The sequence below is a fragment of the Periophthalmus magnuspinnatus genome, chromosome 3 (assembly GCF_009829125.3).
Source record: "Periophthalmus magnuspinnatus isolate fPerMag1 chromosome 3, fPerMag1.2.pri, whole genome shotgun sequence".
NCBI lineage: Eukaryota > Metazoa > Chordata > Actinopteri > Gobiiformes > Gobiidae > Periophthalmus > Periophthalmus magnuspinnatus.
This window is the reverse complement of record NC_047128.1, coordinates 18,482,909-18,610,577: the sequence shown is the minus strand read 5'-3', so window position 1 is coordinate 18,610,577 and position 127,669 is coordinate 18,482,909. Positions and strand designations below refer to the sequence as shown.

Below are 127,669 nucleotides of genomic sequence, written 5' to 3'. Positions count from 1 at the left end.
GTTCTGGTCAGATTGCTGATTCCCTGTTGTCCTGTTTTTTAACTCTCTTAGATCTATCGAAGGCCCATTTTGGATATCCAGAAGCCGAGAGCGCTTTCTCCAGGTGTTGTTCCTCCTTCACTTTTTCCTCTGTGTTTGTAGGCAAACTGAACCTAGAAAGATAGGCGTAACTATACCTTACACAGCTGGGGTGTCGAAAAAACTACAGAGAATTTTTAGACAGTTTAACATTCCGGTCTATTTCAAACCTGCAAACACTTTAAGACAGAAACTGGTTCAACCAAAAGCCAAAATATCAACCCATAAACAAAGTAATGTAGTCTACTTCATTCAGTGTAGTGAAGAGTGCAGTGAGTGTTACACTGGAGAAACTAAACAGCCACTCCATAAAAGAATGTACCAACACCATCGCGAGAGCTCCTCTGGACCCCAGTCCACTGTAAATCTCCATCTCAAAGCTAACCACTCCTTTGAAGATAGTGAGGTTCAGATCTTAGCCAGAGAAAAGAAATGGTTTGAGAGGGGAGTTAAACAACAACAACAACAACAACAACAACAAACTTTATTTATAAAGCGCTTTTCATACAAGAAAAATGTAACACAAAGTGCTTTACAGTGCATTAAAATCAGTCCCACCCACCAAACCCACCCAACCACCCCACAGCCAAACAATCCAACCCCAACACATCAATAAACACAACCAGAGAACCCCCCACCCCAACACACACTCCCACCCCCCACCCCAACACATGTTAAAATACCTTTGGTTTCATTAAAATAAGTTTAAATGCCATAGGCTGGATAAAGATGAACCAGATGAGAGAGCGCCACCAGAGGAACCATCTGCACCAGGAGCAGGGTCACCCGCAGCCACAGGACATCAGCCCAGGGCCCAGAGAAGACATGAGGTCAGGACCAAACCTCCAGGGCCCACGAGCCTGGGCCCAGCAGCCACAGCCAACCATAGCTCCCGGTGCAGAGGGCTCCTCAGAGGAAACACTGGCAAATCTAAAATTATTAAAAGAAATAAAATAAATCAAAGCTAAACAAGTAAATAAGACATAAGTAAAACATGGATATCAACATACACTAGCCAGCCTGAATAAATAGAGAAGTAAGCTAAAGTGATAAATACTAATCAAAAGCTATGCTAAAAAGATGGGTCTTGAGCCTGCTTTTAAAAACCTGAATGTTCTCTGCGGCCCTGAGGTCCTCCGGCAGACTGTTCCATAGACGGGGGCCGTAAAACTGGAAAGAGGCCTCTCCGTGAGTGTGTGTCCTGACTTTGGGGATGACTAGGAGCCTGCTGCCGGAGGAGCGCAGGGGCCGCGAGGGTTCATAGGATAAAAGCAGTTCTGTAAGATAAGAAGGCCCAAGACCATTAAGACATTTAAAAACCAGTAAAAGAACTTTAAAATCGATCCTGAAACACACAGGGAGCCAATGCAGGGATTCTAAAACCGGTGTAATGTGGTCCCGCCCCCTGGTCTTAGTCAGGACATGTGCTGCTGAATTTTGTAATAATTGTAGACCTGAAATAGCCTTTTTGGGAAGACCAGAGAGCAGGGCATTACAGTAAACAGTAATACGACTGGTGATAAAAGCATGCATCAGCGTCTCTGTTGGCCTGAGAGAGAATGGGATGGACTCTGGCTATGTTTTTCAAATGGTAAAAAACAATTTTTGTGATGTTTTTTAATGTGTGGAATAAAAGTCAGCTCAGAGTCAAAAATAACGCCCAGGTTTCTTACTTGTGATGATGGATTAAAAGACTGTGACTGTAATTTGGGTAAAAGTTTCTCTCTCTGGGCCTCAGGACCGATGATTAAAACCTCAGTTTTGTCCTGGTTAAACTGGAGGAAGTTTTCTGCCATCCAGGATGTGATGTCTAAAATACAGTTAAAAAGAGCATCCATTGGGCTGGTGTCATCAGGAGACATGGAGATGTAAAGCTGTGTATCATCTGCATAGCTGTGGAAGCTGATTCCATGTCTCCTGATGACATCACCAAGAGGGAGCATGTACAGGTTAAAAAGTATAGGACCTAAAATGGAACCCTGGGGCACTCCACATGTGATTTTATGAACCTGAGAGGAGTAGGTGTCTAAACTTACCATAAATGTTCTGTCTGTGAGGTAGGAAGTAAACCATTTGTGTACAGTACCAGAGAGACCGACCAGGTGTTTGAGTCTGTTTAAAAGAATAGTGTGGTCTACTGTATCAAAGGCAGTGCTTAGATCCAGTAGAACCAACACTGTCACCTGTTTAGAATCATAATTTAGTCTAAAATCATTTAAAATCTTTGTCAAGGCTGTCTCTGTACTGTGGTTTACTCTAAAACCAGACTGACATTCTTCAAGAATGTTCTGTGTGTTTAAAAAATAATTAAGCTGGGTAAAAACAAGTTTATCTAAAATTTTGCTTAAAAATGGTAAGTTAGACACTGGTCTGTTATTGTTAAAATCATTAAAATCTAAATTGCTCTTCTTCAGCAGGGGCCTCACCACTGCAGCTTTAAAAGCAGTGGGAAAGACCCCTGTCTGAAGAGAGTAGTTCATCATGTTTAAAAGCTCGTCTCTAAAAGATTCATAAAATGACTTGAAAAACCGTGTTGGAATGGGGTCAAAAAGACATGTGGTGGGTCTCACTGAGGAGAAAACTTCATCAAGCCTCTCAGCATTAACCAGGACAAAACTGTCCAGTGTTTCCTCTGGTAGAGACAAACAATCAGATGTGTTAAAAATCAGTGATTTGGTTAGATAAAATGTCACATCTGATTTTGTTTATCTTTCCCATGAAGTGGTCTGCAAACTGCTCACAAAGGGAGTAAGTGGGAGGGAGTTTGGAATTGTTAAAATTAGTGTTAGTAAGATGGTCGATAGTGGAGAAAAGAATTTTGGGGTTGTTTTTATTGTTTGTGATTAGTTTGGAGAAATATGAGTTTCTATTGTTTCCGATGGCGTTATTATATGTTTTTAGATGTTGGTTATACATTTGAAAGTTAATTGTGATTTTGTTTTTCCTCCATTTTCTTTCTGCCCTTCTGCAATTTCATTTGAGTTGTTTTATTGATTCATTTTTCCATGGTGCCACAGGTTTGGAGGGGGCCTTGCTTAATTTAAGAGGAGCAACTGTGTCTAAAGTGGATTTAAGTTTGCTGTTAAAATCATCAACAATAAAATCACAGGAGGCAGGTAAAACAATTGGAGGAGTGTTCTCTAAAATTTGAATAAAATTTGCAGCCACTTCAGGGGTAAGATGGCGCTTCCTCACAGTTCTCACAGAGGTCTCCCGCTTAATAAAATCAGTGATATTTAAAAAACACACAGAAATGATCTGACACAGCCAGGTCAACAACAGAGGACATACTCGCAGACAGGCCATGAGTGATGACCAAGTCCAGAGTGTGTCCTCTGTTGTGAGTTGGCTGTGTCACATGCTGGGTAAAATCCATGTAATTAAGAACATTTAAAAATTCCCTTGCAACAGGGTCTAAAATATCTACATGTAAATTAAAATCACTGGTTAAAATAATCATATTGTAAGAATTATGTAAAATTGAAAAGAATTCCGAAAATTCATTGATAAAAATACTGCACTTTTTTGGTGGTCTGTAAATTGTTACTGCTAAAATTTGTGGGTTATTAAAAACAACTGCGTGGTATTCGAAACTTGTAAAATGATTAAATAAAATAGGTTTGGTGGCCAGAGTACTTGAACATATAGAAGCAGTGCCACCTCCCCTTTTACTACCCCTAATTGAAAAAGCATAGTTAAAATCAGAGGGGGAGGCCTCATTGAGAACAACCGGTCCATCTCCACCCAACCAAGTTTCCGTTAAAAAGAGACAGTCTAGTTTGTGGTCTAAAATTAAGTCATTGACAATAAAAGCTTTGTTCAGCAGAGAGCGGACTTTTAAAAGTGCCATGTAAAGAAGCTATTTTTGTTAGGAAAGACAATCCTTCCTTGAACAGGAATGGGGGCCTAAGACATAATTTATCTCAGATGTATAACTCCATCCTCCGACCCAAAGTAAACAAATAAACAAAGAAAACGAAAGAGCTAGCCAGTAGGGTAATTTAGGTTGAATATTTATGCTAAGTAGGTCTCAGCCTCAGTTCACACTTAGTGTAGCTCAATAGACCTAGCCTACATACAGAAACTAAACAATAGCTGTTTACAGTTCCAGTGTTGTTAACTCCTCCGCTCAGATAGATATAAGGCAGTGTCCACCAGCAATCTGACCAGAACTGAAGAAGAGACTTGGATGAACAGTGAAATGTCTTCACTCTTACAACTTTTTGTCCAGTTGACAGACTTAACTTTGTCTTTTACTATGGATCAGACCTGGATGACTGAGGGATTACACAGTCATGCACAGGAATAAACACAGGTACATGCACACAAGCTTAGACTGGAAAAACACAGAAACAAACAGAGGAACAAGCAGAACATGCACAGTGACATGAATAGAAAAAAAGAAAAGAAGAAACACAGGAACATTCACATGAACAAACATATAACCACACACAAGAACATTCACAAAACAACAGAAATGTTGGGATGTAACATCTGATTTCTAATTTGAAGTTAATGTAAACTGAAAGACAAAACATTAAATAATGCACAACAATATATACAAAAATGAGAAAGACTACATCATATCCGAGGGACTGGTGCAAGAAAATGTCATATTGTCAACATAAAGCTTTTGTCACTTGTGGACTTGCTCACAGTGGGAAGAGTAACCAAAACATTTATTCAAGTAAAAGTATGTTAAAAAGTTACTTAAAAAAAAAATATATATATATATTTAGTAGGACAATGTACAATTACATTAAGCACAATGGCAGAGATAATTTACATCTGTAGTCCTCAGGGGGAGGGGTCAACATTAAAATTTACATCTACAAACTTGATCCAATTAACATCCATACCCATATAATCTTATTCACACAATTAAATAAATGTAACTGAGTATGTTAATGTGTTGTATAGTTTAATGTTTTATGGCATATTTTGGCATTTTTATTGATGTTAAGTTATAAAAGGTACCTCCTGCTGCCGAACGTGTTAGTACGTCTGAATAAACACAGACGTCTTCCAGTTCTTTTTTTTTTCTTGACTTACTTTGACAGAAAAAAAAAACAAAAAAACTTACAGACTAGTTTCACTTCATTTCAAAAGAAGAATATTATCATGCACAGGAACACAAACACGGGATGGGGGAAAACACTGGATAAATGTGTGTTTTTCAGTGGAAAAAAATAAGTAGGATTAAAATATTGTAGCTTTTTATTTCAAATTCACAACACAGTTTAATTGAGCAGACATACATAGACATTTTTAAACTTTTATTAAGAATTTTTATAGGGCTTTAAAATATCCTATGTACACAAGAAAGGAAGAAATAATCATCCATTGTGAAAAAGCATCAAGTACGCACCAAAAGAAAGCTCTAGTCACAGATGACCGTTTAAGAATGAGCTATGGTTAAATGTCAACGACCCTATTGACTTATTCTTGAAGAGCATATGACAGATTAAAGTACTAATTTCACAAAGACGTAGTAGTTAATGCAACAAAAAGTAACGTAATGCACATTGAGATGATTCCATAACTCAGCAACTATACTGTACACACCGGTTTTACATAATAGTTATTGTTTGATGAATACAAATGAATGAGAATGCCTTTATTTATTAGAGGAGGTGTTTTGCAAAATAATTGTTTGAAGCTTTTTACAAATTTCTGCCATTATAAGTTGTATAATTATGAAAAACATGTCTGAAGAGTTTTTAGATGACATTCATGCATATTTAAGAAATTTAGTGATCTCTACTAGGTCCTATTCGAAACCTCACTACAAGCCTATGTAGCACATTCTCCCACAGACAACTCTCCATAAATAAAATACACAGCGACAAATCTGATGCAGTTTTTTCAGTAGTTTTATTAACAGGATGCACACTGATTGTGTTGTGACACTGCTCTAAAGGGGGAGCACAGAGAGCAAAGGGAGGGGAGACTCAGACCGTCAAAAATGAAAGCAAAATGTATTAAACATGTTAATACAGTGGAGCGAATTTTGCAATATTGTCAAAAAAATAAAAGGTTACATGGTAGCATCTAAATACATTGTGCGTTCACAGTTAATGCCCCATAAGAAGTAAAATACTCCCTCTTTACAGAAATGTTGTCCATACAAAAAATGCCTGGAGGACTTGCAATCTTTACATGCTGCAAATATAACAAACACATGCTCAAACCAAACAGGGCCTATTCATTCCCACTTACTTGTAAAATACATCACTTCTATCTTATATATTTACATGTTTTGCATCTTTACCCTATTTTAACGAGGGAGAGAAAGTATCGGACGTTTTAATGTCTGCGGCCCTCCATATCCACTTTTGCAGTCATTTTCACTTGAGAATAAACCGTTTCATCTGTGGAAATATTGTCTGATTCCACTGTCGAGAAAGACATGGATTTGTTTTAAGTTGAAAACAATGTGCATTTATTTTGTTATGAGAAAACTCCACATATCAATATTACCTTTAGTTTTATGTTTTCTTTTCCTTTGGAGGTTTACTTGAGAATACACCACCTCCTCTGCAGGGAGAACAAACAACTCATGACAATGCAGAGGAAATTTGAATATCTACTTGGAATTATAGGAATTAATGTAAAATTTGTTATGAACAGAGGTGAGTAAACAAAAATTTTACTCAAATAAGTAAGTAATGTTACTTCAAAAATAATATCACTGTAAGAGTAACTGTTGGGATGAAACATCTGACTTTTTCACAGTACAGTGTCAGAGTACTGTTACTTCAATAAAGATATTACTCGAGTACGAGTAAAAGTATGTTGTTAGAAAAGTACAATTTCTTTAAAAAGTGACTTGAGTAAAAATAACTGAGTACTACCCACCTGTGGTTATTACAGTAATATTAATGTGTTGTATAGTTTACTGTTTTATGGCATATTTTAGCATTTTTGTTGATGTTAAGATATAAATGGTACCTCCTGCTGCCGAACGTGTTAGTACTTCTGAATAAACACAGACGTCTTCCTGTTCTTTTTTTTTTTCTTTTTTTTGAAAAAAAATATTAAAATTACAGATTAGTTTCACTTTATAAAAAAAAAAAAAAAAACATCTAATGAAAACTCACCATTTCTATTTTTAAGTTCAAGCTGAGAATAGGTTGTCTCTGTAAAATAAAACAAAATGTGGTTAATGGTCTGTTTGACGTCTTTTGTGCATCATGCATCTTTTCTCATGGATACATCAATTTTTTGAGATACAAACTACAATAAAAAAATGAAAACTAAAGTTTATACTGACCCTGAAAAGTTAAAGTGTGTGTCACATGATCTCCAGCAGACGTCTGATTGGTTGTATTGGATCTACAAATTATAACACTGATTAATACTTAAAGTGCATATGACTCATTTCTCATTTAACATCATAATATTTAACATTTGCCCCTTCCTTTTCTTATTCAATTTTTTTTTTTTTTTTTGGTGAAGTTTCTAATTTTACTTCCTGGTTGGACGTGAGCAGCAGATATGACACGTAGAGCTAAGTCCATAACTGTTCCCTGTCTGTGTGATCCCTCAGTCGTCCAGGTATGATTCATAGAAAAAGAAATATATAAAATCTGTCAACTGGACAAGTTGAAAGAGTGAAGACATTTTGCTGCTGCTTCTTCAGTTCAGGTCAGATCACTGGAGGACACTGCCTTATATCTATCTGAAGGAGGATGGAGTTATAGATGTAGTAATAGATTGGAGATAGATGATCAATACTCTATCATCAGACCCAAATCAAAACAAAGAAAAGAATAGGACAAGTCAGGATGCTAATAGGCAGATTTTATATTTTTCTTTTACTATAACTGTTTCCTAGCAACCATAATGTAAACAAGGGGCAAAACCTGTCTAAATTGTACAATAGTTATTATTAGACTAATAGAAATAAATAACATCACCTGATAACATAGGCAGAGGTATATTCTGTTTTAGAACCCTCTGATAGTACTTCATGTATTTTTGTACTTTTTTCAGTTTCTTTTTTCTACAAACTGCCACTTAACTGATGTAATTATCACAGATACTATCCCAACAAACCAAGTCATAATTTGAAAATCTGCCGCTTGAGGAATTGTACGTTACTGACCTTTTAACGCACAAATCTGAAAAACACAAAATTCAAAATTCAAAAATAAATATCAATATTATTTGTATAACTTTATTTGTACCTTTCTTGTTTCTGTAGAGCCATAGAATCAGAAACAGGATCAAAATGAAAACTAACACACAAGCCACAACCAGCACGATCACATGAACTGGAAAGCTCCTCTTCTCAGACACTGACAAAACAATTAGATATTTATTATTTCAATTTATGAAAACATTTATCAATCAACTCACTTTAAATACATTTATGCCAATTTTATCTCACTGTCCCGCCTATAAAATAATGTAGAATGTACCTGATCTTGCAGTGGAGTCTCTTTGTGTGGGTTTTAGATTCATTTCTCAAAGGCACTTTTGATAGAACAAGAACTCCCCAGGTGGCAGTGTGAAAAGAGCCTATTGCAACATGTGGCTTAAACTATAGACTTTAAATGGTAGACTTCAGTTAAATTAATTAAATCCTTAAATTATACAGATTAGCTATTATAATTTTTTCTCAAATCTGTCCCACCCAATCACACAACCTGTTCCATTGTAGAGGTGAAAACTCTTATAACAATTACAACACAAATACATTTTACTCACATGTGACAGACAGCCAACTCTCTGGAGAAGTCAGGACCTTTTGTGCAGAGTCCTGAAGTTCACATCTGTATGAACCCTGATCAGACTTGGACACTGCTGAGATGTTGTATTGTCTGGAAGAATCTTTTTGGATTAATTGTCCATCTTTATAGAAATGGACAAAGGAGAAAGCAGCAGAATGTCCCAGTTTACAGGTGAGAGAGACGGCATGTCCCTCAGGCACAGGGAGCGCCGGGATCAACAGGACCACAGCATCTGTCAAGAGAAAAATAATAGTTAAAACGTGAATTGAATAAAAAGACAACCACCAACTAACTCCAAACACCCATCACCACACCCTTGTCTGTGTATGGCTGTGTCTGTGGCTCAGTACAACTGACTTCTGCAGGTCTAGACCTACCATGAACAGTGATGTTGACAGCATCAGACATTTGTCCAGTCCCAGACTCACACCAGAACACTGCTCTGGCCTCTTGAGGTGGAGAAAATTCACATGTACGTGTGTGTTCTGTTGTGTGGGAGCGACACTGCTGTAAGGACTTTGTGGTCAGAGAAAACCTCTGGACTCTCCACTCTTCATCTGACGAGCCGGGCCCACAGCTCACTGACACTTTGTCCATGGTGAGGTGTTGTGAGCTTTTAGGAAGCACATCTGGAGTCACTCTGGAACCAGCATCTAACAGAACATTACCATCTTAAATTACTGAGTGTATAGTAGATACTAATCAAGAAGAATCAGAGACAGAAGTGCTACCTGCAGACCAGACAAACTGCGGTGGACTGTATTCAGTGTAGAAGTCTGTCCCTCGTGCAGCTCGACATACAAAGCCGGTTGTGCTGCTCAGACCATGAACACTGAAGGAGCCATGTGCAGTCCCTGAGGTGTCACCACTGAGCAGTTCATGTGAGTACAGGCCTGATGGAAGAGGAACAGCCTGGTACCAGTAAAACCTCCATCCTGCAGAGGGCGATGTAACGTCACAATTCAGAGAGACAGAGGCACCAGGACTCAACCAGGACGGAGACGCAGAGACGACAGGGACGGCTTTATCTGCAGAGTTAGATTAAAGTAAATTATATTACTCTAAAATGTAAATTATGTACAGCTGTGGTTTTGTGAAAAAATATTAACTTAAAATATAAACCTAAATTGCCCAGAAATCTTTTATTTTTTATTTTTATTCTAATAGTGGGCTTTTACACTTCTATGGTGTAACTCCTCACACATAACACATCTAGATGATCATATTGCCTTTTACTGTTTTAAAAATGCTATAAATGTCAACACTTTTGTTTTTGAGTCCCCCCTCCCCTTACTGTCCACGCAATGGGATGAGGGACTCAGAGGCGACCCCTTCAGAGCACAATCACAAAACAATTGGCATCCATTTTGTTGAAGTTTATTATTTTGTATCATGACTTTGTAAATTTATGAAAAATTGCATTGTGGGAGCATGGGTGACAAAGGCTTGTGGGCTGATCATTGGGCTTAATCGCACTGTGAACCGTCAGGAGGATTTGAATGTGACTACTAAATTACTCAAACATGCATGGATGACATATAAAACCTCTTCAGGCATGTTTTTGGTGAGGGGAAAACATTATACCATGGTAACAAGCTAAAAATGTAAATGTTACCTAATGCCCTCTCTTTAAATTAACTTTATAGTGTCAAAAAAATCTAAAGTGAAAAGTGAAAATCTTATGTGATAACCCCAAAATACCATGACTTTTGAAGTGTTTGTACAAAAACATCTGAAGTTGATCTGATAATGAAAAACACCTTGTGACATGTTTGAGTTAATTTGTGCATTAACTGACAAAACTGTTGTATTTGAAAGACAACATACAATACATTTTGAAATAATTCTTTATATAAACATAACTATAGTCATATTGGACTCACCGATCACTTGTAACTTGGTCACCTGGCTCCACTGTGTTCTCTGATATGCTCCTCTCCCTCTGCAGCTGTAGTCTCCACTGTCAGACTCAGACACATTGGAGAGTGCATATTCTCTGGTTGCTGTAGGTAAGTCAACTCCTGTCCTGCTCCATTCATAAGTCCACTGTGAGTTTCCTTCATCCTCCACCTCACACCTGAGAGACAGGCTCTCTCCTACAAACACCTCTGTCCAGTCAGGCTCAGGTTGCACCACTGCTCCGTTTGACACTGTAAAGTTTGATCATAAAACTGTTATTGAACTACTTATGACACATTGACACTGTAAAGTGACTTCTTACACCTACAGCTTGTTTGCAGGCAGTAACGTCCTGTTTACATGTCAATGCTGGCCAAGAAAACATTTAATTCCTGTTCAATTTGATCTGTATTTAGATGTAAATGATGAGGAGTGAACAGTGCGGTGCTCCCATTGACACACTGCACTACACCACAAAAGTAATGTTACCTCATCTTTACAACTTTGAGATCACTTTTAGATCTTGTGCTTTTCTGAGGCATTACTGGTGGACTTTAAAATAAGAATTAGTCTTTTTTCTGACAGTTCCTTGTGAAAATATGAATGTATGATGCCTAAATACATATTTTGTGATTGTGGTCAGCTGCACACTGCCTGCAGACAGCCAATCACTGCAAAGATCCGGACTGCTCTCTCAAGACATATCAAAACAGTTAATATTTGTGAAAACTTGTGTCTGAGTAAACAGCCCTTAAGTTTGAGCTGTTCCCATGACGTTTTGTTTGGACTTGGCAAAGTTGCCCTTTGTCACTAGTTGTGTTTGTGTTTTTGTTGAGCTGCAGAAACTCCACATCATGAGGCCTTGATCATCACATAATTGGTGATAAGAGCATGTTCCTTGAACATGGCTCTTAATTGACCTTGGAAAAAGGAAGTATCTCTTTGAGAACATGTTGTCAGTGTAAGTGCTGAGATATACAGTGTAGAAATAACTGCACTCACCAATTTCCCAAATAGTGACAATGTTACTTTCTGGTGTGAGAATGAGCTCCTCTTCTCCTCTGCAGGAGTACACACCTCCACGATGTACAGCGATAGTAGCTGTAGCTTCATTTAAGATCTCAAAGTGAGAAGTATGAGTGGAAGTACGTCTGATCCATTGATATTTCTGAATCGATTCTATGTAACAGCTCAGCATCACCCTGCCACGCTCTGGGATGAGGAGACTGTCTGCACTCAGCCTAATACTCCGACTTCTGTCTGTAGAAGGAAAATAAATAAACAAGGCCATTGGTAAAGATAAGTGAGTATTTCATACTTATTTTGATGTTTAATCATAAAAACATTACTGAAAGACTCTACAGACATGTGTATATTGTAAGTTTATTTGCTGTGTACAGTGTTGCTCCATCCATCCCACAGGAGTACAAGCCCTGGTCTGATCCTGAGGCTGAGATGATCATCAGCTCCACTGTTGTTTCAGATGTTCGTTTAAACTGATGGTTTGTGTCTGTTTTCACAATGACTCCATCTTTGTAGAAGTGCAGATATTTTTTGGAGGGTCCTACACACCGCAGAATCACTGTGTCTCTAATGAAGGCCCCTGAAGGCATCAGCAGAGGCAGACCTGCAAATCCATTCAAATGTGTACAGTTATTATTATTATTATTATTATTATTATTATTATTATTATTATTATTATTATTATTATTATTATTATTATTATTATTATTATTATTTATTACAATTATGAAACAAAAAACTGCGTGATAATATAGTACATTGGAGAGACAGGTGTAAACTTTGTAAAACAGGATAGCTGCTGCAATTTGTGTTCAAGTCCAAAGTGAAAGGATAACACTGATAAATTTACTGTTCAAAGTTTTCACGACTCCCTGTCAGATGATCTTTAATCCAAATACTATGTGAAAATGTTGGGAAGTAGACCAAATGTGAATTTATACAACACTTCGACAATTCAACAGGCCACAGGAGCAGAGGCACAAACTTTTGCACTCACTGAACGCTCTCATTTACATCAGTATTATGACAAAAATAATACACACACTTCCCAATGGTAAATCACACACAACACACCCACAAACTGCATAAGCTATTTTTCAGTTTCTACTCACAGTTTAGAGCATGGACTGATAACTCAGGCCCTAAATCTGCCATGTTTCCCTATTGGTCTCTCTGGCACTTTCACCTGCAGTTAGACTTAAACTTACATGTGCACTCACATATAACTTTGGTTCATTGACTTAAACTTTAACCTTGTGTCTCTCATCTGTGGGCACTAGGCACAGCTCAGTCTGGTCTGTTTGGTATTACCCTGGTCGACCCTCAGCACTCTCTAAATCTGATCCTCATGACCAAACCATACACCACCATTATATTACCAACAACTACAGACTAATGATCAGTGTGTTTTTTTACTCACCAGTCTCCATAATGTCGATCGCATTAGTTTCTTTAGTTATGATCAGAGTATCCACCCCTCTGCAGGAGTACACTCCTCCACGAGTTACACTTATTCTAGTTTTGTGCTCATTCAATATTTCAAAGTCAGGGGCATTAAGTGAAGAGCGTCTGAGCCACTGAGGGTTTTCAAAGTCCTCTACAGAACATTCCAGAGTCACACTGCCCTGGTCTGGTACAATCCAGCTGGAAGCCCGTATCCAAATATGACGACTCTGCCCTGCTCAGAGAAAAGTCATTCACACAACAGGAATCATTATATATTTAACCATTACACATTATATATATGTTAGTTTATTGAATAAATAACCAAACTCTTAAAAACAAAGTTATAAACTGTTACTGGTACTTACTTCTAACCCACATCATTTTCTGACCATATATTATCCAGTCATTGCTCACACATGTGTAAACTCCATAATCTGTATCAGACACTGAGCTGATCGTCAGCTCCACTCTGGTGTTTGTCCTTCTGATCTGATGAGAGGCATCTTCTGTCACCAGTCTGTCGTCTTTGTAGAGGCTCATCTTTTCCATGTCTATGTCCGACCCCAAACACCGCACAGTCACAGAGTCTCTGAGCCACGGGGTTTTGTCTGGAGCTTCTAAAGTCACACCTGTGCAGAGCCATGTACTATTGGGTTAGGTATTAGTGAAGTCTGCAACTTTATTACATGGTTTGTTTGAAATTTGCCCTTTTACAGCAATACTCGCTCTACACCAGATCAACTCTCCTTCAGGAAATACTTCTCTGTGTTTGTAAAGTTCATGTTTAAAATACCTTCCTAGTTCTGACCATTTCAACTGAAGCTTCTTTATTTTTGTAATTTAGTTTTTATTGTTTCTTAAAGTGGCCAAATGTGCATGAAATGACAGGTATAATTAAATGTGATGAAGCATTGTACATGTTTCTTAATTCTATTTCATATGTCCAAAATCTAACCTTCTTACTCAAAGTATTTTATTTAAATACAGTTTCTTGTCCCCATTTTTTCTTTTCATCATCCATCATTCTTGCATCTTTCCTTATTATCGTGTTCATTTGACAATTTCATATTGATTTGATTTTCAATATTTAAAATTACTTCATATCACAGGTTTTGATTTCAAGATAATTAATTTCAGAGAATAATTTAGAGGGGTGGAGTATATAGGCTAAATAATATATCAAATTTAAAAACATATAAATTATACTTCCAGCTTTTCTGACCTAGAAAACAAAACTAAACCCAAAATGAAAATGCAAATACATAAAAATGAAAGCATGTAATAAAAACTAAAACTAAAATAAATAAAATATAATCGAAGGATGAATAAATAAATAAATAAAGAAAGAAAAAACAAAAGAAATAAAACAAATAAATAAACAAATAAGTAGAGAAAGATTATTTATATTGGATATAATAATAATATCAACACAATGACTTGTATTCTACAGATGATCTTACAGTAACTGTAAGAAAACATGCTCCTCTTGGTTGGTATTTGGCTGTAGACTTAGGTTGCTCTTTGGGTTTATTTTGAGGCCTAAATCTCACATTTTATCTTCACTTAAATAGTTCTCCCATGTATCCCACATTGACTGACCCAGTTGTCCCAAACCTTTCATTTTAAATGTGATTTGTTCCATTTCTTTGGTCTTCTTAATCTGATTTTTTCCATTTCTCTATAGTTGGGCTATTTTTCGTAGCACTTTTCCTTCATATGCAGAAGTCTGAGTCATTCCCACCAGTATTACAGTTTTGTGAGTTTTAGTTTTTGTTCAAAGTAGTTTCAATATACATTTGATTTTGTTACATATATTTTCCCCAAAATTATTGTAGAACTGGGCGTGACCAGAAGATATGAGAGTAGTTTCTCCACAATTCCTCCAGCACAATGAGGATATTGAACTGAAGCTTCTTCTGCTGAATCAAAACATGAATAAAAAAGGAACATAACGTGGTTACCTTGGGTTGTTTCACAGAGGACAGCGATGAGATCTGAAATGAGAACAGTAAACAATGGACAAAGGTCTGACTCTGGACTTGTATTAAAGTGAATGTACTCACAGGAGCAGAGCAGAGACCAGACCCAAGGAGAGTCCATCCTTAAACCAGCACGGCTCTGCAATTAGACTCTCCAAACTCTCAAAGCTACACTCAAAAGAGGAAGTCACACTCTTTTACATTCAAAACTACCCTGCACTTCCTTCCTTTTGACACTATCTGTTTTGCATTTGACACTTTAAATGGCAGCAATCAGAGAATGTGAAGATTATAGTGACATTGTAAAGTGCAATAAGGTCTCTCCGAAATGTTAGTGACAAATGAACCACCTCACACTTTGAGGACTTCAGGGACCGGCCTCCTGCTGGTGCCCAGAGTCAGGACTAAACATGGGGAAACAGCGTTTAAGTTTTATGCTGCACTTTGACAATGTTTAAATCCAGGCTCAAACTCAGTTCTGTTCAGCTGTGCATATGACTGAAAGGGTTTTATTCTGCACTCTTCTGTTTTAATGTTAATTTTATGATGATTATTTATTTTTATTTTATTTTTTTTTATTGTTTTGATTTGTGTTAATTTAATGTCTTTCTTATTCTGTAAAGTGTAAGTACTTTGAACTACATTGTGCATGAGTTGTGCTATACAAATAAACTTTCCTTGCCAATAAGGTCCACACTTTAAAATTAGTTCCCCTCAAACAACAATTGTTTAACCATTCATAACTGTACTAACCCCGTTTGAGTAAAAAAATATTCCAGGGATTTCTGCTTATGGATTTTCTCAACTCTGACAGACCTTGTCAAAATAAAATAATTTGAAAAAATAAATGATAAATGAACAGAGCTGGATCTTCGTATACACAGACTATACTTGAGTAGGGCCCTGCAGCTCAGAGGGGCCCCGCCTCCCGAGTCCTGATAGTTTGATCATTCAAGTTAGTCAGTCAATGTACATGTATTTATGACAAAACAGGACTCTGATTTGCTCCTCCATGTAAATATCACTTTCTCATTGGTTAAATAGATAAAATACAGCACACTGCAGTGACCTGACCTCACCATGACCCTGCCCTGACCTCACCCTGACCCCGCCCTCTTCCCCTCGCCCATAAACACATCTCAGCATGATGTAACACATTTGAATATGTTTAATCACACCCTAGTCACACTTTTTAAAAAGTTTTCCTGCATTTATTGTCACAAACATAACCATGAAATGAAGCTAAAGTGAACGTTTTCTGCAGTTTCAGACTCGTCACATTATTATAAAGAGATGGTGAGGCTAAAATATTTGTAGTGAGTAGGCCTAAATCAAATTATTATGTTGGATTCATTTCAGTTCAGAGTTTACAGAGAGGAGAGAGCGGAGCATGTTATTGCGAGGTCACATTGGGGAGAGATCACAACAAGGAAATACAACTTATAGGGCAAGTTTAAATTACATTAAGAGAAAAAACAACTCAATACTAAATGAACACATCACACCATCTTGATGCATAAAAGTGGATACTATAACGGACTAGAAACAGTTAATCGACAACTACTACAATCGACAAATACTACAATCAACCAAAACATGGATACCCCGTTAAACCACGCCCCCAAACACAAAAAAACAGACTCTGCCACAGACACCGAATCAATAACAAACTTTGACTATTACCCGCGCTTCACAAGGAAATTAAGAAACTGCGACGCAGCCTTGATCTCGCTCAAGACCAAATAGTTCAATCTAATACAGAACTCAAAAAGTCAGTCAAATCTCTCAAAAGCGAACTAGACCTGGTCAACAACACAATGGATCATTTAAAAAAAACATATTAGACCTTCAAAATCATAGCACGTGGGACAACATCATATTCTCCAGAACACAGGAAAACAAAGACGTGAACTCGGAGGAAAAGATTAAGAAATTTGTGCGAGCCCAACTCAAACTTGCATCGGACACAGTTAACAGCATAAAATTCCACGCCAACGCCATGGCTCTTCTAAAAAGACACTGTACACGGCCCAATAAATAACCCTGATGCCCCCCACTGTTAGCCCTCTAGCCGTCTAATAGCTTTGGACAATTGTACCCCCCCCAATCCCAACCCTGTATTCTTATTGTATGTTCTATGTTGCACACACACAACACTCATACACACACACGCACACACATTCGCACTCAAAACATAACCACTAGATCATAATTCCACACGGATGACGTTTCCAACCCAAAACGTCCCTTAAATTTGTATTGTGGAACATCAGAGGAATCGGTTCCCAAATAAAAAGGAACAAAAGTTTTACCCATCTCAAACACTCACAACCTGATATACGCCTTTTACAGGAAACTCACCTACCAAAATCAGAAAATAATAATAATTTACTCTGCTAAATTCAACTCAAAGCAAAGACGAGTATCCATTCTCATGAGCAAGAAACTCACATTCACTCACAACATCACAATTTCAGACCCAGAAGGATGTTTTATAATGATTCATATCTTAATTAACAATAACGCCATAACAATTGGAAACCTATACGGACCGAACACAGACAATACGACTTTTTTCCATAACTTCTTCACATCCCTCTCCCTACACTCAAACTGCCCTATCACTGTTGGAGGTGACTTTAACACCTTATAAACCCATCAGAAATATGTTATCTAACAACACATCACAATCCACTGAAGTAATCAAACAATATATGAATGAAATGGGCCTAAGCGATACCTGGTGACACCAAAACCCAACAGCAAGGCAACATTTTTTCTACTCCCCAGTCCATAAATCCTATTCTCGCATTGATTATTTTCTTGTTACTAACTTCATAATGGCAAACATCACAAATCCCACAATACATCACATTATTATCAGTGATCATGCCCCAATAACCTTTTGGAATAACTCAAACCCACATAAAACAACCACTAGAGGGCGACTGAACACATCCCTCCTTAAAGACCCTGAATTTAAAAACCTTATCCAAAGTGAGTGCACATCCTTTCTATAAATAAATGATCCCCCCCCCCCCACACACACACACACACATATAAAGAACAATAAGAACAAAATTAATTAGAACAGAAAATAAAACAATCAGAAACTAAAACAATCAGAAACCATAAATGCAAACAACCCCACTGAAGAAATACAAGAAAATCCAAAGCAGCACAATTACAAGCTCAATCATATTATTAATAGTAAAACCAAATTTATGATACACCAACTACGACAAGAACATTTCCACCACAACAATAAATCAGGGGAAATATCTAGCTAATCAAACAAAGCAAAATAAAGAAAAGGCAATAATTGTTAGAATTAAGGACTCGGCAGGAAAGTCAACACAGTCACCAGAAGAAATAAACCACATATTCAAGGACTTTTACACATCCCTATACTCATCAGACAAAATAACCAAACAATCAGACATAAATGCCTTTCTTAACAATATTATTCTTCCAAAGTTCTCACGAGAACAAATAAGCATGATTGAGGCCCCTATAAACGACAAAGAACTACACACTGCAACCAAATTAATGCCCAACGACAAGGCTCCAAGACCTGATGGTTTCTCTGCAGAGTTCTAGCATTTTTGGACCATTTTCTCGTCATTGTTCCTTCGACTCATTATTAAAATTAAAGAAACTGCCAGATTACCCATACACATGAACAATGCAATAATCTCACTCATCCCAAAACCCAACAAAGATGCAACACTACCCTCAAATTACCGGCCCATCTCTCTCATCAACGCATAAAATCATTACAAAACTATTAGCTCATCGAATTGATAAAGTTATCCCCTCTATCACACACCCAAATCAAACAGGCCTCATTAAAAATAGACAATCATCAAAAAACACTCACAGACTATTCAATTTAATGCAATATTAGACCACTCAATAAAATCCAACCATAATAGTCTCAATAACATTCGACAGAGTAAACTAGTCTTTCTTGTTATCAACACTACAAAAATTTTGCTTTGGGGAATCATTTATTAACTGGATACATATCTTGCATACTTCAGCTACAGCTACAGTATTGACTAATGGACTGATCTCACAACCATTCACACTCCATAGAGGAACCAGACAAGGATGCCCACTCTCTCCAGCATTATTCACTATATTTATTGAACCACTTCCAGCAGCCATCCATCAAAACCCAACCATTACAGGGATTCCCACACTCACTCATCACCATATAAAAAGCTTATACACAGATGATATATTACTGTACTTGCAGCAACCGTACACATTACTCACAGAAACCATCAAACTAATCAGGCAATTTGTGGAAACATCCCAATATCTGATGTTCCATTCCAAGGCCATACTATCAAACACCCATGAAAAAAGCACCCATGCTTTAAATTTTTAACAGTATCTTGATCTCTGAGCCTGGTGGAAATTTCATAAACTTACTAACTCCACCATAGCACCATCCAATTTCACACCTATCTGGAACAATACAGACTTCCTACAAAAGAAGAAAGGAATCACACATCTACAGCATATATTTCAAGACAACAGACTGGTCTCATAATACCTAGAATACCACCAACTCAAATCTGTGATCCAAAGAGTTTACAGTACAAAAAAATATTAATCTCGCCCTCCCCCGAAACATCACAAGAATAATAAATATTAAATCAACAACAAAAAAAAAAATAGCAGCCAATATCTACAGAATAATCTTACAATCAGACAAAACTATGGCAATACCACATGAAAAATAGGAAAAAGACTTGGGAATTGCCCCTGAAATGCCAAGTTCTGGACCCCAATCTGCAATAACACCTACAATTTGTCCGATAATACAAACGTACACCTCATACAATACAAAATACTACATAGAACACATCTTACTAGACAGAAAATGGCAAAATTTAGCTCAAGTACAGACAAATTCACCAACTGCACACAAAACTCCACCAACACCTACATCCACGCCTTATAGTTCTGCTCCTCTGTCTTCCAATTTTGGAGACAGGTGACAGAATCACTCTCTACCCTCTTGGACTGCTGCATCCCTCACTCCCCCTCAATCTGCTTTTAGGAGACACATCCCATGTTACCCTAGACCCAACTGAAACTAAACTGCTCCTAGTAGCTCTAAATATAGGCAAGAAAACAATACTTATCAACTGGAAATGAAAAGGCAACATTAGCCTCAACCAATGAAAAAATCTGCTTTTACAACACATTTCCATAGAACAATCACTCACAGTTACTGACACTACAGAAACTGAAACTGGAATACCCTCTTACACTTATTACAAAACAACTGAATTCCCTTAACTATACAGATTCTTATTTATTTTATTATTATTATAATAATTATTTAAAAAATATATATTATTACTACTATTATGTATTGTATTTCCTTTATGCTATGTTTTCTGTGTTAAAAGTGGCTCCTAAATTATTATTATTATTATTATTATTATTATTATTATTATTATTATTATTATTATTATTATTATTATTATTATTATTATTATTATTCATGTTGTTGTTGTTATAAACATTTTGACTGTTATTGTTTATTACATTTTAAATGTATTATATTTTTTGTGTTTGTATGTTTATGACTTAGGTCACTCTTCATTTCTGCAGAATTAACTATTAATAATATAGTATGGTATACACTCGATCATACAATTAACCTTTTTGTCTTTTTGTTTCAGTGACGCTGGGTGCTTCCTGGTGGTTGGGCTCGACACGTTGGTGAGGTGAAAGTAAGAGACTCTTTGTCTCTATCTTGTGGATAATTGTACATACTGCACACGTGTAAGAGTAAGTGATCCAGTGGGGGGGGCGCAAAGTGGAGGCAAAATTTTAATATTCCATTTAAACGAATATTTCAGAAACTATAAGGGTATGAAAAGGAATAACAGGAAAGAGAAATTATACAATTAGCATAAATTTCACACAGCTCCATGGCAACACCATCTAACAGACGACATGGGTCCTATACATTTTTTTAGAGATGACATGAAGAGCTAATGTGTAAAATTTCACATTATTTCATAAAACTAATATTTTTATCATGAAAGAAAAAAATTTGAAGCAGTCCCATTAGGATAATATTGGTCGAACATGCACAGGAACATGCACAGGAACATGCACAGGGACATACACAGGAACATACACAGGAACATGCACAGGAATAAAGACAGGACCAAACAGAAGAACAAACAACATACGGTGGAAGCAACAGATACACAGGCCCTGGAACAAAAGAATAACCACAGGAACATTCACATGAACAAACATATAACCACACACAGGAACATTGACAAAACAACAGAAGTGTTGGGATGTAACATCTGATTTCTAATTTGAAGTTAATGTAAAATGAAAGACAAAACATTAAATAATGGACGACAATATAAACAAAAATGAGAAAGACTACAGGGGGAGTGGTGCAAGAAAAAACAATCAGATAATTTCATGTTGTCAACATAAAGCTTTTGTCACTTATAGACTTACTCACAGTGAGTAAAACATTTATTCATGTAAGAGTACTGTTACTTCAATAAAGATATTACTCAAGTAGGAGTAAAAATATGTTGTTGAAAATTTCTTTCGTTAAAAAGTTAATTAAGTAAATGCAACTAACCTGTCTGTGGTTATTATTATTAAAGCTTTGTATAGTTCAATGCTTTTTAGATAAGTTTTAAATGGTGCCTCCTGCTGCCGAACGTGTTAGTACTTCTGAATAAACACAGACGTCTTCCTGTTCTTTTTTCCTTGACTGAGTTTGATAGAAAAAATAAATAAATATTAAAATTACAGACTAGTTTCACTTTATTCCAAAAAAAAGAAAAAAAAAAAAAAAAGAAAAGAAGAATATTATCATGCACAGTAACTCATACAAGAAATGTAAAAGGTAACATGGTAACAACTAAATACATTGTGTGCTGCAGTTAATGCCCCATAAGAAGTAAAATACTCCCTCTTTACATAAATGTTGTCTATATAAAGACGCCAGGAGGACTTGCAAACTTTACATGCTGCAAATATAACAAACACATGCTCAAACCAAACAGGGCCTATTCATTCCCACTTACTTGTAAAACAAATCACTTCTATCTTATACGTTTACATTTTACATTCACATTTTAACGTGGGAGAGAAAATATCGGATGTCCGTCCATATTCACTTTTGCAGTCTTTTTCACTTGAGAATAAACCGTTTCATCTGTGGAAATATTGTCTGATTCCACTGTTGAGAAAGACATGGATTTGTTTTAAGTTGAAAACAATGTGCATTTATTTTGTTATGAGAAAACTCCACATATCAATATTACCTTTAGTTTTATGTTTTCTTTTCCTTTGGAGGTTCACTTGAGAATACACCACCTCCTCTGCAGGGAGAACAAACAACTGATGACAATGCAGAGGAAATTTGAATATCTACTTGGAATTATAGGAATTAATGTAAAATTTGTTATGAACAGAGGTGAGTAGAGTAAACAAAAGTTGTACTCAAGTCAGAGTAATGTTACTTCAACAATAATATTACTGTAAGGGATGGAACATCTGATTTCTAATTTGAAGTTAAGGTAATTTGAGAGAGAAAACATTAAATAATGGACAAAAGCATAAACAAAAATTACAAAGATGTTATATCTGTAGAAGTGGTGCAAGGAAAAAAAAAGTTCAAATCATTTCATATTGTCAACATAAAGTCTCTTTTAAACTTTTTCACAGTACAGTTACTTCAACAACTGGTGTGGAGTTTTGCATGTTTCTCCCCGTGTCTGGATGGGTTTCTTCCGGGTACTACGGTTTCTCGAAATCAACCAAAACATGAACGCCCTTCGAGACAACTGTTGTTGTGATTTTGGGCGTTGCAAAAATAAAATGAATTTAATTGAATAAAGACATTACTCAAATACGAGTAAAAGTATGTTGTGGGAAAAGTACAATTTCTTTAAAAAGTGACTTGAGTAAAAGTAACTGAGTACTACCCACCTGTGGTTATTACAGTAATATTAATGTGTTGTTTAGTTTACTGTTTTATGGCATATTTTAGCATTTTTGTTGATGTTAAGATATAAATGGTACCTCCTGCTGCCGAACGTGTTACTACTTCTGAATAAACACAGACGTCTTCATGTTCTCTTTTTTTCTTGACTGAGTTTGGCAGAAATAAATAAAAATAAAATTACGGATTAGTTTGACTCTATTAAAAAAAACATCTAAACTCACCATTTCTATTTTTAAATTCAAGCTGAGAATAGGTGGTCTCTGTAAAATAAAACAAAATGTGATTCATGGTCTGTTTGACGTCTTTTGTGCGTTATGCATCTTTGCTCATGGAGACGACATTGAATTTTCGTGATACAAATTACAATTAAAAATAAAAACTAAAGTTTTTACTGACCCTCCGAAGTTAAAGTGTGTGTCACATGATCTCCAGCAGACGCCTGATTGGTTGTATTGGACCTACAAATTATAACACTGAATAATACTTAAAGTGCATCTGACAGGTTAGACTACTCATTTCTCATTTAATATTTGCCCCTTCCTATCCTTATTCTATTACTTTTTTTTTTGGTGAAGTTTCTAATTTTACCTCCTGGTTGGACATGGGCAGCAGATAGGATTCAAAGAAAAAGAAATATATAAAATCTGTCAACTGGACAAGAAGAGTGAAGATGTTTTGCTGCTGATTCTTCAGTTCAGGTCAGATCACTGGAGGACTCTGCCTTATATCTATCTGAAGGAGGATGGAGTTTTAGATATGGGACAGATCATCTATTTCGAATCTATAACTCCATCGTCAGACCCAAATAAAAACAAAGAAAAAATAGAGCTAGCCAGAATACTAATAAGTGTGAAAGCACCCATTAGGGGCCTGAATGATTATGCTAAGTATGACTGAGGAACAGTGCTCACTTACTGTAGCTCAATAGACTTAGCCCACAAACAGAAACTGGAAACAATGTGTGTTTTCAGTTTCAGTGTAGTTAACTCCTCCCTTCAGACAGATATAGGCAGTGTCCACCAGCAATCTGACCTCAACTAAAGAAGCTGCTTAGATGGGCAGTGAAACGTCTTCACTCCTACAACTTTTGGTCCAGTTGATAGATTTTACATTTTTCTTTTACTATAACTACTACCACTACTACTTCATGTACTTTTGTACTTTTTTCCGTTTCTTTTTTCTAAAAACTGCCACTTAACTGATGTAATTATCACAGATACTATCCCACCAAACCAAGGAATAATTTGAAAATCTGCCGCTTGAGGAATTGTACGTTACTGACCTTTTAACGCACAAATCTGAAAAGCACAAAATTCAAAGTTAAAATAAATATCAATATTATTTGTATAACTTTATTTGTACCTTTCTTGTTTCTGTAGAGCCATAGAATCAGAAGCAGGATCAAAATGAAAACTAACACACAAGCCACAACCAGCACGATCACATGAACTGGAAAGCTCCTCTTCTTGGACACTGACAAAACAATTAGATATTTATTATTTCAATTTATAAAAACATTTATCAATCAACTTATTTTATAAAATATATTTATGCCAATTTTATCTCACTGTCCGGCCTATAAGATAATGTAGAATGTACCTGATCTTGCAGTGGAGTCTCTTTGTGTGGGTTTTAGATTAATTTCTCAAAGTTAATGCTAACCAAATCGAAATCTCAAAATAGAACATAAAAAACTTAGATCTAATGGAAAGTCAATTGCTTTTGTATACAAGATCATTCTGACTATAGTGCTACTTTAACATCAATAATTTATTTTAATTTCAGTGTGCATTACTTTCCAAACACAAATAACATACAACTATTTATATCGTAAAGGTCATGCATCTTTGATTACCCATCTGTATCTGTCAGATATTTAAATATTGGTTTATTTAAGTACGACTCAGTTAATTCCTCACAGAGAATGAATGGAGCAGGAAGAGCAGATCGGCACTTTTGATAGAACAAGAACTCCCCAGGTGGCAGTGTGAAAAGAGCCTATTGCAACATGTGGTTTAAACTATAGACTTTAAACGGCATACTTCAGTTAGATTAATTAAACTGTCAAGTCATACATATTAGCTATTATAATCTTTTCACAGGTCTGTCCCACCCAATCACACAACCTGTTCCATTGTAGAGGTGAAAACTCTTATAACAATTACAACACAAATACATTTTACTCACATGTGACAGACAGCCAACTCTCTGGAGAAGTCAGGACCTTTTGTGCAGAGTCCTGAAGCTCACATCTGTATGAACCCTGATCAGACTTGGACACTGCAGAGATGTTGTATTGTCTGGAAGAATCTTTTTGGATTAATTGTCCATCTTTATAGAAATGGACAAAGGAGAAAGTAGCAGAATGTCTCAGTTTACAGGTGACAGAGACGGCATGTCCCTCAGGCACAGGGAGCGCCGGGATCAACAGGACCACAGCATCTGTCAAGAGAAAAATAATAATTAAAATGTGAATCGAATAAAAAAACAACTACCAACTAACTCCAACTGCGCATCACACCCTTGTGGCTCAGACATCTGAAGGTGTAGACCTACCATGAATGGTGATGTTGACAGCATCAGACATTTGTCCAGTCCCAGACTCACACCAGAACACTGCTCTGGTCTCTGGAGGTGCAGAAAATTCACATGTATGTGTGTGTTCTGTTGTGTGGGAGCGACACTGCTGTAAGGACTTTGTGGTCAGAGAAAACATCTGGACTCTCCACTCTTCATCTGACGAGCCGGGCCTACAGCTCACTGACACTTTGTCCATGGTGAGGTGTTGTGAGCTTTTAGGAAACACATCTGGAGCCACTCTGGAACCAGCATCTAACAGAACATTACCATCTTAAATTATTGAGTAAATAGTATATAATAATCAAGAAGAGTCAGAAGTGCTACCTGCAGACCAGACAAACTGCGGTGGACTGTATTCAGTGTAGAAGTCTGTCCCTCGTGCAGCTCGACACACAAAGCCGGTTGTGCTGCTCAGACCATGAATACTGAAGGAGGCATGTGCAGTCCCTGAGGTGTCACCACTGAGCAGTTCATGTGAGTACAGGCCTGATGGAAGAGGAACAGCCTGGTACCAGTAAAACCTCCATCCTGCAGAGGGCGATGTAACGTCACAATTCAGAGAGACAGAGGCACCAGGACTCAACCAGGACGGAGACACAGAGACGACAGGGACGGCTTTATCTGCAGGGTTAGATAAGATAAGATATGCCTTTATTAGTCCCACAGTGGGGAAATTCCAGTATTGCACCACACAGTTAAAGAAAAGAAGGAAAATGGTACATGCAATAAAACAAGATAATAGATAAATAGCTTAAAATAATTTTAAAAATAGACTTAAAAAATAAACTAAAAATAGAGTAAAAATAGACTCTAATGTTAGATTAAAGTGAATTATATTACTCTTAAATGTAAATTATGTACAGCTGGGGTATCTGACTATATTCTATTAAAATAGTAAAATGGATTCCTCATTTTACTAAATTTGTGAGGTTTTGTGAAAAAAAAGTGAACTTAAAATATAAACCTAAATTGCCCACAAATTTTTTTTTTTTTTTTTTTTTTTTTTAGAGTGGGCTTTTACACTTCTATGGGGTAACTCCTCACACATAACACATCTAGATGACAATATTACCTTTTACTGTTTTGAAAATGCTACACATATTAGCGCTTTTAACAAGTTTCAATTTTGTTTCTGACACTCAGATTCCACCCTCTCCTTAATGTCCACGCAATGGGATGAAGGACTCAGAGGGGACCCCTTCAGGGCACCATCACAACACAGTTGTGACAGTTTTTTAGTTTATTGTTTTGTATCATGATTTTGTATGTTTATGAAAAATTGCAGTGTGAGCATTGGTGACAAAGGGTTGTGGGCTGAGCATTGGGCTTAATCGCACTGCTAACTGTCAGGAGGGTTTGAATGGGACTGCTAAAGTATTCAAACATGCATGGATGACATACAAAACCTCTTCAGGTATGTTTTTGATGATGGAAGAAGATTATACCATGGTAACAAGCTAAAAATAATAATAATAATAATAATAATAATAATACATTTTATTTGATAGGCGCCTTTCAAGGCTCTCAAGGTCGCCGTACACATATACACACATACACAATACAAATTGAACAATGTAAAATGGTTAAAAAATACATTTAAAAACAAATATAGATTAAAAGACAGTGCAGTTATGGTCAGAGTGGTCAGGGTGAGAAGGCCTTTTTAAACAGATGAGTTTTGAGTTTAGATTTGAAGTGTGAGAGTGAGTGTGTGTTGCGGAGGTCATGGGGGAGGGAGTTCCAGAGCTGGGAAGCAGAGCAGCTGAAGGCTCTGCTCCCCATAGTGACAAGACGGGCAGGAGGGACAGTGAGGTGCAGGGAAGAGGAGGAGTGGAGGGAGCGGGCAGGTGTGGAGATGTGAATGAGGTCAGACCGGTATGGAGGGGCCAGGTTGTGGAGAGCTTCGTATGTGAGGAGTATGATTTTGTAGTGTATGCGGTGCGTGATGGGGAGCCAGTGGAGCTGTTGCAGGACAGGTGTGATGTGGTGATGGGAGGGTGTGTGTGTGATAATGCGGGCAGCTGAGTTTTGGACCAGTTGGAGTTTATGGAGTGATTTCTGTGGGAGTCCGAACAGAAGAGAAAGAAAATGTCAATGCCCACTCTTTAAATTAGCTTTATGTTGTCAAAACAATCTCACAACTGTGAAAATCTAATGTGATAATAATACCATGGCTTTTGATGTGGTTGTCCAAAAAAAATCTGATCATCAGAAACACCTTGTGACATGTTAATTTGTGGATTAGCTGACTCAACTGTTGTATTGGAAAGACAACATTACATTTTGAAATAATTCTTTATATAAACATAGCTATAGCCATATTGGACTCACCGATCACTTGTAACTTGGTCACCTGGCTCCACTGTGTTCTCTGATATGCTCCTCTCGTCCCTCTGCAGCTGTAGTCTCCACTGTCAGACTCAGACACATTGGAGAGTGCATATTCTCTGGTTGCTGTAGGTAAGTCAACTCCTGTCCTCTTCCATTCATAAATCCACTGAGAGTTTCCTTCATCCTCCACCTCACACCTGAGAGACAGGCTCTCTCCTACAAACACCTCTGTCCAGTCAGGCTCAGGTTGCACCACTGCTCCGTTTGACACTGTAAAGTTTGATCATAAAACTGTTATTAAACTAATTATGACACATTAGCACTGTAAAGTGACTCCATAACCCTACAGTTTGTTTGATGACAGTTACGCCAAAACATTAAATTCCTCATTTAGATGTAAATGATGAAGTGTGAACAGTGCTGTGCTCCTACTGACACACTGCACTACACCACAAAAGTAATGTTACCTCATCTTTACAACTTTAAGATCGATTTTAGGTCTTGTGCTTTTCTGAGGCATTACTGCTGGACTTTAAGATAAACAAAAGCATTTTTTTCTAAGCTTCTTGTATGGTGTATGTATGATGTTTAAAAACATATTTTGCTCAGGTGCACGCTGCCTGCAGACAGTCAATCACTGCACAGATCTGGGCTGTGCTCTCATTATTATGAAGTCAAGACGGCCTCACGTCCCCAAAGAAACTACCTCTTCCGATGTTTCCATTGAGGTACAGATTCAAAAATACGTAGCTCTTTGTCATGTAAAAGAAAGGCCAATCTGATATCAGAACAGTACAGTTTTGTGAAAACTTGTGTCTGAGTAAACAGCCCTTAAGTTTGAGCTGTTCCCATGACATTTTGTTTGGACTTGGCAAAGTTGCCCTTTGTCACTAGTTATGTGTGTTTGTTGAGCAGCAGAGTCTCCACATCATGAGATCTTGATCATCACATAATTGGTGATAAGAGCATGTTCCTTGAACATGTCTCTTAACTGACCGTGGAAAAAGGAAATATCTCTTTGAGAACATGTTGTCAGTGTCAGTGCTGAGATTTACAGTGTAGAAATAACTGCACTCACCAGTTTCCCAAATGGTTACAATGTTACTTTTAGGTGTGTAAATGAGCTCCTCTTTTCCTCTGCAGGAGTACACACCTCCACGATGTACAGAGACTTTAGCTGTAGCTTCATTTAAGATCTCAAAGTGAGAAGTATGAGCAGAAGTACGTCTGATCCATTGATATTTCTGAATCCATTCTATGTAACAGCTCAGCATCACCCTGCCACGCTCTGGGATGAGGAGACTGTCTGTACTCAGCCTAATACTCCGACTTCTGTCTGTAGAAGGAAAATAAATAAACAAGGCCATTGGTAAAGATAAGTGAGTATTTCATACTTATTTTGATGTTTAATCATAAAAAAAATTACTGAAAGACTCTACAGACCTGTGTATATTGTAAGTCCTTTTGCTATGTCCAGTGTTGCTCCATCCATCCCACAGGAGTACAAGCCCTGGTCTGACCCTGAGGCTGAGACGATCATCATCTCCACTGTTGTTTCAGATGTTCGTTTAAACAGATGGTTTGTATCTGTTTTCACAATGACTCCATCTTTGTAGAAGTGCAGGTTTTCGTTGGAGGGTCCCACACACCGGAGAAATACTGTGTCTCTGATGAAGGCCCATGAAGGCATCAGCAGAGACAGACCTGCAAATCCATTCAAATGTGTACACTTATTATTATTATGATTATTATTATTATTATTATTATTATTATTATTATTATTATTATTATTATTATTATTATTATAGCAAAAACTGTGTGAGAATATAGTACATTGGAGAGACAGGTGTAAACTTTGTAAAACAGGATAGCTGCTGCAATTTGTGTTCAAGTCCAAATTAAAAAGGATAACACTGGTAAACTGGCTTTGGAAAAAGGAAGGATCCCTTTGAAAACATGTTGTCCGTGTCAGTGCTGAGATTTACAGTGTAGAAATAACTGCACTCACCAGTTTCCCAAATGGTGACAAAGTCACTTTCTGGTGTGAGAATGAGCTCCTCTTCTCCTCTGCAGGAGTACACACCTCCACGATGTACATAGACTTTAGCTGTAGCTTCATTTAAGATCTCAAAGTGATAAGTATGAGCGGAAGTACGTCTGATCCATTGATATTTCTGAATCAATTCTATCTCACAGCTCAGCATCACCCAGCCACTCTCTGGGATGAGGAGACTGTCTGCACTCAGCCTAATACTCCGACTTCTGTCTGTAGAAGGAAAATAAAATAAACAAGGCCACTGGTAAAGATAAGTGAGTATTTTATACTTATTTTGATGTTTAATCATAAAAACATTACTGAAAGACTCTACAGACCTGTGTATATTGTAAGTGCTTTTGCTATGTCCAGTGTTGCTCCATCCATCCCACAGGAGTACAAGCCCTGGTCTGATCCTGAGGCTGAGACGATCATCAGCTCCACTGTTGTTTCAGATGTTTGTTTAAACTGATGGTTTGTGTCTGTTTTCACAATGACTCCATCTTTGTAGAAGTGCAGGTTTTTGTTGGAGGGTCCCACACACCGGAGAAATACTGTGTCTCTGATGAAGGCCCCTGAAGGCATCAGCAGAGGCAGACCTGCAAATCCATTCAAATGTGTACAGTTATTATTATTGTTGTTATTATTATTTATTACAATTGTTATTATTATTACTATTATTATTATCATTATTATTATTATTAGAGCAAAAACTGTGTGAGAATATAGTACATTGGAGAGACAGGTGTAAACTTTGTAAAACAGGATAGCTGCTGCAATTTGTGTTCAAGTCCAAAGTAAAAAGGATAACACTGGTAAACCGGCTTTGGAAAAGGAAGTATCTCTTTGAGAACATGTCAGAGCTGAGATTTACAGTGTAGAAATAACTGCACTCACCAGTTTCCCAAATGTTGACAATGTCACTTTCTGGTGTGAGAATGAGCTCCTCTTCTCCTCTGCAGGAGTACAGACCTCCACGATGTACAGAGACTTTAGCTGTAGCTTCATTTAAGATCTCAAAGTGAGAAGTATGAGTGGAAGTACGTCTGATCCATTGATATTTCTGAATCGATTCTATGTAACAGCTCAGCATCACCCTGCCACGCTCTGGGATGAGGAGACTGTCTGCACTCAGCCTAATACTCCGGCTTCTGTCTGTAGGAGGAAAATAAATAGATAAGGCTGTTTGTAAAGATAAGTGAGTATTTCATACTTATTTTGATGTTTTATCATAAAAACATTACTGAAAGACTCTACAGACCTGTGTATATTGTAAGTTTATTTGCTGTATACCGTGTTGGTCCATCCATCCCACAGAAGTACCAGCCCTGGTCTGATCCTGAGGCTGAGACGATCATCAGCTCCACTGTTGTTTCAGATGTTCGTTTAAACTGATGGTTTGTGTCTGTTTTCACAATGACTCCATCTTTGTAGAAGCGCAGGTTTTTGTTGGAGGGTCCCACACACCGCAGAATCACTGTGTCTCTGATGAAGGCCCCTGAAGGCATCAGCAGAGGCAGACCTGCAAATCCATTCAAATGTGTACAGTTGTTATTATTATTATTATTATTATTATTATTATTATTATTATTATTATTATTATTATTATTATTATTATTATTATTATTATTATTATTATTCATGGTGTTGTTATTATTATTTATTACAATTATGAGAGAAAAAACTGCATGATAATATAGTACGTTGGAGAGACAGGTGTAAACTTTGTTAAACAGGATAGCTGCTGCAATTTGTGTTCAAGTCCAAAGTAAAAAGGATAACACTGGTAAATTTACTGTTCCAAGTTTTAATGACTCCCATCAGATGATCTTTAATCCAAACACTATGTAGACTAAATGTGAATTTACACAACACTTCGACAATTCAACAGCCCACAGGAGCAGAGGCACAAACCTTTACACTCACTGAACGCTCTCATTTACATCAGTATTATGACACAAATAATACACACACTTCCCAATGGTAAATCACACACAACACGCCCACAAACTGCATAAGCTATTTTTCAGTTTACTGCATACTCACAGTTTAGAACATGGACTGATATCTCAGGCCCTAAATCTGCTATGTTTCCCTATTGGTCTCTCTGGCACTTTCACCTGCAGTTAAACTTAAACTTACATGTGCACTCACATATAACTTTGGTTCATTGACTTAAACTTTAACCTTGTGTCTCTCATCTGTGGGCACTAGGCACAGCTCAGTCTGGTCTGTTTGGTATTACCCTGGTCGACCCTCAGCACTCTCTAAATCTGATCCCCATTAACAAACTAAACACCACCATTATTTTTTTGTATTTTTGTATTTTTTATGTGGTCAAGCGTGCATGAAATGACAGGTATGATTAAATATGATAAAGCACTGTACATGTTTCTTAATTCTATTTCATTTGTCCATAATTGTCAAGATCCCAGTCTGCCCTGTGTTTTTGTGATGTCCTTCTCCTTCCCTTCTGCGTCTGAGCCTGGAGGTGGGCGGAGACTCTGTTACCTCCCATCATGCACCTGAAAACTATTAACAATCAAGCCTGCACCTGTGGAGCATTAAGGGACTGAGGATCCGACACTCGTCACCAGATCGTCTGTGTATTTCCTGTGGTACAGTTCTGCTTGGCTCAGTCTAGTTTTTGGACTTATGATCTCTATCCTCAGGTACGCTGCACCTCTGCCTCCGACCCAACTCACCTCGACTGGTACGAGCACCCCAGCCTCTGACTCCACGACCCACGACCTGCTTGAAGACTTCAGCATACGTTACTGCTCTCAACTGTCTGCTCCGTCAACCTACTTTTACATTACCATTTTGTAAATAAACTTTGTTCAATCTTTTACTCCGAATTTGAATCTTTGGTCTGACCAGAGATTACCACAATAATTTAACCTTTTTACTCAAAGTATTTTATTTAAATAGAATTTCTTGTCCCCCTTTTATTCTTTTCATTATCCATCATTCTTATATCTTCCCTTTTGTAGTGTCATGTTCATTTAACAATTTTATTTTAGAGATTTTATTTTCAATATTTTAAATTCATATTACAGGTTTTGGTTTCAATTTTAGAGGTGGCAAAAATAGACAAAATAAATAAAACATAAACTTCCATCTTACCCGTCGTCAAAAATATGACAAAATCCAAATTGAAAATATAAAAAGATAAAACCAAAATTTTATATACAAATAAAAGGAGTAAATAACTAAATACATAGAGAAATGTTATTTACATTGGATATAGCAATAATATCAACACAATGACTTGTATTCTACAGATGATCTTACAGTAACTGTAAGAAAACGTGCTCCTCTTGGTTGGTATTTGGCTGTAGACTTATGTTAGTTTTATTTTGAGGCCCATCTCACATTTTATCTTCACTTAAATAGTTCTCACATTTATCCCACATTGATTGACATAGTTGTACCAAACCTTTTTTTTTTTTTTTTTTTTTTAAATATGATTTGTTCCATTTCTTTAGTCTTCCTAATTTTTCCATTTCTATATAGTTGGGCTATTTTTTTATTTATTTATTTTTTTAGCACTTTTCCTTAATATCCAGAAGTCTGAGTCATTCCCAACAGTATTACAGTTTTGTGAGTTTTACTTTTTGTTCAAAGTAGTTTCAATATACATTTGATTTTGTTACATATATTTTCCCCAAAATTATTGTAGAACTGGGCATGACCAGAAGATATGAGAGTAGTTTCTCCACAATTCCTCCAGCACAATGAGGATATTGAACTGAAGCTTCTTCTGCTGAATCAAAACATGAATAAAAAAGGAACATAACGTAGTTACCTTGGGTTGTTTCACAGAGGACAGCGATGAGATCTGAAATGAGAACAGTAAATAATGGACAAAGGCCTGACTCTGGACTTGTATTAAAGTGAATGTACTCACAGGAGCAGAGCAGAGACCAGACCCAAGGAGAGTCCATCCTTAAACCAGCACGGCTCTGCAATTAGACTCTTCAAACTCTCAAAGCTACACTCAAAAGAGGAAGTCACACTCTTTTATATTCAAAACTATTCTGCGTTTCCTTCCCTTTCACACTGTCGGTGTAGTATTTGATACTTTTAAGAGTTTGGCAGCAGTCAGAGAAGTGACATTTTAAAATGAAATAAGGTCCACACTTAATACATTTTATTTATAATGCACTCTTCATTCTATTGAATCTCAGAGTGCTACAATAAAACAAGAACTTTAAACTGCTACTAACTGCAAAATGCTAAAAAACATCAACAATAAGCTTTTTCTAAATAAAAAGGTTTAAATTCAGAATTAGTTTCCCTCAAGATTTTTCAGACACATCAAAACTAATACAATTGTGTAACCATTCATAACTGTACTAACCTGGACATATATTTTGATTTTAAAAAAAATCCCAGTGACTTCCGTTTATATCATGGCCTTTTCTCGACTCTGACAGACCTGATCAAAATAACACAATTTGGACAAATAAAGTCTATGCAAGTTGTGTGGGGCCCCGCCTCCCGAGTCTTGATGGTTTGATCATTCATGTCAGTCTTTCTACATGTATTTATGACAAAACTGGACTCTGGTTTGCTCCTCAGCATAAATATCACTTTCTTTTTGATGGGTAAAATACAACACACTGCAGTGTCCTGACCCCGCCCTCTTCCCCTCGCTCATAAACACATCTCAGAGACAGCATGATGTAACACATATGAATAGTTTTAAACATGTTTAAACTAGACACACTTTTTAAAAAGTTTCCCTGCATTTATTGAACACAAATAACATGATAACATGACATGTTTTCTGCAGCGCATAGACTAGTCATATTATTATGAAGAGATGGTGAGCATAAAATATTCACAGGTAATTGGCCTAAATCAGAGTGTTATGTTGAAAGTTTTCATTTGGAGACTGTCCTACAGAGTGTCAGGGGCATAATGGCACTATGACAAATTATTTATAATGGAATCCATAAATGTAGTCACACTTGAACCGCCTGGTATATATTAAAATACAAAAGAAGAAAAATGATTTTGTGGGGAGGTCGTCTCGCTTCACTGTCTGATGTGAGTATTACAGATACATTTGGTGCAGATGATGACAGCTGTGCATCATGTTGTGGCATATGAATGATCACATGAACCCGAGTGTCACTGAAGTGGTGAAGGCCCCATGTCACATTTTGCTTAGGCCCCTGAAGGTTAGATCCTGTTTTGTTGATACATCCCCCCTGGCTGTAACAGTTATTGTTGTCACTGTGTATTTGCACTAATTACACGAAAAAAGAAACGTATGTGTAACGTGCAATCTTTCAAACTAAACTAAAGCCTAAAACCCTTGCTAGTTTGTTCTATGTTTTTCACTGTGGTAACTTTATAATTTTACTTCCTGCGTGGACACAGGCAGCAGCTACGACATAGGCCGACATAGAGGTAATTTCATAACTGTTAAGTATCAACCATAATGTTACCTAGGGACAAAACCTGTCAACATTTGCACAATAGTTATGATTATCCTTTAAAAAATGAAGGTTTAAACTGACAGAAAAATATCGCCCTTGTGTGTAAATTGGTCGTGCATTTTGGATGGTATTTTGTGTGTCAATGACATGAGTAAAGATATTCTGCTCAACAGTTCATTTATTTCCACAAACAGATGTAAGACTAAGATATATAATTACCACAGGTGCCATCACAACTCACAAAGTCATAAATATTAAAACATAAAAACCTGTCAGATGCACTTTAATTAAGAAAGAAGAGGACACGACTGGAGCCCATCACCATCCAGAGCCAAGAGGTGGAAGCGATGGACTGCTACAAGCACAAGTCCATGTGAACAGCAGGCTGGACTGGAAGAACTATAGTAATGCTGTGTACAAGAAGAGCATGAGTGGACTCTACTTCTGGAGAATGCTCAGATCTTTCAATATTTGCATCAAGGTACTGGAGATCTTCTACCAGTCTGTGCTCACCAGCGCCCTCTACTTCACTGTGGTCTGCTGGAGGAGAGCACCAGCAACAGGGACATGATCTGTAATGTTGGTCACATGATCGACTGTGAGACATTGGTCACAGTGAGGGACAGGAGGACACTGGACAAACTGCTCTCCATCATGGACACTTGTCAGTTACAGCATGTGATGTGTGGACCATTCAAATATATCTGATATTCTTATTATATTAATTGATAAACTAAAAATGTTGGCCTCTTTTTAAGAGCCTGCGTCTTTACTATTGGGCAGTTTCTTTTCAGTGTCTGGGTCCTAGTGGCAGTGTTATGGATCCGGATCAATTATATTTAATCTCTCCTTGATCCTTACACTTTCACTCGGCTGCACGTATCTCTTCTATTTTATCATAGCTTATATTTACTATTTGTATTCTGTTTAATGTTGTACGATACCGCCAAAGCAAGTTTTGTTCACTGTCAATGACAATAAAAGTGATTCTGACTCAGACATTCAAAAGACTTTATTTCACAAGACGTTTTACAGTTTACTTTAGCAGACATGCAGAGAAATGCTTTTATTAAGAAGTTTACACATTTTACAAAAGGCAGGACACCTTTAATCAGCTCTATATACACAAGTCAAAATACACTGTTGTGTCCCAGCAAAGGCCCAAAATTATGAGGATATGTCTCCAGTTACAGATGTCACAGTGACTCTTGCTGTCTTAATGTCCTATAAAAAAGAGATATTCAACATATGTTCAACAGAATGACACAAAGTTAGTCACATTATGCTGCATTCACACTTCCTTATCTGTCAAATTATTGTTTCCATTAGATGAGATTTGGCCTTGTTTACAGTATGGTTGCCAGGTAACAAGAATAATCTCCATTATGTCACATCTGGTGCTCGTGTCCAACCAGGAAGTATAATTAAAATCTACAACCACACTGTCAAACGAGGGGGAACTGAGTAAGATGATTAAATATAACTAGACTTTGTGACTGTTTATGGTGATAATATTAAAGTGACAGCGTTGGGTCTGAGACGAGCAACCACAGTTTCCCCGGATGTGTGATTTAACCACAGCACTATAGCTCACACAGGACACAAACTCTCAAAGCCTTGTGTTTGTACTAAGTTTGCCTGCTCGCACAATGAAGTTTAACTGGTTCAATATTACACAAAATTGACTCTTGTGAGGTTTTAGCCATGTTATAATGTTGTCACCTCCTCAAAAACATACCAGGAGTTGTGTTTTGTTTCATTCACATGTTTGAGTAAAACAAAGTGGAGCACTTTGTGTATTACCACATGACATCACCAGATGGAAGAGAGTGTGTCTGTTTGAGAGAAGAACTCAGCCTAAATATTCAGGATTTGTGTGTTAAACATGTGTGAATGAAACAAAACTCCAGGTATGTTTTTGATGAGGAGACAACATTATAACATCGATCAGAACGTAGCAGAATATGGGCCCTTTAACTGGCACAATCTGTGAAAAACACAGCATAAAACACCACTGACATAGAAATAAAGCAGCAGATTATCTACTGAGTTGCAGAGTTTGTGACATCTGCTCATACATCAGTTAAACCAGTGTCAGCTGTGAAAATCTGTATTAAAGTCTGAGGTGTTAAAGCAGCAACAGTTAAAAGCCTAAACAATGAAAGATAAAGGTAAAGTGTTATCAAGTGTAAATATTGATTATAGTGAAAGATTTGAAAATGTTTTAGGTCAAAAATAGCTTCATGTAAAACTGAAAGCAAGAGACTCTTTGTCTCTATTTTGTGGATAATTGTACATAATGCAGACGTGTAAGAGTAAGTTATCCAGTAGGGGGCGCCCTTTATAATTCAAAGGAAAATGTAAACGTTACATTTAAACTAATAGTTTAGGGTAAAATAGGACTTGAAACATGCCAAAAATGGGAAGAGGAGAAAATAGAAGAACAAATAGTGACTGTGTGATATCATCACCACATTCTTCATCTAAACGAGCCTTTTAGGTTAGTTTTTGTAAAAGGAGAAAAATGTCCTTCTGATAATAGTTTTTGAGCCCCTTTACTTTTGTGAGTCACACTGAAAGTCAAGTATGTAGCCTTAACTCTTGTTGGTATCAAAATTCTCTACAATCTGAACAGAGCTCGATTAGAGAGAGGCATTTTAGGTTCATTTCCAACAGTTTTTATTTGTAGGATCAAGATTGAGGAACTCGTTCTGCTTTTTGATTGGATAATCATCTTGAACTAAAACACTGAATTATAACATGCACAACTTGACCATCATGTTCACTGTTTTTGTAATGAAGAATAAATCAGCATTACAGTTGTTATCAGTAAAATATATTTTTGATTGGAACATGTAACATGTTTATCTTCTCTGGGGACACAAATAATGAAATATTACCTTCTGCTGCTGAGTGAGTCAGTACTTGGGAGAAAACACAGACGTCTTCCTGATTTCTGTTTCTCCTGTCTGAATTTGAGTTTTGACAGAAAGACAGAATAGTTATTAGTTGTCAATTCTGAAAATAAATTGAATGATAATTAAACTTACAGATTATTTGGAGCTCAGGCTGGGAATGGGTGAATGGGTCTAAAAAACATGATAGTTTCAGTATTATGTTTTTAGATGTTATACTTGTGTTCCATGTTTTATTTTTTATAGACTCAACACTGATTATTTGAATTACAATCCACTATTTGAATAATGAGACAATGCACTGCTTCAAATGAAATTTTACACTGACCCTCAGGAGCAGAGGTCACATGATCTTCAGCACGTGTCCGTTTGGTTTCCTTGGACCTTTGAGTATATATTATATTGAGAATCATAACACTTTGGTTAAAGCTGCACTATGGAACTTGTTTGGTGGAGAGTCTGTCATCTACCTGTCTTCATGGAAATGTTGTTGCTTTGTCTCGATTGTTCCACAGTAACACGGTTAACTCTTATTTTACATTTATTCAATTACAGATGTTGTTATGGCTGAAAAAATACCATGAAAAACCTGCATTTTTACTCGGTGTGCTCGCCTCGCCACAGATCTTACCTGCAACTTAGCCTATGTCTCGCCCTGTGCTTGTCTCCATGGCGATCATTAAGTTTAATGCCATTCAAAGGAACATTCATGGCAAAGCAGAAACATCTCTCTGCACGAGTATCCAGTAGACCCTCCACTAGAAGTTTCATGTGCCTTTAAATTTACTAAAAACATCAATAACTGTGATGAACTGTATTTTACTGACCTGACAAAGAACAAATCTGAAAAAAGACAAAAATACATAAAAATCTATAATTCTTGCAATTCTTATATAATTATTTGTAGCCTACCTTTGGTGTTACAGTAGTGCCACAGAATCAGTAGCAGAATGAGTAGGACAATCATGCCAGCTACCAACCTCATCACAGCAAAAACAGGAAAGCTCTTCTCTCTGGTCACTGATGAATCAATTATAATCAAACAATTTTTTATTAGTAAAATTAGAGTGAATACTAAAGAGGGGGTATTGCACTTCTATTGGGTCTTAACTGATAACACAAAACATATTTATTGCACCACCTTTTATTGTTTTGAAAATGATATATTCACGAAAACAACAAACAACAAGTTTCTTTTTGGATGCTCTGACTCGCCCTTCCCTCTGCTCTCCATCACTCCACCTTCAGAACAGCATCACAGTTCAATCAGTGTGCACTTCATGAATGAAACTTCTGCACGTTGCATGAGGTTGTAGTGTATTGTTTTGTATATTTGTGTTTATGGGCTGAGCATTGGACAGGATCGTACTGCGAACCATAAGGAGGGTTTGAATAATGCTCAGGAGAGATCTTAAGATTACTCAAACATGCATGGATGACATATAAAACCACTTCAGCTGTTTTTTTGATGTCCCTTATAAACGTTAGATTATAGTAGAAAGCCCCTCTTGAACTGAAATTTCCTCCTTTTAACACGGTTGTGGTGTCGTCCTTTCTACTTTAACAAAGATATTAGACTGCTCTGCCTGTGGGTTGAAACATGTTAGTAAAGACGTTCTTAAAATCCAACTTCAAAGTTTGGGAATAATCCAGATAACAACGATTCACTAAATTAGTTATTAACTGTTTCATTTTAATAATATCAATTATTTAATTTATGAGGGATCACACAGCTTGTTCAGTTTTAGCAACTTTTTTAGATCAACTTTTTCACAAAATTAATTAAAACATTACCAAAAGGAATGAATTTTACTCACATGTGACAGACAGCCAACTCTCTGGAGAAGTCAGGACCTTTTGTGCAGAGTCCTGAAGCTCACATCTGTATGAACCCTGATCAGACTTGGACGCTGCAGAGATGTTGTATTGTATGGAAGAATCTTTTTGGATTAATTGTCCATCTTTATAGAAATGGACAAAGGAGAAAGTAGCAGAATGTCTCAGTTTACAGGAGACAGAGACGGCATGTCCCTCAGGCACAGGGAGCGCTGGGATCAACAGGACCACAGCATCTGTCAAGAGAAAAATAATAATTAAAACGTGAATTGAATAAAAAAACAACCACCAACTAACTCCAACTGCCCATCACACCCTTGTGGCTCAGACTTCTGAAGGTGTAGACCTACCATGAATGGTGATGTTGACGGCATCAGACATTTGTCCAGTCCCAGACTCACACCAGAACACTGCTCTGGTCCCTTGAGGTGCAGAAAATTCACATGTATGTGTGTGTTCTGTTGTGTGGGAGCGACACTGCTGTAAGGACTTTGTGGTCAGAAAAAACATCTTGACTCTCCACTCTTCATCTGACGAGTCGGGCCCACAGCTCACTGACACTTTGTCCATGGTGAGGTGTTGTGAGCTTTTAGGAAGCACATCTGGAGTCACTCTGGAACCAGCATCTAACAGAACATTACCATCTTAAATTATTGAGTAAATAGTATATAATAATCAAGAAGAATCAGAAGTGCTACCTGCAGACCAGATAAACCGCGGTGGACTGTATTCAGTGTAGAAGTCTGTCCCTCGTGCAGCTCGACACACAAAGCCGGTTGTGCTGCTCAGACCATGAACACTGAAGGAGCCATGTGCAGTCCCTGAGGTGTCACCACTGAGCAGTTCATATGAGTACAGGCCTGATGGAAGAGGAACAGCCTGGTACCAGTAAAACGTCCATCCTGCAGAGGGCGATGTAACGTCACAATTCAGAGAGACAGAGGCACCAGGACTCAACCAGGACGGAGACGCAGAGACGACAGGGACGGCTTTATCTGCAGAGTTAGATTAAAGTGAATTATATTACTCTAAAATGTAAATTATGTACAGCTGTGGTTTTGTGAAAAAATATTAACTTAAAATATAAACCTAAAGTGCCCTTTTATTTTTTTTTCTAATAGTGGGCTTTTACACTTCTATGGTGTAACTCCTCACACATAACACATCTAGAGGATCATATTGCCTTTTACTGTTTTAAAAATGCTATAAATGTCAGCACTTTTGTTTTTGAGTCCCCCCTCCTCTTACTGTCCACGCAATGGGATGAGGGACTCAGAGGCGACCCCTTCAGAGCACAATCACAAAACAATTGGCATCCATTTTGTTGAAGTTTATTATTTTGTATCATGACTTTGTAAATTTATGAAAAATTGCAGTGTAGGAGCATGTGTGACAAAGGCTTGTGGGCTGAGCATTGGGCTTAATCGCACTGTGAACCGTCAGGAGGATTTGAACATGACTGCTAAATTGCTCAAACATGCATGGATGACATATAAAACCTCTTCAGGCATGTTTTTGGTGAGGGGAAAACATTATACCATGGTAACAAGATAAAAATGTCAATGTTACCTAATGCCCTCTCTTTAAATTAACTTTATAATGTCAACAAAATTTAAAGTGAAAATCTTATGTGATAGCCCCAAAATACCATGACTTTTGAAGTGTTTGTACAAAATCTGAAGTTGATCTGATAATGAAAAACACCTTGTGACATGTGTGAGTTAATTTGTGCATTAACTGACAAAACTGTTGTATTTGAAAGTCAACATACAATACATTTTGAAATAATTCTTTATATAAACATAGCTATAGCCATATTGGACTCACCGATCACTTGTAACTTGGTCACCTGGCTCCACTGTGTTCTCTGATATGCTCCTCTCCCTCTGCAGCTGTAGTCTCCACTGTCAGACTCAGACACAGTGGAGAGTGCATATTCTCTGGTTGCTGTAGGTAAGTCAACTCCTGTCCTCCTCCATTCATAAATCCACTGTGAGTTTCCTTCATCCTCCACCTCACACCTGAGAGACAGGCTCTCTCCTACAAACACCTCTGTCCAGTCAGGATCAGGTTGCACCACTGCTCCGTTTGACACTGTAAAGTTTAATCATAAAACTGTTATTGAACTAATTATGACACATTAGCACTGTAAAGTGACTCCATAACCCTACAGTTTGTTTGATGACAGTTACGCCTTGTTTACATGTCAATGCTGGCCAGAAAAACATTTAATTCCTCATTTAGACATAAATCATGAGATGTGAATGGTGCTGTCTTCCTACTGACACACTGCACTACACCACAAAAGTAATGTTACCTCATGTTTACAACTTTAAGATCGATTTTAGGTCTTGTGCTTTTCTGAGGCATTACTGCTGGACTTTAAAATAAACAAAAGCATTTTTCTAAGTTTCTTGTATGATGTATGTATGACGTTTAAAAACATATTTCGCTCAGCTGCACGCTGCCTGCAGACAGTCAATCACTGCACAGATCTGGGCTGTGCTCTCATCCCTCCATGAGACCAGTTTGTCCAGTATAAGCTCAAGACGGCCTCCTGACCACAAAGAAACTATCTCTTCTGATGTTTTCATTGAGGTACAGATTCAAAAACACATAGCTCTTTGTCATGTAAAAGAAAGGCCAATCTGATATCAGAACAGTATAGTTTTGTGAAAACTTGTGTCTGAGTAAACAGCCCTTAAGTTTGAGCTGTTCCCATGACATTTTGTGTGGACTTGGAAAAGTTGCCCTTTGTCACTAGTTATGTGTTTTTGTTGAGCTGCAGAAACTCCACATCATGAGATCTTGATCATCACATAATTGGTGATAAGAGCATGTTCCTTGAACATGTCTCTTAATTGACCTTGGAAAAAGGAAGTATCTCTTTGAGAACATGTTGTCAGTGTCAGTGCTGAGATATACAGTGTAGAAATAACTGCACTCACCAGTTTCCCAAATGGTGACAAAGTCACTTTCCGGTGTGAGAATGAACTCCTCTTTTCCTCTGCAGGAGTACACACCTCCATGATGTACAGAGACTTTAGCTGTAGCTTCATTTAAGATCTCAAAGTGAGAAGTATGAGTGGAAGTACGTCTGATCCATTGATATTTCTGAATCGATTCTATGTAACAGCTCAGCATCACCCTGCCACGCTCTGGGATGAGGAGACTGTCTGCACTCAGCCTAATTCTTCTGTCTGTAGAAGGAAAATAAATAAACAAGGCCATTGGTAAAGATAAGTGAGTATTTCATACTTATTTTGATGTTTAATCATAAAAACATTACTGAAAGACTCTACAGACCTCTGTATATTGTAAGTGCTTTTGCTGTATACCGTGTTGGTCCATCCATCCAACAGAAGTACCAGCCCTGGTCTGACCCTGAGGCTGAGACGATCATCATCTCCACTGTTGTATCAGATTTTCGTTTAAATTGATGGTTTGTGTCTGTTTTCACAATGACTCCATCTTTGTAGAAGTGCAGGTTTTTGTTGGAGGGTCCCACACACCGGAGAAATACTGTGTCTCTGATGAAGGCCCCTGAAGGCATCAGCAGAGACAGACCTGCAAATCCATTCAAATGTGTACAGTTATTATTGTTGTTGTTGTTATTATTTATTACAATTACGATAGAAAAAAAAATGCATGTTAAGGGAGACAGGTGTAAACATTGTAAAACAGGATAGCTGCTGCAATTTGTGTTCAAGTCCAAACTAAAAAGGATAACGCTGGTAAATTTGCTATTCAAACGCTCTTTAATCCAAACATTATGTGAAAATGTTGGGAAGTAGACCAAATGTAAATTCATACAACACTTCAACAATTCAACAGCCCACGAGAGGCACAAACCTTTACACTCACTGAACGCTCTCATTTACATCAGTATTATGACAGAAATAATACACACACTTCCCAATGGTAAATCACACACAACACACCCACAAACTGCATAAGCTATTTTTCAGTTTATACTCACAGTTTAGAGTATGGACTGATAACTGAGGCCCTAAATCTGCCATGTTTCCCTATTGGTCTCTCTGGCACTTTCACCTGCAGTTAGACTTAAACTTACATGTGCACTCACATATAACTTTGGTTCATTGACTTAAACTTTAACCTTGTGTCTCTCATCTGTGGGCACAAGGCACAGCTCAGTCTGGTCTGTTTGGTATTACCCTGGTCGACCCTCAGCACTCTCTAAATCTGATCCCCATTAACAACGCATACACCACCATTATTTTTTTGTATTTTTTATGTGGTCAAGCGTGCATGAAATGACAGGTATGATTAAATATGATAAAGCACTGTACATGTTTCTTAATTCTATTTCATTTGTCCATAATTGTCAAGATCCCAGTCTGCCCTGTGTTTTTGTGACGTCCTTCTCCTTCCCTTCTGCGTCTGAGCCTGGAGGTGGGCGGAGACTCTGTTACCTCCCACCATGCACCTGAAAACTATTAACAATCAAGCCTGCACCTGTGGAGCATTAAGGGACTGAGGATCCGACACTCGTCACCAGATCGTCTGTGTATTTCCTGTGGAACAGTTCTGCTTGGCTCAGTCTAGTTTTTGGACTTCTGATCTCTGCTCAGCTACGCTGCACCTCTGCCTCCGACCCAACTCACCTCGACCGGTACGAGCACCCCAGCCTCTGACTCCACGACCCACTTGAAGACTTCAGCATACGTTACCGTTCTCAACTGTCTGCTCCGTCAACCTACATTTACATTACCATTTTGTAAATAAACTTTGTTCAATCTTTTACCCCGAATTTGAATCTTTGGTCTGACCAGAGATTACCACAATAATTTAACCTTTAAGTATTTTATTTAAATAGAATTTCTTGTCCCCCTTTTATTCTTTTCATCATCCATCATTCTTATAGCTTCCCTTTTTTAGTGTCATGTTCATTTAACAATTTTATTTTAGAGATTTTATTTTTGATATTTTAAATTCATATTACAGGTTTTGGTTTCAATTTTAGAGGTGGCAAAAATAGATAAAATAAATAAAACATAAACTTCCATCTTACCCGTCGTCAAAAATATGACAAAATCCAAATTGAAAATACAAAAAGATAAAACCTAAACTTTATATACAAATAAAAGGAGTAAATAACTAAATACATAGAGAAATGTTATTTACATTGGATATAGCAATAATATCAACACAATGACTTGTATTCTACAGATGATCTTACAGTAATAGTAAGAAAACGTGCTCCTCTTGGTTTGTATTTGGCTGTAGACTTATGTTAGTTTTATTTTGAGGCCTAAATCTCACATTTTATCTTCACTTAAATAGTTCTCACATTTATCCCACATTGATTGACCCAGTTGTACCAAACCTTTTAAAAAAAATATATGATTTGTTCCATTTCTTTAGTCTTCCTAATTTTTCCATTTCTATATAGTTGGGCTATTTTTTTTTTTTTTTTTTTTTAGCACTTTTCCTTAATATCCAGAAGTCTGAGTCATTCCCAACAGTATTACAGTTTTGTGAGTTTTAGTTTTTGTTCAACATAGTTTCAATATACATTTGATTTTGTTACATATATTTTCCCCAAAATTATTGTAGAAATGGGCGTGACCAGAAGATATGAGAGTAGTTTCTCCACAATTCCTCCAGCACAATGAGGATATTGAACTGAAGCTTCTTCTGCTGAATCAAAACATGAATAAAAAAGGAACATAACGTAGTTACCTTGGGTTGTTTCACAGAGGACAGCGATGAGATCTGAAATGAGAACAGTAAATAATGGACAAAGGCCTGACTCTGGACTTGTATTAAAGTGAATGTACTCACAGGAGCAGAGCAGAGACCAGACCCAAGGAGAGTCCATCCTTAAACCAGCACGGCTCTGCAATTAGACTCTGCACTCAGACTCTCAAAGCTACACTCAAAAGAGGAAGTCACACTCTTTTATATTGAAAACTATTCTGCGTTTCCTTCCCTTTCACACTGTCGGTGTAGTATTTGATACTTTTAAGAGTTTGGCAGCAGTCAGAGAAGTGACATTTTAAAATGAAATAAGGTCCACACTTAATACATTTTATTTATAATGCACTCTTCATTCTATTGAATCTCAGAGTGCTACAATAAAACAAGAACTTTAAACTGCTACTAACTGCAAAATGCTAAAAAACATCAACAATAACCTTTTTCTAAATAAAAAGGTTTAAATTGAGAATTAGTTTCCCTCGAGATTTTTCAGACACATCAAAACTAATACAATTGTGTAACCATTCATAACTGTACTAACCTGGACATATATTTTGATTTAAAAAAAACATCCCAGTGACTTCCGTTTATATCATGGCCTTTTCTCGACTCTGACAGACCTGATCAAAATGACACAATTTGGACAAATAAAGTCTATGCAAGTTGTGTGGGGCCCCGCCTCCCGAGTCTTGATGGTTTGATCATTCATGTCAGTCTTTCTACATGTATTTATGACAAAACTGGACTCTGGTTTGCTCCTCAGCATAAATATCACTTTCTCATTGTTTAAATGGGTAAAATACAACACACTGCAGTGTCCTGACCCCGCCCTCTTTCCCTCGCTCATAAACACATCTCAGAGACAGCATGATGTAACACATTTGAATAGTTTTAAACATGTTTAAACTAGACACACTTATTAAAAAGTTTCCCTGCATTTATTGAACACAAATAACATAACGTGACATGTTTTCTGCAGCGCATAGACTAGTCATATTATTATGAAGAGATGGTGAGCATAAAATATTCACAGGTAATTGGCCTAAATCAGAGTGTTATGTTGAAAGTTTTCATTTGGAGACTGTCCTACAGAGTGTCAGGGGCATAATGGCACTATGACAAATTATTTATAACGGAATCAATAAATGTACTCACACTTGAACCGCCTGGTATATATTAAAATACAAAAGAAGAAAAATGATTTTGTGGGGAGGTCGTCTCGCTTCACTGTCTGATGTGAGTATTACAGATACATTTGGTGCAGATGATGACAGCTGTGCATCATGTTGTGGCATATGAATAATCACATGAACCCGAGTGTCACTGAAGTGGTGAAGGCCCCATGTCACATTTTGCTTAGGCCCCTGAAGGTTAGATCCTGTTTTGTTGATACATCCCCCCTGGCTGTAACAGTTATTGTTGTCACTGTGTATTTGCACTAATTACACGAAAAAAGAAACGTATGTGTAACGTGCAATCTTTCAAACTAAACTAAAGCCTAAAACCCTTGCTAGTTTGTTCTATGTTTTTCACTGTGGTAACTTTATAATTTTACTTCCTGCGTGGACACAGGCAGCAGATATGACATAGGCCGACATAGAGGTAATTTCATAACTGTTAAGTATCAACCATAATGTTACCTAGGGACAAAACCTGTCAACATTTGCACAATAGTTATGATTATCCTTTAAAAAATGAAGGTTTAAACTGACAGAAAAATATCGCCCTTGTGTGTAAATTGGTCCTGCATTTTGGATGGTATTTTGTGTGTCAATGACATGAGTAAAGATATTCTGCTCAACAGTTCATTTATTTCCACAAACTGATGTAAGACTAAGATATATAATTACCACAGGTGCTATCACAACTCACAAAGTCATAAATATAAAAACATAAAAACCTGTCAGATGCACTTTAATTAAGAAAGAAGAGGACACGACTGGAGCCCATCACCATCCAGAGCCAAGAGGTGGAAGTGGTGGACTGCCACAAGCACAAGTCCATGTGAACAGCAGGCTGGACTGGAAGAACTATAGTAATGCTGTGTACAAGAAGAGCATGAGTAGACTCTACTTCTGGAGAATGTTCAGATCTTTCAATGATTGCATCAAGGTACTGGAGATCATCTACCAGTCTGTGCTCACCAGCGCCCTCTACTTCACTGTGGTCTGCTGGAGGAGAGCACCAGCAACAGGGACATGATCTGTAATGTTGGTCACATGATCGACTGTGAGACACTGGTCACAGTGAGGGACAGGAGGACACTGGACAAACTGCTCTCCATCATGGACACTTGTCAGTTACAGCATGTGATGTGTGGACCATTCAAATATATCTGATATTCTTATTATATTAATTCATAAACTAAAAATATTGGCCTGTTTTTAAGAGCCTGTGTCTTTACTATTGGGCGGTTTCTTTTCAGTGTCTGGGTCCTAGTGGCAGTGTTATGGATCCGGATCAATTATATTTAATCTCTCCTTGATCCTTACACTTTCACTCGGCTGCACGGGTGTTTTCTATTTTATCATAGCTCATATTTACTATTTGTATTCTGTTTAATGTTGCACAAAACCGCCAAAGCAAGTTTTGTTCACTGTCAATGGCAATAAAAGTGATTCTGACTCAGACATTCAAAAGACTTTATTTCACAAGACATTTTACAGTTTACTTTAGCAGACATGCAGAGAAATGCTTTTATTAAGAAGTTTACACATTTTACAAAAGGCAGGCCACCTTTAATCAGCTCTATATACACAAGTCAAAATACACTGTTGTGCCCCAGCAAAGGCCCAAAGTTATGAGGATATGGCTCCAGTTACAGATGTCACAGTGACTCTTGCTGTCTTAATGTCCTATAAAAAAGAGATATTCAACATATGTTCAACAGAATGACACATAAAGTTAGTCACATTATGCTGCATTCACACTTCCTTATCTGTCAAATTATTGTGTGCATTAGATGAGATTTGGCCTTGTTTACAGTATGGTTGCCAGGTAACAAGAATAATCTCCATTATGTCACATTTGGTGCCCATGTCCAACCAGGAAGTATAATTAAAATCTACAACCACACTGTCAAACGAGGGGGAACTGAGTAAGATGATTAAATATAACTAGACTTTGTGACTGTTTATGGTGATAATATTAAAGTGACAGCGTTGGGTCTGAGACGAGCAACCACATTTTCTCCGGATGTGTGATTTAACCACAACACTATAGCTCACACAGGACACAAACTCTCAAAGCCTTGTGTTTGTACTAAGTTTGCCTGCTCGCACAATGAAGTTTAACTGGTTCAATGTTACACAAAATTGACTCTTGTGAGGTTTTAGCCATGTTATAATGTTGTCACCTCCTCAAAAACATACCAGGAGTTGTGTTTTGTTTCATTCACATGTTTGAGTAAAACAAAGTGGAGTATTACCACATGACATCACCAGATGGAAGAGAGTGTTTGTGTCTGTTTGAGAGAAGAACTCAGCCTAAATATTCAGGATTTGTGTGTTAAACATGTGTGAATGAAACAAAACTCCAGGTATGTTTTTGATGAGGAGACAACATTATAACATCGATCAGAACGTAGCAGAATATGGGCCCTTTAACTGGCACAATCTGTGAAAAACACAGCATAAAACACCACTGACATAGAAATAAAGCAGCAGATTATCTACTGAGTTGCAGAGTTTGTGACATCTGCTCATACATCAGTTAAACCAGTGTCAGCTGTGAAAATCTGTATTAAAGTCTGAGGTGTTAAAGCAGCAACAGTTAAAAACCTAAACAATGAAAGATAAAGGTAAAGTGTTATCAAGTGTAAATATTGATTATAGAGAAAGATTTGAAAATGTTTTAGGTCAAAAATAGCTTCATGTAAAACTGAAAGCAAGAGACTCTTTGTCTCTATTTTGTGGATAATTGTACATAATGCAGACGTGTAAGAGTAAGTTATCCAGTAGGGGGCGCCCTTTATAATTCAAAGGAAAATGTAAACGTTACATTTAAACTAATAGTTTAGGGTACAATAGGAATTGAAACATGCCAAAAATGGGGAGAGGAGAAAATAGAAGAACAAACAACGACTGTGTGATGTCATCACCACATTCTTCATCTAAACGAGCCTTTTAGGTTAGTTTTTTTAAAATGAGAAAAATGTCCTTCTGATAATAGTTTTTGAGCCCCTTTACTTTTGTGAGTCACACTGAAAGTCAAGTATGTAGCCTTAACTCTTGTTGGTATCAAAATTCTCTACAATCTGAACAGAGCTCGATTAGAGAGAGGCATTTTAGGTTCATTTCCAACAGTTTTTATTTGTAGGATCAAGAGTGAGGAACTCGTTCAGCTTTTTGATTGGATAATCATCTTGAACTAAAACACCAAATTATAACATGCACAACTTGACCATCATGTTCACTGGTTTTGTCATGAAGAATAAATCAGCATTACAGTTGTTATCAGTAAAATATATTTTTGATTGGAACATGTAACATGTTGATCTTCTCTGGGGACACAAATAATGAAATATTACCTTCTGCTGCTGAGTGAGTCAGTACTTGGGAGAAAACACAGACGTCTTCCTGATTTCTGTTTCTCCTGTCTGAATTTGAGTTTTGACAGAAAGACAGAAGAGTTATTAGTTGTCAATTTTGAAAATAAATTGAATGATAATTAAACTCACAGATTATTTGGAGCTCGGGCTGGGAATGGGTGAATGGGTCTAAAAAACATGATAGTTTCAATATTATGTTTTTAGATGTTATACTTGTGTTCCATGTTTTATTTTTTATAGACTCAACACTGATTATTTGAATTACAATCCACTATTTGAATAATGAGACAATGCACTGCTTCAAATGTAATTTTACACTGACCCTCAGGAGCAGAGGTCACATGATCTTCAGCACGTGTCCGTTTGGTTTCCTTGGACCTTTGAGTATATATTATATTGAGAATCATAACACTTTGGTTAAAGCTGCACTATGGAACTTGCTTGGTGGAGAGTCTGTCATCTACCTGTCTTCATGGAAATGTTGTTGCGTTGTCTCGAATGTTCCACAGTAACACGGTTAACTCTTATTTTACATTTATTCAATTACAGATACAGATAGATATAATATAGATAGATAAAAGATAATATAAGATAGATAAAAATACCATGAAAAACCTGCATTCTTACTGTGTGTGCTCGCCTCGCCACAGATCTTACCTGCAACTTAGCCTATGTCTCGCCCTGTGCTTGTCTCCATGGTGATCATTAAGTTTAATGCCATTCAAAGGAACATTCATGGCAAAGCAGAAACATCTCTCTGCACGAGTATCCAGTAGACCCTCCACTAGAAGTTTCATGTGCCTTTAAATTTACTAAAAACATCAATAACTGTGATGAACTGTATTTTACTGACCTGACAAAGAACAAATCTGAAAAAAGAAAAAAATACATAAAAATCTATAATTCTTGCAATTCTTATATGATTATTTGTAGCCTACCTTTGGTGTTACAGTAGTGCCACAGAATCAGTAGCAGAATGAGTAGGACAATCATGCCAGCTACCAACCTCATCACAGCAAAAACAGGAAAGCTCTTCTCTCTGGTCACTGATGAATCAATTATAATCAAACAATTTTTTATTAGTACAATTAGAGTGAATCTCAAAGAGTATTAAAGTATTGCACTTCTATTGGGTCTTAACTGATAACACAAAACATATTTATTGCACCACCTTTTATTGTTTTGAAAATGATATATTCACGAAAACAACAAACAACAAGTTTCTTTTTGGATGCTCTGACTCGCCCTTCCCTCTGCTCTCCATCACTCCACCTTCAGAATGCCATCACATTACAATCAGTGTGCACTTCATGAATGAAACTTCTGCATGTTGCATCAGGTTTTTGAAGTTGTAGTGTATTGTTTTGTATATTTGTGTTTGTGGGCTGAGCATTGGACAGGATCGTACTGCGAACCATAAGGAGGGTTTGAATAATGCTCAGGAGAGATCTTAAGATTACTCAAACATGCATGGATGACATATAAAACCACTTCAGCTGTTTTTTTGATGTCCCTTATAAACGTTAGATTATAGTAGAAAGCCCCTCTTGAACTGAAATTTCCTCCTTTTTACACGGTTGTGGTGTCCTCCTTTCTACTTTAACAACGATATTAGACTGCTCTGCCTGTGGGTTGAAACATGTTAGTAAAGACGTTCTTAAAATCCAACTTCAAAGTTTGGGAATAATCCAGATAACAACGATTCACTAAATTAGTTATGAACTGTTTCATTTTAATAATATCAATTATTTAATTTATGAGAGATCAAACAGCTTGTTCAGCTTTAGCAACATTTTTAGATCAACTTTTTCACAAAATTAACTAAAACATTACCAAAAGGAATGAATTTTACTCACATGTGACAGACAGCCAACTCTCTGGAGAAGTCAGGACCTTTTGTGCAGAGTCCTGAAGCTCACATCTGTATGAACCCTGATCAGACTTGGACACTGCAGAGATGTTGTATTGTCTGGAAGAATCTTTTTGGATTAATTGTCCATCTTTATAGAAATGGACAAAGGAGAAAGTAGCAGAATGTCTCAGTTTACAGGAGACAGAGACGGCATGTCCCTCAGGCACAGGGAGCGCTGGGATCAACAGGACCACAGCATCTGTCAAGAGAAAAATAATAATTAAAACGTGAATTGAATAAAAAAACAACCACCAACTAACTCCAACTGCCCATCACACCCTTGTGGCTCAGACGTCTGAAGGTGTAGACCTACCATGAACGGTGATGTTGACGGCATCAGACATTTGTCCAGTCCCAGACTCACACCAGAACACTGCTCTGGTCTCTTGAGGTGCAGAAAATTCACATGTATGTGTGTGTTCTGTTGTGTGGGAGCGACACTGCTGTAAGGACTTTGTGGTCAGAGAAAACATCTGGACTCTCCACTCTTCATCTGACGAGCCAGGCCCACAGCTCACTGACACTTTGTCCATGGTGAGGTGTTGTGAGCTTTTAGGAAGCACATCTGGAGTCACTCTGGAACCAGCATCTAACAGAACATTACCATCTTAAATTATTGAGTGTATAGTTTATAATAATCAAGTAGAATCAGAGACAAAAGTTCTACCTGCAGACCAGACAAACCGCGGTGGACTGTATTCAGTGTAGAAGTCTGTCCCTCGTGCAACTCGACACACAAAGCCGGTTGTGCTGCTCAGACCATGAACACTGAAGGAGCCATGTGCAGTCCCTGAGGTGTCACCACTGAGCAGTTCATATGAGTACAGGCCTGATGGAAGAGGAACAGCCTGGTACCAGTAAAACCTCCATCCTGCAGAGGGCGATGTAACGTCACAATTCAGAGAGACAGAGGCACCAGGACTCAACCAGGATGGAGACACAGAGACGACAGGGACGGCTTTATCTGCAGAGTTAGATTAAAGTGAATTATATTACTCTAAAATGTAAATTATGTACAGCTGTGGTTTTGTGAAAAAATATTAACTTAAAATATAAACCTAAAGTGCCCTTTTATTTTTTTTTCTAATAGTGGGCTTTTACACTTCTATGGTGTAACTCCTCACACATAACACATCTAGATGATTATATTGCCTTTTACTGTTTTAAAAATGCTATAAATGTCAGCACTTTTGTTTTTGAGTCCCCCCTCCCCTTACTGTCCACGCAATGGGATGAGGGACTCAGAGGCGACCCCTTCAGAGCACAATCACAAAACAATTGGCATCCATTTTGTTGAAGTTTATTATTTTGTATCATGACTTTGTAAATTTATGAAAAATTGCAGTGTAGGAGCATGTGTGACAAAGGCTTGTGGGCTGATCATTGGGCTTAATCGCACTGTGAACCGTCAGGAGGATTTGAATGTGACTGCTAAATTACTCAAACATGCATGGATGACATATAAAACCTCTTCAGGCATGTTTTTGGTGAGGGGAAAACATTATACCATGGTAACAAGCTAAAAATGTCAATGTTACCTAATGCCCTCTCTTTAAATTAACTTTATATTGTCAAAAAAATCTAAAGTGAAAAGTGAAAATCTTATGTGATAACCCCAAAATACCATGACTTTTGAAGTGGTTGTACAAAAACATCTCAAGTTGATCTGATAATGAAAAACACCTTGTGACATGTTTAAGTTAATTTGTGCATTAACTGACAAAATTGTTGTATTTGAAAGTCAACATACAATACATTTTGAAATAATTCTTTATGTAAACATAGCTATAGCCATATTGGACTCACCGATCACTTGTAACTTGGTCACCTGGCTCCACTGTGTTCTCTGATATGCTCCTCTCCCTCTGCAGCTGTAGTCTCCACTGTCAGACTCAGACACATTGGAGAGTGCATATTCTCTGGTTGCTGTAGGTAAGTCAACTCCTGTCCTGCTCCATTCATAAGTCCACTGTGAGTTTCCTTCATCCTCCACCTCACACCTGAGAGACAGGCTCTCTCCTACAAACACCTCTGTCCAGTCAGGCTCAGGTTGCACCACTGCTCCATTTGACACTGTAAAGTTTGATCATAAAACTGTTATTAAACTAATTATGACACATTAGCACTGTAAAGTGACTCCATAACCCTACAGTTTGTTTGATGACAGTTACGCCTTGTTTACATGTCAATGCTGGCCAGAAAAACATTTAATTCCTCATTTAGATGTAAATGATGAGGTGTGAACAGTGCTGTGCTCCTACTGACACACTGCACTACACCACAAAAGTAATGTTACCTCATGTTTACAACTTTAAGATCGATTTTAGGTCTTGTGCTTTTCTGAGGCATTACTGCTGGACTTTAAAATAAACAAAAGCATTTTTCTAAGTTTCTTGTATGATGTATGTATGACGTTTAAAAACATATTTTGCTCAGCTGCACGCTGCCTGCAGACAGTCAATCACTGCACAGATCTGGGCTGTGCTCTCATCCCTCCATGAGACCAGTTTGTCCAGTACTTATAAGCTCAAGACGGTCTCCCGACCACAAAGAAACTATCTCTTCTGATGTTTTCATTGAGGTACAGATTCAAAAACACATAGCTCTTTGTCATGTAAAAGAAAGGCCAATCTGATATCAGAACAGTACAGTTTTGTGAAAACTTGTGTCTGAGTAAACAGCCCTTAAGTTTGAGCTGTTCCCATGACATTTTGTTTGGACTTGGCAAAGTTGCCCTTTGTCACTAGTTATGTGTGTTTGTTGAGCAGCAGAGTCTCCACATCATGAGATCTTGATCATCACATAATTGGTGATAAGAGCATGTTCCTTGAACATGTCTCTTAATTGACCGTGGAAAAAGGAAGTATCTCTTTGAGAACATGTTGTCAGTGTCAGTGCTGAGATATACAGTGTAGAAATAACTGCACTCACCAGTTTCCCAAATGGTGACAAAGTCACTTTCTGGTGTGAGAATGAGCTCCTCTTCTCCTCTGCAGGAGTACACACCTCCATGATGTACATAGACTTTAGCTGTAGCTTTATTTAAGATCTCAAAGTGAGAAGTATGAGTGGAAGTACGTCTGATCCATTGATATTTCTGAATCGATTCTATATAACAGCTCAGCATCACCCTGCCACGCTCTGCGATGAGGAGACTGTCTGCACTCAGCCTAATTCTTCTGTCTGTAGAAGGAAAATAAATAAACAAGGCCATTGGTAAAGATAAGTGAGTATTTCATACTTATTTTGATGTTTAATCATAAAAACATTACTGAAAGACTCTACAGACATGTGTATATTGTAAGTGCTTTTGCTGTGTACAGTGTTGCTCCATCCATCCCACAGAAGTACCAGCCGTGGTCTGATCCTGAGGCTGAGACGATCATCATCTCCACTGTTGTATCAGATTTTCGTTTAAATTGATGGTTTGTGTCTGTTTTCACAATGACTCCATCTTTGTAGAAGTGCAGGTTTTTGTTGGAGGGTCCCACACACCGGAGAAATACTGTGTCTCTGATGAAGGCCCATGAAGGCATCAGCAGAGGCAGACCTGCAAATCCATTCAAATGTGTACAGTTATTATTGTTGTTGTTGTTATTATTTATTACAATTACGATAGAAAAAAAAATGCATGTTAAGGGAGACAGGTGTAAACATTGTAAAACAGGATAGCTGCTGCAATTTGTGTTCAAGTCCAAACTAAAAAGGATAACGCTGGTAAATTTGCTATTCAAACGCTCTTTAATCCAAACATTATGTGAAAATGTTGGGAAGTAGACCAAATGTAAATTCATACAACACTTCAACAATTCAACAGCCCACCAGAGGCACAAACCTTTACACTCACTGAACGCTCTCATTTACATCAGTATTATGACAGAAATAATACACACACTTCCCAATGGTAAATCACACACAACACACCCACAAACTGCATAAGCTATTTTTCAGTTTGTACTCACAGTTTAGAGTATGGACTGATAACTCAGGCCCTAAATCTGCCATGTTTCCCTATTGGTCTCTCTGGCACTTTCACCTGCAGTTAGACTTAAACTTACATGTGCACTCACATATAACTTTGGTTCATTGACTTAAACTTTAACCTTGTGTCTCTCATCTGTGGGCACTAGGCACAGCTCAGTCTGGTCTGTTTGGTATTACCCTGGTCGACCCTCAGCACTCTCTAAATCTGATCCCCATTAACAACGCATACACCACCATTATTTTTTTGTATTTTTTATGTGGTCAAGTGTGCATGAAATGACAAGTATGATTAAATATGATAAAGCACTGTACATGTTTCTTAATTCTATTTCATTTGTCCATAATTGTCAAGATCCCAGTCCGCCCTGTGTTTTTGTGATGTCCTTCTCCTTCCCTTCTGCGTCTGAGCCTGGAGGTGGGCGGAGACTCTGTTACCTCCCACCATGCACCTGAAAACTATTAACAATCAAGCCTGCACCTGTGGAGCATTAAGGGACTGAGGATCCGACACTCGTCACCAGATCGTCTGTGTATTTCCTGTGGAACAGTTCTGCTTGGCTCAGTCTAGTTTTTGGACTTCTGATCTCTATGCTCAGCTACGCTGCACCTCTGCCTCCGACCCAACTCACCTCGACCGGTACGAGCACCCCAGCCTCTGACTCCACGACCCACGACCTGCTTGAAGACTTCAGCATACGTTACCGCTCTCAACTGTCTGCTCCGTCAACCTACATTTACATTACCATGTTTGTAAATAACCTTTGTTCAATCTTTTACCCCGAATTTGAATCTTTGGTCTGGCCAGAGATTACGACAATAATTTAACCTTTTTACTCAAAGTATTTTATTTAAATAGAATTTCTTGTCCCCCTTTTATTCTTTTCATCATCCATCATTCTTATAGCTTCCCTTTTTTATTGTCATGTTCATTTAACAATTTTATTTTAGAGATTTTATTTTCGATATTTTAAATTCATATTACAGGTTTTGGTTTCAATTTTAGAGGTGGCAAAAATAGATAAAATAAATAAAACATAAACTTCCATCTTACCCGTCGTCAAAAATATGACAAAATCCAAATTGAAAATATAAAAAGATAAAACCAAAATTTTATATACAAATAAAAGGAGTAAATAACTAAATACATAGAGAAATGTTATTTACATTGGATATAGCAATAATATCAACACAATGACGTATTCTACAGATGATCTTACAGTAATAGTAAGAAAACGTGCTCCTCTTGGTTTGTATTTGGCTGTAGACTTATGTTAGTTTTATTTTGAGGCCTAAATCTCACATTTTATCTTCACTTAAATAGTTCTCACATTTATCCCACATTGATTGACCCAGTTGTACCAAACCTTTTTAAAAAAATATATGATTTGTTCCATTTCTTTAGTCTTCCTAATTTTTCCATTTCTATATAGTTGGGCTATTTTTTTTTTATTTTTTTTAGCACTTTTCCTTAATATCCAGAAGTCTGAGTCATTCCCAACAGTATTACAGTTTTGTGAGTTTTAGTTTTTGTTCAAAGTAGTTTCAATATACATTTGATTTTGTTACATATATTTTCCCCAAAATTATTGTAGAACTGGGTGTGACCAGAAGATATGAGAGTAGTTTCTCCACAATTCCTCCAGCACAATGAGGATATTGAACTGAAGCTTCTTCTGCTGAATCAAAACATGAATAAAAAACATAACGTAGTTACCTTGGGTTGTTTCACAGAGGACAGCGATGAGATCTGAAATGAGAACAGTAAACAATGGACAAAGGCCTGACTCTGGACTTGTATTAAAGTGAATGTACTCACAGGAGCAGAGCAGAGACCAGACCCAAGGAGAGTCCATCCTTAAACCAGCACGGCTCTGCAATTAGACTCTGCACTCAGACTCTCAAAGCTACACTCAAAAGAGGAAGTCACACTCTTTTACATTCAAAACTACTCTGCGCTTCCTTCCTTTTCACACTGTATGTTTTATATTTGATACTTTTAAGATTTTGGCAGCAGTCAGGGAATGTGAAAGTTACAGTGACATTATAAAATGAAATAAGGTCCAGACATATATATATATATATATATATATATATATATATATATATATATATATATATATATATATATATATATATATATATATATATATATAAATAATTAGTTTCCCAAGATTATAAGAATTTTCAGACACATCAAAACTAATACAATTGTTTAACCATTCATAACTGTATCAACCTGGCCATATATTTTTTACTTTAAAAGTTCCATGGACTTCCTCTTACATCATGGTCTAGAGCTACACACATTTTCTCAACTCTGACAGATCTGATCAAAATAAAACCCAATTTGGACAAATAAAGTCTATGCAAGTTGTGTAGTGCCCCAGAGATGAGCGGGCCCCCGAGTCCTGATAGTTTGATCATTCATGTCAGTCTATCTAAATGTAGGTATAACAAAACAGGGCCCTCGGTGTAATTATCACTTTCTGATTGGTTAAATGGGTACAATACAGCACAATGCAGTGACCCTCCCTGACCCCTCCCTGACCCCACCTTCTTCTCCTTCACTCATAAACACATCTCAGAGATAGCATGATATAACACATATGAATATGTTTAATCACACCCGACTCACACTTTTAAAACGTTTTCCAGCATTTATTGAACACAAATAACGTGATCATGAAATGACGCTAAAGTGAACATTTTCTGCAGTGCATAGACTAGTCACATTATTATAGAGATGGTGAGCCTATAATAGTCACAGGGAGTAGGTGTTATATTTAAAGTTTAAATCTGGAGAAGAAAAATGTTTAATGTTTCCATTTTGTGGGGAGGCCGTCTTGCTTCACTGTCTGATGTGAGTATTACATATACATTTGGTGCAGATGATGACAGCTGTGCATCATGTTGTGGCATATGAATAATCACATGAACCCGAGTGTCACTGAAGTGGTGAAGGCCCCATGTCACTTTTTGCTTAGGCCCCTGGAGGTTAGATCCTGTTCAGTTGATACATTATCCCCCCTGGCTGTAAGTTATTGTTGTCACTGTGTCTTTGCACTAATTACACGAAAAAAGAAACGTATGTGTAACGTGCAATCTTTCAAACTAAACTAAAACCTAAAACCCAAAACCCTTGCTAGTTTGTTCTATGTTTTTCACTGTGGTAACTTTATAATTTAACTTCCTGGTTGGACGCAGGCAGCAGATAAGACATAGGCCTACATAGAGGTAATACCATAACTGTTAAGTATCAAACATAATGTTAACCAGGGACAAAACCTGTCAACATTTGCACAATAGTTATAATTCATCTTAAAAAAATGAAGGTTTAAACTGACAGAAAGATGTGTCCTTTGTGTGTAAATTGGTCCTGCATTTTGGATAGTATTTTGTATGTCAATGACATCAGTAGAGGTATTCTGCTCAACAGTTCATTTTTTTTCCACAAACTGATGTAAGACTAAGATATATAATTACCACAGGTGCCATCACAGCTCACAAAGTCATAATTATAAAAACATAAAAACCTGTCAGATGCACTTTAATTAAGAAAGAAGAGAACACGACTGGAGCCCATCACCATCCAGAGCCAAGAGGTGGAAGCGGTGGACTGCTACAAGCACAAGTCCATGTGAACAGCAGGCTGGACTGGAAGAACTATAGTAATGCTGTGTACAAGAAGAGCATGAGTAGACTCTACTTCTGGAGAATGTTCAGATATTTCAATATTTGCATCAAAGTACCGGAGATCTTCTACCAGTCTGTGCTCACCAGCGCCCTCTACTTCACTGTGGTCTGCTGGAGGAGAGCACCAGCAACAGGGACATGATCTGTAATGTTGGTCACATGATCGACTGTGAGACATTGGTCACAGTGAGGGACAGGAGGACACTGGACAAACTGCTCTCCATCATGGACACTTGTCAGTTACAGCATGTGATGTGTGGACCATTCAAATATATCTGATATTCTTATTATATTAATTGATAAACTAAAAATGTTGGCCTCTTTTTAAGAGCCTGTGTCTTTACTACTGGGCAGTTTCTTTTCAGTGTCTGGGTCCTAGTGGCAGTGTTATGGATCCGGATCAATTATATTTAATCTCTCCTTGATCCTTAAACTTTCACTCGGCTGCACGTATCTATTCTATTTTATCATAGCTTATATTTACTATTTGTATTCTGTTTAATGTTGTACGATACCGCCAAAGCAAGTTTTGTTCACTGTCAATGACAATAAAAGTGATTCTGACTCAGACATTCAAAAGACTTTATTTCACAAGACATTTTACAGTTTACTTTAGCAGACATGCAGAGAAATGCTTTTATTAAGAAGTTTACACATTTTACAAAAGGCAGGCCACCTTTAATCAGCTCTATATACACAAGTCAAAATACACTGTTGTGCCCCAGCAAAGGCCCAAAGTTATGAGGATATGGCTCCAGTTACAGATGTCACAGTGACTCTTGCTGTCTTAATGTCCTATAAAAAAGAGATATTCAACATATGTTCAACAGAATGACACATAAAGTTAGTCACATTATGCTGCATTCACACTTCCTTATTTGTCAAATTATTGTGTGCATTAGATGAGATTTGGCCTTGTTTACTGTATGGTTGCCAGGTAACAAGAATAATCTCCATTATGTCACATCTGGTGCCCATGTCCAACCAGGAAGTATAATTAAAATCTACAACCACACTGTGAAACGAGGGGGAACTGAGCAAGATGATTAAATATAACTAAACTGTGTGACTGTTTATGGTGATAATATTAAAGTGACAGCATCAGCGCCTTGTGTTTGTACTAAGTTTGCCTGCTCACACAAACAAGTTTAACTGGTCCAATATTACACAAAGTTGACTCTTGTGAGGTTTTAGCCATGTTATAATGTTGTCACCTCCTCAAAAACATACCAGGAGTTGTGTTTTATTTCATTCACATGTTTGAGTGACCATTTATTATCAGTCTGTCTATATCTTCAAAGCTCAAAATGGTCTGCTCCACCTTGTGATGTCATGTGGTGGTTAATAGTGTTCTTTTACTTGTAGTTCAGTAGAGATGGGAAAGTCTAGAGGTGAAATGAACAAAAGGATTCTAGTGAAGGTGTGTGGAGTTTAAAAACAAAGTGGAGCACTTTGTGTATTACCACATGACATCACCAGATGGAAGAAAGTGTTTGTGTCTGTTTGAGAGAAGAACTCAGCCGAAATATTCAGGATTTGTTTGTTAAACATGTGTGAATGAAACAAAACTCCAGGTATATTTTTGATAAGGAAACAACATTATGACATCCATCAGAACAAGGGTTATTCAATAAATAAGGTGAATTTTTTGGTATAAGGACTTTTAATACAGTTAGAAGCTTACCGGTACTTTTTTTTGTTTGTTTGTTTTACTTGCTTTTCACATGGATTTAATTTCTTTTGCAGATTAAAAAAAATCTTTGAGAGTTTTGGCGATTAACAAAGATGTCCAACCAAGAAGCATGCTCCAGGATTGAACAGTGGTCAGTTATCAAGTTTTTGGTTGCTGAAGAGTGCAAACCCGTTGAAATTCATAGGAGAATGTCAACTGTGTATGGTTCGATCACCTCAGGAGACCTCACTTCTGTAGGCCTCCCAGGCCTGCCTTCATCCTCAACACTGCTCCGTCCTTCTTTAAACAATTTAGCCCACTTGTAGATATTTTTTTGGCTGAAACATGTGGCACCATACGCTCTTCAATCCTGGAGCATGCTTCTTGGTTGGCCATCTTTGTTAATCGCCAAAACTCTCAAAGTTTTTTTTTTTTTTTTTTTTATATGCAAAAGAAATTAAATCCATGTGAAAAACAAGTAAAAAAAAAAAGTAAGCTTCTAACTGTATTAAAAGTCCTTATACCGAAAAATTCACCTTATTTATTGAATGACCCTCTTAGCAGAATATGGGCCCTTTAACTGGCACAATCTGTGAAAAACACAGCATAAAACACCACTGACATAGAAATAAAGCAGCAGATTATCTACTGAGTTGCAGAGTTTATGACATCTGCTCATACATCAGTTAAACCAGTGTCAGCTGTGAAAATGCGTATTAAAGTCTGAGGTGTTAAAGCAGCAACAGATAAAAGGCTAAACAGTAAAAGATAAAGGTAAAGTGTTAAAACATTTTCAAATCTTTCACTGTAATCAGTATTAAGTAAAAATAGCGTCATGTAAAAGTGGAAGTAAGTGACTCTTTCTATCTTGTGGATAATTGTACATAATGCAGACGTGTAAGAGTAAGTAATCCAGTAGAGGGAGCTCTTTACAATTCAAAGTTGATGGAAAATGTAAACGTTACATTTAAACTAATAGTTAGGGTATGAAAAATAGGGTTTGAAACATGCCAGAAATGGAAAGAGAAGAAAATAGAAGAACAAATAGTGTGTGATATCATCACCACATTCTTCATCTAAACGAGCCTTTTTGGGTTTGTTGTTGTAAAATGAGAAAAATGTCCTTCTGATAATAGTTTTTCAGCCCATCTACTTTTGTGAGTCACACTGAAAGTCAAGTATGTAGCCTCAACTCTTGTTGATATAAAAATTCTCTACAATCTGAACAGAGCTCGATTAGAGAGAGGCATTTTAGGTTCATTTCCAACAGTTTTTATTTGTAGGATCAAGAGTGAGGAACTCGTTCTGCTTTTTGATTGGATAATCATCTTGAACTAAAACACTGAATTATAACATACACAACTTGACCATCATGTTCACTGTTTTTGTCATGAAGAATAAATCAGCATTACAGTTGTTATCAGTAAAATATATTTTTGATTGGAACATGTAACATGTTGATCTTCTCTGGGGACACAAATAATGAAATATTACCTTCTGCTGCTGAGTGAGTCAGTACTTGGGAGAAAACACAGACGTCTTCCTGATTTCTGTTTCTCCTGTCTGAATTTGAGTTTTGACAGAAAGACAGAAGAGTTATTAGTTGTCAATTCTGAAAATAAATTGAATGATAATTAAACTTACAGGTTATTTGGAGCTCAGGCTGGGAATGGGTGAATGGGTCTAAAAAACATGATAGTTTCAGTATTATGTCTTTAGATGTTATACTTGTGTTCCATGTTTTATTTTTTATAGACTCAACACTGATTATTTGAATTACAATCCACTATTTGAATAATGAGACAATGCACTGCTTCAAATTCAATTTTACACTGACCCTCAGGAGCAGAGGTCACATGATCTTCAGCACGTGTCCGTTTGGTTTCCTTGGACCTTTGAGTATATATTATATTGAGAATCATAACACTTTGGTTAAAGCTGCACTATGGAACTTGCTTGGTGGAGAGTCTGTCATCTACCTGTCTTCATGGAAATGTTGTTGCTTTGTCTCGAATGTTCCACAGTAACACGGTTAACTCTTATTTTACATTTATTCAATTACAGATGTTGTTATGGCTGAAAAAATACCATGAAAAACCTGCATTCTTACTGTGTGTGCTCGCCTCGCCACAGATCTTACCTGCAACTTAGCCTATGTCTCGCCCTGTGCTTGTCTCCATGGCGATCATTAAGTTTAATGCCATTCAAAGGAACAATCATGGCAAAGCAGAAACATCTCTCTGCACAAGTATCCAGTAGACCCTCCACTAGAAGTTTCATGTGCCTTTAAATTGACTAAAAACATCAATAACTGTGATGACCTGTATTTTACTGACCTGACAAAGAACAAATCTGAAAAAAGACAAAAATACATAAAAATCTATAATTCTTGCAATTCTTATATAATTATTTGTAGCCTACCTTTGGTGTTACAGTAGTGCCACAGAATCAGTAGCAGAATGAGTAGGACAATCATGCCAGCTACCAACCTCATCACAGCAAAAACAGGAAAGCTCTTCTCTCTTGTCACTGATGAATCAATTATAATCAAACAATTTTTTATTAGTACAATTATAGTGAATATTAAAGAGGGGGTATTGCACTTCTATTGGGTCTTAACTGATAACACAAAACATATTTATTGTACCACCTTTTATTGTTTTGAAAATGATATATTCACGAAAACAACAAACAACAAGTTTCTTTTTGGATGCTCTGACTCGCCCTTCCCTCTGCTCTCCATCACTCCACCTTCAGAACAGCATCACAGTTCAATCAGTGTGCACTTCATAAATGAAACTTCTGCACGTTGCATCAGGTTTTTGAAGTTGTAGTGTATTGTTTTGTATATTTGTGTTTGTGGGCTGAGCATTGGACAGGATCGTACTGCGAACCATAAGGAGGGTTTGAATAATGCTCAGGAGAGATCTTAAGATTACTCAAACATGCATGGATGACATATAAAACCACTTCAGCTGTTTTTTTGATGTCCCTTATAAACGTTAGATTATAGTAGAAAGCCCCTCTTGAACTGAAATTTCCTCCTTTTTACACGGTTGTGGTGTCCTCCTTTCTACTTTAACAAAGATATTAGACTGCTCTGCCTGTGGGTTGAAACATGTTAGTAAAGACGTTCTTAAAATCCAACTTCAAAGTTTGGGAATAATCCAGATAACAACGATTCAATAAATTAGTTATTAACTGTTTCATTTTAATTATATCAATTATTTAATTTATGAGGGATCACACAGCTTGTTCAGCTTTAGCAACATTTTTAGATAAACTTTTTCACAAAATTAATTAAAACATTATCAAAAGGAATGAATTTTACTCACATGTGACAGACAGCCAACTCTCTGGAGAAGTCAGGACCTGTTGTGCAGATTCCTGAAGCTCACATCTGTATGAACCCTGATCAGACTTGGACACTGCAGAGATGTTGTATTGTCTGGAAGAATCTTTTTGGATTAATTGTCCATCTTTATAGAAATGGACAAAGGAGAAAGTAGCAGAATGTCTCAGTTTACAGGAGACAGAGACGGCATGTCCCTCAGGCACAGGGAGCGCTGGGATCAACAGGACCACAGCATCTGTCAAGAGAAAAATAATAATTAAAACGTGAATTGAATAAAAAAAACAACCACCAACTAACTCCAACTGCCCATCACACCCTTGTGGCTCAGACTTCTGAAGGTGTAGACCTACCATGAATGGTGATGTTGACGGCATCAGACATTTGTCCAGTCCCAGACTCACACCAGAACACTGCTCTGGTCTCTGGAGGTGCAGAAAATTCACATGTATGTGTGTGTTCTGTTGTGTGGGAGCGACACTGCTGTAAGGACTTTGTGGTCAGAGAAAACATCTGGACTCTCCACTCTTCATCTGACGAGCCGGGCCCACAGCTCACTGACACTTTGTCCATGGTGAGGTGTTGTGAGCTTTTAGGAAACACATCTGGAGCCACTCTGGAACCAGCATCTAACAGAACATTACCATCTTAAATTATTGAGTAAATAGTATATAATAATCAAGAAGAATCAGAAGTGCTACCTGCAGACCAGACAAACCGTGGTGGACTGTATTCAGTGTAGAAGTCTGTCCCTCGTGCAGCTCGACACACAAAGCCGGTTGTGCTGCTCAGACCATGAACACTGAAGGAGGCATGTGCAGTCCCTGAGGTGTCACCACTGAGCAGTTCATATGAGTACAGGCCTGATGGAAGAGGAACAGCCTGGTACCAGTAAAACCTCCATCCTGCAGAGGGCGATGTAACGTCACAATTCAGAGAGACAGAGGCACCAGGACTCAACCAGGACGGAGACACAGAGACGACAGGGACGGCTTTATCTGCAGAGTTAGATAAGATAAGATATGCCTTTATTAGTCCCACAGTGGGGAAATTCCAGTATTGCACCACACAGTTAAAGAAAAGAAGGAAAATGGTACATGCAATAAAACAAGATAATGGATAAATAGCTTAAAATAATTTAAAAAATAGACTTAAAAAATAAACTAAAAATAAACTAAAATAGACTCTAATGTTAGATTAAAGTGAATTATATTACTCTAAAATGTAAATTATGTACAGCTGTGGTTTTGTGAAAAAAATATTAACTTAAAATATAAACCTAAAGTGCCCAGAAATCTTTTATTTTTAATTTTTTTTCTAATAGTGGGCTTTTACACTTCTATGGTGTAACTCCTCACACATAACACATCTAGATGATCATATTGCCTTTTACTGTTTTAAAAATGCTATAAATGTCAACACTTTTGTTTTTGAGTCCCCCCTCCTCTTAATGTCCATGCAATGGGATGAGGGACTCAGAGGACAATCACAAAACAATTGGCATCCATTTTGTTGAAGTTTATTATTTTGTATCATAACTTTGTAAATTTATGAAAAATTGCAGTGTAGGAGCATGGGTGACAAAGGCTTGTGGGCTGAGCATTGGGCTTAATCACACTGTGAACCGTCAGGAGGATTTGAATGTGACTGCTAAATTACTCAAACATGCATAGATGACATATAAAACCTCTTCAGGCATGTTTTTGGTGAGGAGAAAACATTATACCATGGTAACAAGCTAAAAATGTCAATGTTACCTAATGCCCTCTCTTTAAATTAACTTTATAATGTCAAAAAAAATCTAAAGTGAAAATCTTATGTGATAACCCCAAAATACCATGACTTTTGAAGTGGTTGTACAAAAAAATCTGAAGTTGATCTGATAATGAAAAACACCTTGTGACATGTTTGAGCATTAACTGACAAAACTGTTGTATTTGAAAGACAACATACAATACATTTTGAAATAATTCTTTATATAAACATAGCTATAGCCATATTGGACTCACCGATCACTTGTAACTTGGTCACCTGGCTCCACTGTGTTCTCTGATATGCTCCTCTCCCTCTGCAGCTGTAGTTTCCACTGACAGACTCAGACACATTGGAGAGTGCATATTCTCTGGTTGCTGTAGGTAAGTCAACTCCTGTCCTCCTCCATTCATAAATCCACTGTGAGTTTCCTTCATCCTCCACCTCACACCTGAGATACAGGCTCTCTCCTACAAACACCTCTGTCCAGTCAGGCTCAGGTTGCACCACTGCTCCGTTTGACACTGTAAAGTTTAGTCATAAAACTGTTATTGAACTAATTATGACACATTGACACTGTAAAGTGACTTCTTACACCTACAGCTTGTTTGCAGGCAGTAACGTCCTGTTTACATGTCAATGCTGGCCAAGAAAACATTTAATTCCTGTTCAATTTGATCTGTATTTAGATGTAAATGATGAGGAGTGAACAGCGCTGTGCTCCCATTGACACACTGCACTACACCACAAAAGTAATGTTACCTCATCTTTACAACTTTGAGATCACTTTTAGATCTGGTGGACTTTAAAATAAGAATTAGTCTTTTTTCTGACAGTTCCTTGTGAAAATATGAATGTATGATGCCTAAATACATATTTTGTGATTGCGGTCAGCTGCACACTGCCTGCAGACAGCCAATCACTGCAAAGATACGGGCTGCTCTCTCAATACATATCAAAACAGTGAATATTTGTGAAAACTTGTGTCTGAGTAAACAGCCCTTAAGTTTGAGCTGTTCCCATGACATTTTGTTTGGACTTGGAAAAGTTGCCCTTTGTCACTAGTTATGTGTTTTTGTTGAGCTGCAGAAACTCCACATCATGAGGCCTTGATCATCACATAATTGGTGATAAGAGCATGTTCCTTGAACATGTCTCTTAATTGACCGTGGAAAAAGGAAGTATCTCTTTGAGAACATGTTGTCAGTGTAAGTGCTGAGATATACAGTGTAGAAATAACTGCACTCACCAGTTTCCCAAATAGTGACAAAGTCACTTTCTGGTGTGAGAATGAGCTCCTCTTTTCCTCTGCAGGAGTACACACCTCCATGATGTACATAGACTTTAGCTGTAGCTTCATTTAAGATCTCAAAGTGAGAAGTATGAGTGGAAGTACGTCTGATCCATTGATATTTCTGAATAGATTCTATCTCACAGCTCAGCATCACCCTACCACGCTCTGGGATGAGGAGACTGTCTGCACTCAGCTCAATACTCCGGCTTCTGTCTGTAGAAGGAAAATAAATAAACAAGGCCATTGGTAAAGATAAGAGAGTATTTCATACTTATTTTGATGTTTAATCATAAAAACATTACTGAAAGACTCTACAGACCTGTGTGTATTCTAAGTGCTTTTGTTGTGTACAGTGTTGCTCCATCCATCCCACAGGAGTACCCGCCCTGGTCTGACCCTGAGGCTGAGACGATCATCATCTCCACTGTTGTTTCAGATGTTCGTTTAAATTGATGGTTTGTGTCTGTTTTCACAATGACTCCATCTTTGTAGAAGTGCAGGTTTTCGTTGGAGGGTCCCACACACCGCAGAATCACTGTGTCCCTGATGAAGACCCCTGAAGGCATCAGCAGAGGCAGACCTGCAAATCCATTCAAATGTGTACAATGATGATGATAATAATAATAATAATAATAATAATAATAATAATAATAATAATAATAATAATAATAATAATAATAATAATAATAATAATAATAATAATAATAATAATTATTATTATTATTTTTTATTATTATTATTATTTATTACAATTATGAGACAAAAAAAACTGCGTGATAATGTAGTACATTGGAGAGACAGGTGTAAACTTTGTAAAACAGGATAGCTGCTGCAATTTGTGTTCAAGTCCAAAGTGAAAGGATAACACTGGTAAATTTACTGTTCAAAGTTTTCACGACTCCCTGTCAGACGCTCTTTAATCCAAATACTATGTGAAAATGTTGGGAAGTAGACCAAATGTGAATTTATACAACACTTCAATTCAACAGCCCACAGGAGCAGAGGCACAAACCTTTACACTCACTGAACGCTCTCATTTACATCAGTATTATGACACAAATAATACACACACTTCCCAATGGTAAATCACACACAACACACCCACAAACTGCATAAGCTATTTTTCAGTTTACTGTATACTCACAGTTTAGAGCATGGACTGATATCTCAGGCCCTAAATCTGCCATGTTTCCCTATTGGTCTCTCTGGCACTTTCACCTGCAGTTAAACTTAAACTTACATGTGCACTCACATATAACTTTGGTTCATTGACGTAAACTTTAACCTTGTGTCTCTCATCTGTGGGCACTAGGCACAGCTCAGTCTGGTCTGTTTGGTATTACCCTGGTCGACCCTCAGCACTCTCTAAATCTGATCCTCATGACCAAACCACACACCACCATTATATTATTACCAACAACTACAGACGAATGATCAGAGTGTTTTTTACTCACCAGTCTCCATAATGTCGATCGCATTAGTTTCTTTAGTGATGATCAATGTATCCACCCCTCTGCAGGAGTACACTCCTCCACGAGTTACACTTATTCTAGTTTTGTGCTCATTCAATATTTCAAAGTCAAGGACATTAAGTGAAGAGCGTCTGAGCCACTGAGGGTTTTCAAAGTCCTCTACAGAACATTCCAGAGCCACACTGCCCTGGTCTGGTACAATCCAGCTGAAAGCCCATATCCAAATATGACGACTCTGCCCTGCACAGAGAAAAGTCATTCACACAACAGGAATCATTATATATTTATCCATTACACATTATATATATGTTAGTTTATTGAATAAATAACCAAACTCTTAAAAACAAAGTTATAAACTGTTACTGGTACTTACTTCTAACCCACATCATTTTCTGACCATATATTATCCAGTCATTGCTCACACATGTGTAAACTCCATCATCTGTATCAGACACTGAGCTGATCGTCAGCTCCACTCTGGTGTTTGTTCTTCTGATCTGATGAGAGACATCTTCTGTCACCAGTCTGTCGTCTTTGTAGAGGCTCATCTTTTCCATGTCTATGTCCGACCCCACACACCGCACAGTCACAGAGTCTCCGAGCCACGGGGTTTTGTCTGGAGCTTCTAAAGTCACACCTGTGCAGAGCCATGTACTATTGGGTTAGGTATTAGTGAAGTCTGCAACTTTATTACATGGTTTGTTTGAAATTTGCCCTTTTACAGCAATACTCGCTCTGCACCAGATCAACTCTCCTTCAGGAAATACTTCTCTGTGTTTGTAAAGTTCATGTTTAAAATACCTTCCTAGTTCTGACCATTTCAACTGAAGCTTGTTTATTTTGTAATTTAGTTTTTATTGTTTCTTAAAGTGGCCAAATGTGCATGAAATGACAGGTATAATTAAATGTGATGAAGCATTGTACATGTTTCTTAATTCTATTTCATATGTCCAAAATCTAACCTTCTTACTCAAAGTATTTTATTTAAATACAGTTTCTTGTCCCCCCTTTTTTCTTTTCATCATCCATCATTCTTGCATCTTTCCTTATTATCGTGTTCATTTGACAATTTCATATTGATTTGATTTTCAATATTTAAAATTACTTCATATTACAGGTTTTGATTTCAAGAGAATTAATTTCAGAGAATAATTTAGAGGGGTGGAGTATATAGGCTAAATAATATATCAAATTTAAAAACATATAAATTATACTTCCAGCTTTTCTGACCTAGAAAACAAAACTAAACCCAAAATGAAAATGCAAATACATAAAAATGAAAGCATGTAATAAAAACTAAAACTAAAATAAATAAAATATAATCCAAGGATGAATAAATAAATAAATAAATAAATAAAGAACGAAAGAAAGAAAACAAATAAATAATCGTATAAAATAAAAGTAGAGAAAGATTATTTTACATTGGATATAATAATAATATCAACACAATGACTTGTATTCTACAGATGATCTTACAGTAACTGTAATAAAACATGCTCCTCTTGGTTTGTATTTGGCTGTAGACTTATGTTGCTCTTTGGGTTTATTTTAAGGCCGACCATCTCACATTTTATCTTCACTTAAATAGTTCTCCCATGTATCCCACATTGATCGACCCAGTTGTCCCATTTCACATCACATGTCCCGTTCATTTTAAATGTGATTTGTTCCATTTATTTAGTCTTCCTAATTTTTCCATTTCTATATAGTTGGGCTATTTTTTTTAAAAAATTTTTATAACACTTTTCCTTAATATCGAGAAGTCTGAGTCATTCACAACAGTATTACAGTTTTTTGAGGTTTAGTTTTTGTTGTTAGTTTCAATATACATTTGATTTTGTTACATATATTTTCCCCAAAATTATTGTAGAACTGGGCGTGACCAGAAGATATGAGAGTAGTTTCTCCACAATTCCTCCAGCACAATGAGGATATTGAACTGAAGCTTCTTCTGCTGAATCAAAACATGAATAAAAAAGGAACATAACGTAGTTACCTTGGGTTGTTTCACAGAGGACAGCGATGAGATCTGAAATGAGAACAGTAAACAATGGACAAAGGCCTGACTCTGGACTTGTATTAAAGTGAATGTACTCACAGGAGCAGAGCAGAGACCAGACCCAAGGAGAGTCCATCCTTAAACCAGCACGGCTCTGCAATTAGACTCTTCAAACTCTCAAAGCTACACTCAAAAGAGGAAGTCACATTCTTTTACATTGAAAACTATTCTGCGTTTCCTTCCCTTTCACACTGTCGGTGTAGTATTTGATACTTTTAAGAGTTTGGCAGCAGTCAGAGAAGTGACATTTTAAAATGAAATAAGGTCCACACTTAATACATTTTATTTATAATGCACTCTTCATTCTATTGAATCTCAGAGTGCTACAATAAAACAAGAACTTTAAACTGCTACTAACTGCAAAATGCTAAAAAACATCAACAATAAGCTTTTTCTAAATAAAAAGGTTTAAATTCAGAAGTAGTTTCCCTCAAGAGTTTTCAGACACATCAAAACTAAAACAATTGTGTAACCATTCATAACTGTACTAACCTGGACATATATTTTGACTTAAAAAACATCCCAGTGACTTCCGTTTATATCATGGCCTTTTCTCGACTCTGACAGACCTGATCAAAATAACACAATTTGGACAAATAAAGTCTATGCAAGTTGTGTGGGGCCCCACAGATGAGTGGGGCCCCACCTCCCGAGTCTTGATGGTTTGATCATTCATGTCAGTCTTTCTACATGTATTTATGACAAAACCTGACTCTGGTTTGTTCCTCAGCATAAATATCACTTTCTCATTGGTTAAATGGGTAAAATACAACACACTGCAGTGTCCTGACCCCGCCCTCTTCCCCTCGCTCATAAACACATCTCAGAGACAGCATGATGTAACACATTTGAATAGTTTTAAACATGTTTAAACTAGACACACTTTTTAAAAAGTTTCCCTGCATTTATTGAACACAAATAACATGATAACATGACATGTTTTCTGCAGCGCATAGACTAGTCATATTATTATGAAGAGATGGTGAGCATAAAATATTCACAGGTAATTGGCCTAAATCAGTGTTATGTTTAAAGTTTTAATTTGGAGACTGTCCTACAGAGTGTCAGGGGCATAATGGCAGTATGACAAATTATTTATAATGGAATCAATAAATGTACTCACACTTGAACCACCTGGTATATATTAAAATACAAAAGAAGAAAAATGATTTTGTGGGGAGGTCGTCCTGCTTCACTGTCTGATGTGAGTATTACAGATACATTTAGTGCAGATGATGACAGCTGTGCATCATGTTGTGGCATATGAATAATCACATGAACCCGAGTGTCACTGAAGTGGTGAAGGCCCCATGTCACATTTTGCTTAGGCCCCTGGAGGTTAGATCCTGTTCTGTTGATACATTATCCCCCCTGGCTGTAACAGTTATTGTCACTGTGTATTTGCACTAATTACACGAAAAAGACATGTGTAACATGCAATCTTTCAAACTAAACTAAAACCTTGCTCGTTTTTTTTTTTTACTTTGGCAACTTTATAATTTAACTTCCTGGTTGGACACAGGCAGCAGATACGACATAGAGGTATAGAGGTAATACCGTAACTGTTAAGTATCAACCATAATGTTGACCAAGGACAAAACCTGTCAACATTTGCACAATAGTTATAATGCGTCTTAAAATATAAAGATTAAAACACCTTTATTTTGTTCAATAAGGTTTAAACTGCCAGAAATGTGTGCGAATTGTTCCAGCATTTTGGATCTACCATATTTTCCGGTGCCATTTGTCACTCTGGAGTTTAAAAAAATAAAAATTTTAATAATGAAGATATAAAAATATATATGTCTGGACTATAAGTCACATTTGAGCAAGTTATTTTACAAAATTTGAGAGCAAGAACGGGCATTTTATCTTTACGGAAAAATTATAACTATAAAACAGAACAGGCTGAATAGCAGTACAGCACTGTCCTAACGGCAGGAGCAGGGCGGACCAAAGAATGTTTGTTTTAAAACTCAGCACTTCCTGCATTTTGGAACATAGAGTTGCATGTAGTTACAACAGGTGCTATCACAACAAACTAAGTAATATTTAGAGCAACATAAAAACCTGTCAGATGCACTTTAAGGAAGAAGAGGGCACAACTGGAGCCCCTCACCATCCAGAGCTCTTAGTGTGTTTATTTATTTATTTATTGTGTCCGTAACTCAAGATATAAACGTTAATAAGAGGCAAATCAGTGGCCTTATTTCCCTGAGGTCGCTCCCGCTAACTTTAGCAACAGGTTTGATTGACAGTGTTGCTAAGCACCCATCCCCTGCCAAAGCAGCGGTGCGGGCAGAAAGGGGCGTTACCTTCAACAACTTCATGCCAGATTGGCTCCTCTAACTGCTCGCCTCATGAGCTTCATTTGACTCTTTATACAGTCTATGGTTGGAGCATGCCGGTAAAGACGTTATTAAACATCTGTGTAATCCCTTAGGTGTCCAGGTCTGATCCTCAGCTAAAGATGAAGTTTGAATCTGTCAACTGAAGAAATCGTTGTAAGACTAAAAACGTTTCAATGCTCAACCAAGTCGCTTCTTCAGCTGTTCATGAAGAAGAAGACTCTCATTTTAGTCTTCACTCTTAAAATGATTTTTCCAGTTGACAGATTTAAATTTAGTCTTTTGCTAGACATTATTAAACCTTGTGTTTTTTAAGAATCCAACTTCAAAGTTTGTGTATAATTCAGATAACCATGATAAATCATAAAAGTATTTATTAACTGTTACCTCCTTTAAGTTATTTTGTAAAAACACAACTGTGACACATCCTCCTAACCGAGAGAGGCATCAATACACTACTAGGTCTAGGCTCGCAAAAAACAAAACAAAAAAAGAAGTAGAAGTATTTTTCCCCGCCACCAGAGGGCGCCCGCGGATAAACCGAGGTCCCGTTCCGTAGAGTGAGAGGGATAAACAGGAAGTCATCTCATGCTCGTGGTGTTTTCTCGGGTTTGTTCATCTTTAGGCTGTTTTAACCATTTAACCAAGTCTTTTTTCCGAATACATCAAAAATGCCCGTGATATGTGCCGCAATCGGCTGCAATAACAAGTTCGTCAAAGGATCCGACATCAGGTTTTACAGGTGAGTGATGAGGACCCGAGATGTGCGCAGGCTTTTGTTTAGATTCTGATGAATAATCTTTAATACATTTTTTTAACCTTTTCTTTTATATAGTGTGCTAATATATTTTAAAAAACTAGAAAGAACAGTGTAAGATTCAACTGACCTTGGTCTGTAAATACTGGCTGCAATACAACAATAGAAAGGGACAAATCTACTGTTAATTTATTTGACAGTGTATTTATATGTGTTGCCCTACATCCAGAATACAGACTTCTTCAATACTTAAATAATTTATACTGAGAGGCATCATTCTGGATTTGCCAGGCAAGTAATGACATTTCATTAGCCTCATAGCATAACTGTCTAGATGATTTTTAAAGGTTTGAGGTTTTTTGTGCTTTTTTTGGCTGTAAAAATGTTTCTGATTGGCCCTGGACAGAGCCAATGACACATAAAGATGCAGCAAACTCATGTTTCCATAATTTTGTCAATTCTTCTCAATGCATGTAGCATGTGAAGTTTGAACAGAATTTTATTAAGTCATAAATTGTAAATCTAACCACAATTGCAATGCTTGTAAAAAAAAATGTAACTGGATATTTCCCCCAAATCAATCAGACTTAGCACATCCATAGAGCACATCTCAATTGAACAGATCAGATCAGTGGATGCATTCATTGAAATGTGTAACATCTAATGATTGAGTTGCATTTTATCTCTTCTCTGTAGGTTTCCTCTGAGTAAACCACAGCTGTCCAGTAAATGGGTGAGCAGTCTAGGTCTGAAGAACTTTGTGCCGACGCCTAACACGTGCTTGTGCTCAGAGCACTTCAGAGCCGACTGCTTCAGGGACTACAATGGAAAACAGTTCTTGAGAGAGGATGCTGTGCCCACCCTCTACACCCATGGCCACGAGGGCACACGGGTAAAGCACATGACATACTGGGACATAATGTATTTTCATTTGTTTTTACTTACAACTACAGTTACTCTAGATTGAACTCCGCAAAAGGGGCGTGCCACCAAAGGACAACGCCCCAACCCAGGGCCAACAAGCAACGAGGAACACAGACCCCCGGCGAGAGAAGAGAGGAGGGGGCCGGGTATGTGTTCTTTGTGACTTGACTTTCTGTGGCACATTTATTAAGTATATTTTCTGTGTGTGCTTATTGCACACATTATCAAACACCGCCAAAAAGATTTTAAAATAGTCTGAAAAGCCAAGGAAAAAACAAAAAAATGATTTGAACAGCACAGGTTCAGAAGCCTGTAATCAATACGAGTGTTCATGGTCCTGTGTAGGTGTTTGATTTTCAATGAAAAGGTGAGAGTGATTATAAGAAAACCTGTTGGCTAATGCTAGCTAGCTTATGACTGTAATATTATTATTGTTTGAGAGGGACTTGTTGAACAGCAAAAATCAGATCATATGTTGTAGTTTCATCCAAGTCTGTTCTTTATAGTGAGATTGTGTCAAAAACTGAAAGTTTTGCACATTTTGTGCAAAGTAAAAGGCTTTGTTCAAACCTTCACATGTACACTGTTTTTGTCACAGGGTCGAGGAGGGCGCCGACAGCCGTCAGACAGGTTAATGGATTTTTGACATTACATTTGACTATTACATTACATTATAGCTCTGCTTATCATTGGATTTATTTGGATTCATAATTTTCCTCATATTGATCGATCTTAAGTTTAGAATGGATTTTACATTGTCCTACTACAAACAAAATAGCTAATGCATATTCAGTTTTGATACACACACAACATAGAATTTTTAATGCTTGCCATTTAACACAAGAAATGATCTGCTCCAAGCCACATGCTTTTACTGACAGAAGATTGGCTGTAGACCTCATCAAAGCTCATCATTGACCATTAGATGTTACTGAATCTAGATTAAAATTTGATTCATTGTGCAGTTCGTCATGTGTGCTTTCCCCATTCCCAGCCCTGTAACTCCAAACCGGTCTCATTTTCTTCTGTCCTTATAGACAATCCTTAAACGCTAAGAGCAAAGTTTACGACGCCAATGGCCGCCTGTTGTCCAACGGGAAGGATCTGTGTGACTGCCTGGATGTGGACTGCATGGGTTGCTTCTTTCCTTGTCCCGACTGTGGCTCCCGGAAGTGTGGGGTGGAGTGCCGCTGTGACCGCAAGTGGCTGTACGAGCAGGTGGAGGTGGAGGGTGGGCAGATCATACGCAATAAGTACGCCCTCTGAACGAACTATGCGGACAACACCGCCTTTTAAAACAAATCTGCCAACAGGTTTAAGTCAGATTCTGTCTATGGTGGAAGTGTAATAATTCAAACATATGGGAGAGCGATATTAAAGGCGCTGTACTCAATTGCTTTTTTTTTTGTAGTTGGGCAAGGTGTGTTTTGACCCAGTACAGATATATTGAAAAAGCAGCGCTTGAAGTCAAAGTAAGTCCGCTGTGTACTTTCTGACATTTTTATTGTTTGGGAATTGGGAAGTGTGTTGTTAGCATTAGGGCTGGCCAAAAGACACAGTTTCTCAAATTGTTAGCTTGTAGAACGTGTGTGAGTGACAGCTGGATTTAACCAATCACAATGAAGGATAAACATTCAAAAGCAGCAGATGGCTTTATTAACCTCTTAGAGGCAATAGAAAATTATCGTTCATCCCTTGTTATTAACATTACTGTAACACCAAAACTCTGCTCTGGCCTCTGAAAGTTGTAAAAAGTGCTTATAAACTAATTGCAGTGAATAATAAGGATGCTCAAAATGCATAAATTAAAAGAGGAAAAAACTTTGGACCCCTGTAAACTGTTTAAAATGAACTCATTCTGTTTTCCACATTTTTAATACAGTAAAAATCAGGTACAGCAGCTTTAAATGGCCAATACCTAACTTTTGTTTCTTCTAGTTCAGCAAAATGCACTAGTGCCATGCAAAAGCAGCAATTTTCTGAAAGAAAATGAGATATCAGCCATGCATGACAAAATCTTTGCAGATGAGAACTACCTTATTTTCCGGAGTATAAGTTGCACCAGCCAAAAAAATGCATAATAACAAAGGAAAAAATATATAAATTGCATCTGAGTATAAGTTGCACCCCCAGCCAAACTGAAAAAAATTTGACTTATAGTCCAGAAAATACGGTATATGGATGCCCCTGCAAGGAACATAAATTAAATCTAATCTGGTGTGTTGTTGGACGACTGGTGCTAACTATCCCAGGTAGTTGTTTTTCTGTTATGGTTTAACATGGGAGTTAAAAAAAATAGACAATGACAACTATCTCTTCACCCACCACTGATCATACTGCATTCAGACAGAGGCAAAGTGGATGAAGAGTCTTGCCCAAGGGCATAACAACAGTATGCACTGAGATTGAACCGCAGTGACTTTGTGAATGTTCAAACCACTGTCTTATTGATACTGTGTTTTCAAGTTGTGGAGAAAAGAAAAAAACAACAACCCATAAGCAGTCATCAATGTTTTTTACTTCCTTTTCTTTCTTGAGGTGAAATGACTGAATTACGTTCGCCGTCTTTATGTCAAACTTGGAAGTGATTGTAATTTGGCAAACTTTATTTCTTATTATACCAATAAGTTTTAATGTCTCTACTATGACTATGAGACATTACTTTCTCATAGTTTTAATAAAGTGTTTTTATGTTACGATGCCGATTATATTCTTACGGACTTATTTTTACAAATTTGTGTTGTTTCACATTGTTTAGGTTGAGGCTGTGTTATTAGCAAAGGGTAAAGTAATCCTAATCCTAATGCTTTTACACTCGAGCAGAGCAAAATATGCACACATGTCCCAAGCCTATAAAGCTTGTTTTGGATCTCTATGTGGGTAAAGGCTTTTGTGGTGTTTGGTGGCACACAAGCAAGGAATCAGTGGCTGTAACCTGCATCTCAGGAACTACACAGGGAATGATTTTGGAACCAGCATTTTCTTGAAGCCCAAAATATAAACCAGAATTATCAGAGCGAGTGAGACCGGAGTGTTCAGGCACATAGTCCCGCTCTGGGGGTCTGCGCTTTGGGGGTCTGCGCTCTGGCCCCGGGGCTTAAAAAAACATAACTCATCATTAAAACATGAGACTGAACTAAACCAGTAATGATGAAGTTTTAATGAAAAAATGTTCTTGTACTTATACTTAAGAACAAAATAATAATGAAAAAGCTGGTAAAAATGTTTAATCCACATTTGTCAGTTCAATGTTGCCGTAGGGGAAAAACTGGAAATCACAATTTTGATGAGGTTTATAATTAATCTTCTTATTTATGTAATTTATTCCATTATGGGCATTGATAAATATACTTGGTGGAGTCACACATTTTGTGAAGAAGTATTTGGACCATCAACCTAAAAACGTTTAGTTCCTCTTTAAATATTGATGACATGATTAAGCATTATATCCCAGAAAAAACACAATCATTGCAATTGGGGTGAAGTGTCTTGCCCAGGGGCACAACAGCAACTCTTTTCTGAGACCAACTCCATATACAGAATGTCTACAAACCTGCCAAAAAAGATTTAACAGAAAATTACTAATATTTTATGTGATTATTCAATTATAACTTGAGTGAATATTCTATAGACATAGAGGACTTGAAAGGTGATTTACAGTGGCACAGTGCCCTCTATTGACTATTTTGGAAATTGCTGCATAAAAGTTGGGTCCCATTCATTTTGCTACTTAACTGTTAATGGTATTGTCTACTGTTCCTAGTCCTTTTTTGGCCATTTTAGTGCAAACTAGATCATTTTGCAGCTTTGTGTGAGAGTGTGTACTGCCTTTAGTGGCCACTACAATGTCAAGTACTATGTGACATCATATGTGACTGTACTGATTAAAGCCAGGTGTTTTAGCGTACAAACATCTGACTGGAGGGGTGGAGTTTAAAGTGTGGATACCTGTTAGACCAATCACTGTTCCTGATATGTGCAGATCTCGTCCCTTCTCTTCCTCACGCTCTTCTTTAAAGTGGGACTAAACACCTAAACTCCGCCCACAACCACATTTCAGACTGAGCTGCTAAACTGGGCAGTACCTTGAGGAGTACAGAACAGAGTGAGGGGAGAAGAGGCCAGTCCTGCATAATGTCATGCACTACAGGCAGCACACACATAGTTTGTGACTGTTGCAAATTTCCCGTAAAATGACCAACAAGAAAGGGCTCAAAATAGTAAACAATTATATTAAAACACTATATACACAGTTTAGTGGCAAACAAGTTGATTTAGTGTTTAGTTCCAATTTAACAATGAAATACGATGTAGTGCTTTCTAGAGGTGGATAGTAGTTTAATTTACTATGCTTGCAAATGCTTTTACTACTACTACTACTGCACTACTTTCTACTTCTGCTGAGTAACATCACTTTTTTTTCTTTTTTTTTTTACCTGTTTGAGAATGAATAAATCATAATTCCGTACACAGCAGAGACAGGGTGAGCAGTTGATCACGCTTATTTATTGTGATTAGTGCAGGCAGGAGGGCAGGTCATGGCTGAAGTGCTCACAGTCCACGTACTGGGTGGCACAGGGCCCACAGGAGCAGCTGTGTGCCCGGGGGAAGGTGACGGGCACGGGGCAGTTCTGGATCAGGTGCTTGTCGTAGTGCCAGTCACCCACACACACCCTCTGCTCCGGACTGTTGAGGTAGTCCATGTACACCGGGTCCTGTCAACAGCACACAACACACACTGGTTCATACTGGTGGTTTTCAGATTGTCGAATGTGATGATGTACTCCCAGATGGGACCCCTATAGATTATATTGTACTTTGCCATAAATATCTAACAGGTAAATGCGCAAATGTTAAACCTGATCATTTCTATTATTGATTAGGCTCAAGAACCCACTGTATTACAAGAAAAAATCTGCATTTTAATTATATTCATTTTAGCTGCCTCCCATCTGTATTAAATTTGATTGGCCTATAAAATCTTGTGATGTCATCGAAAACCCAGCAATAGATGACATATTTGAATTAATGTAGTCTTTTAGTTTCAGTCGTTTGGCAAAATGCTAAAAAAAACAAAAAACTGCTGCTGCTAGTGGTTAAAGGTGCATTATGTAAATTTTCTCTGCAACCGTTTTCCATGGAGAAGTTATTGGAACGTTCTACACTTAAGTTATCTGTCTCCATGGACAACTGGATCGGGTGAGTTGGCATGAGGAGTGGTTTGTGGGTTAAGGAACTGGTGGTAGCAGTGACTGGCATGAGCAGCAGGTACATGGGCACAGTACCTGATGGTCAAATTGTTATGAAGTGTGGGTACAATGGCATAGTTCCAGCAGTGATTGACGTGAGGAGTGGGTTGGTATAGTACCTGGTGGTAGCAGTGACTGGTCTGAGGATTCTGTACATGGACATAGTACCTGGTAGTCAGATTGGCATGAGGAGTGGATATAACACCTGGTGATGGCAATGACTGGCATGAACAGAGGGTACACGAGTACAGTACCTGGTGGTAGTGTTGATTGACATGACGAGAAGGTACATGGGTATAGTACGTGGTGGTCAGATTGGTACGAGCAGTAGGTACCGGGGCACAGTACCTGGTGGTAGCAGTTCCCGGCGCAGATCGTGGTGAGCACCTCCTCCCTGATGCCACAGCTCTCAACCTCCATGCTGACGTTCACCGGGCGGCACTGGATCAGGCCGCACTCCGCCCCCACTAGGGCTGTCCCCGTCGCCATGACAACCAGCACCATAGCCGTCGCCATGACAACCTGCTGCTGCATCCTCGGCCGGGGCGCAACTCTCCTCTGCCGGTACAAGTCAAATCAACAGCCTTATGAAATGTCAGTGTAAAAATAAAGCAGAGGGCGTGAGGACTCCCTCTGCTGGTGAACTGCAGAGTGAAGCAATTGTTACTAAGCTGAAACAGAAAACAACAAACAAACAAAACCATGCTTGGAAGTGTGTTTGTTGTATTGTAGCTGTGGAGTGAAGGTAATTGGAGCACTTGAATAATTAAAATGACTCTGGTGAAAGTGTCTTGACTTTAAAAACATGGAGGAACTTCAGCACAGTGATGCGACGAGAGCTGAAGAGGAAGATTTTTACGCAATACGAATACGCAAGATTTTTTAAACTAGCGGAACTGAAAGCCATAACTTATGATATGTAGTGCGTGCCCTTAGTGGTTTTAAACAGGAAGTACACACAACTGGACCTGGGTTGCCAGTGTCTTAACCTGAAGATAGAAGACACAAGTTTTTCTCATTCTCAGTATATGGACAGGCCTCATGTGAACTCTCAGAACCTCCAGAATTCACTCACTGAGCTGCAAAGGCTGCACTAGCACTGATTCATGGGCTGCAGGTGCCGAGGTTCAGATCAGAGAGAGTCCTTTTAGGTTTAAACCAACTGGATTTCATCGTTGTAACTGGCAACCCAAATGAGAGGCTTGTGTGAGGGTCATTCTGCTTTTTGATTGAATAACTATCTGTAACATGAACTTGTCCGTCAGGTCCAATGTTTTTGTAATGAAGAATAGTTGATCTGAACATGTCTACCTCATACCTGGGAACACAGACAGATCAAGTTTATGGAATTTGAAAATAAATAAATAAATAAAGTATAATAAATGACATACCCCACCTTTGAAATGCACTATTCCAAGTAAGTTCTCCAGTCAAATTGCTAAATCGGCGGTTATTAAATTGAAAACTACTCCTATTAGCCTCATTCGAACTGCTTCACTCCTCTGTGCACCAGCAGAGTTTTTACAGTTATTATGTTCAGTGTTGACTTACCTGTATATTTGTGTGCTTGCTCGTTCCTCTAGGCTCCTCCGCACATGCACAGATGAGTTCTACGCCTGCTCTGGTCTTTTATAATGTTCTGAAGGCGCTCCCAAAATCCCATAATCCACCAGGCCTTGAGCAGAAGATCGTTTTTCTGGTGTTTAGACTGAGAAAAGACTGTACGTTCACCTACGCATGGCCGTCATCCAGAGGGTTCCATCAACACAGATTTAGGATTGGAAATTGGGTGTTATTTGGAAAGTTGCAGTGGGCGATGCCATCGTCATTAGGGTATTTTTCATGGGGCTGCCGATTTTGACAGTAAATAAGTTTTATATGGACCACAAAGCCGTTTTAAAGCCACACAGAAAATTGGTGCAGTGTTGATTTGTTGGTCACATGAACATTGAACATTTTACACAAATCAACCTACTTCATATCTTATTTTAGCAACGAAACTCAAATTCTCCATTGAAATTAATAGTATTGAAAGACTGAAAGGGTCATTTTAAAATTCATTGTACTTCAATTGTCTTATGTCTATCTAAAAATCCATTCATTAAAAAATCCTGTATTTGATTTTTTGGAGTAAAATTTGTCTTGCGCCAGAACAGATATATTGTATAAGCAACTCTTATCAAAACCTGCTGTGTACTGTCTGCATCTGAAAAAGCATTTTATTGTCAGGAAGTGTGCGTTAGCATGCTAGTTGCCGTTATAACTCATTATAAACTTATAAACTCATCATGGTGAGTCATTAGGATGCTCGGAATGCATAAGGTAAGTGAGGAATAACTTTGAACCACTGTAAACTGTTTGAAAATAATGTAGTTCTGTTTTTTCACGTTTTTAAGACAGTACAAATAATATACAGTTCCATAAAAGATTGGAACAGTTGGAAATATTTTGACATTAATTATACATTGTAGAACAGTTTGGTGATCAGATTTCTTTTGTGCATGTAATCACACACCAAAAATCTGATCTAATTATTGTTCTTAATATATTGTTTTTGTCAATGTAAGATTTTTGCTGCCAAATAAAAAAACAAACAAAAAACAAATAAAAATGTTTCCATGATTAAAACTTACAAAGCTACACATTTCTTCCCTGCTAAAAAAACTAAAAATATACATTTATTTGACATAATACTTTTAGTGAAGGTGTACACCCTAATTTAAAAATGTAGCAGTGAGTCTTTAATTCTTGATTAAACGTCGTATATTATGCAAAATTGACTCTTGTGAGCTTTAAGCCATGTTAGGATGTTGTCACCTCCTCAAAAACATGCCTGGAGTTATATTTTGTTTCATTCACATGTTTGAGTAAGCCTTTATTATTATTCTGTCTACATCTCAAAATGCTCTGTTCCACCTTGTGATGTCATGAAGCACTGGTTTTCAAGTTAGCAGCTCCTTTTACCTTTTATTTAGTAAAGATGGAATTGCAATTGCAAAAGATGCAATTTCAGGGCTGATATTATTCAAATTATTTTAGTGAAGGAGTGTATGGAGTTTAAAAACACAGTGGAGCACTTCCTGTATTACCACATGACATCACAAGGTGGAACAGAGTGTTTTCAGTTTGAGAGAAGAAGCCTAAATATGCAGGATATGTGTGTTAAACATGTGTGAATGAAATAAAACTCCAGGTATATTTTTGATGAGGAAACAACATTACAACAGAGATAAAAAATAGTGTAATTTGGGCCCTTTAATCTGCAAACAGTACACAACGATAGTTTCTACCAGAGGTCATCTTTCCACTGATTTGACCCATAATAACTCATGCTTGTCTCTATGGAGATAGAAAAGTTCAATGCCATACCGTGGAACATTCCAGGCAAATCAATTAAATCTCTAAGGAGCCAAGCAGATTCTGACCTTCTACACAGTGTACCTTTAACAGACTCTGGGTGATGACTGTACAAGCTTCATGATTTCTAAAAAGGTAAATCATAATAAAACTGCAGTTGTCATTTTTTTTTCTTGGAGCATAAATTGTTGAGGGATGCGTTTTCAGAACAAGTTGTCCTTCATTTTGCCTTCTACGCAGAAAGAGAGCAGTAAAACCATAGGCCGACTGTGACATGGCACTATAGAGTCCAGAGGGAATCCATTTGGACATGATGGATGAGCGCCCTCCAGTGGCCCGCTCACCCTCTGCACCACAGCTCCAGCAGTGACCCAGTGATAAAGCAGCAGCCTTTCTTATTCTGGAACTTTATGTATTAGTTTTAAGTTTTATTGGTGGTTTTCTACAGTGTGATAGTGTCCCAGATGAGGACAGACGGTTTTCCCTATTGGTTACAATGTACTTTGCCTTGAAATATCCAAAAGGTAAACGCACAAATCCTGAAGCTGCTCATTTATATTAGTAACTGGACCCTAGAACTCACTGTATTACAACAAAAATCTGTATTGATGTTATCAGCAATCCTCGGGGGGGTGATGCTAACTGGAGGCATTGCTTTATCTGAAACTCTGTTACTCAAATTAGACTTTAACCTGAGCTTTGCTTTAACACAATCGGACCATAAAGAACTGATTTAGCAGGAAAAAAACAACAGGTGAGCTGATCTGTGCTGTTAAACAAATCTCTCGCACATAAAATTACAGTCACAAGTTAGTTAACAGTTTTCCAGCTAGTCACTCTCACAGTTTTTGTCAAAAACCAAAAACGAAATAGGACCGTGAATGCTTGTATTTATCACATTTTGTATTTTTTCAAACTATCTTAAAACTCTTTTGGCAGTGTTTGCTGCTAATTATTTTGTCATAGACTTACATGTATAGATTGGGTTCACGTGTTTAAAATTGAGCTGGAGGACTCTGTATTCCGTAAAGCCCTCTGAATAACATTTATGTACAAATTATGCGCTACAAATAACCTTTTTCTTGCCGTTCTCATAAAGAGACAAAGAGAGACGAAGATCCTAGCTCAAAGATCTCGAGGTGAGTGCAATACATTTCCCATAAAGTATTAAAAAAACAACAAAAAACTCCACTGTACTACATATTTCTGATGATATGTGATGCTATGATTTGCATGTGGTCTTCATAAACACTTGTTACTCTCTGACCGGAGTGTGTGAGCCTAAAGCATCCAGGCATAACAGGATCAAACGCGAACAGCACAGTGCCAAATTTGGTGTCAATCTCTCTCCTCCTCTCCCTGCTCTATCTCTCTTTCCCTTTCTCTCCCCTCTCACCCCACTTCTCCCCTCTCTTTCTCCCACCCCCTCTCCTCTCTCCCTCCTCTCTCACCCTCTCAGCCCCCTGTCTGTTCTCTTCTCTCCTCTCTCTCATATCCCCTCTCTATCTTCTGTCTCCCTCTCTCTTTTCCCCTCGGACTCTCACCCACTCTCTTTTCTCCCCTCTCTTTCTTAACTCTATCCTCGCTCCTCTCTCCCCCTCTCTTCTCCTCTGTCTCTCTCTTCTCTCACCCTCTCGTACCCTCTCCCCTCCTCTCTCTCATATCCTCTCTCTATCTTCTGTCTCCCTCTCTCTTTTCCCCTCACCCTTTCACCCACTCTTTTTTCTCCCCTCTCTTTCTCTCTTATCTCTCTCCCCCCCTCCTCTCTCCCTCTCTCGTCTTCTCTGTCTCTCTCTCTTCTCTCACCCTCTCGTACCCTCTCCCCTCCTCTCTCTCATATCTCCTCTCTATCTTCTGTCTCCCTCTCTCTTTTCCTCTCGCCCTCTCACCCACTCTCTTTTCTCCCATCTCTTTCTTTCTTAACTCTATCCTCACTCCTCTCTCCCCCTATCTTCTCCTCTGTCTCTCTCTTCTCTCACCCTCTTGTACCCTCTCCCCTCCTCTCTCTCATATCCCCTCTCTATCTTCTGTCTCCCTCTCTCTTTTCCCCTCACCCTCTCACAAACTCTCTTTTCTCCCCTCTCTTTCTCTCTTAACTCTATCCTCGCTTCTCTCTCCCCCTCCCTTCTCCTCTGTCTCTCTCTTCTCTCACCCTCTCGTACCCTCTCCCCTCCACTCTCTAATATCCCCTCTCTAACTTCTGTCTCCCTCTCTCTTTTCCCCTCGCCCTTTCACCCACTCTCTTTTTTACCCTCTCTCTTTCTCTCTTATCCCCCCTCCTCTCTCCCCCTCTCGTCTCCTCTGTCTCTCTCTCTTCTCTTACCCTCTCGTACCCTCTTCCCTCCTCTCTCTTCTCCCACCCACCCCTCTTTTCCCTCCTCTCTCTCTCTCTCTCTCTCTCTTTCTCTCACCAGCTCACTCTCTTCTCTCCCCTCTCTCGTTTATGAGGCAGGATGAAGGGATTATGGCACGGTTTAGGCAGTTTCCAGCAGGTGCAGCGGCGGTCCTCTGTGTATGTGTGTGCGTGTGTGTGCGTATGTGTGCGCGCGTGTGTGTGTGCGTGTGTGTGGGCGAATATTTCTCACACTGTGGGGACAAAAATCTGTATACACACTGCCCTCACGGAGACCACATCATGTCCCTAATAGAGAGAAAAAATAGACCCCTAATTCCCCTATTATTACTAGATAAATAACATGGTTTAAAGTTCACATATGGGGTAGGTTAAGGTTAGGAAAGTAATTACTATGGTTACGATTAGGATCAGTCTCCGGGAAATGAATGTAAGTAAATGTAATGGCCTCAAAAAGTCTGGAAATCCAACATTGGTGTAGGTGTGTGTCATCACTTCACAAGGGCATTACGATGAAGAGCACGTGTCCTCCTAATCAGAGGCTAAAGGAACAAAGAGCGCTGAGACCGGGACTAAGACCGGGACTTAGCCTGGGTCTAGGGACTTTACAGGCCTATGTTTGCAATAGTAATCCAATGATGCTTTAACATGGGGCGTGGGTGCTGGAGGCTATTCAGACAAGGATTTGAAAAAAAATACTCATATCAAAGACTATATTAAAGGTGCACTACGTAACTTTTCTGATGGAATGTTCCGCATTATGGCATTAAACCTATCTTTCATTTAAAAACATGCATCCTTACTGTGAGCGGGGTTGCCTCTCCACAGATTTGACCTGTAATTTGGCCTGGTAGTGTCTCCCCGTGCATATAAATATGTTTAATTCCATACTGGGCAGCATTTTAGGCAAAGAAATGTCATCTCCATGGAGACAGCAAGTGACAAACTGCTTGGTCTGTCAGAAAAGTTACATATTGCACCTTTAAATATTTACAGTAACTTGTTTTTATGCTGTGTTGTTTTTAGATGCCTTTAAAGTGCATGAGAAGTTGGCACGTCTTCCTAATTATGAGTTGGTTTGGTGAGATAACACCATTGGTAAATATTTATCGTAGTTTTACATCAGTTAAGTGGCAGGTTTTTAGTTTTCTTTTATTTTTTTTCCTTTCTTTTTTCATCGATATACAAATGCAGACATTATTTTGTTTAAGAAAACAAGTGTAACATTTATTAGGCTATTTGTCAAATGATAACAATTGTGTAAATTAGACTGATTTCATGATTTTTTTTTTGTATTACCTCTCTCTTTACTGCTCAAACTGCTCACTCCACCTCATGATGTCAACAGGTGGTATTCAGAAGTGCTCCTTTGTCTTTTTAACTGCACATTCAGCTGGAGGATTACAATGCTCAATTTGTCCAAACCTGGCAAACCGTTTAGTACAGACCAAGACATGTAGAGGGGGGCAGAATAGCTACAAATTGTACTCAAGTAAAAAAAAAAAAAATGTACTCAAGTAAGTGTATTATTATTATTATTATTGCTTCAAAATAATATTACTCAAGTAGTAGTAGTAGTAGTCCAAGAAATACTCAAGTAAAAGGAAAAAAAAGGGAAAACAACTCAAGTAAGAGTAACTGTTGGATTGTTACATCTGATTTATAATTTTAAGTTAATGTAATTTGAAGAACAAAACAGTAAAAGATGCACAAAATTGGCTATTTTCAAAAGACGTAACATAAAAATAAGAAACTAAATTATATCTGAAGGAGCGATGCCAGAAACACAAATGTTCAAATCGTTTCATATTGTCAACATAAAGCTTTTGTCACTTGTAGACTTACTCATAGTTCGAAGAGTGACCAAAACTGAAAAGAAAAAAAATGCTTAAGTAGGAGTAAAACTATGCTGCTAGAAAAGTAAACATTCTTTAAAAAGTTACTCAAGTAAATGTAACTAAGTAAATGTAGGCTAATTGAGTACTACCCAGCTCTAAAGACACAAATTAAGATCATTTTGTCTGTTGACTATAAATGTTTTCACGTTACATCACAAAACTATCATCATAACTTTATTGTTATCTTTAAACGTACAAATAATGTGCCATAGTATTAAACATACACTGTGTAGCCTATAGTATTAAGAGTACCATATCTATATTTCTAGCACGTGTTTGTATTCCTCAAATACATTATAAAAACATACATTCTTACTAAGCGGGCTCGCCTCTCCACAGATCTGGCCTGTAATTCAGCCTGGTGTCTTCACTTGCAGAGATAACACATCTCAGTGGAGGCAAGAACAGAAAAGTTACACAGTACATTTTTAAAGATTGCTGGTGATGAAAATGAATGATAGCTCTTGAGACTCCTGTCAACAGACGACAAATTTTAAAAACAAAACAAAAAAATCTCAAAAATCTCATAGAAAATGTTGCAAAAAAGTCAAATAGATAAAAAGCAAAATGACACACTAGTTAGTTTGTATCTATAAGGTAATTGTCCCCGTGGAGAAATTTGTCCTCTGCATTTGACCCATCCTTCAATGCCGGAGTGTCGCGCCTGGGGACCCATCTCCAGTTCTTAAGATAGGATTAGTCAGGACTAGATGACATCACAACATTTTAAAGACCAATAATATTTAATACAGATGTGGGCAGCTAAATGAAAACTGTTCAAATGCATTTTTGTTGTAATTCAGTGAGTTTTTAATAACAGCAAATATCAGTATCAACATTTGTGCATTTACCTTCTGCATATTTCACGGCAAAGTACAATGTAATAAACTGGGAAAACTGCCTATTTCTTCCATCTGCAATTATGACATTATGACATTTTAGAATCTGATAACTACATGTTTTGAGTTAAGTCATCGAATCCTCTACAACGCAAATCTTATCGTAGTACATAAAAATAACAGATTACTGATTATGTTACAACATAATAACAAAGAACAAAAACATATACCATCTCATGTATTATACGGTAAGTTGATACAGTAATTATCCTGACAGGTCTATAGTTTATATAATCTTAAGTCTTCACTCATTTTGTTTGGTGATAAACTACAAAAGAATACCACTGCAAGCTTTGTTCATTATAGCTTTACGTTCATTACACGAATTCAGACTGAGGCAGATATTTTATTGCAGAAAAGGGCACTTTGTCCCCAGAGCAGAGCCACTTGTATCCAGAACCTGCAGCAGAGCGCGCCTGCAGTACCTACAAAACCTCCACTGGGTGTCGCCCGCGCACCGCCTTAACGCACCGCAGCAGACTCCACACGCCACACACTCTCTCTCCACTCTTCTCCATCACCCAGCTCCACCACCACCACAACCACCACAATGGGAGGGCATCATCACCACCACCACGGCTCTGGGAGTGTAGCGGTGTAGCGGTAGGCAGGTAGGGACTGTCGTGACACCCAAGCGCGTACTCTACCCTTCCTCTGGGCGCTCTCATCGGCCTAAACTTTTCCCCGACTCTCCTCGCCTCTCCCACGGATACTGGCACGCACCTGCACTCCTTCGATCCTCCGGCATCTCTCCTCTCCAACACCACAGACCTGTTCTGATTGGGGGGCTGGCTGCAGCAGGGAAGACGCAGACTCGGGTGGCACTGTTGAATCGGGGGAGTATATATATATATGTAGACCAGACCAGACGACGAGACACGCAGGGACATCGGCTTGGGGAGCCAGAAAAACCGAAAGTGCCCTCCCTGCGTTCGCCTGCATGGGAGAAAGTGCGTCAGATTTGAGTGCATCCTTCTTCCTTGGATACGGCGAAGGGAGAGAGAGAGAGGGGAGGAGGAGGAGAGGAGATTTTGGGGCTCGGCGTATATACACAGCTCCATAATTTTAACCTACCTCCAACTAGAAGAAGGCTCTGGCTGCTTTCCACCTGTAAGTAAGCCGAACGCTATAAATTAACGCCTGTTACGCCCCGAACGCGACCTGGAGTTACATTATCGATCCCTCACACGCCATTCTGATAATTAGAACTACCGAATTGTGATGGATGGCGCTGTTAACGCTGAAGTTTGTGTCACTTTTGTTTATGGCATTCTAAAACAAGACCAATTCGTCGTATCCATTGTATTCTAATCTGTTTTCTCTTTCTCTCTCTCTCTGTCAGGCAAAAGGAACCGACTGAAGCGCCAAAGATACAGTCACCCCCCTCCTATTTTAATGTTTAAAATGGCAACCGGGATTTACGCCTTTGGAATAGCCTGGATGTATTGACCACCTGATGTGCGCTAAGGAGACAGCGAAGGGCGCGTGCTATTCGGAGCGTGTGAATAACTTGAAATGTCTATCTGTTATTGTTTCTAATTTAGTGATGTCATAAAAGGCCTAAACACAGAGCTGACCAAGTCGTGGCTGAGGTGTGCGGGTAGTCCTCACGCCTGATTGGTTGGATTATAAAACCTGCAACTTTGGCTTTTACGCGCGGACAGCAGCCCTCAGTGCGCCAGGCAGGCTTTGTCATAAATTGGATTTGGGCTGGAGGAGCTTCGTGTTTGCTATTTTTACAACAGTTTGGACCACATTACGCGGATATTAAAATGGAACTAGACTTAAACCATCAACAGCGAGTGGCGCTTTTGTGATCATATTTGGATTACAAAGTACCTGCACCGTGTGTGAAATGGAATAACGAATCGCGTAAAAGGAGTGATGCTGTAAGGTCTGAGCCCCACTGGAGGAGTCTGTACTCTTATAAGAGAAACATTTTCAACATGGCACTCCACGCCTCACCACTCACGTGCTGGGGTCAGATCTTATATTGAGTCTGCGCTGGTCATAACATGACGTATACACAGTTATAAGAGTTACAAATCCAGCCTCTTTGAGACAGAGAAAGTGGGGACCATAATTGCAGGGCCTCCTAAACACTGATTATCCTGTTTTGTCTGCCCGTGCGAGGGCATTCTTACGCCCCGTCCTCCTTCTTTGCCCCTGATCCTCAGTTTTAAAATGGGACAACTCAGTGTGGCAGTGTACAGTTGAATATTTGGCCTTGTCTCGATCAGACTCGCTGTCGTGTGGCGGCAGCATGATCCGTGCTGTTTTCTCCCTCTTCACTGATGCTGCCGCCCGCGTGCGCGTTGCCTTGGTAACCAGGCAGTCTCTCCAGCTGTAGCAGCGACACTCACAGCCTCAGCAGCCATGGAGTTCGCGATGGTCGGCGCGGACAGCCACCTGCCCTACGGCTACGCCCAGGCCCGTGCTCGTGAAAGAGAGCGCGAGCGGGAGCGGCATTCGCGTGCGGCAGCAGCGGCTCAAGCTGCGGCTTCTGAAGGCGGCGCCTTGAGCGGTGGAGGTGGTGAAGGATCTGCCGCTGCCGCTTCCGCCTCCTCTGCCGCGTCCTCCTCCGCGGGCGCGCATCACCTTAACAACCGCCAACATCGCACCGCCTCCTCCGCGCGCCCCTCCTCCTCAGAGCTGCACAGAGCGGGAAGGAAACAGCGCGGCAGCGGCGGCACGGGGCGCTGGAGACTTGGTGGAGACCTGCGGCACTCAGAACTGGCGCTGCTCGGGTCCGAGGAGGACGTCATGATCCAAGAGGAGGAGGAGGAGGAGGAGGGGGAGGGCGAGGAGGAGGGGGAGGAGGGAGAAGAGGAGGACCGGGAGCCCGAGGAGGATCACAGCGGCAGGAGAAGACTCAGGAGCTTTGTGTGCAACATGGAAGACGAGGACGACAGCGTGTCGGACCGGAGACCACAGTCCGGGTACGAGAGCGTGTACGGGGACTGTGGCTGCTGCTGCGAACGCGTGGTCATCAACGTGTCTGGTCTCAGGTTTGAAACTCAGCTCAAAACTCTCACACAGTTCCCCGACACTCTCCTGGGAGACCCGGACAAACGGATCCGGTACTTTGACCCACTGAGGAACGAGTACTTTTTTGACAGGAATAGACCCAGCTTTGATGCCATTCTCTATTATTATCAGTCAGGAGGACGCTTAAAAAGACCGGTTAATGTCCCCTTTGACATCTTCTCCGAGGAGGTAAAGTTTTATGAGCTGGGAGAGGAGGCTATCATGAAGTTTCGGGAAGATGAGGGTTTTGTCAAAGAGGAGGAGAAGCCGCTTCCAGAGGACGAGTTTAAGCGGCAGGTCTGGCTCCTGTTCGAGTATCCGGAGAGCTCCAGTCCGGCCCGGGGCATCGCCGTGGTGTCGGTTTTAGTTATCGTCATCTCTATTGTCATATTCTGTTTGGAAACTTTGCCGGAGTTCAGGGACGAGAAAGAATACCTCCAGCCGCGCGCGAACTCTTCCCAGCCCGACCCCGGGTTCACCCCCTTCAACGACCCCTTCTTCATTGTGGAGACCGTGTGCATCATCTGGTTCTCCTTTGAGATCATTGTGCGCTTCTTTGCGAGTCCCAGCAAACCGGCATTCTTTAAAAACATCATGAACTCCATAGACATAGTGTCCATTTTGCCTTATTTTATCACACTTGGCACGGACCTAGCGCAGCACCAAGGTAACGGACAGCAGGCTATGAGTTTCGCTATACTGAGAATAATCAGACTTGTGCGCGTTTTCAGGATTTTCAAACTGTCCCGGCACTCAAAGGGTCTCCAAATCCTGGGACACACTTTACGCGCGAGCATGAGAGAACTGGCACTGCTCATTTTTTTCCTGGTCATTGGAGTCATCCTCTTCTCCAGCGCAGTTTATTTTGCAGAAGCGGACGAGCCCACGTCACAATTCACGAGCATCCCTGACGCCTTTTGGTGGGCTGTTGTTACCATGACAACGGTGGGTTACGGCGACATGAAGCCAATCACTGTCGGGGGGAAGATAGTGGGCTCGCTGTGCGCCATAGCTGGAGTGTTAACCATCGCGTTACCGGTGCCAGTCATCGTCTCCAACTTTAACTACTTCTATCACCGAGAAACCGACAACGAGGACCAGTCGCCCGTGGTGGAGAGCATGCCCCCGGGGTGTCCCTACTTTCCGGATTTTCTGCGGAAGTTTAAAGGCTCTCCCTCGGGCTCGTCATTAGGGGACAAAGCGGAGTACATGGAGATGGAGGAGGGAGTCACGGAGTCGCTATGTGGCCTGGACAAGAGCCCCAGCAAAGGCAATGGCACGGACATCAGCAGGAAAAACAGCACCATCTCCAAATCTATTCAGACTGATGTGTGACACACAAGGAAGGCTGCCCCACTTTTTATTTTTGTCTCACAGAACTAGCCTCGTACCGATTCAGCAGCAGGTGGACACGTAGGGCACGTTTTACGCACGCGTCATATACACTCCATACCCGCCAAGGAGAATTGGGTTGGATCAGGCGCACTGCTGTTTCAAATTCTATTCAGAAATTCCTTCCAGAACCAAAAGCACATCGTTACTATTGCCCTTTTTGTATTTTGTTCAGAAAAGCCCCCACAACACAGCACAAGTTGGACATATTAAGACTTTACGCACGCGTCATTCATCAAAATAGAAAAATATAATTGATATAGACACATAGTTACAGTAACACAAAGTAAGATTAAATGAAATAAGCTATGGTATGATACTGCAAATCCCAAAATTCAATTATTATGAATCCCCTGAAGCAGGTGGTCACATTAGGACACGCTTTACGCACGCATCATGTTGCTTCACGTCTTCAACTAGCCACGATAATAGGTAATGGAAAAATTTGGAAAGAACAAATGTTAAAAATATAATTAATTAGATTATAACTACTTTATATAATGTTATTATAATAATAAAATGTGCACATTGGAAATGACGCAACTGAAAGACAAAAATGCATATTTGGAGTGCACAATTATTCGGCAAATGTGTAGTGGACAGAAAGCACTTAAATGCGATTCTTTGACATAAATATTTCTCTGTTGAAAGAGAGACATAATAAGTACACATTTGGCACGTGCACTTCATGTGACAGTTGTAGTCGGGCCGTGCCCACGTATTACGCACGCGCCAGAGCCCTGACAGTTTCCCTCCTGTGGCGCAGTACCTTGACCACGGTCTCCCCTTCTAGACTTTATTTTGCCAATAAATGTAATTAAAACATCGGGCTTCCAAATCTGACCCCCAAAACCACATTTAGGAAAGGACAGGCTATGCATTCGCACTTTAGCAGTGCCATGTGTCAATAAGAGAAGAGCAGAGAGCGTCTCGCAGTTGGTTGTTATGCAATAACGTCACATTTGTTTGCACTAATGTCGTTTATCGGGGTTTGGTAGATTTATTGTTTTGTTTTTAGAGACAGAAACTGTAGGCACCACTTCAGTCAGAACACTTCCGAAGAGTCTTCAAAAGAATCTTCAAGTGTGATAGGGGCGCTTTATCGGTCTGCAGGGAGGCGGGTGGACTTTCTTTTGTTATAGATCTATATCTTAGTATTCACAAAGATCCTTTAAGATACAGCAGCGTACAGCAGTCATTAGCACACGAGGGCTTGAATGATTTCTAATCTGTTTTTACAACGGGCCGGAGCAGCCTGTTGACCCCACGAGAGCTAAGCACAGGAATAAATCCGGAGAAACGACTTGTCCTGCCAGCTTTTGTACACGAACAAAGTGGACCCTTTCCCTTCGCTGTGTCTCTGACACCACCTCAAACTGACAGTATCCCTTTACGCAGAAGCAGACGGAAAGCTACAGCTAAAAGGACCCTGTTGTTGTTGTGGAACTGTCCGGGAGTTTACAAGCAGCTTCCTCTCCCGCCCGCTGGACCTCGTGCACAATTCTTTTTTTCTCCAGAGGACTATGATTATCTCCGAGCTCAGAGGAACCGCGGGATGTGGATGTCTTCCAAGGTAGGCCCCGTCTTCCTCCACTGTCTTTTGCATGTCACTGTGTCTATTGCATTGCGCTCGGAAACGTGACTCAAGACATATTCATCGATACACTACCACTAATAACCATGCTACGTGTTATTTATAGCGGCTATTTCCAAGCCTGACACGGCCTGTCCATTAAAGCATGACGCATTATGAGGCGTGCGTAATCGTGCGTAAAATACTGTCGATGGACGCAGGCCAAAATGGCGCACAGAAGACAGCGTTTATCTTGGAGTATTTCTAAGGAGACACTCCAACAGGCCTTTGATTAATGAGCGCACACCATAACAAGCCATGGTGATATTGTCTCCTCATGAAGTTGGTGTCCTCCGGTCCTTTTAAAGTTTTGGTTGGTTTCATATGTTCATTATTATTGTTTAAACATTTTCGAATGAAGAGATGGGTACATTTACATGACCAGTAAAATCAGATAACTACAACAATCAGGTAACTGGTAATTAAATCAGAGTTTTGATCACTTTAGTTTGCCCTTTTTGCATGATTTTCCTGGTCAAAATCTGCACAGGTTTGAACAATCAGAAAGACATCACATTACTCACATCAGATGCAACTGTTTACATGACATTTCAATAATCTGATAACTCCAGTAATAAGATAATGATCAGCTTTTTTTGGTATGCATGTCAACATAGGCAAATTAAAATAGTTATTTTTCAGACTAAAAACATTCTATCTTTTAAATATATCACATCTCATCCAAGATGCTTTTTCAGTTCTGTTCAGTTCAGTTTCAGTTCAGATCTGTTTCTACAATAACTCATTTATAAAACTTAAGCCACTAAAACTTGTGTGAGAACTACAAGAGCTTACAGTGCAGTGATGATGATGAACACGTTCACTGTGCAAAGCTATGCACACAATATTATTTGCCTACTTATGCATCCAGTGTATTCAATGGATCACATTAAAATGCAGATGCTCTGAATTCACTCAGAGACAGACAAGTGTGAAATGGAACTCCCACGAAAGCAGACTGCTTTGAGGAGCAAGGCCTTACCAGAATAAGTAAATAATATTATCTTTCTATGTGCATATAGGGACTAATGATGGAACAGCCCTGGCATTTCCCATAGATTATTTATTCAGTCCAAAGTTTAGTTTGTTTTCATACTTGACAGTTTCGACTGCTCACTCACAGAATTGTTGAGGGTGATCATATGATGTTGCTGTGACGTTTGGCAGGTTTTGGCCGCTGTCTTGCTACCGGTGGAAGTAGGCAATCAAAATAAGGAAATATGCCCACAGGACTGTACTCTGGAATGAGGGGGGCTTTTTTACTCTCACACACATGGGATACTGTACAGCAGAAGTCGTGACTCTGAGGTTGACTGTGAGTGAGCAGTCGAAACTGTCAAGTATAAAAACAAACAAATCTTTGTTCTGACAAAATTATCTATTGGAATAAATTTTCGGAAGACCAAATTAGCCTCATTGGACGAGCCCTAGCATTTATCGACCAATAGTGCAACAGCCCTGACAGTTATGGGCCAATTACGTTATGGACCAGTGACATTACAGCACTGACAATTGGACCAATAACATAACATGGTTAGGGAACAGTGATGTAATGGTAGTAACCATATAGACCAATGGCATAACAGAACTGACCAAATGGACCAATGGTGAAACAGCACTAGCGGTAAAGGAACAATTACCGTAAATTTCGGATTATAAGCCGCTACTTTTTTTCCACGCTTTGAACCCTGCGGCTTGTACAGCAGTGCGGCTTATTTATGGATTTTTTACTGGATAACGGCCCCTGGGTTTTATTTTCACGGACAAGCCTTCTACACGTGGCAGATAAATATGGCAAAAACAACTTAAGTGCATTAAAAAAATACAACTCACCAAACCGCTGCATCAGAGGGAGCCCTGCGCTGATTATGTGATTATGTCTACTCTGCTCCGCAGTTTCTTTCAAAAACTCTAAAGGCGTATCGTTTAATCCCAGGTGCTTATTCTCCATATGCCAAAGCAGTTTTGAAGGTTTCATTGCCTTATTTGCTTTTCCCGTATGTTACGCAGAGCGGACTGTGCGCGTGAGTCACCTGCAGCGACAAACCCAGGTTTTAAGTAGGCATTGTCTGTTAAATTTATCTTTCTTTTTCTTGGAGGTGTAGTCTCCTCTTCTGGCTCCTCAGTTGTCCTTTTCCCCTTTGTTAAAAGCTCTCCAAAGACTTTTGTTTTGGCTCATTTTCACTTGCTTGTGGCTCTACTTTTGTGCGTCGTGTCTGATGTGTTATACGTGATACGTCACCGCGGAGACAAGAGCAGATAATAAACTTGCTACTACATCAAATAGATTTCTGTGGCGATTTCCAGCAGGATTTTCATGATACATCTATGGACGAGCTTATTAGTGCGTCATTAGGGACGGGCCAAAGTTGCTCCTGACCCCTGTGCGCACAGCGTCTGAAAATCAGGGCTCTTTACGCAGGACTGTGAGCTGTGTCTGTGTCTGTGTCTGTGAGACGTGAGACGTGAGCGGTGTTTGTTTTGAACATTGTTCCGCGAGTGTGACGCTTATTTTGAGCAACGAAAAATAAGAAAATATAATTTTATTTTAAGATCATAATAATCTTCCAATTTAAACTACAACAAAAAAGAACTAACACAAATAAAATACACTTCAGCCACGCAGAGCCGCAGTATGAGGCTGAAAGAGGCGCATACGGCTCCGGAGCCGCGGGTTGCAGACTCCTGAAATAGAGCCACTGCACGTAAGCTCGACATCAATGAATCCAACTTGGTCAATGTAAAAGACGACAAAAGTTTTCAGAGGAAATAAAAGCAGATTTTCCGTTTTGGTGCAGTTTTATTTTCTAAACCTGCAGATGTGTTCATCCCGTGTTGTTGTCGTGTTGGTTCCAATTTTCAGGCACAGTTTAAAAAAAAGCGTGTCAGTGCACCGTCTTTCTGTGTAAATATCTCATGTTACAATATGAAAACCTGCGGCTTTTATTCAGGTGCGGCTTATATATGTACAAAATTGATTTTCTCTTCAAATTTAGCTGGTGCGGCTTTTAATCAGGTGCGCTCTGTAGTCCGAAATTTACGGTATGTTACAGAACTGTCAGTTATAAACTAAATAGACTAATGGCATAAAGGAACTAACTATATGGACCAGTGGTATAACGGTACAGACCAAATGAACCAATAGTGTAACATGACTGACAGGCCTGAACCAATTGTGTAACAGCACTCTCTAAATGGACCAATGGTGTAATAGCACTGACACATCTGCAGTGTATTTTGAATAAAAAGGGTTTTGGCACTCCCTTTGTAATGCTAGACATACTGTTGATGGTGAAGAAGAGCAGATGGAGAGGTCTAGGTGGCTAATGGCTCTACTGCTCTGACAAATATAGTGGATGAAAAGGTTTTGAGCCTGTGGAAGCCTTTAAAATGGAAGGATGATGGAGGGAAGAGAGAGTGCATGACAGGAAGTAGGGTTGTAATCCTATAGTTGTTTATTTGGTTAATTGGTTGATGATGTTTTAGTTGAGCAAATGTTTTTTGTTTTTTTTAAATTATAATTATAAGGATGACCAGACATCCAGTACATTTCTGTATACATAGTAGGTTTTGTGCAAGATGGTAATAATTTTAAGAGCTTTTGCTAATGCCACACCACACCCACTTTTAGTCTAGAAAAGTGGGTGCCCATGGCATTCTTCATCTAATAATCAACCAAGAATTTCTTTAGTCGACCATAACCCAATGATAATGAAATACAGTATACTGTATACCTGGTTCTGATTAATTAATTGGCAAACTCCAAACAGATGTCCAGCTGATAAAAGGAGAGAGAGTGCACAATGTTAAAAGACCTATTACGCATTTTTCTGATTTATGTTATAATGTTTCCTCATCAAAAACATACCTAGAGTTTTGTTTTGTTTCAAATCTTCTCAAACAGAAAACACTCTGTTCCACCTTGTGATGTCAGGTGCCCCACTGTGAGAATTATTTGGGTGATTTTTGCCCTGAAATTTACCATCTCTACTGAACTAATGGTTAAAGGTAGCTGTTGAAAACTACCACTACATTACATTAGAAGGTGGAACGGTTCATTTTGAGCTTTTGAGATGTAAACCAACTAATAATAAAGGGTTACCTAAACATGTGAATGAAATAAAACACAACTCTGGGTATTTCTTTGATGAGGTAACGGCATTCTACCATAGCTTAAATCTCACAAGAATCAATTTTGCATTATATAGGACCTTTTAAGTTTGGCCAGTACTTGGTAGACAGTGGGTGGAAAAATAGTTTTAATACTGCGCCGTGTTGGGTTTTGAGGTCCTATACTGGTATGGATGATTAGATCTGGTTTGGTGGTCAGCTGGAGTGAGGTGGGTGAGTGGCACTGCTATGAGATGGTTGATAATTGTATACATCAGGACAAGTCATTGATGATTTCGATGTTCCTCAAGGGTTTTCAATTCAAGATGTTGGAGCATAGATACATAAATAGTTACATTGTTTCTTGGATCATAGTCAGAAGTTACAAAACATGCTGCCCTCCTCTGTACCCAAGCATAATTTTTACCCTCAGGTTTACGACTGTCACTTTTCATCCAACAAATATAGCTTTAAACTTGTTTTTCATACTCTTCATCTATTCAACTTAACCGCGTGTATCCCTACCTGTCCATCGTAATCCCATTAGAACCTCTATAGGCACCATAACTTGCTCCATCACTGTTGCTCGTGCGTGGCAATCCTCATGGCACATTTTTGCATCAGCATACCCTGCTTATCCCCTGACTCACGGAGGTAACAGTTATCTTCACACCTGCACAGCCAGTCTCCCCCTCCAGGATAGCTCACACTTAGCGCTTACATAACAGCTTACGGCGGGCGAGAGGGGTGCGATCCAAAAACTGTTTTCACACTAAAACGCTGGGTCACATATCCACAGGCCTCTGACTGCAGCAGGCTCAGGTTGGAGATGACACCACAGCACGCAGTTCTGAGTGGCTTGAAGTGGGCATGAACCACGTGTGGCCCGGATCGGGGCTTCTCCATATGGCCGCTCCATGTGACAAAGGAGGTTATTTAAAGACACTCAGTAAGACATTGCTTAGGTTAGTGTAAGATTCTGTAGATGATGAAGATGATATTAACTTCACATCACATGCCGTATTTTATCTCCCCGTTGTCCTAATTTTGGACTTTAAGAGAACATTTTCTTATTGCTTCATAAATGATCCCATTTTCTCCAAGTCTTTCTCCAACAAATTAGCTTTACACCTGATTACTGCTGACAGCCTTTAGTTATTTTGTTAACCAATTGGTCGATGGTGTCTTTGTCAACCAGAATTTGTATTAGCAACAAATGCAATGGACCCTTCTACATACAAATATACAATTTACTAGTATTTTCTCATCTTGTCAGTGTACTTGGGGTCAAATATATGGTCAGATAATACAGATAGTTTTAAGATCTTTTGCTGATTTCTGCAAGTATCAGTTCCCGACATAGACAGGGTGCCTGAAAAATACACAGAGGTCCATCAGCCACAAGGAGCCCTCCACAACTTGAATGCCGATTGGTAAGGACTACAGTACAGTATATTACAGGTGTATAATGGCATAAAAAGTGTATTAATGTTTTTTAGTTTTTGTTTGGGGACAAGTAGGCAACGGCTTATTTCTTTTTGTGTGACCTTTTTGTGACCCTGCATGTCCAGAAAGAGACATTCACCAATATACTCCCATTATACATGGAGCAGGGATGGTCATATTTGTTTTTGGTTGAATTGTTTCAAAAAGTATTGCAAAGTATTATAGGTGCGTGTGGAAGATTACTGAATGAACATGGGTTGAAGCAATAGGACATCTCATATTTTTGTTAAACCAAACCCCCCAAGAAGCATGTATGGGAAATTTTAATGGATATTGCAATTTACAGAAGTTTTACGCAACATGGCAAAGATGGTTAGATGGTTAGAGATTGAAATGTGTTGTTCATTAATAACTCTAGTACAGTGGTTCTTAACCTGGGTTCGATCGAACCCTAGGGGTTCGGTGAGTCAGTCTCAGGGGTTCGGCGGAGGTCAAGATATGCACCCGACTCATATGATTAGCAGACTGCGAGCGTCTTCAGACGTTGGCCCAATTCAAGAAATGCACCCTTTGATGTGTCTATCGAAGTACCTGCCTGACTTAAATGAGCCGTTTGAACGGCATAAAAACATAAAACGACATAAAAACGAAGAAAAGGAACAGACTTTGCTTTGAAAATGACATGAGAGTGGCACTTGCCAAGGTGAAGCCACGCGTTTCTGACCTGGTATCTCAAACGCAACAGCAGAAGTCACACTGATTTGCAGTAAATATTCATTAGCACAGGGGTCGACAATCCGCGGCTCCGGAGCCGCATGCGGCTCTTTCATCCTTATACTGCGGCTCTGCGTGGCTTGGGAAAATAAATTTCAAGTGTTTAATTGAAGTGTATTTTATTTGTGTTAGTTCTTTTTTATTGTACTTTAAATTTGAAGATTATTGTGTTCTTGAAATATTAAAATACGATATATTTACAATATATTTTCTTATTTTTCGTTGATCAAAATAAGCGTCACACTCACGGAACAATGTTAAAAACAAACACTGCTAATGCCTCACAGACACAGACACAGACACAGCTCACAGTCCTGCGTATAGACACAGCCCTGGTTTTCAGACGCTGTGCGGACAGGGGTCAGGAGCAGGAGGATGTAACTGTTGCCCGTCCCTCATGACGCGCTAATAAGCTTGTCCGTAGATGTATAATGAAAATCCTGAGAGGAAATCGCCACAGAAATCTCACAATCAGAATCCTTTTATTGCTATCGTTTGTGAACACAGTTCACAAACTAGGAACTTATTTTGGTGATAAAGTGCAACATAAAACACACTGAATAAATACAAATACAAATAAGGGCATGCATGAAGTTAAAAAAAAGATATGCTTAAAAATCAAATAAAATACTTAAAGGTAGAAAATATATACAACAGCAGCATCAGAACAACAGTGCAAACATGACTTATTAAAGTGGCCGGTGTTATAAAGTGTCCAGTTTTGTGCAAATATTATAAAGTGTTCATGAGACAAACTGCAGAGAGGAAGAAACTATTTGATGTAGTGACAAGTATATTATATCTGTGATAGATCTGCTCTTGTCTCCACGATGACGTTTCACGTAAAATACATCGGACACGTCACTCAAAAGTAGAGCCACAAGTGAGTGAAAATGAGCCAAAACAAAAGTCTTTGGACAGCTTTTTAACAAAGGGGAAAAGGTCAACTGAGGAGCCAGAAGAGGAGCCTACAACCACCAAGAAAAAGGAAGCTAAATTTAACAGACAACACCAGAAGTCCTACTTAAAATCTGAGTTTGTCACTACAGGTGAGTCTCACGCGCAGAGTCCACTCTGCGTAATATGCGGGAAAAGCAAATGAGGCAATGAAACCTTCAAAACTGCTTTGGCACACGGAGACTAAGCACTTGGGATTAAAAGATAAACCTTTAGAGTTTTTTTGAAAGAAACTTGTCTCTCATCACTCCTCGATGGGACCACCTCATCGCAAAAAAAACAAGTGCGAGGCTCCCTCTGATGCAGCGGTTTGGTGAGTTGTATTTTTTATGCACTTAACTTATTTTTGCCATATTTATCTGGCACGTGTAGAAGGCTTGTCCGTGAAAATAAAACCTACATTATTCCATTACATTATTATTATAATTATATACAATGTTACCTTCATTTTAGATGTCAAAAAGTATTTGCGGCTCCCAGTGTTTTATTTTCCGTGGAAACTGGGTCCAAATGACTCTTTGCGTGTTAAAGGTTGCCAACCCTGTAGCATAATGGAAATTAGGTGATGGGTGTGTGTTAAAATGTAAAAAAAAAAAAAAAAGCACAAATACAATAAGTTCATTATTGAAATGCATAAGGTTAAAAATTTAAATAATTTTAGTGTCGTAGTATTAAAAAAGGTCATGTCTTTGTAAAAAGGTATGTATGTAATTTGTTGTGAGTTCATGTGTTGTATTGGTTTTATTCTTTGAACACAGTGATGTTAATGCATGATTCATTTTGTGCACCAGTAAAACATACATATGTCTTGAATTTGAAAAAAAAAAAAAAAAAAAAAATATATATATATATATATATATATATATATATATATATATATATATATATATATATATATATATATATATATATTTCAATAAAGAAGGGTTCGGTGAATGTGCATATGAAACCGGTGGGGTTCAGTACATCCAACAAGGTTAAGAACCACTGCTCTAGTATGAATCTTAATATGTGAGTGAATAGAGATCACAAATAGTTTTTTGGGACTTGTGGGTGTTCCTCTGGGTATGTGAGAGGAGGAGAGGATGATGATGATGATGATGAAGAGGAGGATAAGGAGAGGAGGAGTAGGATAAGAGGAGCGGGTGTAAAGTCCGGTGTCAGTTTGGTTTAAGCTTGGGCGGAAATAGAGCGCGCTGCCTGGCCTCTGACTCATTACACTACATCAACAATGGGCTATGAGGTATTTTTAGGTCCTCATGCTTTCTGCACTACAATCCTACGCCTGATTATGGTTTTCAGGTAATTAGTATTCAACATTAGTAAATTATTATTTTCCATTTTGTGCTTTGTAAACTGCTTTAACACAAAGATCTGAAATTTGGCACAAATTCCAAAACTTGCCCTGACATTTGGGGATTTTTAGAATTATCGCACAAACAACACTTCTCTCACCTCAGATTAAACTTAGAGCTTAAAGTTTCACTCATTGATTTAGCAGAAATCCCCAGTCTTTTTCAACCCCCTGTGATTTCTTTTTCTTTTGTTTTTTCCTCGTAAGCAGTCATATTTGGAGCAGTGTTGATATGGATGGACCCTGATTGTCTAATCCACGTGTCAATCACGTATATATGAACTAGGGGAGATAAAACTGGAGTCCAGACTACACATGTTTGCAAAGTATTGAAGGTGTATTCTTGGCTCACCTGGCAAATTTACAATGGAAAGGGTAGATTACTTAGCTTACTTGGAAGGGAGACTGCTGGAAATACCATGTGCTATAGGGGGGCGCTGGTGTCAAAACTGTTGTTGTGTCTTTAGGCAAAACACTTCACCTACATTTCTTAATATGACAGTGGTGTGCGTGAGTGATTAGTGTGGTCGGAGGGGCAGATGTGTGGATGTAATGGCAGATTACCAATACTGAGTGCAGAGTGAATGAATAATACAAGTAATGGTAAAATCTGGAAAAGAGCTACACAAGACTTAAGTAACCAAAATACTTAAATACTTAAATAAATCCAATCAAGTACAAGTAGTGTGTTCAGTGTGTTGGCATGTCGAACATAAAGATCCACGTGCTTTCTGTTTGTTGATTCTCCATCGGTTTCAGAGTGATGTGACCATATGAATTAACAGTTCAAAACTAAATATTCTCCTCTAAATGGCGCTTATACCAGGAAGCTGAAACCCATGAATAGAGTGCTAATGTCCAGAATGTCCAGACTGCGCTAGAGCCACAGGTCAGCGCCATGTCTCCTCTGTGACAAATGGACCTGTTTGAGCCTCACAAAATGGCCTCTACCTGCAGCCAGCTCATCCATCTCCAGGACTCAGAGCAGGCAGGAGCAGGGGTAGAGCAGGAGCAGGGGCAGGGGGAGGGAGGGCAGTGCCAGCGTGCACCAGGGCACCAGGGACCCCAGTGGACGTATTTTTGAGAGTAGCGCACAGAAGATTGTCCTTAACCTCAGAGCTCAAAATATGGTAGAATTGTGTTTGCTGTTGTCGAGAACAGGTCTAACAACTTGAAACTAAACTTGGCACAGACGGTGGTGGTCAGATGAGCGAATGTGAGTGATTGTTTTGTAATATTGTCATGTGCAACAGTGGTGGTTTTATTATGGTGTATCAAAGTAACCAATTTAAAGTTCATTAGTTGGACTTCTCTTGTACTGTTAAGGTTAAAAGTGCACAATGTAACATTTCGGGTGGAGAATCCAAAATCTGCTTCTCACCATGAAGATGTACTGACTTTGCATGAAATATTGCATCGTATCTAAATGGAAACAAGCATCATATTGCAGGTCAGATCTGTGCAGAGGCGATGCCATTGACAGTAAGAATGCTTTGAGCAATGAGCAATAAAATCACCCCACCAAAAAAGTTGCATAGTTCACCTTTAAAGTACCACTTATATAAGCAACGGAAATTTGTTTCTGCATTTGACCCGTCCAGCAGTGTCACTGGGGCAACTGCTTTCTCTGTCACAACAACAATAAAGCAGGACTATCCCAGTGAAGCTTTTTTTTTTTTTTTTTTTTTTTTTTTTTTTTTTTTTTTTAATAAACAGTATTATTAAAAGACATGAGCTCCAACAAATAAAATGAACTAATATTTAACAATAGAAGTGATTTATTCTACCCCCTGCAGCTCAAATCTTATCATATTACAACCAAAATAACAGGAATCTCACTATTATTGCAAAGAAACTGTGCACAACATAAATTTTGAGCCCCAAAATATATAGTTTCAGGTTTCATGTATTGAACAAAATATTTAATTTGATATAGCAATTATCATGACAGGCCTAGCCCCGGAACCTTTTTGCTATGAGGCGGCAGTGCTAACCATGCTGCACCACTGCCCACCATCTGAGATAATCACAATATATGCTGTCGTACAAATCACATTAGTAAGATGTTTGAATAACTATCCCTCAAACTGGAGGAACAGATTGTAGTTTTGAAATTCCATACATTACCCATCTTTCCTTGGGGATGTTTTTTTTTTTTTTTATGTAGCAGAATGGGTCACTACTTTGATGGCAGGACAGAAATGATTGCCTCTCAGTTAGTCTCCCTCTGCTCCCTCCATAACTCAGTGGTACAAAGAGCTTAGAAAACAGACTGCTTTTTAACGCCTCTTTTAAACACATTGATAAGATGGATAGCTTTCATGCTAAGTGGGACTCCTATTTCAGTAGCATAGGAGGCCAGAATAGATATATATATATAGTTTTTAGCTTCGGTTTGACAGTTTTTGGTTTGTTTGTTTTTTACATTTTTGCTTTATTTTTTGTTTCATGTTGCTACTTTTTGCAATGCATTTGTTCATTGCATAAAGGTTTTTACTTTTGTTTGCCAAATTGACTCACTACTACTATTAGGCCTATTACTAGTCTAGACCCTGCTGCATCTGTTTGTGTCATTGGATCCATCCTACAATCTGAGAAAGACGTGTTTAACAGCCAAAATCACCTCACTTGTTGTATTTCCAGCTAATTCAGGTCTTTATGGTCAGAGCATTTGACAGAGCAGAGGGAATCAGCTGAAAAGTGTCAATACATTAAAAGTGAGTTTAATAAGTATTCTGCATGTAACATAGTGAGTGACAGAGTTGACCGTACAGTTATGGCTCATCCCTGTGGAGCGCTGGAGTATGGGTATGTCTCGTGCTCACAGACAAAGCACCCACAGCAGGAGTGGAATTTCACATCTCATGCGTTCTATTGTCTCTGTACAATGTGTGAGTAGTGCATTCACCAGAGTGAGACGAGCTGTCACATACACCCTGTCATGGGCTTTAGATGGAAGCTGGTTCAAATCTCACCTGAGAACACTGTCAATGTGTCCAAGGCAAAAAAGAGCGTTTTGTTAGAAAAGAGCGTATATGTACTTTGGTAGTGTTTCTTCCTCATCAAAAAGGAATTCTAAAGTTTCATGCATATTGGAAAAAAATGTGATGGTGTTTTTTCCCCTCATAAAAACATAGGAACATAGATAAATTGAGTAAAATGGAGACAAGTAATGCATATCTGTTAATGAGAAGATTATATCAAGAAGATTATGAGATAATCACATAAAGAGGGGGTAATATGCAAAACTCAGAATGAAACTAATTACTGAAACTAATTACTTTTAAGTACGTTGTTTTCTTTGAATATAAAGGTAACATGTTATGTGTTAATAATTAAAGGCCCCGTTGAAGGAAAAAAAAGGTACGTGTAGCAAATTGCCCCAGTGCAGATATATTGTCTAAGCAGCTCTTGAGATCAAAATAAGTCCAGTGTGTACTGTCTGCATCTAATTATAAAGCGTTTTGTTCAATAACCAGGAAGTGCGTGTGCTAGTCATCGCTGAACCTTGATGGCAACTCCTTTCTGATCTCTGGAAGTTATGAAAAGAGCTTACAAACTCACCACTGTGGATATTTAGGATGCTCGGAATGCATAAGGTAAGTGGGGAATAACTTCAGACCACTGCAAATTATATAAAATGAAAAGTCAGGTACAGTACCTTTATTTCCCCATAGAAATGTAATACCCTCTCTTTAAACACATCATGTAAATGTATAAAACAAAACAACTCCAGGGAGGTTTGTAAAACTAGGTTAAAAATAAAAGAGTAAACTTGGCACAGTATGACTTGGTTCTGTGCCCCTGACTACAGATCTAGGCCAGAGAAGAATTATGATGTCAGGTACACTGCTGAGGAACTGAAGGAGCAGCCTGACGGAGATGTGATTGTGTGCGAGGAGATGAGGCGGCCGCACGCTGGCACGCCGCTTCTGCACATGCTCAGTAAGCCCCGCAGCCGGAGCCCAGACAGAGGGGGGGCACTGCTGCGGAGGCGACATACGCACAAGTGTGGAGCAGAGGGAGAGACAGCTGATGTGGTGAGAGAGATGTGACAGGACATTAGCATAAGACACACACAGCTTATGGTGGAGATTGTGCATTTGCAAGTGTGAGCTACAGAGCAGAATTTAGCTTTACGAGGCTTTTATATGATACTTCTTGCATTAAAATTTACTAAATATACTAACTAACTTATAAGTTTAGTTTTTTTGGGTCCGAAATCCTCATATACTACTAATACTACATTTTAGGCAGCATGGTGGACTAACACTGACACCTCACATGAAAAGGTCCCAGGTTTGATTCTTGGGGTGTCTGGGTGTGTTTCCTCAGACCAGCTAGGTATTCCTGACCAAGATCTGGAGAAGGGGCCTCAGGTACTGCAGCTGACAGGGTGCTCAGTGGCTCTGGTTGAGAGTAACCTCGCCAAGATAAACTCTCTCAAAATGTGTGAGTTCAAACTCACAAGAATCCATCTGGTACAGCTCCTGTGTGACCAATGAGGGCAGGAGTCCAAAACTGAAGTGCCCAAATGAACCAAAACAAACATGGCAACTCCCACTGTACATTTACTGGCCTCTTCTAGCTGAAACACAGACTTTTGTGCATTTGTCATTGGAAGGATGGCTTTTCTCTCCCAAGAATTTAGAATAAAAACTTGCTCCTGTTGTGATGTTTTCCCCAATTAGCATAGAGCATTGTGGCACCTCTTCCTAAGCACTCAAAGATTGACTCCACTCAAGAGTACTACACAGCTCCATGTGGCTTATGTCAGGTTAGGTTGGTAGATGCGGCTATATCTCACCTATACCTCAAATTCTCTATTGATCACTACTACAGAACCACAAAATGTTGGGTCTTGAGGTCAAAGCATTTCCAAAGTACCATTTCTAACATGTGTGAATAAATGTTTTTGTCCTAACCCTTTGTTTAAAAACAACCCAGTTCTCTCATTATTAGATCAATGGGCTAATTCTTCTCACACTGAACAAGGACAAACCCGAGGGTGCAGGGGCCAGCCGGTGCACCAGGTTTACATACACTGACATTGTATGTGAGTCAGTACAGCTGTGTGTGTGGTGGGTTTGTGTGGCTCATTTGAATAGCAGCTGTGCACATGAGGAGCAGGCTGAGGATCTGACTGGAGACTGCACTGGGACATATCCTCTGAGTCAGGCCAGTCTTCAGACCAGTGAGTCACATGCTCAGAATGCACTCAGCTGCTCTGTTTTATGAGCACTACTGAGCTGCGGTGTTTTTCATGTTTTGAGAGAGGCAACAAGGCAACATTTGGTCATCCGATGTGTATATGATCTGTCTGGTTCATATCGCTCATCTTTTTGCGGGCTCGTCATCTGGCTCTATATGCAGCTTTTGTTGAGGAGTATGAAGATTGCATTGTAATGACAGTCTATTGTGTATTTTTTTTATTTAATATTCTCCACAGATCTCACCTGTAACTTGGATCTGGTGATGGCATTTGCTTGGCTGGTACCTTGAAACATTTCAGGCAATATAATGTCCTGGAGAATAGATGGCAGACCCTTCACAAGAAACGCTCACCTTTAAAACCAGACCAACAAATGCTTTTCCTAAAATGTCTTTAGTCCCACAGAGTGTATTGTATAAGCAGCTCACAGAAATGTGTTTTCTGCAGTGCTGCCGGGGCAGCTTGTCAGGAGCAGTGGACACCACTGTGCAGTGCCTGGGGAACCATCTCCAGATCCTGAGCTAGTCTTGGTCACAATTACCTTGGCTGGAGGTTTGGACCCACTGCAAACACACACTCCACACAGAAAGGTACAGGTGGCCCGGGACCTTTTTACTGTGAGGCAAGAGTGTTAGCCACTCCCGTACTGCTTAAGTTAAACATACGCTTCATATATTGCATAATCGAAATGATTCATTACCATTCAAGTTTAGCTTCAGTTGACCAAAGTGCTTCACATAAATATCAGCAAGAAACAAATATACAGATATCATGATACATAGGAAAAGAACAATAAAACACAAGGATATCCTGTCAAGCTAGAATTAAATGCCAGGGAGAAGAGGTGGGTTTTCAGTCTAGTCTTAAACTGTGTTAAAGACTGAGAGGATCTGACAGGCAGATGGAGGCTGTTCCATCGTCTGGGCGCTGCCACAGAAAAGGCTCTGACTGCACAAATCTATTGAGGAATATTTTTAATCAGACTTGTTCGTCCCAATGAGATGGCATTATTCACTCACACAGATACAATAAATTATAAAATAAGTAAATAAAAATAAATTTGAGCAACAAATTGTAATTTTTTAGCCAAAAGAATAGACTAAAATATATGCATGTTTTTTTTTTTTTCTTTTTTTGTTTATTGCACTGAAAAACATAGGAAAACATGCATCCTTAATATGAGAGGGCTTACATCTTCATAAACCTCTTATTTTGCCTGGAAGAGGGGCACCTCCTGCTTGTTTCTGTGGAAATGTTGTTCCTTTGGCTATAGTATTCCACAGCATGGCATACAACTTATCTTTCAGGACTAACTTTACATTTAGATTAAATGATTCAGGTGATGTGTCACCTAAATTACATTCTGTACCTTTAAAATAAATTAAATAGGAAAATGTATAAATATATATGTACAAATACAATATATGATACATTATGCGATACATTTGTCAGCTGCATTTTTTTGTTTGGACACTTTCACACTTGCAGTTCATCTCACCAGTTTCTAGAATATGAACCCAAACTGGTTATAACAAAAACTCAAACTAGAGCTACACATATGAAGTCCCTTGTGTGTTAAAACGCTGGAGCAGACAGGATCGTGTATGGGTGCTCAGAGGGCGGCCAGTACAATTGGCATCATTGACAAAGCCATGACCTCTGTGTGAAGCAGCTAATGCATGTTTGACCTCATTGATTTAAAAGGGGACACTACGGGCAAAAGTAGCCGCTAGCACATGTTGCATTGTTGGGGCAGTGTGTTTCCTTTAGCACATTTAATATAGTTATTTTTTTTCAGTAAACTCAAAAATTTATTCTTATCTTATCAAGTCCACTTAATAAGATAGCTATTACTGCTATCAGATATCCACCTCAGTAGCACTCACATAGTTTTATACAGTTTATACAGTTGTAGAAACCATTAGAAGATTAAGTTTTGGTTGACTATTGACAAGCCACTGATCCACCACATGTCACTCATGCTAACCACAGGTCACATAGTTTTGTCACCGCATGCTAGACCTCGACAGAAAGCCACTCAAGCTCCTCTGTAGTTTCCAGTTATTCAATATTATGCCAACTTTGGTTATTTATTTATTTATATATTTATAGTGACAAATTATCTTCTCAATGTACTACAATATGGGATAGTAGGAAGAAGAGCACGAGCCTGACCAATCAAGACTATGTGACTGACAGGTGGATCAGTCAATTAGGAGTCTGTTTGGATCAAAAGAAACATGGCTATTTATGAGGGAAAAAACACAGGACTGAAAAACATGCATGAAACATTTTTAATCTGAGGTGAGAGAAGTTTGATTTTGTTCTAAATGACCAATGAGCTTGTCTGTTTCACTGAAGTTTCTGAGTTCAGTTTGCAAAGGAGGTGGTGGCCAGACTGTAAATCCTATGACAGCAACATTTGGGATGCCAGGTTAGAGGTACAATGCTATGGATGGACAGGCAACCTGCTATTAAGCACAATATTGAGATTTGTACTTGGCTTTTTAATAGAAGAAGATGGAGAGACTAAGGAGGCTGATATTTTGCTGCAGTGAAGATAGGGGTGAGGATGGTTATTGCAGTTGGAACAATAGAGGGAAAGAGGGAAGAAAGAGTGCATTGATAATCAACAAATACTTTATTAAGAATGATCAGGATTAGTAGTAACCTAGTAAAACGTTTTATTATGAGGTATTGAAGTCTTTGTTTATGCTTCATTAAGGCTAATTAAGATGTAGTTATGATAAATTGTCACCGATAACTTTTAATGGTTGAACGACAAAAGTAGACATGATTGGCTGACAGTAAAATAATTTATGGGAAAAATCATAATTATGTGTCTGGATTCTATTTTTTTCCCTCCTGTGTGTTCTTATGCTGTCTCCCTCCCCCCTTCTGTGTTTGTGTGTCTGGAGCTGGGCGGAGAGTCTGGCACCACCCTCACCAATGGTTCCACCCACTACTCACGTACAGCCCATCAGCAATCAAGCTTCAACCTCTGGGCCGTGTCTCAATTCGACAGTTGCACACTCCGAAGTGTTGTTCGAAGTACCCAGCCGACAAAGGGTGCTCCTCCATGTAGCCTCCGTCGACCGCTGTTTGTGCGCTTGCATTATGCCGCTTATGTTACGTCGCCTGACAAACATGACAACTGCTGACTAATGAGCTATACGGCTGCTGACTCATGACATAAAAGTGTAAAATGCAAATGATTATAATTATAAAATAATTATAATTTTATTTTTAATTCATTGAAGAAGAGTCGAGGTGTTGTCGTCGCAGGCATTTATTTCTGTTTAGATTGAATGAAGTAAGGAATTAATCTCTTTGAATATCAATTGGCAAATATAATGTTCAAGGTGATTTTTCCCAATTGTAGCTAGTATTACATAACTTTAAGAAAATTGTATTAAATGGAACAGACTTTGTTGCGCCAGAAGTGACATAAGTTCCCTTCAAATGCAGCTGACGAAGTGTGCGACCAGACATGGCGCTGGACTACAAAGACTCTGCTCATTTCTCTACACGCTGCCAGATCGTCAGTTTATCTTTCTGTGACCCCGCCTTTGGACCCACTGATCACCTCAGCCTCCGACCCAGCTCCAAACACCCGGCCTGTGTATTTTCTTTGAAGTAAATCCTGTTCATATTTTTAGTTCAGTGTCTGCACCTTTTTATCCATCTTTTGATCCGTTACGATATTATGATTATATAGGTCATCATTAAACTCACGATTATATGAAACTATGATTTATACATGTTAAAGGCGCTGTACCTGGCGCATTCGGAGTGTCCTAATTATTCACCGCAATGAGTTTGTAAGCACTTTTCACAACTCTCACAGACCAGTGTCGAGTTTGTTGTTTGTTGAGATGGTAAAACTAACAACAACTAGCATGCAGACAATAAAAAGTTTTATAATTATTTACTGTTTTGACCTCGAGACATGCTTATACAATATCTCTGTACTGGGGCAACACACATTTTGCTCAAATACATGAGGAAATTTCAGGTACAAGGCCTGTAACTGGTAAAATTACTTTAAAAGCATAGTGGCTTTGCTCCAGCTTTTGAGTGGAAGAACAAGACTGATAAAATAATTGGAGTTTTCTTTTCCAAGTACACCATTTTGTAACTGATTGGAACAATTATTGTAATCACAATTATTTGCAGAGCCTTATACAAGTACTGTTGTCACGCTATTAAAATCTCAGACTCCATTTCAATACTAAGGAATAGAGTTGATACTTAATACCAATTCTGATACCACGATGATACTACTCTTTATTTAGACAATAGAGTGTGATTTTCAACATTAAATCATAGTGTTTTCTTATATATTTCCATGTGGTCTTACATCTGTGTAATCCCTCAGTCATCCAGGTAGGTTCCATAGTGGTCCATGGGTGTGTACTAGTCCAAGTGTCTTATACTTGTTCTGATATAGCTCAAGATCATTATAAAGACATTCAGGAAAGGTTCATTTCTGTCCTGTGAATGTATCTATTTTCGATACTTTTGACAACCCTATCAAAAAGTAAAAACATTCTTCTGGATTGAATGTGCGTATATTCTCAAAAGATACTGGAATGTAAAAATACTAGCTCGCCAACTCCCTGCAAATCCACCGGCTTCTATTTAAAGTCTGGCAAATTCCCTGTTTGTTTTGCTCTCTCTTCATAGATGATCTTGGAATGATATGGCACTGTTCCAGTTCACATGTGCTCTTTCTCTCTCCTTGTATTCAGTCCTTGTTTGGCACTTGAAAATTCTGCATATGTTATTAATAAAAGCATCAGGAAATATGTCATTCCTTGGCTTCGGCCGTTGCTCAGAGGAAATGTACGTTGGATTTTCCTTGGGGCCGTTCCATCTCCTTATTTTGGAAAACGTTGACGGACAAACCACAGCGTTCTCTCCTCTCCCAGCTGAACTTGGAACTGGCTGGTTTGAACAGTAAATCCTTTTTGGTCTTGGCTCGGGCCTTGGCTCCGTTTGTGCTGATGGTGAGGTGCGCCGAAGACACTGGCGCGGTGGAAATGCTGATGTTGTGCTATGGATGGAAAATTCCGTCTCATTTTCCGAACACAAAAGTCAGATTTGTTGATTCACTGTGTGGAGCTGAGAGCTTGTTCAATGTGTTTAGCTGCAGAGGAAATCGTTTTCAACAGAGATGTTTTGAACAGTTTTGCAGTTATCCCAGTGAAACTTGGTACAAATTTAAAAGACGCTGTACCAGTTTTTTACCGTTTTACAATGTGAAAAAAGAAGTAGTTCATTTTAAACCAGGGGTACCAAAGTAGCCCATGGGATAAGTAATAATTATTTTCTATTTAATCCAGTTAAGAAATTATTATGATCTCACATTGCAATAACTTCATGTTGCAATGGGAGAAAGAATAGAGCTCTAATTGGCTGAGCACTGGGAGTAGAAACAGTCTTCAAGACCTTCATATTTGCATTATTTGGATCTTCTAGGCCTGCCCAAAAGCTTTAGAAGTGATGCACATACTTTGATATAATTATATATATATTCCTAACTATTATATAATATAATGTGTTCAGAGTCAACAGACATTATCTTGCAGTAGGGGGTTCATGACTAGTCATCAAAAAATTCTCAGGGGGTACATGAGTAGAAAAAGTTTGGAAACCACTGTCTTAGAGCCAATTCATATTTTAACCTTGTCTTGTAGAGTACTATCACCGTTGAAAATTTTGTCAGCCTACACTAATTTGCCTGTCCCCTGTCCCAAAGGGATCCAGTTTTAGATGGTGCTGTTGAATCAGTTTTGGTTGGGCATTGTCTTGATGGTAATTTTATTGAATATTTTCTTGTACCTGGTTATAGGACTTTGTTAGCTTAAAGGCACAATCGGCGATGATGGCCTTCACCATGCACACGGCTGGTGCATGTAGCAGTCAGCAGAAACAGGAAATAAAGACATTTTTGATAGCCTGTTACACAAAAAACATAATGAATATCCAACACAAATGGATAACTATTGATTATCAGCATCTCTAGGGATGGTATGTAGAGTGTTATATTCATATAGAGTATTGCTCCAATTATGTTTTAGGGTTGTCTTCATGTGGCCTATCACTCCTATGAATTTCAAGACAAAGTACATGTGTCTTCCATCCCATAGGGGTCACTTAAAAGGTGGCACTGTAGAGGCAATTTGTGTGGACCATGTAAAATATTGTTGTGACAGTTGATTTTGCACTAATCTGGTTTATCCTTTGTTGCGCTTCAATTCAATTTATGGCTTGTCTCATCATGCTCTATCATTGTTCAGAATTTCGTTGACCTATGTTTCCTGTTACATTTGCCACAGGGGTCAGATTCATGGCGGCACTGTTGAGTCAAGTTTTGTCAGGTTTGTCATTATCGTGATGCCCATTTTATTACATTTTTTGCCAGGTCGGTCAATTCCATGCCCAGTATGGAGACTTTTCCTCAGTGGGGGTCAAAAATGCAATCATTTTATTAGAAAAAAAATAAAAGAAACCCGTGAAGAACAAAAGCCCCTCACCAGTTACCTCAAGCCGCCTCTAAATTGCAACCACCCCTGATTCAACACCGCCCCTGAATCGCAACTGCCCCTGAATCACGACCACCCCTGAATAGCAACTGCTCCTGATTGCAGCCATCCCTGAATCGTGACTGCCTTTGAATTCCGACCACCTGAATAGCAACTGCCCCTGAACAGTGGCCGCCTTTGAATCACAACCACCCCTGCCTCACTTAAGCCCCTGCATCGTGTATACCAATGCATGGCGTCTACCCCTGCATCGAGTCAAAAATTTCGTTTAGAGAAAAAAAAGAAAAAGAAGAAACCAATCAGGAACAATGGCCAGTTACTTTGTTAGTGGCTTGGGCCATTGAAAGCGTGTCCACACTTTTGACTGGTAGTGTAACTAAAAGAATTCCTTGAAACAGGAATACACATTTGCCAGAGGGAATTTGGAATGACTTATAATGATGGTGAATTCTTCGTGTTCTTCCTGGAGTAGTGTGAGCACGCACGTGAGTCTGTGCATGTGAGCGCGCACGTGAGCGGTGGGGAGAGACGTGTTATTAAGACGCTGGGCTTGCCTCTGTGGTTTCCTGTGGGCTAATTGGACGGTTCCCTGGTGTCCCGGCGGAGCAGGCTGTTTGTGGGTAAAAATAGGTGTAGACTTCCTGCTGCTTTAAAACACTACTGTGGCTCTACGACTCTGAGACAGCGCATTATGTAAGGAGAGAGACACCGTCAATGAAAAGAGTTATGCTCCTGAATTCTTAAATATGTGACATTTTTCTCGAGCGATATGGACTCTCTCATACAGTTCTGTGGATGTGTATGTTTGTCATGGACTTCTCTCATACAGTTCTGTAGATGTGTATGTTTCTTGATCCCCACAAACCTTTGCTGTCATGATGCATTTTCAGTAATCCTGTTGTGTCCTCCTGAACATGTGTACCATATCGACCTTTGATGTAAGTCACCGAAAGCACGAAGTGGGGGGTAATATGTAAAATCGTTTTTGGTGCTTTCTACCATGTTATTATGTTCTCTCATCCAAAACAGGCCTGTAGAGGTTTTAGATGTCATCCATGCATGTTTGAGTAATCTTGTAATCTCTCCCGGGCCATATTCAAACTCTTAATTACAGTTAGCAGTACGAGCCTGTACAATGCTCAGCCCACAATCCTACATAACCCATAGTTCCACATGTCCGTTTTTCATAAATGTACAAAGGCAGAATGCAATGGTCAGTAGTTTCATTAGCGGGATGCTAATGTTGGTTGCGATAGCGTTCTGAAGGGGGAGTGACTTAACACGTGGAGCAAGGGAAGGGGGGACTCAGAGCATTAATAGCGTAACTGAAACTTGAACTTTGAACATGTTAATACGTTGTTTTCACCAAATACAGCATTTTCAAAACAATAGAAGTTAACATGGTGATCTAAATGTTATGTGTTAGCAATGAATAACCCATTGAAATACATAATACCTCCTCTTTAAAGACCATACATCTTCCCTGGACTCATAGCATCACTACAAACCATCTATCTGTGTCATGTTATCAATAGCCATGCTGATAATTTGTCAAATACCCTGATTTTCCACTGATTACAGCTTGCCTAGAATGCACCAGATTATCTTTTTGGACAAAGTATGATATCGTATTGATCAGGAAACAGTATAACATATAAGATATTAATGGTGCGCTATAAAACTTTTCTAGAGAAAGGTCTCCCACCTGCTTGTCACCATAAGAATACATGTTTATATAGCAATACAAACATCTGCAATTTAATAAATGCCATTTTAATGCTACTATGGAACATCCCAGGCAAAACCTCCATGGAGATAAGCAAATGGTGTACAAGTCACCGGAAAAGTTACATAGTGCACCTTTAAAGATACACTGTACAGTAATTAAGCGTCTTTTTATTTAGCCTTTATTTATGGATGCATGAGAGGACTGTTGACCACATTATGGCTGTGTCTTGTTGTGCCCCGACCTCCGCTTGGCCCTGTCATCCTGTCCTGTTGTCTGTCTGCACCAGCATACACGATGAGCCCGTGCCCTCTCCAGCTCCACGTACAACTATCCATGTTTGGGGCAAATGTAGCTGTCGCCATGGTAACGGGATGGAATTTTTGATAGACCTATTTGTCTGCGGAAACAGCCGCCTTTAGCCCGTGTTTATTTGTGCTGCGTTCGCTGACATAACCACTTCAGGACATTATGAAAGCGTGGGTTTTTCCATGTCTAAGTTTGGGAAAGAGGGATGAGAGATGGTGTTTTTGGCTGGGCTCTCACTGATGCACTTGGGATTATAAATGGCATATTTCAGATGAGTTCGACCACATTTGAATTAGAGGATAGTAAAACTGATCGATGCTGCCTTCATGTGGTTGATTATGAAGTTGAGAAATCACATTTCTCTAAAAGCTACTAAGTACACTCTAATAACAATACCTTGGTCTTCAGAAATAGGGCTGTAATCTGTTAGTTGTTTAGTCGATTAATCGGTCAATGGTGTCTTAGTCCACAAAATTTTTTATTATTTATTAGTATTTATATGAGATAATAGCAGAAAGGAGAAGTGAGTGTGTGAGTTAGCTGAAGATTTATATACAAAAGTCAATTTGTCATTATATAAATACATTGCTTCCTAGCATTGTTCTTCTGTCTAAATAGTTGTTTTTGCTTGAACTCCTGTGCAGTTGTACTTGTGCGAGTGCAGTTTGGATTAGATACATAGAAATATGCAATAGTTTTGAGAGCTTTTGCCATGCCCCCTTTTTAGTTGACTAATCGCTCTGTAAGACATGTCTTTAATCCACCTTTACTCAACTACAGCCTAAGTTCCAATGTTGTGTGTAAAGTTCAATGCGCCCCATCCCGTGCTTTTTTTTTTTAGTTCAAATGTGTGCTTTATGTTGTGGATGGGCGCGAAAATATCAGGCTTTAATTTGCCCTGATTTCAAAGAACTATCTTAAAGTCCCCCTGCAGCACATAGACAGGCTCTTCTTTTGTACACATTCAAAATACAGAAATACTGCGAACTCCACTAACATTGTGTATCTACTACAGCACTTAAAGATCACCTGTGTGTGATTTGTAAAGGATGAGCGCAAATCTCTGTGATCATCCAATTAGATTTGTTTTTTTCAGTGACTCATGTGAAATGAAGGAGTTTATTGGTCAGCCATCATTTACAAACAAAATTACATTTCTCTCACCTCAGATTAACAGATTGTACTTTACTGTTTTTAAGTTGACCTGTGATATTTTTTTAACTTTATTTTTTCCTCCTAAGAAGGAATATTTGTTTTGATATGACCAAACCATGTATGTGCCTGATTGGCTATTTCACCTGTCAATCATGTATATCTGAGCTCGGGGAGATTCAGCAGTGACCAGACTCACATCTTTGTAAAACACTGAAGAAGCAGATCCCAGGTTCAGTTCAAGTTGTATATGAATCAATTGGAATTAATGTAAATGTTATCTATTTACTGAACTTGCTACAAAACCTTATTCAGACTCAGCATAGACTTTTTCCCTGTCATCGGTGTGAACAGACATAAGCAGAACATGCAAACATTAAACTTTGATCTAAGTTCTACAAAAATAACGGTGTGATTTTTTGGCAAATGGCCCACCTCCAGTTAGTGGCCAAGCTCATGAGCCACCGCCACGCTCTATTAAAGCCATATTAAAAGTGAACCATCTGGGGACCATATGAGCTATAAAAATAAATTGCAGGAATTTGAATTATTTTGCTTTCAGTAGTGATGAACGACATTAAGTTCCAAATGGCATCACACAGAGATAAAACATGAACAAATCCCATGTAACACTCAGACCAGAAGGTTGCTGGTTCAAATCTTGTCGGTCATTTTGTACCACGCATTGCTTCCTTCTGTCACTGGTGTGTGATGTGCCCTGGCTGCAAACAGGTATTTACGTTTACAATTTACATTTAATCATTGCAGAATGTCCAGAATTTCACTCTCAGATACAGGACACCATCTCTCTGGGCAATTCACACTTCTGAATTGAAAATTAAAATGTTTAACCTAATCATTGTTTGACAGAGATTTGATCTACAAACCTACAGTCATAAAGCTTTAAGACCTCTCAACTCACAACAGTCACACGTGTGTTTTGTTTCATGTGTACAGTAATTAGATATATTAAAGGTACTATGTAACTTTTCTTGGGGAGGGTCTGGAATGTTGAACAGTAGAGATTGAGAGAAACTGATAAGGCCTCCTGATATTTCTAGACCAATAAGGAGGGAGAGAGGGACAGATTTAGATTATTTTCCCCACATTCTGTAATTTAAATTTACTAAAAAAAAGCTCACTCACAGGCCCTTTTTACCTCAAACTTATAAGAAAGCTGTATAGTCACGCTTTGTGCAATTATCTCTTCAAATAAAGTGTTATGTATATTCTATAGGCAGCAGTTCGGACACAACAAAATCTCAGCCTGTGCTGAAGATTTAAGGCTTATAGCCAATATGCTAAAAAGTACATATAAATATATAAATACATAGTGGCCCAATGTCCATCCCTGTTCCACAGGTTGGCATCGAATGTATATTCCATGGAAATAATCAAGTCATGTCGGCAGTCCAGGTATTTCTTAGCAGTAAAATCTGAATAAATGCAGAATAATCAGATCAGTTTATACCATAGTTTGGCACATTCCAGGCAAAGCAATAACCAACCCGTGAAGAACAGCAGGTGGTGGACTCTCCTGTAGAAAAGTTACTTCATCCTACTACTGCATCCTTGTCTAATGAAAATGTTATTATTTTGCCTGTAATCCTCTGCCGTGTTAATTTTGTCTTTCATTTATTCAATTACGTGTTATATGTTTTTAGTGCGAAAAAATACTTGGTTTGATGGAGTCGTTTAGTATTGAGACTAGATACTCAGTTTGAGCAGGTATCGATGCTAAAAAAGTCACATTCACAGTACAAAAATTAACTGTTCCTCAATAGCTTTAGAATGATCCCTGTATCAAATCAAGAATAAGACGACAGACTAGTACACGCACATGGACATTATGGAACACACCTGGATGACTGAGGGATTACACAGATGTAAAGATAATATAAAAGAAAGCACTATGATTTAATGTTTAAAATCACATTCTATTATCTAAAGAAAGAATGTTTTTTATTAGCATTGTGGTATTAGAAATGATATTGCATATCAAGTTTATTTCTTAGTATCAAAATTGAGTTTGAAATTTCTGTATCGTGACAACACTAGTACTGTGTCAGTGCCGGTGCAGTATTTGGAGTATTTGGCATGCAGCACTGTGTTTTGGGACCCCTGGAGCAGCTGGGGAGCAGCTCTCACACACACTACTGAATTATGCACAACACTGTGAATGTTACACCAGCACCACTGCCATCTGAATGCAGCGCCCTGACCGCTCTGTGCGCACCGACTCCCCCCTATTCTAATGTCTATGTAACACAAGTAGTTTTTATTCAGCCATTTTTAGACTCGAGGTGGATGATACTGACAAAAGTTAAAGGCAGGTACTTGATTGATTAAACGCCACACTTCCTGATTCTCGGAGGATAAAACGCTTTATAATTAGATGCACAAAGCAGTTTCCTTTCTACCATAAGAGCTGCTTGTATATTGTATTTATACTACAGGTACACTACAGCCTATAGTCTACAGCCACTCAAAAGGCACTGTACCACATTTTTACTGTCTTAAAATTGTGAAAAACAGAACTGTTTTTAAATGTGGTCCAAAGTTATTCCTCACTTGCCTTGTGCACTCCAAGTACCCTAAATATTCACTGCAATTTTCTAAGCACTTTTCACAACTCAGAGACCAAAGCGGAGTTTTGCTATGATGGTAAAACAACTAGCATGGTAACAAACACTTACATAACATATTATACATAACACACACACATAAACTGCTTTATAATTAGATGCAGACAGTACACAGCGGACATATTTGGACCTCAGGAACTCAGGAATAGACTTCTATTATCACATGTTCTTGCAATCAATCAGAAATGAGCTGAAGTTGCTATAAATGTCCAAGTGGAGGTTCACGTACTGCACAACATATTCAATATTCTACTTTTGCATGTTTGGAAAAAGTCTTGAAATTAACCTTTTGACAGTGTTTATCATCCACAGATAATGAGGTTTTTATTTTATTATTATTTTTCAATTTTTTAACTATATATGATACATGACTATATAGTGAGACATTTTTAGATCCCTAATCCTTAATATGTTTTGTAGTGTCACTTTGAGCAACATTTCCCCAAACATTGAACACAACTCAGCAGTGAATGTGATGATTTATGTTGGCATTATAGCCCAAATGCATTCTCTGCCCGCCGCGTAATAAAAAAGATGCTGGCTTGTGTTTTTAAACAGATCAGTCTGCCCTCAAAACAGCACAAATATTTTCAGTGCAGAACAAATGGAGGGAGTGCATTTGCATTGTCAGCATAGGTCCAAATTCGTATTCAAATCAAGCTTGAAGTGAAAGCAAAATTGTTTTCATGTGATTAAGTAAAATGTCTTGCCCCTGCATCTAATTATAAAGCATTGTTATCCTCCATAAACCAGGGATGGTGCACTGCCAACATGCCACTTGTCATTGGAGTTTCAGTCTTTTGGATGGTGTAGTAAACTATTGCAGTAGTTAAATATGTGATGAAGGAGTGAATCAGGTTTGGCTCAAAAGTGTGATTTGTGTCAAAATGTGTGGTCAAAGTTTTATTCAAAGTTTTGGACATTTTTCATGGTTTGGGGTCAATAATGATTTTGTCAGGATTTTTTCAGCTGAGTTTCAAAAAATGTACAAACATTTCCACAACATTAGGTTTAGCTTTTAGTTGGACTGTAGGGAAAGATGGAAGGAGCTGTGGAGATTATGGATTTGGTGGAAATGTGCAGTTGTATGTTATTATCGTTGTGGCAGTGGAAGTGTAATCCATGTGGGCAGATGATGTAGAGAGTGATGAGTTTTTCATCTCCATAGAGAACAGAGGAGGACTAAGCACCGATCCTTGGGTAACTCCCCTGACCACTCGTCTTAAATGAAGATGAAAATGTGCAATTGATACTTTGCAGTGACATCATGCTGGGGGTGTTCTACATGTATGTGTATGGTGGAATGTTCATCAGTTACTGTGGTGACACAATACACACATTAGCAAACAATGCAGCCAAAAAAGTGTTTAGATTGACTGAAAACTCAAGAAAAGCTTTTTCAGGAGTCTATGATTAATTTGAGCATGGTCCTGTTTGGGAGCATGTTAGGACCAAGGTAAGAGTAACTAAGTGAAAAAATGTTGGCTAATGCTAGCTAGCTTGTGACTGTAATTATATAAACTTGTTTAACAGCACAAATCCTGCTGTAGTTCCAACAAAGTCAGCTCTTTCCGGTCAATTATGTTAAAACAAAACTCAGACTAAAGTCCAACAAAGCCTCAGACAGAGCAGTGCCTATAGTTAGTATCACACCCCCAGGGAATGTTGATGACATCAGCTGCAAAGTATCAATACACTTATCTGCTCACTCCTCAGGCATGTCTGGAGGTGGAAAGGAACTTTTGGGGCCTCAGTTGCTCTGGGGCAAATTTACTCCATTCTGTGGCCATTCAAACCAATGCCATTCACTGTTCAGAGCTGGGATCAAACCAGCAACCACCAGGTTTGTGGGAGTTTATGGCTTTTTTCAGCAGATTGGCAGCATGTGTTGATCATGTTCAGACTCTGCCAAATTCATTGTGTGCACTCTTTATTATATGCAGCTGTTTTCCACCATTATACACCACTAGTTCTTCAACACTCTACATCAGAGGTAACTAGATTATGGCCCAGGAGTCAAATGCAACCCTCAGACCAATTTTTGTTTGCCCTTTGACCTCCTGTCCTGCCCAAATGACCGCAGTACGTTTTACTGTAAATGTAAGTGCCGCTACAACCTCAATAATATCAACTTGTGACACAGAGCTCATGCCAAATAGCCAGTCTTATAGCAGTTTACAGGCTCCTGCACTTTACGAGTGACGTCAGCAATCCACATGGTTTTCCCAGCGCTTTTTATGAGGAAACCTTTGGAAAATTTGGAGGGAATTAAACAGCCTGCGTAAACTGGTAAACTTAATTTGTACTGAGTAAGGTCTAAGTTTGAAAAAGTAAAAAAACAGGGCTGAACAACAAAATATCTAATTGCGATTTTTTTTGACAAGCATTGCAATAGAGCTCAACAGAAACCGTGGCAAAAGCTATCAAAAAGTAAATTTTTCAATTCATTTTTCCCATAGACAAAAAATAGTTGAAGGCATCACAGACGATAATAAGCTATGTGCTAACTAATATCCATAACACTGTTGTTTTAAGTCCAAAAGCACATTTAAAACACAAGATTTGCTGAAAAATTTTAATAACTTAGCAGTTTATAAAGTTTCAGAAACAGATTTTACATAAAATTAAAGTTCATATTTTAAATGCCTGACAGAAAAACTGAAATATGAATTGACAATTTAATAAAGGAATCACGTTTGAACAGTATATTTAGTTGTTGGTGGAGGATTCAAAAATTGCAGTCTTTGCAATTTGCTAATTGCGTCCATTCAAATGTAATATGGATTTGATTAATCCTGCAGCCCGAGTAAAAATTTATGTCAGCAAAAATAAAAACATAAAAGCCACAGTGTATTCTGTGTATAATGTGACTGTTGCACTCAAGATTTACTTTGAGTAGCCTGACAGGAGCAGGGGCCCGGCCACACTACATCGCCCAGGGTCCCTTGCCTGACCAGCCGATCCAACCACAGATGCTCATTTATATGACGTGTTTTTCAAATAAAGACTTTTCTTCAAAATTCTCCTAACATTCACAATAAAATGTGTAACTTTTCGCGTTTCACTTCTGCAGATTTCTTTTAACTCTTAAACCGCCATGTTTGTTTTGACATAAAAGGACCATGCATTTCTCTTGTTCATTTGCCTGTCAATCATGGCCATCTGAAATCGGGGAGACAGGATACAGTTCCAGATTCACACGTCTTTGTAAAGTTTTGTGAAAGCGTGTGGTTTTGGATCATTTCATCTCATCTCAGACAAGAGCAAAATGCAAACTCCACACAGATATCCAAGCCGCTTCAGCGAAACGCCTTAACTCTTACAAAGATTTGTCCAGTTGACAGATTTAAACTTCGTCTTTTGCTATGGAACAGACCTGAACGACTGAGGGTTTATACAGACATCCACACAGATAGGCCTCACCTCATCCAGAAACCCATGGGACCTTTTTGCCCGTGAGGTGAGAATGCTATAACCCTTGTTGCCATTTGGGACACGTCTCTATTAAAATGTGAAGTGCACTTGTCAAATGTTTATGTCCATGTGTTTATTCTACGTCCTCCCCCATCTGGCTTAACGAGGCCGACAGGAATCGCACCATCGACCAGCCCATTGATTGTACTGCACTGTAACATGTGCACTACATTAGCTATTAGCTCGCAGCTGCCACTCTATCCGTGCAAACCGATCAATGCTGCTGTCTAGGGCTGTTTGGGACCCTATCCCTCTGCGTGAGAAAGAGGGAGAGGAGCAGAGGAGGAGAGAACAAGAGAAGAGAGGAGAAGAGGAGGAGTGTAGACCGTCCATGCTCCAGTACCTCTGCAGACTGGCACTAGGCTGACATGGATGGAGCATGTAGAATATGGGCTGCACGGGGACTATTTATAGATCAGCTGATTTTCCATCGCAGGTACAAGTGGCACTGAAGCTATTGCCCACACAAAGGTTCTGGTCTGTCTTAAGGAGCCAAATTTCAGTTCAATTCAGTTTTATTTATATAGAACATTTAAAATACAACTTAAGCTTCCCAAATTGCTTCACACAAAAGTCTAAAACTAATAAATAATAATGTCTTGCACAATTGCTCTGGGATAGACTGACAGAAGTGACGCTCCCAATCTGCACCTGCTACTCCACTGACCACCAACACTCACTCACGCACCATATTCTTACAATGCAGTGTCTTGCCCAAGGACACAATGCCACTATGAGCAGGGTGACCTTACTTGTGACTTCATTCATTTTTATCTGCAAACAAATGCATGTAATAAATTATAAACATGATCTCCTAGAATCTGCCTAATGAGCTAGTTTGATAAAGACTGACTCAGACTCATGATCCCCCTCCCCACATTCTGGTCTCCCTGTGAGAAGATTCAGATAGAGCGGGAATGATTCTCCAGGACAGCAGCCAAGCTCAGCCATCAAACTCACGCACACGTTTATATCAGCGCAATTAACCTCTTCTGTCATACACAGACATTCTCCTCTCCAGTTTGCCAGATCTGCAGTTAGCTTTAGTGTTTAGATCAAATGTAATATCACTGCTAATATCAATAGTATTTTTTCTGTATATTGTCATCGGTAAAGTTTTCTGATATACTGTTTAGTGTCAGCATTTTGTTGTGTATTTGTGTGCACACGTGTCTTTCCCAGTTTGTGCTAAGTGCAATTGTGTGATGATTGACTGATTTGCAATGGAAAAAGAAAATTAGCTAAAGAGGTACACAATTATTACACATTTCACTTCCATTTATTGGACTTTATGGAAATGAAGAAGAAGATTAAAATGGTAAATTGGTTTCAGGAAAAAATAGACTATAAATGACTATCCCCAATTGTGGAATAGTCAGTTGAGTTCTATTATTGCTTTAGTCACTGAAAAATTGCATCAAGTTTGTGAAATTGTAGTGTACTGCTAACCATAAGAAGGTTTGAACAGGGCACAATAGAGATCACTAGATTACTCAAACGTGCATGGATTAGATATAAAACCACTTCAATTATGTTTTTGATGAGGGAACAATGTTATAACATGGTAGAATCTCCAAAAAGTAATTTGCATTATACCCCCTCTTTAATATTTAGTGAACTAAACAACATTACTTTTATTAAAATAAATGATTAGGCTATATATATATATATATATATATATATATATATATATATATATATATATATATATATATATAAGAATGGTCTGGTATGCGCCTGACCTTAGTAACAGGGCCTTCTGGGTATTGCAGTTCAAATGGCCATCGCAGGGCTGGTCTAAGTTTGAGAGAAAACCCATTTCTGTCAGAACAGGTTTTGTCCAAAATATGGATGTTGACGTTGCTTGGAGTGAAAAGCACTTCAGTTCAGATTTGGCACAGGGAGGTGATTGGGGCGTCCCTTGTCTTCAATGCGAGGCTAGTCAGGGCTGTCTAGAGGAGCATTAATAATAATACTGTGATACATCATATGGAAAAAAATATGATTACAAGTCTGCCATATCTATTGTTGCTGGCTTATAAAATGAAGTGGTCTAGAATATTGCATTGTCATCACAATTTAATTTGTTTAGTGGGTAGCAGTTATAGGCAGCACAATTAGTTGCAATTGAATCAAAATCATTATTTGAATTTGCTAATAGAATGTGCTTTGCAAACAAAAAAAATGCCTCACTGTGTATAAACTCTGCTAACACTGTAGTTAAGACCTCTACAAACATGTTCTGAAATGTATGGGATTCTCGTGTAAACGTAGCCATTCATAGTTCAGTCTTCTCTCAAATGGAAATACTCTAAGATGTGTTTATGTCTATGTATTATTT

The 127,669-nt window shown here is 38.6% G+C and overlaps 7 protein-coding genes and 4 long non-coding RNA genes across 12 annotated transcripts; 2 read left to right on the top strand and 9 right to left on the bottom strand.

The window, feature by feature from the left end:
- Window positions 1-6,003: 6,003 nt before the first annotated feature.
- On the bottom strand, window positions 6,004-7,092 carry LOC129457082 (uncharacterized). Its single transcript, XR_008649080.1, has 3 exons — window positions 7,030-7,092; window positions 6,559-6,615; window positions 6,004-6,473 (listed from the first exon to the last, which is right to left on the bottom strand). It is a non-coding gene; the product is annotated as an uncharacterized LOC129457082 (long non-coding RNA).
- Window positions 7,093-7,372: 280 nt separating this feature from the next.
- Window positions 7,373-34,106, bottom strand: LOC117393846 (sialoadhesin-like). Its single transcript, XM_055229882.1, has 20 exons — window positions 34,031-34,106; window positions 33,929-33,961; window positions 31,382-31,642; window positions 30,459-30,719; window positions 30,094-30,351; window positions 28,086-28,355; window positions 26,079-26,375; window positions 25,731-26,006; window positions 25,362-25,616; window positions 24,537-24,647; window positions 13,571-13,810; window positions 13,156-13,413; window positions 12,079-12,339; window positions 11,715-11,972; window positions 10,697-10,963; window positions 9,545-9,841; window positions 9,191-9,466; window positions 8,791-9,045; window positions 8,268-8,378; window positions 7,373-7,413 (listed from the first exon to the last, which is right to left on the bottom strand). The coding sequence occupies exons 1-20, from the start codon at window positions 34,065-34,067 to the stop codon at window positions 7,373-7,375; spliced, it is 4,323 nt and encodes a 1,440-aa protein (XP_055085857.1). The 5' UTR covers window positions 34,068-34,106.
- Window positions 34,107-38,827: 4,721 nt separating this feature from the next.
- Window positions 38,828-40,391, bottom strand: LOC129457077 (uncharacterized). The gene is made up of 4 exons (XR_008649077.1): window positions 40,303-40,391; window positions 39,398-39,505; window positions 39,313-39,328; window positions 38,828-38,869 (listed from the first exon to the last, which is right to left on the bottom strand). It is a non-coding gene; the product is annotated as an uncharacterized LOC129457077 (long non-coding RNA).
- A 68-nt stretch (window positions 40,392-40,459) lies between these two features.
- LOC129457210 (uncharacterized) lies at window positions 40,460-43,874 on the bottom strand (the record flags this gene model as incomplete). Its single annotated transcript, XM_055229875.1, has 5 exons — window positions 43,628-43,874; window positions 43,270-43,521; window positions 41,020-41,316; window positions 40,672-40,947; window positions 40,460-40,557 (listed from the first exon to the last, which is right to left on the bottom strand). Coding segments are annotated over exons 1-5 (1,170 nt in total), but the record flags the coding sequence as incomplete, so codon positions are not given.
- Window positions 43,875-48,670: 4,796 nt separating this feature from the next.
- LOC117393845 (sialoadhesin-like) lies at window positions 48,671-56,042 on the bottom strand. The gene is made up of 12 exons (XM_055229866.1): window positions 55,796-56,042; window positions 55,438-55,689; window positions 54,313-54,579; window positions 53,174-53,470; window positions 52,820-53,095; window positions 52,451-52,705; window positions 51,533-51,640; window positions 51,448-51,463; window positions 50,917-50,972; window positions 50,724-50,762; window positions 50,574-50,642; window positions 48,671-48,900 (listed from the first exon to the last, which is right to left on the bottom strand). Exons 1-12 carry the CDS (start codon window positions 56,040-56,042, stop codon window positions 48,893-48,895), a joined length of 1,890 nt encoding a protein of 629 aa, XP_055085841.1. The 3' UTR covers window positions 48,671-48,892.
- A 4,706-nt stretch (window positions 56,043-60,748) lies between these two features.
- LOC129457079 (uncharacterized) lies at window positions 60,749-63,412 on the bottom strand. The gene is made up of 2 exons (XR_008649079.1): window positions 63,350-63,412; window positions 60,749-60,978 (listed from the first exon to the last, which is right to left on the bottom strand). It is a non-coding gene; the product is annotated as an uncharacterized LOC129457079 (long non-coding RNA).
- A 294-nt stretch (window positions 63,413-63,706) lies between these two features.
- Window positions 63,707-64,369, bottom strand: LOC129457078 (uncharacterized). Its single transcript, XR_008649078.1, has 3 exons — window positions 64,277-64,369; window positions 64,192-64,207; window positions 63,707-63,748 (listed from the first exon to the last, which is right to left on the bottom strand). It is a non-coding gene; the product is annotated as an uncharacterized LOC129457078 (long non-coding RNA).
- Window positions 64,370-65,182: 813 nt separating this feature from the next.
- On the bottom strand, window positions 65,183-71,899 carry LOC129457209 (uncharacterized). Its single transcript, XM_055229860.1, has 10 exons — window positions 71,824-71,899; window positions 71,722-71,754; window positions 70,123-70,362; window positions 69,708-69,965; window positions 68,573-68,833; window positions 68,209-68,466; window positions 67,217-67,483; window positions 65,909-66,205; window positions 65,561-65,836; window positions 65,183-65,445 (listed from the first exon to the last, which is right to left on the bottom strand). The coding sequence occupies exons 1-10, from the start codon at window positions 71,858-71,860 to the stop codon at window positions 65,183-65,185; spliced, it is 2,190 nt and encodes a 729-aa protein (XP_055085835.1). The 5' UTR covers window positions 71,861-71,899.
- A 2,754-nt stretch (window positions 71,900-74,653) lies between these two features.
- Window positions 74,654-78,510, top strand: arl14ep (ADP-ribosylation factor-like 14 effector protein). Its single transcript, XM_033988431.2, has 5 exons — window positions 74,654-74,874; window positions 75,586-75,781; window positions 75,852-75,959; window positions 76,412-76,443; window positions 76,851-78,510. Exons 1-5 carry the CDS (start codon window positions 74,804-74,806, stop codon window positions 77,077-77,079), a joined length of 636 nt encoding a protein of 211 aa, XP_033844322.1. The 5' UTR covers window positions 74,654-74,803; the 3' UTR covers window positions 77,080-78,510.
- Window positions 78,511-80,247: 1,737 nt separating this feature from the next.
- On the bottom strand, window positions 80,248-82,657 carry LOC117393844 (gonadotropin subunit beta-1-like). Its single transcript, XM_033991853.2, has 3 exons — window positions 82,614-82,657; window positions 81,411-81,620; window positions 80,248-80,528 (listed from the first exon to the last, which is right to left on the bottom strand). Exons 2-3 carry the CDS (start codon window positions 81,594-81,596, stop codon window positions 80,328-80,330), a joined length of 387 nt encoding a protein of 128 aa, XP_033847744.1. The 5' UTR covers window positions 81,597-81,620; window positions 82,614-82,657; the 3' UTR covers window positions 80,248-80,327.
- Window positions 82,658-91,341: 8,684 nt separating this feature from the next.
- On the top strand, window positions 91,342-93,931 carry kcna4 (potassium voltage-gated channel, shaker-related subfamily, member 4). Of its 2 annotated transcripts, XM_033986711.2 has the most exons (2): window positions 91,342-91,369; window positions 92,544-93,931. In XM_033986711.2, the coding sequence occupies exons 1-2, from the start codon at window positions 91,342-91,344 to the stop codon at window positions 93,929-93,931; spliced, it is 1,416 nt and encodes a 471-aa protein (XP_033842602.1). The 2 variants fall into 2 exon arrangements, with proteins under 2 accessions (XP_033842602.1, XP_033842594.1); XM_033986703.2 differs by lacking the exon at window positions 91,342-91,369 and having other exon boundaries at window positions 91,946-93,931.
- The last annotated feature ends 33,738 nt before the right edge of the window (window positions 93,932-127,669 follow it).

Bases quoted from the DNA above. Each gene is read 5' to 3' on its own strand.
- arl14ep (XM_033988431.2), top strand. From the start codon at position 74,804: ATGCCCGTGATATGTGCCGCAATCGGCTGCAATAACAAGTTCGTCAAA. The intron at 74,875-75,585 runs GTGAGTGATGAG...TCTTCTCTGTAG, and splicing joins TCCGACATCAGGTTTTACAG to GTTTCCTCTGAGTAAACCAC. The intron at 75,782-75,851 runs GTAAAGCACATG...CAGTTACTCTAG, and splicing joins ATGGCCACGAGGGCACACGG to ATTGAACTCCGCAAAAGGGG.
- LOC129457209 (XM_055229860.1), bottom strand. From the start codon at position 71,860: ATGGACTCTCCTTGGGTCTGGTCTCTGCTCTGCTCCT. The intron at 70,363-71,721 runs GTAACTACGTTA...GGCTCTGCACAG, and splicing joins CCTCTGTGAAACAACCCAAG to GTGTGACTTTAGAAGCTCCA. The intron at 68,467-68,572 runs GTCTGTAGAGTC...TTCCTTCTACAG, and splicing joins AGCACTTAGAATACACACAG to ACAGAAGCCGGAGTATTGAG.
- LOC117393845 (XM_055229866.1), bottom strand. From the start codon at position 56,042: ATGCCTTCATGGGCCTTCATCAGAGACACAGTATTTCTCCGGTGTGTG. The intron at 52,706-52,819 runs GTAGGTCTACAC...TTCTCTTGACAG, and splicing joins CGTCAACATCACCGTTCATG to ATGCTGTGGTCCTGTTGATC. The intron at 51,641-52,450 runs GTGAGTAAAATT...TTGATTCATCAG, and splicing joins GAGTTGGCTGTCTGTCACAT to TGACCAGAGAGAAGAGCTTT.
- kcna4 (XM_033986703.2), top strand. From the start codon at position 91,946: ATGGAGTTCGCGATGGTCGGCGCGGACAGCCACCTGCCCTACGGCTAC.
- LOC117393846 (XM_055229882.1), bottom strand. From the start codon at position 34,067: ATGGACTCTCCTTGGGTCTGGTCTCTGCTCTGCTCCT. The intron at 33,962-34,030 runs GTGAGTACATTC...TTCTCATTTCAG, and splicing joins CTGGTCTCTGCTCTGCTCCT to ATCTCATCGCTGTCCTCTGT. The intron at 9,046-9,190 runs GTAGGTCTAGAC...TTCTCTTGACAG, and splicing joins TGTCAACATCACTGTTCATG to ATGCTGTGGTCCTGTTGATC.
- LOC117393844 (XM_033991853.2), bottom strand. From the start codon at position 81,596: ATGCAGCAGCAGGTTGTCATGGCGACGGCTATGGTGCTGGTTGTCATG. The intron at 80,529-81,410 runs GTACTGTGCCCC...TGCTGTTGACAG, and splicing joins CCGGGAACTGCTACCACCAG to GACCCGGTGTACATGGACTA.